The 141,685-nt window shown below is 37.1% G+C and overlaps 15 protein-coding genes, 1 long non-coding RNA gene and 2 pseudogenes across 53 annotated transcripts; 7 read left to right on the forward strand and 11 right to left on the reverse strand.

Moving 5' to 3' along the window:
- Positions 1–752: 752 nt before the first annotated feature.
- LOC113286670 (protein DMR6-LIKE OXYGENASE 2-like) lies at positions 753–2,350 on the forward strand. Its single transcript, XM_026535245.1, has 4 exons — positions 753–1,054; positions 1,171–1,415; positions 1,501–1,828; positions 1,924–2,350. The coding sequence occupies exons 1-4, from the start codon at positions 821–823 to the stop codon at positions 2,038–2,040; spliced, it is 924 nt and encodes a 307-aa protein (XP_026391030.1). The 5' UTR covers positions 753–820; the 3' UTR covers positions 2,041–2,350.
- A 1,379-nt stretch (positions 2,351–3,729) lies between these two features.
- Positions 3,730–4,362, forward strand: LOC113290317. Its single transcript, XM_026539929.1, has 2 exons — positions 3,730–3,796; positions 3,902–4,362. Exons 1-2 carry the CDS (start codon positions 3,730–3,732, stop codon positions 4,360–4,362), a joined length of 528 nt encoding a protein of 175 aa, XP_026395714.1.
- Positions 4,363–6,636: 2,274 nt separating this feature from the next.
- Positions 6,637–11,160, reverse strand: LOC113286671. Of its 30 annotated transcripts, XR_003329420.1 has the most exons (11): positions 10,906–11,160; positions 10,696–10,773; positions 10,412–10,467; positions 10,259–10,316; positions 10,111–10,167; positions 9,934–10,014; positions 9,511–9,578; positions 8,697–8,832; positions 7,929–7,980; positions 7,531–7,752; positions 6,637–7,091 (listed from the first exon to the last, which is right to left on the reverse strand). XR_003329420.1 is itself a non-coding variant. In XM_026535252.1 (10 exons), exons 4-9 carry the CDS (start codon positions 10,314–10,316, stop codon positions 7,744–7,746), a joined length of 435 nt encoding a protein of 144 aa, XP_026391037.1. In that variant the 5' UTR covers positions 10,512–10,599; positions 10,696–10,773; positions 10,906–11,160; the 3' UTR covers positions 6,637–7,091; positions 7,531–7,743. The 30 variants fall into 30 exon arrangements, 8 of the variants coding, with proteins under 8 accessions (XP_026391037.1, XP_026391035.1, XP_026391034.1 ...); XR_003329414.1 differs by lacking the exon at positions 10,412–10,467 and having other exon boundaries at positions 10,512–10,773; XR_003329407.1 differs by lacking the exon at positions 10,412–10,467 and having other exon boundaries at positions 10,259–10,374; positions 10,512–10,773.
- A 6,456-nt stretch (positions 11,161–17,616) lies between these two features.
- LOC113286672 (putative receptor-like protein kinase At4g00960) lies at positions 17,617–20,582 on the forward strand. Of its 3 annotated transcripts, XM_026535256.1 has the most exons (7): positions 17,617–18,723; positions 18,828–18,959; positions 19,177–19,301; positions 19,374–19,581; positions 19,689–19,926; positions 20,020–20,176; positions 20,269–20,582. In XM_026535256.1, exons 1-7 carry the CDS (start codon positions 17,835–17,837, stop codon positions 20,551–20,553), a joined length of 2,034 nt encoding a protein of 677 aa, XP_026391041.1. In that variant the 5' UTR covers positions 17,617–17,834; the 3' UTR covers positions 20,554–20,582. The 3 variants fall into 3 exon arrangements, with proteins under 3 accessions (XP_026391041.1, XP_026391042.1, XP_026391043.1); XM_026535257.1 differs by lacking the exon at positions 18,828–18,959; XM_026535258.1 differs by lacking the exon at positions 18,828–18,959 and having other exon boundaries at positions 19,240–19,301.
- Positions 20,109–23,660, reverse strand: LOC113286674 (cationic amino acid transporter 5-like). Of its 4 annotated transcripts, none has more exons than XM_026535262.1 (4): positions 23,467–23,660; positions 21,066–22,833; positions 20,815–20,951; positions 20,109–20,607 (listed from the first exon to the last, which is right to left on the reverse strand). In XM_026535262.1, the coding sequence occupies exons 1-3, from the start codon at positions 23,526–23,528 to the stop codon at positions 20,886–20,888; spliced, it is 1,896 nt and encodes a 631-aa protein (XP_026391047.1). In that variant the 5' UTR covers positions 23,529–23,660; the 3' UTR covers positions 20,109–20,607; positions 20,815–20,885. The 4 variants fall into 4 exon arrangements, with proteins under 4 accessions (XP_026391047.1, XP_026391045.1, XP_026391044.1 ...); XM_026535260.1 differs by having other exon boundaries at positions 21,066–23,323; positions 23,467–23,639; XM_026535259.1 differs by having other exon boundaries at positions 21,066–23,639.
- Positions 23,661–26,242: 2,582 nt separating this feature from the next.
- Positions 26,243–27,374, forward strand: LOC113285337 (esterase OVCA2-like). Its single transcript, XM_026534245.1, has 4 exons — positions 26,243–26,618; positions 26,716–26,814; positions 26,933–26,974; positions 27,088–27,374. Exons 1-4 carry the CDS (start codon positions 26,391–26,393, stop codon positions 27,349–27,351), a joined length of 633 nt encoding a protein of 210 aa, XP_026390030.1. The 5' UTR covers positions 26,243–26,390; the 3' UTR covers positions 27,352–27,374.
- A 73-nt stretch (positions 27,375–27,447) lies between these two features.
- Positions 27,448–29,276, reverse strand: LOC113285336 (annotated as a pseudogene).
- Positions 29,277–47,825: 18,549 nt separating this feature from the next.
- LOC113286675 (esterase AGAP003155-like) lies at positions 47,826–49,795 on the reverse strand. The gene is made up of 5 exons (XM_026535264.1): positions 49,453–49,795; positions 49,232–49,372; positions 49,010–49,145; positions 48,324–48,425; positions 47,826–48,229 (listed from the first exon to the last, which is right to left on the reverse strand). The coding sequence occupies exons 1-5, from the start codon at positions 49,762–49,764 to the stop codon at positions 48,114–48,116; spliced, it is 807 nt and encodes a 268-aa protein (XP_026391049.1). The 5' UTR covers positions 49,765–49,795; the 3' UTR covers positions 47,826–48,113.
- A 10,255-nt stretch (positions 49,796–60,050) lies between these two features.
- LOC113286677 (bet1-like protein At4g14600) lies at positions 60,051–64,611 on the forward strand. 2 transcript variants are annotated; one of them, XR_003329421.1, is made up of 5 exons: positions 60,051–60,203; positions 60,325–60,442; positions 60,655–60,711; positions 61,361–61,611; positions 64,475–64,611. XR_003329421.1 is itself a non-coding variant. In XM_026535266.1 (4 exons), the coding sequence occupies exons 1-4, from the start codon at positions 60,151–60,153 to the stop codon at positions 61,520–61,522; spliced, it is 390 nt and encodes a 129-aa protein (XP_026391051.1). In that variant the 5' UTR covers positions 60,051–60,150; the 3' UTR covers positions 61,523–61,800. The 2 variants fall into 2 exon arrangements, 1 of the variants encoding a protein (XP_026391051.1); XM_026535266.1 differs by lacking the exon at positions 64,475–64,611 and having other exon boundaries at positions 61,361–61,800.
- Positions 62,070–63,989, reverse strand: LOC113290318 (annotated as a pseudogene).
- On the reverse strand, positions 64,487–66,456 carry LOC113286676. Its single transcript, XM_026535265.1, has 2 exons — positions 65,410–66,456; positions 64,487–64,945 (listed from the first exon to the last, which is right to left on the reverse strand). The coding sequence occupies exons 1-2, from the start codon at positions 66,421–66,423 to the stop codon at positions 64,514–64,516; spliced, it is 1,446 nt and encodes a 481-aa protein (XP_026391050.1). The 5' UTR covers positions 66,424–66,456; the 3' UTR covers positions 64,487–64,513.
- A 5,463-nt stretch (positions 66,457–71,919) lies between these two features.
- LOC113290319 lies at positions 71,920–73,265 on the reverse strand. Its single transcript, XM_026539930.1, has 2 exons — positions 72,468–73,265; positions 71,920–72,351 (listed from the first exon to the last, which is right to left on the reverse strand). The coding sequence occupies exons 1-2, from the start codon at positions 73,263–73,265 to the stop codon at positions 71,920–71,922; spliced, it is 1,230 nt and encodes a 409-aa protein (XP_026395715.1).
- Positions 73,266–74,757: 1,492 nt separating this feature from the next.
- Positions 74,758–75,612, reverse strand: LOC113290320 (F-box protein At5g07610-like). The gene has a single exon (XM_026539931.1). The coding sequence runs from the start codon at positions 75,610–75,612 to the stop codon at positions 74,758–74,760; it is 855 nt and encodes a 284-aa protein (XP_026395716.1).
- Positions 75,613–87,980: 12,368 nt separating this feature from the next.
- Positions 87,981–88,464, forward strand: LOC113285338 (mitochondrial pyruvate carrier 1-like). The gene is made up of 3 exons (XM_026534246.1): positions 87,981–88,088; positions 88,194–88,248; positions 88,325–88,464. The coding sequence occupies exons 1-3, from the start codon at positions 87,990–87,992 to the stop codon at positions 88,462–88,464; spliced, it is 294 nt and encodes a 97-aa protein (XP_026390031.1). The 5' UTR covers positions 87,981–87,989.
- Positions 88,465–88,989: 525 nt separating this feature from the next.
- LOC113286678 (serine/threonine-protein kinase PEPKR2-like) lies at positions 88,990–92,817 on the reverse strand. Of its 2 annotated transcripts, none has more exons than XM_026535267.1 (4): positions 92,639–92,817; positions 91,550–92,487; positions 89,762–90,058; positions 88,990–89,657 (listed from the first exon to the last, which is right to left on the reverse strand). In XM_026535267.1, the coding sequence occupies exons 2-4, from the start codon at positions 92,334–92,336 to the stop codon at positions 89,275–89,277; spliced, it is 1,467 nt and encodes a 488-aa protein (XP_026391052.1). In that variant the 5' UTR covers positions 92,337–92,487; positions 92,639–92,817; the 3' UTR covers positions 88,990–89,274. The 2 variants fall into 2 exon arrangements, with proteins under 2 accessions (XP_026391052.1, XP_026391053.1); XM_026535268.1 differs by having other exon boundaries at positions 92,629–92,817.
- A 12,941-nt stretch (positions 92,818–105,758) lies between these two features.
- Positions 105,759–108,065, forward strand: LOC113290321 (protein NRT1/ PTR FAMILY 5.10-like). Its single transcript, XM_026539932.1, has 2 exons — positions 105,759–106,677; positions 106,764–108,065. The coding sequence occupies exons 1-2, from the start codon at positions 106,312–106,314 to the stop codon at positions 108,060–108,062; spliced, it is 1,665 nt and encodes a 554-aa protein (XP_026395717.1). The 5' UTR covers positions 105,759–106,311; the 3' UTR covers positions 108,063–108,065.
- On the reverse strand, positions 107,291–110,649 carry LOC113286679 (serine/threonine-protein kinase PBL27-like). 2 transcript variants are annotated; one of them, XM_026535270.1, is made up of 6 exons: positions 109,469–110,649; positions 109,117–109,339; positions 108,793–109,018; positions 108,642–108,711; positions 108,245–108,517; positions 107,291–108,153 (listed from the first exon to the last, which is right to left on the reverse strand). In XM_026535270.1, the coding sequence occupies exons 1-5, from the start codon at positions 109,652–109,654 to the stop codon at positions 108,392–108,394; spliced, it is 831 nt and encodes a 276-aa protein (XP_026391055.1). In that variant the 5' UTR covers positions 109,655–110,649; the 3' UTR covers positions 107,291–108,153; positions 108,245–108,391. The 2 variants fall into 2 exon arrangements, with proteins under 2 accessions (XP_026391055.1, XP_026391054.1); XM_026535269.1 differs by lacking the exon at positions 108,642–108,711.
- A 17,806-nt stretch (positions 110,650–128,455) lies between these two features.
- Positions 128,456–132,242, reverse strand: LOC113286681. Its single transcript, XR_003329422.1, has 2 exons — positions 131,851–132,242; positions 128,456–128,695 (listed from the first exon to the last, which is right to left on the reverse strand). It is a non-coding gene; the product is annotated as an uncharacterized LOC113286681 (long non-coding RNA).
- Between the last annotated feature and the right edge of the window lie 9,443 nt (positions 132,243–141,685).

A 141,685-nucleotide genomic window follows, 5' to 3' on the forward strand; every position in this document is an offset into this window, starting at 1 on the left:
TAAATATCCTTTTCACCCAGAAATTGTTGATTTTAATCAATTTTGTGTAAAAAAATACAATAAAAAAGATGAAGATAATTACCAATATTTAAATATAATTACTCCGTAAAGAAGATAATTGTTTATGATGAAAGATAAGGTTGGAGAGCAAAATAAAGAGAGAGCCTTTTAAAGTTCCAGAGTTTTGATATTTTGAAATGCATGTCGAGATCGGGGATTCTTCATGGTAACCAACTTTATAATACTTTTAGGTTCCATTAATTTTAATGCGTTACGTACTGAGTTTAAGGGTAGTATAGGAATTTCTGTTTCATGAATATATGAAACTTTAATTTACCTAGAAACTTGTAATCCCAATGAATAGTCCCCAAATCCAAGACGAATAATAACATGTTTACAAATCCAAGGCGAATAATAACATATTTGATACACCTTATCTTGTATACCGGATACAAGATAAGAGACTTGAGACCCCGATCCATGCATAATAGCAGCACATCTGGAAGATAGGAAGATCTTGGATTCCGTTGTCGCGGGGCCGGGTTGGTGAGATGTTCCTACACTGGACAAGCAAATGTGGTATTATTTTGTGTGCCCATCATCACTGTGTTTAGTGGAGAATTAACATATTTACGAAACCATTTAACATGTGTTAATTTGGTGGGGGCATGCATAAGCGCACTAATTTCCTTGTACACTGGACAGCCTCTCTCGTTCTCGTTCTCACTCTCCCAATATAAAGGCCTATCTCGACTTAAAAGTGTTTCTTCTACCTGCAAGTTTCTTTCATCTTGAGCTAAACATTAATACATATCTTACAATGGGTGTTATCATGGTTAATGATTTGATCAAATCAACTAATCTTATTTATGTACCTTCCGAATATGCATTCCCAGCAAAACCCGAGGATCTCCATATGTTGCCAGAAAAAGAAGTAGAGAAAGTTACTATTCCCGTCATTGATTTCTCATTCCTCACTTCCGGTTCTCTGGATCAACGCTCTAAAATCATCGAAGATCTTCGAAATGCATGTCAAGACTGGGGATTCTTCATGGTAACTAACTTTATAATAATTCTAGCTAGGTTCCACTAATTTTCATGCGTTACGTATACTAAGTTCGAAATGATAAAATATGATTATCTTAACTAATTTTTGTGCGACAATTGTAGGTGGTGAATCATGGAGTTCCCGAGAGTTTGAAAAAGGATTTGATCGATTTGTGCATGAATTTCTTCGATCTGAGTCCAGAAGAAAAGTTGCCTTATCGGGGAAAATATGAGCTAGACCCACGGATTGTTTTGGACCATGAAACAAGTTTTGACAATACCGTCGATAACGTCTCGTTTTGGAGAGATCAGTTTAGGGTGTTCGTACATCCCGTTTTTCATCCTCCTCATAAACCAGAAGGTTTGAGGTAAAATATAAATCATACTCTAGAGTATCATTTTTCAAAATCAGAAAAATAATGATATGTTAATTGGTTTTGTCTGCTCATGCAGTGAGGTTCTAAGTGAGTACAGCAAAAGATCAAGGGTTATAATGAAAGAATTGCTTAGAGGAATAATGGAGGGGCTAGAATTAGATGTAGATGACATTGAAAATTCACTTGAACTAAAATCGGGTGATCAAATCTTTTCTGCCAATTTTTACCCTCCTTGCCCACAGCCAGAACTTGCCATTGGTCTGCCCCCACATGCGGATCACGGGCTACTAACCCTGCTCATTCAGAACGATGTCGACGGATTACATATCAAGAACAAGGGGAAATGGGTTGCTGTGAATCCAATACCCAACTCCATCATGGTTAACACCGGTGATCATATGGAGGTATAGTATAAATAGCGTTCTCGCATAGATTTTTTCAATAATAAGTTATAGCTAAAAAAATATAAGTTTCTTAATTATTTTTTTTGGTTTTGTAGGTACTAAGCAAGGGAAAGTATAAAAGCGTGTTACATCGAGCTGTAGTGAACAATAAGGAAACAAGGATTTCCTTGGTTATGACAAACGGATCAACAAACGAAACTGCTGCTACTTAAGGAACAATAACAAGACACCAGATAAAGTCATGGAGAAAAAAATGACTTATGGTACTACTCGTGCTGCATCTCTGAAATATTTGTGTTTGAATATGTTTCACTTGCTTTTGTGTTCAATAAATAAAAATAATGTGTGTAATGGATTGGACTGTTAAGGGTTCAAATAAACTAAATGTGTAACCGGGCTTGGAGGGGAAACTGTTGTTGTAACATTAAAGGCGTTGGAGCCTCGTGTGTGCTATTGTTTTAAATTGTATTGCAATGTATTTCTATGTGTTCTAATACTGTGTCTGTGAGTCATTTTCGATTACTTCTTTTGTGCCGCTGGATACCCGGAGTCCCTTACACTTCATTGTCTCCATCAAAATCAGAAAAATACTGATATATATAAGAGCGTGTTGCATCGAGCTGTAGTGAACAATAAGGAAACAAGGATATCTTTAGTTATGACAAACGGATCAATAAACGAAACTGCTGCTACTTAAGGAATAATTACAAGGCAACAGATGAAGTCAAGGAGAAAAAATGACTTATGGTACTACTCGTGCTGCATCTATGAAATGTTTGTCTTTGAATGTGTTTCCCTTGCTTTTGTATTCAATAAATAAAATAATGTGTCTTGGAATTGAACTGTTAGTGGTTCAAATAAACTACACGTGTGATCGGTCTTGGAGTGGTAAGGGTTCGTCTTCAAAATGTTGTAATATTGGAGGCGTTGGAGCCTCGTCTGCTGTTGGTTTAAGTTTGTACTGCAATATATTTCTATGTGTTATAATTTTCTAGACTTATTTTAAATAAATTCTTTTCGGAGTTATTCACAAAGATATGGTATGTGGATGCACAAAGATACGGCTTAGTTGTTTGGCCGGATGACCAAATCCTCAATTGGCACGATGCAAACATTGAATATATATGAGTTACAAGGGCAGGGCGTTATAATATAGCCACATGCTTCTTTATTTTATTTTATTTTATTCTGTGATGGACTCGTGAGCAGTGGATCATGAGATCATGACTTAATAATGGTGAAGTCTAGTACTTGTATGATTGTTAATTACACAAGATCGTGATGCGCGCATAATGCTAGGGTTTGTCATTCTTGTTTTAAAAAGAGAACTCAGCTCCATGATAAATTTCGCATGTTCTTGTCGTGCAATAATGAAAGTCCGCCAGAACTGGCAGAAACGCGCCAACAACACAACCCCTTGTCGAAAAGAAAAAACAAGAACTTTATTAACACATGCAAATATATAATAATATATTTACATATTAATTACATGCAATAAAGAATATGGAAACAAGATTAGTACATGCAAAGAATAATATGTGATTGAATGCATGCAATGAAGAATATGGAAACAAGATTAGTGCATGCAAAGAATAATATGTGATTGAATGCATGCAATGAAGAATATGGAAACAAGATTAGTACATGGAAAGAATAATATTGATGTAATTAGTTTTAATTTATTTGATTTATTTATAGGAATAGATTTAATTCTTTTGATGTAATTATAGTATGAGGATTCTCACTCATTCAATGTATTTGTACAAGTAGTATATATACAAAATAATGAAATCAATCTCAATATAGTTGTATGAGATTCAAAACCAAAAACAATATTTCTACATGGTAATCTAGAGCTAGGTTAGATTTTTTTTTCTCAATTCTCTGCAACTGCATCAACAATGGTTGTTGAGGATGAAACTCTACCTCCTCCACCTCTCAACAATAATCCACCTAATAGGGAATCCGGTCTATCCCCATCAAGCCCATATTAAGTTCATCCGGCTGAGAATCCTACCACTGTCATCTTCACCCCTCTTCTCACGAGTGATAATTATTGCATCTGGGAAATAGGAATCAAAAAGGCCCCAAGTGCTAAAGCCAAACTCGGTTATATTGATGGATCCATTGTGAAACCCACTGATCCAATTGATCTTTCCCATTGGACTCGAGCAGATGACTTAGTTGGTAGCTGGGTTTCCAACTCAGTTGACCCAGAAATTCGTGGGAGTGTTCAATCATTCCCATCTGCAAGAGATCAATGGTTAGAGATCAAAAACCGATTCTCTAATACCAATGCTCCTAAGCTTTTTGCTCTCAAACAATCAATATCTTCATTGAAACAAAAAAATTTGAATGTTGCAATGTATTTCACTCGGCTCAAGTCTCTTTGGGATGAACTAGATTCATTCAGTCCTCTCGTCCCTTGCATCTGTGGAGAAGGCAAGGATTTTTTAGATCACCACAATCAAGATCGCTCAATGGAATTCCTACAGGGTCTTCATGACCGCTTTTCTGCTCTCCGCAGTCAATGAATGGAGCCAATGCCATCTGCAGCAAAGCTATACAATCTTGTAAGGCAGGAATAATCACAACAAGGTATAAACTCATCCTGCATTACTCATGTTGAATCTGCAACACTCGGTGTCTTATTCAGCTAGACCAAATCCAAGGTCTTATTCCAAACCCGGAACTACACCCATCGTTGGCAAAGGTACCAACAAGAGACAAATACCTTTTTGCGACCACTGCAACAAACATGGTCATACTCGTCTTACCTGCTGGAATCTCAATGGATACCCAAAAGATCCTCCGAGATCCAGAGATACTTCAACTCCGGCATATGTTGTTGCTGCTGCTGTTCCTAATACATAGGCAGCTCTTGGTATAACTGCAGCTCAATATGCCATACTTATGTCTTTATTGGAACCAAACAATGGAGACATTGTTGTCACTCCATTTGTCAATTTTGCAGGTATTGCTCTAACTTGTTCTTTTAATGTTTGGATTGTAGATAGTGGCGCAACTCATCACATTTGCTCCACTCTCTCTTATTTTTCTTCTTACACATTGGTTATGAACCAAATCACGGTTCAACTACCAGATGGACTGTGAACTTATCTCCCAATATTCAACTACTCATTTTTTTCACATTCCAAGTTTTAAATTTAACTTGATCTCTGTAAGTGAGCTTACAAGCACAACAAACTGTTGTATCAATTTCTCACATGAGTCTTGCATCTTTCAGGATCGTCTCACGAACAATGAGATTGAATGGAGTAGGCGTATCGTTGGTCTCTATCATTTCAGTTTCCAACCATCAGTTTTGTCTTTAGATGCTAATAAACCAGTGGATATATGGCACTGTCGTCTCGGACATCCACATATGGATTGTTTTAATTTTTTAGCTCGTAATTTTGCTTATGTTCGTTCTTCATTTAAACACTTATGTGATGTATGACCGCGGCCAAAATAATCTTGTCTCAAGTTTAATAAAAGTGTTTCTTTATCGAAGCATCCATTTCAATTAATTCATGCTCACATATGGAGTCCTTTTTCTACTGCCTCTTTAACTGGTGCAAAATATTTTCTTACAATAGTAGATGATTACTCTAGATGTACATGAGTATTTTTGATGAAAGTAAAGTCTGAAACTTTGAAGTTTCTCAAATATTTATTTTCCTTTGTTATAAAACAATTTGGGCATCACATTACCAACATCTCCTCTGGTATCAGAGTGTCGCTATTTGCGACGAGTCTTTGACCGAGGCTTTACTCCACGTCACCCTATTTAATTGTCCACGTCTTAGACCCAACGAGGCTACACGTGAGGGGGCATGTTGAGACTATTCTAAGATCCTGCGGTTTATAATTATTCGGGCCTCTCCACTCATTGCCAATTGGTTTTGAGTTGGATGCCCATATTCTACAAACTTCAAGAACCCATCTACACGGCTACTTGTCCATGTTGAGTGTCACACCTATTTGTAGATCATGATCTCCCTGCATCTAGGTGCTGCTGATGATACTCAAATTTCTCTTGTGAATGATCTTTGTATTTTCTAGTATGTACGTCAATATATAATATTTGTCAGTTGTAAATGTCTGGATTTGGGACTGAATTGTATTATTAGAGTGCGAAATCTTGTGATAAATCGTCGGTAGATTCTTTGAATCTTTGGGATTCCTTTGTCAACTGAATGGTCAGCAGAAACGGTTGTTATAGTTAACTGAATCGTCGGTAAATTCTTTTTTTCTTTATAATAATATACATAAAGATTTACGATTACATATCTGAAAGATTACATTAAACTCTTCTTTTTGTTTTAAAAAAGACTAGATCTAAGGATTCAAGATTAAGCAAAAATAGTGCTTACGACAAGCCTGAAATATATCCATGTTAATACATGAAAATAATCAATCCATGAATAAGTAGCCCCTTAACCAATCAAGGGTCCCTTCTCACTAGTGGAAAACAGAAGTTTCACCACCAGCACGACAAGTCATATATACGAGTTATACGACCATTATTAACCGTCTCTGTTGGGGTCTGATAAAGCGCAACTGTTTTATACTACCCTTAGCCGTATGTCTCAAAACAACAACTGATTTTAAGGGTCACGAGGTACAAACCTTTAGCGGTGGGTCTCGTATTTAAATTATAATATAAAAAAATATATATATTCAGATTTGCTGAAATGCATGAATGCTTAAATCTGAAATATTCTGACTGGACATCAAATGAAACTCAAATTTAATTCAGATTAAAGTCGAGTTCAATCCAAACTGAATTCAAATGAAACAATAACTTTAACTCAAACTCAAAATTCAACATTCATTCATTGTGTCCATTAGGTTTAAGATTACACAACAAAAGGATTGAATCCTAAGTTCAACACAACATTTAAGTTCTAGCTAACTAGTAATATCTAAGATTGAACAACAATATGATAAACTAATAGACATTTGATTAAACAACAAATTGGAGATCTCAAGCTTATGTACAAAAAATTAGCCAGGTCACTTGTATACGGAGAAACACTTGTAAGATAAGTCAATAACATCTAGATATTCTTCATTATCAACAAACCATCTAGTGTAATTCTTGAAACCATCTCACGTAGTTTCGCTTGCCTGTAGTTCTAATGTGTACAATTAGTATTATTATTCCCATGTAATTGAGTACGGTAATACGAAAAGATGACCACCTTACCTTCCAACACATTAGTTCTTAGCTCTCTAAATTTTCCAATGATTGGGCATCCTGAAAGGAAAAATAAAATCATCCAAAATATTAGTAATGTGTTTTGACAAATATACACAGATATAGCCGAAAAGAATTAGAAGGTTGTATCAGCCATGAGTGAGATCCAAGACTCCAATTGGTATCCAAGAAAAACTTACATGATGCAGAATAAGCTAAAATATGTTGTCATCACTGTAATTTGTATTTTGAACTATAAAATAAAGACAATTGTGCTGAAAGGTATGCTCCTTATTTTCTTTCCAAAATTAAAGGCTTAATGCAAAGTTCAAGTCTATGATCAAATCTGATGTTCTCCATCGCAAATTAAGTGAAATATATATATATTTTCTCCTGGACACCAAGCACCACCAAAGCAACTAAGCAGAAAAATATTCAGAAATTCATGTAGAAGAGCACTAATTTTAAAACTCATAAGGATATTAGGACTCTAAATTACCTGCTTCCCAAGATACAGAAGACCATGTCAGAGTGGTAACATCCATGTGAGAGGCTCCCCAAGCTCAGCTTCATTACGATCCATCAAGGAAAGTATGATGGACAATGCAACATCCACGTGGCACGAACCCACGAAGACCAATCCCATACAGATTGCAGTAAATGCAATCTGTTCGAGTGGAACATTTGAATCTCCTACAATTGGAGATAATTGCTAATAAATCTGCAACACCATCTAACAGTCAAATTCCATGTATAAAGATAAACTAGTTAGAAAGGGTTCACTATACTACGATAACTTGCTAGGTGATTGTGTTTCTTATGTTTCTTTTGTATTGAGAGTATTGAGAAGTTTATTGTATTGCTTTACATGTTCACAAGCATCTAAGATAAACTTACCCTGGTGTCACTCTCTAGAGCGGCTTTAGCTGAACTCATGCCCCCACCGTACCTGTATCGAGAATCAGTAGAGACAAAGAGTCACTATACATAAACATTGGAAGATCCGGTTTTCATTTATGTGTGTCAAACTATGAATACACTCGTATAGAAAGCGGTATGTTAAACAGAAATACACGGTCCAACATAGTATGACATGCTAAATTTCCTTCTACCGAATAATGTGAAAAGTTACTCAAAATTTGAAAGTTAGGTTGAAAATATCTTAGATTCCCCTGTATGTTCTAGCTAAATCATCTTAAATCATGGGACAAGAAGTGTTCTGTAAATTCTTCTTTACTTGAATAACATCAAATGTCAGAAAGCTAATGTTTAGTTGGTGAAGAAAAGAAGAGGCTCATCTTGAAACAAACTGATACATGATGGACTCATTATTAGTGAAGAGAAAATGAATACCGTGAACTAAATAAACAATCATGGTTGAGTATCAAAAGAGTAAAGAATCCATAATCACCCATGTTATATCCAAATTACTGTTAACATATTAGACTTACATTATTGACTAATAGAATTCATAAAAGAGTAACTAACACATACCTAAATCATATCTGGAATTACATATCAGTGACAAACAAGACAAGGTGCATGCACAACTCAGGCATTACATATCAGTGACAAACAACACAATATGCATGAACAAGATTCATCTTATTCAGATAAAATAAAGTCATAAACACTTCATTTATAACTAAGGGACTAGATTTAAACCTTAAATTATGGCTACTCTGTTGGAGCACCACTCCTATCTCCTCCAAACACCCCTGGCGCTCCCCCTCTTGGACCACCATGATACCCATCTCAGTGACCACTATATCTTGGTCAGTCACTACCTTCGTAATTGTGTCTGATTACACCACAAGAACAACAACAAAATCAACGTCACGATACTTTAAAAACAAAATTTCACCGTTAGTCAAAAAGGAATAACAGAAAGTTAAGAAAGTGATACTAATGCAATTTCATATCTAACTATCATTAACAAAGTGATACTAACACAATTTCATATCTAACTATCATCTGTCAAAATGAGATAAATATTTTCATTACCCGCCTTTATGGAAAGAGGGCAGTGTATGTGCAACTGCGGTTCTACCAGAACGGATATATTTCAGTTTGTCCGAAAACAGAGAATTCAACTAAACTAAAACATGTAAAATGAGAACTTTTAACCAAGGTTAAAAAATTGCATCGAAAAAGCTGGTGCTAGTTATGATCCTAAGTAGTAGTTGTAAAGCTTTTCATGAATTCTATTTACAACTGTAAGTTTTTGGTACAGATCCCACACTTTCTCTTTATCTGATCAAAATGGGTAAAAGTTAAACTGACATGGTCCATTATTTACTATTTCTGCACTAAGGAGACAAATAATATAACATGATAAAATGAATTAGGGCGCCAACCAACCATAACACTCAGTTCCTATCTGTAGGGACATGGGGAGGTATAGTACTCCATTTCTGTTACTTTTTTGCAGAGTTGCACATGTTTAACTGATGTGAAGTTCAGTTCAAGGTATAATTACCTACTACTTTGTATCTGCACCAAAATATCTTTGCCAATACGTGTTGCATCTCTCTCTCTCTCTCTATCCTGTAGCAGCACGCAAAATGGTATGTAGTATCTGACAAGCAACTTCCAGTAAGTTAAAGTACATGAAAATGCTTATCCTACATACAGTTGTATCTGTTTCAGTTACAGATGTGCAGGGTAAGTCTATATCCTTGCTTCACAATTTAGTGAGCAAGAAACAGGAAATAACTATGCGTAACTCAAGTACTTATCATTTCTCAATCAACTCAACATCCACAAAACAATGAACTCATATGAGAAAAAGTACAGTTCAAAGAAAATCACATAGTTCAACTTCCACCAAGAGGAGGCCAAAACATCATTAATGAAAAATAAATGATTTCCACCAAAAGAAAAAAAAAAACTCAAACGGTACCTGTATTTGACCATTTCAGGAAAAGCAAAGACATCTTCGTCAAAATACTCAGTTCCACCATAAGGTACTTCATAAATAGTCCTTCAAAATCAAAATAAAAACAAAAAATAGATCTAAGCATCACAAATAACAAAGTTCTGCATGCAACCAAACCCAGAGTTCTTGATAATCAGTTACCACTTTCAGTTTCTTTCCATGTTAAAGCTCATGTCATGGAACCTAAGAATGACCCAGCTGGAATCAACCAAAAGCGAAACTGAAACATCATCAACTCATGATGTCCCCTAAAACCCAAATTGAAGAATCAAAAAGCAAATTAACTCACCGCACAAAACAGACAAGCAATGTAATGAGCAATCTTTATTAGAAAACTGAGTCATCATCTACTTCATCACCATCACAAGGAATCACATTAGGAACCATTTTAAGTAAATCGCATCCCTAATCAATAAAAAGAACACTTAATTGAAACTATTACCAGTAAAATCAAGAGCTTTGGAAAACACCCTAACCTTAATGTCAGAAATTAAATTTCTGCAATTGAAGACGATGAAGAAAAGTGAGTCATAGATAATTACCCAACTAATCGCGAGAGGATTTTATAATTGAAATCACAGAGTACCATTGGAATCAATTATTTCAACATAAACTCAACTGCCACCCAAACTGAAACAACACAAACTCATGATATCATAAAATCCCCTATACCCTAAATTGAAGAAGAAAAAAAAACAGAACTGATAAGAAGTGTAATTGAACAACTTCTGCTTCATCGCCACCACCACACCATCCATCATCATCAGGAATCATTATAGGAACCGGGTGAAGTAAACCGCAACCCTACTCAAGCAAAATAACATTTCAATCGAAACTATTACCAGGAAAATCAAGAGATTGAAAATTCACCCTAACCCTAATATTAAAAATTAAATTTCTGAAATTGAAGATGATGAAGAATTCATAGATAATTACCCCAATGAATCGCAAAAAGTATTTCATCATCGACAACACAGACTATCGATGAAATCGATTATTAGCTTGAGGGTATTGACTTTTGTTTCACCTTCCGGATCTGGACCGAGAAGAAGAAATCGATTCTTTGAAGAAGGAGAAGGTGATGGAGGTCGATCGAGAGCAAATGTTTAAAGTTACAGAGGAACAAAAATAAAACAAGAGAAAGATGAATATAGAGATGAGTTCGCTGTGAGGCTGTGACCTAGAGAGAGAATAAAGATACTGGAAGATATAAGATAAAGACGTGTACAGATGTACATAGATAAAAACGAAGAGGGCAAAATGGTCCAGCCGTTCATTTTACTAAGAAAATCGTGACCACGTAGAGTGTGGGGCCCAAAATCGATTATCAAATACACATCGCAGGTTGGGGTCGTTGAACCAGTAGATTTATGGGTATATTATTTAAATGTCTTTATTTTTTGTCACCAATAAATATATTCTTATTCAATAATAAATATGTCCTTACATTTTTATAATCTTATCCATTTAATATTAGATTATTTTAATACCCTCACTCATATGATATTTTTCTTTATTTCAAAATGCAATAAATTTCTTCCTTTACCATTTCTCCACCACCATTAGCACCACCACCACCAACATTCAACTATCATTCCACCACCACCGTTCAACAACCACCACCTACCAACCGCCACCACCACTAATATTTCACCACCGCTCCTTAAGCACCACCAACAGTCCTCCACCATCACTAGTTCGTCGTCGTCGCCGCCATCACCAGCGTTGCCGCCGCCGCCACTGCCACCACTGGTTCAGATATATTTTATATCAACAAACAGTAATTGATCCAAATAAAAATAGAACAAACAGTATTTGATCCAAAAAAAAAGGATCAACAATGAAAGTGGATCCATGTAAAATGGAGTGAACTTGGCGTGAGTCGAACACGCATCATCTGAAATGGAGTCAGCCATGCTACCATTGCACCACAAGTTCAACATTGGAAGAAATTTACATGATTTAAACTACAAAGCATGATTATACTTATCCAAGGAAATATCGTCAACAATAGGAGTTCAAAGGATCAACAACAATAGCTGATCTCATAAAAAATTGGATCAGTAACAGGAGTTGATCCATATAGATGGATCAACAACCATTGTTGATCCCATAAAAACATATAAACAACAACAAATTGATCATTACTTGTAGCTTCATAAACACCAACAACTTCAAGATCAGCTTCAAAACCACTCTCGACAACTACAACAACCAGAACCACCATTCTACTACTATTTCAATGACTAATTTCTCATTCGTACGTCTCCACCATTACCACCACCAACAAAATCACACATCTCCAGCAGCACCACCACCACCAAAACAACCAGAACCAAAATCCAACAACAATTTCATCATTCCAACCAAAACCAACAGGAGTTGATCCATATAGATGGATCAACAACCATTGTTGTTCCAATAAAAAATTGGGTCAACAACAGGAGTTGATCCCTATAGATGGATCAACAACCATTGTTGTTCCCATAAAAACATATAAACAAACAACAAATTGATCATTACTTGTAGCTTCATAAACACCAACAACTTCAAGATCAGCTTCAAAATGAATCTCGACAACTACAACAACCAGAACCACCATTCTACTACTATTTCCCAGTCTGCGTGATATCTGGCAGCGGATATCTATCCTTCGGTCACGCCTTGTTTAGATTAATTAAATCTATACAAATACGAATTTTCTTGTTCTTTTTAGGAACTATCACCATGTTTGCGACCCATTCTGCGTATTTTGCTGGTCTAATAATTCCTGAGTCGATCATCTTTTGTTGTTCGATCTCAATTTGCTCGTGATGAACTGTTTTTATCTTTCGTATTCTTTGTATAACTGGATTCGCTTTTGGGTTGATGGCTAGCCTATGGCAGGCAAGAGAATGATTTATACCGGGCATTTCGCCCATGTTCCATGCGAAAACGTCTTGGTAGTTTCTCAACAGCTATACGAGGTTCTTTTCTTCCTCTTCTTCCATCGTGGTTCCTATTTTTATCATCTTCGGTTCATCCTTAGTCCCTAGGTTAACATCTTTCGTGGGATCTTCTACCGTGGAATATAAAATTTGGTGTAGATTCTCCTTGTGGAGTTGGCTCCCTTATCTTGTGTTTGGGATCTCCTTCTTTCTCTGAGACTTCGCTAGGGATTCCCTTGCCTTCAGCCGCTCTTACCATTTACTGGAATTCTTTTTCTTTCCTGATTTCTTTTGCCCTTTTCTTCTTATCTTTCTTTCTTTGTTTTCTCCCTTCTTGATGTCGCACATTTAGATCTTTGCACTTCTTCGCCTGCATGATGTCTCCCATAATTTCTCCTATTTCATCAGGAAAGTGGAAGCGAATGCATTGGTGGAAAGTGGATGTGATTCCTCCGACTCCATGTATCCAGGGCCTCCCAATAATCGCGTTGTAAGGGGTATCTATATCCACGACGCTGAATGTCACCATTTTTTCCAATGAGTTCACCGGTATCGTTACTGTGATTTCTCCCTTGGGTTTTTTTTTGCGATTCCATTGAAGCCATAGATGTCATATTCTGCTGGTGCGAGATTAGAGTCATTATATCCCATCGCCTTGAACGTATGATAGAATAATACATCTACAGAGCTTCCGCTATCTACCAGAGTTCTGTCTACTACCATGGGGGGTATCGCATTATCTTCATCTCTACAGTCTGGTTGTATTATCAGGGTCACGATCAAAATTTCTTCGTGTGGTGCTCCCTCCTCTGGGGCATTTTCTGCACATAACATTATCAGCTACCTCTGCCAATATTTCAAGGGTTTGCTTTCCACCTTCGGATATATTTCTTCCCCATTGAAGTGCGTTTAAAGACTCTCCTTAGTATTTTGTTGTGAAATGTCTTAATTACATTGCTGATGTCTGTCATCATTTCTCCTTATCCATACTCGATGTTGATTCGTTCTTTTCCAATTCTCACAATGGTTCATTCACGCTGTCCTTCTCATGTTCAGCCGCCTTTATGCATCACTTCGCATATGCTCTTCCAATTGTTCTTCTCTTTGTTATGTCTCGACAATCTCCTTGGCTCTACGGTACCTCTTGTGGCTTTCTCCGTATTCTATCTCGAACTCATGTTCTCGTACCTTCCTTTTCAGGTTATGGATTTCTATTAACAACCGCCCACACTTGACTGCAAGGTTCACCCGTTCTGCGGTTAAAGTTTTTTCTCTTTGTCTTCACTGCACGAGTTTTCTCTCACGTTCCCTCGCAGTGATGCTAGCTTATGTTTGTTCATTAGTAGCCTCAATTCTCCCACTCTCCTTCTTATTGTTTTTCTGACCCACTGCATATTTCTATGGGCAGGAGGCTCTGTGACCATTCTTTTATGTTATTCTATATTAGCTTTCTCTTGTTGTGTATCCATGAAATTTTTTCTTTTCAACACAAATCTTGCCGTCCTATAGTTCTGAGATATGTTTAGCACTGCTAATAGAAAGATTTTTCTCGGTGAGACGAGGAGTATGAGCTTTCTTGTGCACCGTCTACTGGATCTGTAGAGTGGATGTTGTGGACTTTCAAAGAATGATGGTTCTAATTAGGGCTGCACATGGGCGGGTATGGGCGGGTATAAGCTAAAACCAACCTCGCACCCACAGACTGCGGGTTTTTTTTTTCATAACCAACCCCGCACCCACAAACAGCGGGCGGGTTTTGTTACCCGCCCGCTACGGGTTGGGCGGGTATGGGTTTAAACGGGTTTAAACCCGCTTTATATTCAAGTATTTAGAGTAACTTCTATTCTCCTTGATTAAGTGAGAAAAAAAACAAAACCCCCAAAATATTCATACGTAGGAAGTTCACAGATGAAGATTAAGTGTTGAATTTGTTGATTTTTCGATTGTTGTCGATTTCTGATGAAGATTCGAAGTTGTTGTTGTCGATTTCTGGTGAAGATTTCTGGTAATTGTCGTTCGTAGGTGAAGAAGAAGAACTGAGGAGGAAGAAGAGGAGAGGTCGAACAGAAAGAAGAGTGTAGAAAGTGAACGAGGGTTATCAGTTATCCTATCTACTAGTATTAGGGTTTCATAATGGACGACTAGGATTAGTTTTATCTAATGGTATATAATCTGCGGGTTTTTTGGGTGGGTATGGGCGGGTATTAGCTTAAACCAACCTCGCACCCATAAACAGCGGGTTTTTTTTTTCATAACCAACCCCGCACCCACAACGGGCGGGTATGGATTAAAAACCCACGGATTTAGCGGGTACGGGTGGGTTTGGGTATCGTGGGCGGATCTTGTGCAGCCCTAGTTCTAATCAACCAATCGGTGAGTTTCTAACGGCGGACGAGAAAATGATGTTAGTGAAATGATAATCAGTTTGGACAGGTGATAATTTCGGATTGAATACTAGCAGGCGAGGATAAATCCTCCCTGTTTCTAGCGCCAAAATGTAGTTGCGGAAAATCCCACAACTACACCCAATGAAATGATAAGAACACAAAGTCTAAGTCATGGAGAGAAACCTAAATATTAGTGATATTATATACCTCTTAACACTTGATATGATCTTCACACAAGCTTTTTATTAAGGATATGGTGTTCTTACAAATATGATGAAGATTCAAGTTTATAACAATGGAGATGACAAGTAAAAGATTAAACTCTAATGGCTTCTTCTCTATCTTCTAAAAGTGGTTTTAGCTTTGGTACTTCACTGAATTCAACCCAACCTCCATTCTCTCTTCATTATTTGAATCCTTATATAGCCAGATATTTGGTTGAAGACAACTGAGTTCACGTGCAAATCTCTGCTAGCTGATCTCTGCTCATTTTGTCTTATTCGCCAGGATTTGGGGAGATGTCGTTGTCCTTCGCATTGCTGCTTCGTGCTATACCTGTCGCGTGGTTATTCCTCGTGCTTCTTTCTCCTTATCGCATAATTACTCTTCGCCTATTTTTTCTCTTCTTCGTGTTAATGTTGTCTTAATCTGGGCGAAGTCATGTTTTAGCTTTGTACGATATTTCGCCCCTACAAATAGAGTCTTTTGGAATCGGATGTTCTTATATAAGAAGAGGAAATATGCAATCTTACATTGATAGCGTTATGCATGTTCCACCTAAAACCTAAGATGCGGTTGTACCAGCACGTAGTTTATGATCAAGGGATTAGTTAATAGGCACATCTTCCGTGATATATCAGTGATGTTATCGATTCTTTCCTTGATCCGAATATATAAGTCTCTCTACTTCATCTATGTATTCATACAACATGATCTTGAACCCCCTCCAGAGTGGAACTGTATTATCCTTGGATTATTTCCGGATTACATTTAAATATACCTTCCGCTTGTTTAAAAACAAAACGAGAAGATATTTTTGTAAACATTTGACCCTGACGCACAATTTTGTACAACAACTCATCAATCTACTCGGTTAGATGGGTTTTCCGGCGTGTTCATATGTAAGTGAGCTGCACTTCATGAGAAATATAATAATAGACCAAATGAAGATGCTTGCATACTTCCTGAAAGGGATATTCTTTGTTCTGTCAGATAGTTGTAAAAAGAACCTATCATCCGTCCATCATTAAGTTCGCTAAGAACTTCACAGATTTGAGCACCACAACATGCCCACATTCATATACTTCAATCACGTTCTGGGTCCGTTCACAAGTGTACACACTGTTAAATATCGTCACGCATGACATCACCTATAAAATTTGTCCTGCTCATTTTTCCGAATTCCATTTCTGGGCTAAAATTTTATTAGAAAAAGAAAATGTCAAGCCCAAGAATATCGAGATTTATGTTGTTTGGAATTTGGAAAAATGAACAAAGATTATCCATATTCTTGGGCTAACATTTTCTTTTGCCATACTCTTCCAAAAAGCTAGAAAATTATCAAGTCAATTTCTACCATGCATCAATTGAAATTATCCTTACAATTCCAAAACATTCCCAAAACTGATTCTTCCATTTGGGGTAATAAATCCCATTATCCATGTTGTCAATAACGTTTGTTGAGTTTTAGCTATCATCTGGGATTTTTCTATAAAGATTCTTGTTGAAAAACCTAAACTTAGCTTTCATAGTGTGCCAATTCTGCAGCTTTGTATTTCGGTATGCGCATACTTAATAAGTTTCTTTGATTAGACAATTGGCGTTGAAAAAGAGTATCAAGTTGATTATTATTATCCTAAGGTCATGATGTTTGTTTGTAGTTGGTGATACCCAGTACAGGAGAGTGTCCCAATGAGCTGTAGAGAACATGGATATCTAAGTTATTTACGACAAATGGACCATACGAAAGTGTGTAATAGTGATGATACTTTAGGAATAATTGGAGCATCAAACAAAACAAACAATTATGAACTTAGGAAAATAACATCACGTGATAGTACCGATGATGTTTGGTATACTGAAGGACTGTTACCAAACGATGCCAGATATTGGGCGGAAAGTCAAACAAGATTTTCTTGGAAGGAGTTGCGACACTTGCGTCTTTCACTTTCTGATTTGAATGTAAGGCTGCCGAGTAAGATTCATAAAGAAAAGAAAAATTAGTGTCTTAGTATAGCCTGATATAATGTATAACCAAAAAGCAAAAACATCAGAGATGTTTTTATAGCGATATGCGGTGACAATCGTGCACCTGACCCCGTGATGTATAACTTGTCATGCTGCATGGCCGGTACATTTTTAGTCTGATGTGCCTGTGCATTTGGCTGCATGCACTGGCTTGTAATGTTGGCTCACTTCTAATAAGTCCAGTGCAGAAATATTCGATCATCACGAAAATGTGCTTCAAAATCAACATTTTAGTTCACACGGTACACTTTATAGATTCATTTATATACGAAAACAAATATACAAATTTTGAGTTGTTTATGATATGTCATCACAAAAACAAGCAAAGGGTTGTTTCTCTAGTACTACCCACCACATTATTTTATTCAATATCATTTTCATATCTTACTTTGATCAAATAATAACTGCACACGCTCTTCAGCAACGTACTCCAGTGTATTTATCTTCGACATTTTGTTTAGGTAGGAATTACACAGCCAATAGTACATATCAAACCAATCTCAATCTCATGCTCTCATCTCTCTCAACTACATTCACAAACAACACAATTTCTCAATATGGTTACCGTAACATTACAGTTGGAAGAAACCCAAATACTGTTTATGGATCGTTACACTGTCAGGAGGATATCGAACCAGCGATATCTTCAGTATACGTTCAGACTGCAACTGAAAGAGTAATGCGAGAGTGTCCAGATACAAAAACAGCTATTGTATTCTGTAACGGATGTATTTTAAGGTATTCAGATGAGAATTACTTCTCAATCTTGAATGATGAAGATCCATCGATTGTTGTAAAGTATTTAAACAATAGCATCATCGCAAACCAAGTTCAGTATATGGACACAGTAACTGGATTACTAGATGAATTAGTGATTGAAGCTGGTACTAATACTTCTCTCAATAGTCCTTTATATGCTTCTGGTTCAGAAAATTACACAAGATTTAATCAAGTTTATGCAACGGTTCAGTGTACACCAGATTTGACACCAAGGCTCTGTAGTAAATGTCTTAGATCAGCTCTTCAGAGACTACCTTATGATGCACAAGGGGCACGAGTTCTATTTCCAAGTTGTAATGTCAGATTTGAGTATAAGCCTTTCTATGGAAATTATATGCATATAACTCAAGTATCTATTCAACCTCTTCAAGCATCACCTCCAACTCTTCAAGCGTCATGGAGTAAAACTAATTGTAAGTACTTCAAGCCAAGTATTATACTATTATCTTGTTTTCCAAGCTGCACTAGGAAGAAAATATTTTAAAACTGATTATTGACTTCGCAATTGCATATGTAGCGTATAGGAAAGATTCAACAAAGCTTGTTACTAGCATCACCGTTCCATTAGTAGCTGCAGTACTACTATCCTACATTGCTGTTTGGTGGTTTTGTTTCCATAAGAGAAAGAAGATAAATAACAACTACTTTGGTAAGTAGTGTAAAATGATTATTGTCGCCCATTGCAAATATCACAATTATGAACTTAAACTAAAATACTCCTCCGTCTCTGGAAAAGAGTTATTAAAAAGTGGTAATAACTCTACTCATTGTCAATTGGTTTTACGTTAGAAGCCCAAGCATTTGATGTCATTCATAATGTCTATCACTCTCTATATCAAGTCCTTACCTTTTATGGTTTCTTACAGATAAGAATCCAGATATTCAAAGTGCAGAATTATTACTATTCAACTTCAATATTTTAAGTGCAGCAACAAATAACTTCTCTGAGGATAATAAGTTGGGAGAAGGTGGATTTGGCCCTGTTTATAAGGTGCATATATTTTAATACTTGCAAAGGTTCTGATTTAAGAGCTGAATTCTAACTTACTATTAGCGTCTTCAGGGTGTATTATCTGATGGACAAGAAATAGCTGTGAAAAGACTTTGTAAGAACTCAGGTCAAGGTGATCCGGAGTTTAAGAATGAAGTGTTGTTGTTAGCTAAGATTCAACACAGGAATCTTGTAAGATTAATAGGTTTTTGTTTACATGGACGAGAGAAACTACTTGTGTACGAGTTGATGCATGCCAGTCTCAACCAATTCATATTCGGTATGTATGTGTGCGTTTTTCTTTTTATTGGTGAAAATATATGTGCATTGCTTGAGAAGTATGGGTGCACTGTAAGTTTTTAGTAATGAGTATAAATATGTCTGCAGATACTGTGAAACGAAACCTTTTAGATTGGGAAAAACGATACAAGATCGTTGGAGGAATTGCTAGAGGTCTTCTTTATCTTCATGAGGATTCTCGACTCAGGATAATTCACCTGGATCTCAAAACTAGCAATATATTATTAGACGAAGATATGATTCCAAAGATTTCAGATTTTGGAATGGCAAAGCTTTTTGAGGTTGATCAAACTCAAGCTAATACAAGTAGAATTGCAGGAACATAGTAAGTACATATAAGGAAATTCTTCAGATTACGAAATGAATATGGACTATCAGACTATGAAATACTTACGCATTGCATAAATGGATATTGCAGTGGATATATGGCTCCAGAGTATGCACGAAATGGACATTTCTGTGGGAAATCAGACGTTTTCAGTTTCGGTGTCCTGGTTCTTGAGATTCTTAGCGGGAAGAAAATTACCTATATTTATATGACGGATTCAGGAGATGCACAAAATCTTCTGACTTATGTGAGTGAATTTTAACTGTTTGGGTTCTCTGCCTGGAATAAATTTTATCAAGTATAAGAAAAAAAAAATTAATTACAAATGTGTTCCTGCAGACATGGATGCATTGGCAGAGAGGATCAGCTTTAGAAGTGCTGGATTCCAGTTTCAAAGAGAGTTGTCCGAGAGACGAAGTAATGAGGTGTATCCACATTGCCCTATTATGTGTTCAAGACAGAATTGCTGATAGACCTACCATTGGCTCAGTCATCCTAATGCTTAATTGCAACTCAATGACTCTCCCATTACCTACACGACCTGCATATTTTGCGTCCAATCAAGCAGTGGAAGAGGCATGGAGTGTGAATCAGGCATCTGTTTCTGAATTGTATCCTCGTTGATAAATACTTATGTTTATTCGATCAAAGAAATTTATTTAGATAGGGAAAAGTTACCTACACAAAGAAATCCGATCATATGGAGGAGAATCAGTAAACGGAGAAACAAAATGCTTCAACAAAACAAAGAAATCTTGGACACAAAAAAATTGAATTTAAACTTTGAGTTTGGTAAACAAGACAAGGGATGCAGGAGAAAAAAAAATTAGACTTCACAAAATGTAGATAGAAAGATCCAATTCAGAATATCAATGCCAATCTTACTATGAAATAAGGAGAGACGCATGATTATGATGCATTGCACCTATCTCCTTCAAGATCCACCTTTTTTAGCTTTAACTCCTTTGTACTACTGTTCCACTCTCTGTTTCATCCGTTGTTTTCCCCTTAATGTTAGCATCCTTGATCACAGAAAATTATGAAGTTGCAGTTAATATGATGCTCGACAGTGTCAAGATTTAGAGAGATTAGTGTTAGAATCAGTAAGAATATCACATTGTTCCGTTTCTGCTTACCTGTACGTATCCTGGATCATCTTGCTTCTGGTGTGCAACGTCATATGTCGCATGAAGACCACAAAATAGATAGTACGCCAGCATCACCAGTGTACAGATTCCAAACCTCACAAAAGCTTCAGAACCAAGTGATCCAATTAGAAACAAGTTTAATCCAATTGACAAAGATGGCAGCCATGGAACTAATGGAACACCCCAGACCTTTGGAAAATGCTGCTGAGGAAGAAAAATCATAATTCCAAAATTCCCAAGAACCCAAATGGGTATGGTTATCATATGTCCAATCCATCCATTAGCATTACGGCTATAATAAACTGATGTTCCAATAGATGAACCAATTATCATGAATAGAAACAAACCCAATTTGCAGCGATCAACCGTAGAAGAGACATTCCTCGCGTTATATCGCCTAACAATCAATGCAACAGCCATTAGCATGAAGATGAATAGAGTACTGAGTGAGGAAACACTCGATAGGACATCCAAACTGGAGAACAAAGCCACACAGGCGGAACATATGGTTACTAATAAGGCCGCATAAATGGGTGTTCCTGTTTTCGGATGCACCAACGCAAACCAAGGTGGGATCATATGAGATCGAGCAATCTGTGTGGTGTAACGTGCTTGCCCTAACCCACCAACAATTAATCCAGTAGTCATTCCCTTAAGAGCACCAGCTGCAACTAAATACTTTGCCCATTTCATACCCACACTTTGAAATGCAACTGAATAAGCTGCATTCACATCTATCTCAGTATATTTCTGCATCATACTTAGTGACAAAGCCATCAAACAATAAACTATAGTGATCATTGACATGGAACCGATTAACCCTATTGGTATATCCTTTTCAGGTTTCTTAGTCTCTTCTGCCATTGTTGCAACCATATCAAATCCTGTGTATGCCCAAAACAGAACTGCTGCAGCTTGAAAAATACCTCCTGCTCCATATGGAGCAAAGGGAGTTAAATTATCAACACTTCCTTTCACGCAACCAGCTATTACTATAAAAACAATCAATGCAACAGTAACAAGAGATGCAATCCAGTTCAATTTGGAAGCTCCTCTTGTACCGAGCATCGCAATAGTGTTTGTTATTAATAACACTACAACAGCAATTGGGTCTAACATATTATAACCTTCAGCAAAGCTACTAATATGTATACGCAAAGAATCAGGATTACGATTGATAATTGTAGCAAAGTATGATGTCCAGGATCTAGCTAATCCAGCTGCACCAACTACAGCTTCCAAGAGAATATTACCTGCAGCAATAAAAGCTACAAAATCTCCCAATTCAATCCTCAAATAAGAAAAAGAACCACCAGCAACTGGAACTTCCACTGCGAATTCTGTATAGCAGAAAACAGATAATAAAGCTGAGAGACCTGAAATTGCATATGATATAACAATAGCAGAACCTGCATGGTTATGTGCTTCTTGTCCAGTAAGCACAAAAATCCCAGTACCAACGACAGAACCAAAGCTGAGCCACATAAGATCCCACCATGTAAGGCATCTGTGCAATGTGTTTTCACTTTGTTTCTGCAGCACATTGAGCTCGAAAGAATCGGTTGAACGGTTGAGGAAACGATCTTTGAATCTTGACCCAGATTCAGTGATTGCTGTTTTGTATGTAGCCCAGTTCTGAAAAGATGGTTCTGGAAAGAAATCAGTTTTGCTCCATCTCCAGTAACTCCTTGGTTGATCAGATTCTTTCTCCGTAGCAGTCTCTTGGATTTCCTCCATTGGTGCGCACAATGATGGGCTGAAGATGCAGAAGGCAGAGATGTAGATAGATCTTTGGAAAATTTGTCTAACCCGTGTTTTGTGGGATTTGAGACATATCTTTCCGTGTTTTGGGTTACCTAAAAGAACTAGGAGCATGTTTGGTTGAGGAATTTCATCTAACACCTACTGGGCACAAATTCTAAAGCCAAGAAAATGGAATTTTATTTTGAACGAAACTCTAAAAACGGAGAAGCCGGAATGACATAACACAATGGTCAATTTCTTTCTGTTCAAACTTCTGTGAATGCCATTTCAAGCCTGCCCAAAGAGAGATAATCTCTGATTTCTTCAATTCCATGTACAAGAAACCCACTAGAAATGTTTGACAAGTTAAAACGGGTAGATTTGGTGGCTGATGAACGAGGAAGGTGCGGTGTTTCAGACTAACCGGTGGCATGTTCGCCGTATAGCCCGTCATACGTGTTTTGAAGCAAGGCGGAGCTAGCTCGGCTAGATTTCCAGCTCCGCTGTTTGAAGTGATTTAAATCATGATTGATAAAGGGAGTTACTGAATGGATACTTGGGAGTCTATTATTCAGACAATTATAATACATGTGAATTTCAATCAAAACAAATAGAAAAATGGATGGAATTGAGGTTGATGACATACCTGTGATAGAGTTCGGTCTTGCCCATTTCTTTGTAAGGTTTGAGCAGTGGTTTTGCTTCCATTTGTTTATATTTTTCCTTGTTTGGTTTTTAAAGATTTGTGTTCTCTGCTTCTTCAGGAATCTCAATAATTGGATCGAAAGACAAAATGGTTGCCACACTCACACCACCAAAACGTGCACTGCGTGGCTTTAGCTGGGTTTGACTCCCGCAGGCAATAAAATATCCTACTTTACCAAAACGTGCACTGCGTGGCTTTAGCTGGGTTACACACATCTACCATTCAATCCTTGATTATTTAACATTTTACAAAACCAAAACCCTTCCAAAAGCTAAACCTTCTATGACCCCACAGTGAGTCAAGAAGTAGGTACCACAACTATTCGTCCTTTGTGGCGCAAAACACGGTGAAAAATTTAGTTTGCAAGAAAATCAGTGAGTATACTGGCTCAGCATCCAAATGATTTTCTTGAATTATTTCGGTGACTCCAGAAAAAATTGGTGCAGTCAAACTAAAATGAGATCCAATGTTGCGTGACAAAGCATCAGCTGCAAGATTTTTTTTTCTCTTTCGAAAAATAATTTCATAATCATATCCCAGAAGTATGGATAATCATTTCTGTTGCTCCATAGAAGAGAGTTTTTGTCCAAAAAAGTATTTCAGACTCTTATGATATGTAAGAATCTTGAAATGTCTACCAAGCAGACAAAGTCTCTATTTTTGAACTGCAGAGACAATTGCAAGCATTTCCTTATCATAAACTGAAAGATTTAAATTCTTTTATGTCAAGGGTTTGCTGTAATAAGCAACTGATCGACTAGACTGCATTAACACAGCTCCAAACCCATTTCCAGACGCATCACACTCCAAAGAGAATTCTTTAGAAAAATCTGGAAGGATGAAAACCGGTGTTTTGGTAAGAATCTTTTGAAGCACTTTGAATGCATTGGTAGCATTATCATTCCAGATAAATGCATCTTTCTTCAGTAGTTGATGTAAGGGTGCACTAAGCTTACCAAAATCCTTGACAAATTTACGATAATAACCTGCTAAATCCAAAAAATCTCGTAATTCCTTTAGTGAAGTTGCAAGGGGCCATGACAGAATACTTTGAATCTTATCCTGATCAACTGAAACACCTTCAGAAGAAATTATGTGACCTAAATACTTCACTTTATTTTATACAAAGGTGTATTTAGACTCTTTGACAAATAACCGGTGAAGTCTCAATAATTCAAATACAAAAGACAAATGGTGAATATCCTCAGACATGGTCTTACTGTAAACTAAAATGTCATAAGAAATACCATCCCAAACTTGCGAAGATGAGGACGAAAAATATGATTCATCAACGCTTGAAAGGTGGCTAGAGCATTTCAGAAACCAAACGACATGACTAAGAATTCATAATGTCCGTCATGAGTGCGAAAAGCCGTTTTTGGAATATCTGGCTTATGCATAAGTAGTTGATGATAAGCAGATCGAAAATCTAGTTTTATAAAAACTGTCGAACCATGTAGTTCATCCAATAACTCATCTACCATTAGCACGGGAAAACGGTCTTTGATAGTTATCTTGTGCAGAGCTCTATAATCACACACAATCGCCAAAAACCATCCTTCTTGCGTACCATCAATATGGGAGATGAAAAAGGGCTAGAACTTGGTCTAATAAGTCCAACTTGTTGAAGTTCATGCACTATCTTTCCAATTTCGTCTTTCTGAAAATGTGGATAAATGGATTCATTTCTCACTTGAAATTTGTAACCCTAATAGGTTTGAGAACTTATCGTTTTTTTGGGTATGAAGACTAAGGCGGGTAAATATATCTTCCGATTTCGATTTGGATATGACCTCTTGAGCAATGAGTATAAGATCATGTGTATCATGATATATAAGGATGAACCTGAGTATTACATCATTACGCTAGGGAATACTAAACCGTGGAGAAAGATTAACAACCCATGGCCAAAACAGCCTCCACCATATAATATTATATATGCCACTGAAAGAAGACGTTCCATCTATTGTAATGGAACTATCTTTTACACGATGGTAAAGGATAAAGCAGAAGAGGAATTATATAAACATTTAGCTTTGTTATCATTGGATTTCCACGATGAAAAGTTTCAAACAATTACACTTCCATGGGACGATGAATTTGTTTCAAAATATAACAGCAAAGACTTGTATCCATTGGAGTACAAAGGATGTTTCTGTTTTTCATGGATAGAGAAAACCGATATTGGTTATAAAGGTAAGGTTACATTGCGTGTACTAAATCATACAGTTAAACATTGAGTTAAGGAAACTATTGATTTCGATCTTCCAAGAGAGCTAGTCTGTGAAAGGACAATAGTCCCACATCAATAATTTCCGCATAATGAACTTACAACATAACATGCAAGAGTCGCTTCACTTATTGTCAATTGATTTTAAATTGGATGCTCGTTAACTTTGACATGGTATACGAATTAGGTTCGTATGCAGGGTTACACCCGAATTAGTGGCCGCCGTTACCGGTTATTTCATTTTTAAAGCCTTTTGTAATCTTTTCAAAAGCAAATATTGACAAGTAATGAATTTTACTTTTCATGTTAGGTTCCACTTGATTAATTAGAGACCTCTAATCGGCCACTTGTCCCCGTTCTCTTCACACGTGTTTCTACCCACAATTTCATCGTTATCTTAAACTTGGTCGCTTGTTAAATGGTGGATCAGCCCGTCAGTCTTACTGTTGTCTTAATTTGTCATGTTATATGCAGTGGGAAATTTGGTGGAATACCATCTTCCAAAGCAGGCTCCTGTAAACAAAATCTAGCAACAATTCGGTCTCTAATTTCTAGTTTTGTTATTTCGATTAAATTTGCTTGTTTTTCCTTTTTAATATTTGTGGAGTTCCTGTGGGTGAGTGCGTCCCAGAAAATGAAAACGAAACCAAGGTTTCTTTGTCTTCATGGAATGAGAACGAGTGCAAAAATTTTCAAGGAACAAATATTCAAAAGATGGCCAGATTCTATACTTGAAAACATTGATCTAGTCTTCATTGATGCTCCATTTCCGTCTCTTGATGACAAACCCACCATCAGAGGTTTTGTGGGCATTGATGATCTCTTCGATCCTCCATACTACGATTGGTTCCAATTCGATCAAGTGTGTGCCTTAATCCTCATAAAAAGAAAATAGTCTTCGAAGTTTTGAACGTAGAATGATGGGCCCTTCTAATCATGTTTTTGGTTTAATATTACAGGAATTCATGGAGTACAAGAACTTGGATGAGTGTATTGACTACATCCAAGATTGCATGCTTAAGCTAGGACATTTTGATGGTCTAATGGGATTTTCACAAGTAATTTGTGTTTAAATATTCTACTTGATCTTCTATATATTTTTGTAAACTAATCATCATTTCCTCATTGGGCGTTTTTCAAAGATTGTTTGTGGTGTTGACTAGTAAAAACTTGCAGGGGGGAATTTTCTCGGCCACTTTGCCAGCGTTACAGAAAAAGGTACATATGCATGACTACCATATATATATATATATATATACTGAGCAAATACTAGTGACAGTGTATTTTGAAAGCTCAATCTAATCTGTACCGGCATGCAAAACAATTTTCAGGGTTTAGCACTTAATAAAGTTCCTCAAATAAGAAATGTGATGATAATTGGAGGAGCGACCTTTTTATGCCCGGTCATGGCTGAGAAAGCTCACCCTCCAGGGAACAAGAATTCCTGCAAGTCTCTTCACTTTTTGGGTGAGACGGACATTTTAAAGGAGCGCGGGATGAAGCTTTTGGAATCCTTTGTTAACCCATACGTTATTCATCACCCCAGAGGCCACACTATCCCAAGACTTGGTAAACCAACTGAACTGCTGATGTAACCTTCATCTTAGTTATTTTTTTGTTTCGCTTACTCTAATAACGATATAAATTCAGATGACCAGGGTCTCCTGATAATGCAAAAGTTCCTCCAAGAGATTCAGAACGAAGAAGAAGAAAATGAAAAAGAACAAAGGGAATATATTATTTCTGCATAGGAATGAAATGCTCTAAATTCAAGTGGCATTCTTTTCCTCGAAAGGAGATCCTAAATTTAGAGCTCAAAAGGCTTTCAAATAGCTTTCTTCTACTTGTTTAGACATTGTTGAAGCCCTTAAAACTACTTATTTTAACACTGTGACAACTGAACTAATTACCTTGATGTAAAAATGGTAATCAGTGTAACCAACAACTGGGTCAGGTTTTCCTTCAAAAAAGAAAACAGTTGGGTCGGGTCTGTGAAAAGTATTACGATTGTACTTGTTTAGAGGCGCATCAACGGCAAACCGTTTAGGCAAATCTGGGTTAGCCAAAAACAAGCGACCATATGCAATGAGATCAGCATGATCCTCACTGATTACTTTGTTTCCGCTGTCTTTCCTAAAACCTCCAGCAGAAATGAAAGTTCCCTTAAAAGCTTTCCTGATTAGTAAACTACTGTGAGGGGTTACCTGGTGAGAATCTGCCATGGGGATGTCCATCCTTGGCTCTATCACATGGAGGTACGAAATTCCGAGTTTGTTTAATGATTCAGCCATGAAAACGCCAAGAGCTTCAGGGTTTGAATCGCCTGTTTCCATATAATCGTCGAAAGGAGAGAGCCTCACTCCGACTTTATCTGCTCCAATTTCTTCGACAATGGCTTTTACAACTTCAAGAGCAAAGCGACATCGTTTCTAATGTTCCACCGTACTCGTCTGTTCTATCGTTCACTGTATCCTTCATAAATTGATCGAGAAGGTAACCATTTGCACCATGGACCTCAACTCCATCAAAGCCTAAACACATATGAATAACATAGTTGTGTATGTGGTTAACAGTTTATTCTACAAGCTCTAATGGCACACAGCTGAAAGAAAAATAGTTGCAACAAAACTGGAAAATGGTCCTAAGTAAAGAGCGAGAATGATATATTTGTCTAATTAAGAGTCAAAAAAAATTATGTTTTTTACATAAGACTATGTGTCTATGTGAAATTTTCATCATGTGATAAGAAAATACCAGAAGTGGAAACTCTGCCTACATGCCAAATCTGGCAGAAGAACAGGCCACCCTTGTCATGAACAGCTTGTACAATTGGTTTCCAAGCTTCTACATGCTCTTTGGTCCAAAATCCTGGTGTTTCCGGATACCTGACAAAATAAAACTTTAATATTGCTAAACTTATGTTGAGTGAAATTATCTTGTCTCTACCTCAGAAATAAATAACAAAAAAATGACCATGTACTGCAAAATGTTTGGAAAAAATGAGAAATTGTACCCCTGAGCTGTTTCGGAAACTCCAGTAGCCTCAGTAATAAGAAGACCTCCATTAGTGGTTCGCTGCGAGTAATACAGGGCCGCATGTGGTTGGGGTACGTTTCCATATGACCTATTTCTTGTTAGAGGTGCCAAAACAACCCTAGCAAAATCACAAAATTTGTTATATTTTTACTTCTGAGGAGCCAACTACACATTTAGGCCAGTTTGTGCTGGTTTCGGACCTAAATGTGTTTACTTGGTGAATCATGAACACTTGGGATTCTATTATTGAGACATAACTGTAATTCTTGTATCGTGAACTTAGACGTTTGATCACAAACTAGTACTCTCTTTGTATACATGTGAATTACAATCTAAAAAAAAAAAGAAAAACCGAACAAATTGAGGTTGATCACATACCTGTGAGAGAGTTCGTGCTTGCCCATTTTGTAAGGTTTGAGTAGTGGTATTGTTTCCATTTCTTTTGATTTCCTCACAGAGTACTTTTCCTTCTTTGGTTTTAAAGTTTTTTGTTCTGTGCTTCTTCAAAATCTCAATAATTGGATTCAAAGATAGAATAATGGTTGTCACACGCAGACCAGGCGACCAACAACTGTGTGGCTTTTAGCTGCATTTGACCCACACACGCAGATGACCCACGCAACAGTTGGGGCGACTGAAAATTGAATGAAACTCGGTTTTAATCTGAAGGATTTATCGTAAATTTTGAGTAACAAAGGTAAGATTTTCCATCTAAGATCATCAAATTATGGATGTTAGTAAGTCACATCATCCGTGTTATTAACATGTGTACCAACAATTTCATTTTTGTCTTTGACTTGCTAACTATTTTTTAAGTCATACTCCCTCGGTTCCTAATTAGATGACCTAGTCGTAGTTTGCACAATTTTTAAGACAAGGAGGAAAGAGAGTATATTTAAATATCTTTTTACAATTATACCCTTACGAATAATAATTAGTAAAATTTGGAAATGATTTATCTCTTAAACTATACCACGGTTTTTCGTAAATTTTATACCGTTAAAAAGCATTTTAAAACACCTATGCAACGAATATAAACATGACTATCAAATTATATATATTTCTTATAGTACCAATAATCAATTAAAATGATAGTTTTAGAAATACCCCTTGATTAGTGAAATAGCTCATCTATTTATGGGACAAAGCTTAAAACTAAGTAGGTCATCTAATTAGGGATGGAGGGAGTATATAAAAAAAATTTGACTTACTTACAAGTGGAATGGATTGGTTCTACCCATAGAACGAATTGACTTGCTAAATGGTAGGTAGTCTGTATTTGTCATGTTATGCACCGGGAAGCTTGGAAAATAGCATCATGAAACTTGTCAATTTTCTTCTTATATTTGCCAACAATAAGCATGTCATCAATATATAGGAAAATAATAAAAAAATCATCATCAGCAAATTTTTGAATGAATACATAATTACCTGAAGTTGTTCTCTTGTAACCATATTCCTTCATTAACGATTCAAACTTCTTGTACCATCTTCTAGGAGTTTGCTTCAAACCATATAGACTCTTCTTTAGCTTGCACACCATGTGCTCTTTTCCTTTGACCACAAAACCCTCGGGTTGTGCCATATACACATCTTCCTCCAACATACCGTGAAGAAATGTTGTCTTGACATCTAGTTGTTCTATCCCGAGATCCAAACTGGCGGTTATTGCCAAGACAACCCGAATAGAAGGAAATCTCACCACCGGTGAGAAAATCTCGTGAAACTCAACACCCCTTCTCTGCTCATAACCCTTCACAACTAAAAGCATCTCCAACAGTGGGTGCTATTAATCTCATGTGGAGTTTTTATATAGGTCCTTATTTTTGGATTCATGTACATGTAGCAAAAAGAGTAAAGCTTTTCTCATGAATCATCTCCAGTAGTGTGGGGTGTTAGTTTTAGGATTTGTTTTTTTTTTTGGATAAAGATAAAAATGATTCCTTTTTTCCTATTGGTTCAGAAAAATTTATTAATAATAATAATTAAAAAAAATGTTAAAAAGATGACATGGAGGTCATTCCCAAGGTCTAAATAAGACTTTCTCTAAGACCTTCATATTTATTTTGACACCCTTCCTACTTTATAGGACCTAATGTTGGAGATGGATTTTATCTTAATGGGGGTCTAAAATCCTATGTATCAAGAAAAAATAAAACTCCCACCCTCTGTTGGAGATGCTCTAAGCGTGCTTTGTACCTTGGCTGTGAGTTACCATCTTCAGTATTGATTCTATACACCCACTTGTTCTTCAAAAAAATTTGGTTCTCTGGCTTGTCAACCAAATCAAAAGTTTCATTCTCATCTAAAGATCCTACCTCTTCTTTCTTGGATTTCAACCACTTCTGACTTTGAGGAACACTAAGAGATTCTTCATAAGACTTTGGTTCACCTGCATCTGTGAGCATCACATACTCATGTGGTGTATACTTCATTGAAGGTAATCTGGTCCTGCTGGATATTCTCACCTCATCTTCTGGTTATTGTTGCACTTCTTGCTCAACATCATCCACTGGAACATCATTATGAGCTTCATCTTCATGATTGTGCTCTTCTTCTTCATTACCATTACCATCAACATCATCATCATGTTGTTCAAGAGAAGGAACAACTGGATTTGGATCCAAGGTCATATCATCTTGAAGCTTTGGCTTCTCAATCTGCTCAAAGTCTTCAAAGAATACTGCATCCCTATTTCTGACAATCATCTTGTCAACTGGATCCCAAAATCTGTAACCAAACTTCTCTGTTCCATAGCCTAGGAACACACATTGCTTTGCTTTGTCATCAAGCTTTGATCTATGATATTTTGGGATATGAACAAACGCCATGTGATGTGATTTTTCAGTTGTTGTAAAAGTGGTAAAAAGAAGTTCGATTCTCAGACTTGCGAAGAATTTCTTAGACTTATAATAATAAAAATAGAAAATAAATATATAAAAAGTTATCACGATATTGAGATGTACTGAGACTCAGGATTCCACCAAATTCCATTCATGTAACTCAAATAATAATTCCAATCAATTATAGCTCAAATACTAAAAATATGGACCCTTATTCTTTACCAAAAATAGGTTTTTAAAAAGCAATGGCTGTAAATCATAAGCATGATGTATCAAAAATACATATACCAAGCATACACCATCAAACAAAATCACACCCATTCAATAAAAACCATAAATCAATTAAAAATTAATGCAAATAGTCATAAAAAGAATTATTAAAAATTAATGCAATAGCAGCTGCCTGAAAATGGGTGATGTGGATAAATTTGGGTGCTGAAGACAAATTTGGGCTATACATAGCCTGGGTGCTCCTTAGAAAATTCTGGGGTCCATTTAGCAACTGTCCTCCGGGGTGTCCTGAGCAACTTTTCGAGCCAATTTTTCCAAAAATGTTTAAAAACACCTACAGAGACACAAAAATCCATAATAAATACAAAATCGAGTGCCAACAATATATAGTATTGAGATCAAATTAGACACAAAAATGTGTCTATCAAATACCCCAAACTTATTATTTGATAGTCCTCGAGCAAAAATAAAATAAAATAAAAATCCTAACTCACTGTCGCAAGCATCGTCGGTTGCATTTAGCGTATACAACAAGCCTTTAAACCCCTAGGTGGCCCTAGTGGCCGAGTTATAGTCTCGAGAGGGCTTACAAGAGATATACCCACAAAACCTTTGTAATCCAGACCCTAGCTATCTACGCAGAACCTTGGAAGGCACTAAAGAATCTCCTTGGTTGGCATACTTATTGATTACAGGAGGAAGTACCCTGATGCGAAATTCCAAAATTCGAATATAAGTGACAGAGCTCTACTCAAATAGTTTCACTATGGACATCATAACCCGAGTTAAAACTAATCACATGGATAGATAATGAGATGGATATTGAGAAACATAGATGGTTTTGATGTTTAATAGGTGCACGGTGTTTCTCATATCTGTCTGAAGGCCACTGCCAAAACGAACCTATCCTAATGGATTGGGATACTAATCTGACTAATATCAACACAACTGGCGTATACAAGGGAACCAGTGGTCGATAACCTAAATCTAGATCGAGAAACTGGCATATACAAGGGTACCAGTGGTTGACTACATAGAACAACTTTTTTTCTTTTTTCGATTAACGGCATGAATAGATCTTTTGGATCAAAGCGCATACTTCTTGTCAGCAGATTACATGATAGTTCCTACGGGTCCTGCATTCCACGCTTGCTTAGGCGACGGAAACAGGGAGAACACACACATATTGCTATCCAAGTGTTAATATTTATTCCGATTGGTCTAATTGGTCTAGTTTTTTTTTTTGGTAACTCAACCACTCTATTTTATCCTACCAGTGGTAACAACTTGAATCGTGGGCCCCACCTAATCACTTAGAGAAACATAGTTTAAAAACAAAATAAAATAAGAATAGAAGTGAAAAGGACTCAACGAGATATGGTGAAACTATCATGATATTACTAACACCTGAGCTCTGTGCTTTTATGAATAGACTCTTTTAGATGTTGCCATTTAATCAGATTGGTTCCTCAACTCCTACAACCAAGATGCTTCCATCCACTTAGATTGGTTAGTGCCATCCTTAATAAGCATAAATTTCTACGCTCTGGAGTTTATTAATGCAACTACAAAGTTTCTCCCATACCCCCAAACTTAAATCTAACATTGTCCTCAATGTTCTAAAGATAAAATTAAAAGCATGAACAAGGAGAAACTGTTACCATTCGAAGTAAAATAGTTAAGGAAAGATATTACCGCGTTGCATGAGATTGGGTCACCTCCAAAGAAGTGTTAAGTTTAAAGTCTTCAGCCAGACTAAGAAAGGATTAGTCACCTCATAGAATCATAAAGTAATATCTTAAATATTTGTGGGTCATCAAAATCAAATAGAGCTATCACAAGTAAAAGGAATCTGCAACATGCCAAGAAAACGAACAAATAAAGCACACCCTTGTCTAGTTTCCTGTTTAAGACAACTACATCTAGCTGTGGAACGGGTCCAGGTTCTATAACTTGGTCTAGATAAAATATTTCCATGGGTTGCGTTTCCTCATAAGTTAGGTCCAAATGTTCAGGTTTTAGAGTCTGGAAAAACTCAAATAAAAACTTAGAAGCACATAATAATAACCTGAATAATTGAGGATCCTCTAAGTCAATCAGATTTGACTTACACAACTGACTATAATAAGATTGATGGTCTTCCTTAAAAAAATGTGTCGATTCTAATATCCTAAAGTACTCAGGTTTAGTATCGAAACTAAATAATTGACACATCTGAAGCTCATACGTTCCCACAATTGGTTGAAAAATATTTTATGGGAAAACAAAATCAATCTGGGTATCATAGCCTGGGTAAACCACATCAACCAGAGGATAGGTTTCTAACTACCGGACTTCCCTATGGAAATCACTAGGCTCAGGAAAACGTGTATGAAGATAATCTTTTAAAATGGTTGAGGAACATATGTCAAGTCCCAAGTGAGGGATATTTGTAAGAGATAAATGTAAGGCACAAGGAGGATGATAATCACCCCAAAACTTAGAGTTTTGGGTGTCTCTAGATAGACTAGCTACAATTTTCTTAATTTCTAGATCATCAGAATCATGAAAATAGTCAATTTCTTCGTGCAAATTATACTCAGGTGATGCATCCTCACTCATATTTAAAAGCTTTACGAGTTTATCTCTTTTGTCTAAAACTATTGTTTCTAAATCCTTGGTCTCTAAAACATAATTCTCAGAATAAAGTCGTTCCTCAAAACAATCATCGGCTTCATAATCATAAGGGAATACTACATCGTCTATAATGGTGATATTTCTAGTCAAATCCTCGTCCTTTTGAATAGGTGAATAATTATTAAAATTATTTGGATTCGAACTCGAAATACTATTATCATTGTAAAGCTCAATTGGGGTAATAAATTCCTGATTACTATGCCTACAAATTTCATATTCTTCGTTAACACTATCCTCGTCATAATCATCATTATAATAACATGAAAATTTTTGAACCTCATATAAAGTAGTGTTACCAATTCTAACCTCGTCATATTGATTATGCAAATAATTATCATCATTTTCAAAGGTATTATTCGAAACACTGTATTGGAAAATATCATTTTGAGCAGTTCTTTCCTGGGCCTCTAACAAAAGATTCTGAGCCGAGTCACATGACTTCCTGATTGAATCTAGGAAAGAAATTTCACTCGTTGCATTGCTTTCGTCCATAACTAAGTTATTCATTTCTGCTAACTTACGTGTCGACTCAGCTAACTTACATGTTGATTCTAGTAGAGAGGAATTTTGCTCGTATGACCGGTTGGCGTGTGGATAGTAATTGGGCTCACCATGGTATAGACCATAACCTTCAAAAGTCTGATGTTCCCAACCACTATTAACACTATGGTCAAAGTAATGTCCATTTTGAAAATCAGACGAATATTCGTTGTATTGGCTGTTATAATACCAGTTCGACATTCTATTACAGGGGTGTGAGTTGTCACACAAAATAAAACCCACTGACAGGGGATTCGTGGGTGGATAGAGTCTTACCTCCCGTACCAGACAGGCGATGAACCGTTGAAGTCGACTCAGGCCACCGACTCCTATGTCAGTGTACGAACCCGAGGGGCCGAGACAGTATCGTAATCGTCGTCCTTCCCTGTAAACAGTTTTATTTAATTTTTAACCCTTCCTTAAGGTTTAAAAAAAAATAATGTTCAAGTCCAAAAAAAAAGGTCCAGAAAGTGTCCAAAAAGAAAAATATTACAAAAAATAAAACCCTATTTACAATTTCTAAAAATAATTATATACAAAATCTTCCTCTTCACTCCTATCGGATTCCTCTTTTCTTTCCTTCTTTGGCGATGCCTTCCTTTTATAACACTTTTTCTTTCCTTGTAGCTTCGCTCCAAATCTGAAAAGAATCGAAAAATACCAAAGGCATAAAAGAGAACAAAAATTCAAAAGAAAAATAAATCTAAAACCTTAAAAGCAAGTCCGCGTCGGCGGCGCCAAAAATTGATGTGATTTTTCAGTTGTTGTAAAAGTGGTAAAAAGAAGTTTGATTCTCAGACTTCCGAAGAATTTCTTAGACTTATAATAATAAAAATAGAAAATAAATATACAAAAATTTATCACGATATTTAGATGTACTGAGACTCAGGATTCCACCAAATTCCATTCATGTGACTCAAATAATAATTCCAATCAATTATAGCTCAAATACTAAAAATATGGACTCTTATTCTTTGCCAAAAATACGTTTTTAAAAAGCAATGACTGTAAATCAGAAGCATGATGTATCAAAAATACATAGACCAAGCATACACCATCAAACAAAATCACACACATTCAATAAAAACCATAAATCAATTAAAAATTAATGCAAATAGTCATAAAAAGAATTATTAAAATTACCACATGCGTGAAGTAGGGCTTTCTCCGTAATCCCGGAGTAGGGTTTTAGATCCTCATATTATTCACTTGCTCAAAGTATGTGTTTATGGCTCAAATATGTGAAAAACTTGAGAAAACTAATAAATGAGACAGTTTGCAACGCTAAAATTGCGTTACAAACAGCTGTTAGAAACGATAGAAGGAATATGTTGTTTATAAACGACACAGGGTTACTTGATAGACACATTTTTGTGTCTAATTTGTCCTCAATGTCTCTATTTTTGGTACTCAAATTCGTACTTATTGTGTTATTTTATGTTTTTGTAGATGTTTTTGGAAAAAAATAAGCTCTTGCGGCGAAATTGGCTCGAAAAGTGTTGTTTTACACCCCAAGATAGAGTACTAAAGACACCCCAGAAATGCGCCAGAGGAACCCAGAAAAAAAATGTTGGAAACACCCCATAAAAATTACTTAAGACACCCCAAAGGACGTTTGTTATTCGGACTCTCAGTGTTGGTTAAGGGGCTCTCAATTACTAAGGGGCACCTTCTTTACTAATCAGCACCTATTGCTATTCACAATCCAGCACTCAAGATTAGGGTAGCAAGTTGTTTAAACTCGAAGAATCAGGAGGTTACGTTGAGTTGGAAGGAAAACAGGTTAATGCACGTGCCCGTGAGATATTTTTGGAGTATGGATGTATTTTTGGGAAGATATTATTGCATATTTTCGTGGGATTTGAACAAATATTATATGCTCACTATGTACACACGTCTTTTACGTGTTTTGAAGAAGCAAACTCGGTTATTTTCGGTAGTTATACAAAACAGGGCAAGGAAGATATTATCGGGTGTAATTGATTTGATTCTCTAAGTTATAATAGGAAATTAGGATTGAAGAGAGGATATTCTCTTAGGATTTTTCTGTCGGATGGAAGTTTTGGCGATAAATCAATCAACCCAGAATCGCGTGAGAATAAAAAAAATATTCCTGAGTTTAATGTCATTATTGAGGAGATTATGGGCATTCATTCGAAATATTTCTTGACTGTTGGGTATATAAATGATTCCTGGGAGTCAGAGAGTTTTAGAGTTTTGGGAGAGAAGTTTGAGGAGAGAGTTTTGGGAGAGAAGTTTGAGGAGAGAGTTTTGGGAGAGAAGTTTGAGGAGAGAGTTTTGGGAGAGAAGTTTGAGGAGAGTTTAGAATTATATTTCTCTCATTCTCATCATTTGTAAACCATTTTTGAGCCACAATAAATTATTTTGAGAGCATTTTTACTATGATGAGCTAATTCCCTCGTAACCAAGGCAATGGAGGAAGCTATTCACACAACATAAATGGGTAATTATTTCATTTAATTATATAATTCACCTAATCGCTACTTTTGCAGAGTTTTAAATTGTTTGAATGATTGTCTTAATTATTTTTTATTCAGCTTGATATGTTATGCTTGGTTTAATATCTTGATAATCTATGCTTAAGGTTTACAAATAATGTGTGAGAATCTGTATGATTGATAGTGAATTAAAGATAAAAGAGGAGTTAAGAATTGAATAGAGTTTTGAAATATTTATCATTCAATTTTGCGTAATAGTGGAATCTAGTGTCGTGGCTACCTCTCGCACCCATTGTTAATATTTTTGTACATATAATTTTATTAAATCTAAGATTCCATTTCCTTCACAAATCTGAAATGAATCCTATTTACAACAACGACAAAGAAAAATCTTAATCATTTTGGCGCCGCCGACGGGGATTTGTGCTTAGGTAGAATTTTTAGGTTTTTATTATTTTTTATTATTCCATTTGTTCTTTTTACATCTCTTTGGATGTGTCTTTGTATTATAGGTTTGAAGTTGGATACTAAAGACCTTGGAATCAAAGCTTAAAGCTAAAAGAGAAGGAAAAAAGACAAAGCAAAAAAAAGAATTTTTTTTAAGAGACTTTCCATTTTTTTGTAATTATTATTATTATTTTTTTTTCTTTTCTTTGGACTGGACTTTGGAAAATTTATTTTAATTTTAAACCCTACGGAAGAGTTATAAAAAAAATAAAAATTAATTATACTTGTTTGCAGGGAAGGACGACGATTACAAATATCGTCTCGGCCCCTCGGATTCGCACACTGACATTAGAGTCGATGGCTCGAGTCGACTTCCGCGATTCTTCTCCCGTCTGGTACGGGAGGTAAACTTCTAAACACCCGTGAATCCCCTGTCAGCGGGTTTACTGTATGCCTTAAGGTGAATATATGATGAGGACTTGAATACGGCTGCTTTAATTTTCTAGTAAAGGCAAGGCCTAGCCAAATTAAGATAAGGACTCGGATTTGATCACCGTTTCCTTCTTGCGCGCCTTAGGAAAACGTTACCAAACGCGAACCTAATCCTTAAAATTTGAAATAGAACGAGACCGATAGGGTAACGAGCTTAATAGGAAAGTCGTTCGAAGAATATTGGTTACTCTTTTGAGCATGCTTTGAAGTTCATGATGGTTAATGAAAGTTGAAACGTGCCGCCTTGTAATGCCGGTGAGGCCTTGGGTATCAAAGCTCCATTAAGCTTCCCTCGCCTCTGTTTCACTTACTTTAAGTCGGACTGATTCCAGAGAGGTTTGCTCAGATTGTAACGAATTCCTTTTCGAAAGAATATAAGATGGTCTAGAAACAATCTAAGTGGAGCCATCATGCTTTTTGTTTGCTAGAAATCAGTAGGTTTGATTTGGTCGAGTCAGCCTTGTTTGTGATTGTGTAGAATTCCCTTGCAATTAAGAATGTCGAACTGGTATGATAGAAGCCAATACAATGAGTATCGACCTGAATTTGAATATGGATATCATCAGTTTTATGACCATGGTGCGAATAGTAGTTGGGAACGCCAACCTTTTCAAAGTTATGGTTCATACCATAGTGAGACCAATTACTATCCACACGCGAATTAGTCTTACGATCAAGAAAATCAGGAACATTATGGTACTAGTTATGTGTTTTTGGAAAATTACTTAAAAACTAGTCCTGATTATGATATTTCTGAACATGTTCCTTCTCTAGAAGAGACCCAACAACGGATTGAAAGGACGTACAAACGTTTAGTTGCAATGAATAGTTCAAAAGAAGAGTGTACACGGTATTCTGAGATGAAAAACGAGAGTGGTGAACGTATAAGTGTTACGCTCAGTGAAATTCAGGCACGTCTAGAGGAAGAAAATGAACAGTTAGCTAATGCTGCTCGAAATAGTCTAAATTTCCAAAATAGTGTTTCTAATTTTACCCTTGATATCAATAGTGAATATTTGGCTAGTTTAGAGGACGAGGTTAGAATAAAAGACACTACTTATTTAGATAAGGTTCAATCATCTTCGTACTATTATGATGAGGATAGTAGTAATGAGAATCTGAAATGTGTAGGCATAGTGATCAGGAATCTATTAATCCAATTGAGCTTTATAATGATTATATTATTTCTAGTTCCAATCCAAATAATTTTATGATTATTCACCTATTCAAAAGGACGAGGATTTGATTAGGGATACCACCGTTTTAGACGATGTAGTTTTTCCTTTTGACTACGAAGCCGATAATGCTTTAGAGGAACGGGTTTATTCTGAAAATGTTGTTTTAGAGTCTAGCGAATTAGAAACAATAGTCTTAGACGAAGAAGATGGAACCGTAGAGATGAGTAAAGATGCACTACCTGATAATAACTTAGAAGAATCAATTAACCATTTTCAAGAACATGATGATCTAGAAATTAGGAAAATTGTGACTAGTCTATCTAGAGACACTGAAAACTCTAAGTTTGGGGGTGATTATCACCTTCCTAGTGCCTTACCTTTAAGTCTCAGAAAGTCCCCTCACTTAGGACTTGATATCTCTGCCTCGACCATTTTACAAGATTACCTTCATACTCGTTTTCCCGAACCTAATGATGTCAAGGAAGAAGTTCAGTCATTAGAAACCCATCCTATGGTTGATGTGGTTTTCCCAGGAAATAATACCAAGATTGAATTTGTTTTCCCACCAAATAGTTTTCTTCCAATTGTGGGAACGTATAAATTTCAAATGTGTCACTTTTTAAGTTCTGAGACTAAGCCTAAGTACTTTAGATTAATAGAATCGACACATTTTCTTAAGAATGACCACTACTCTCATTGTGGTCAGTTATGTAAGTCAAAATTGATTGACTTAGAGGATCCTCAATTATTTAGGTTATTATTTTGTGCTTCTAAGTTCTTATTTGAGTTTTTCCAGACTCCAGGACCTAATGATTCGGATCCCACCTATGAAGAAATCCAACCGATGAAAACTTTTTATTTAGACCCTTTTATAGATACTGAACCTGAACCACAACTAGATGTAGTTGTCTTAAACAAAAAATAGATAAGGGTGTGTTGGATATCTTCCTGGTCTATTATAGTCTCCTCTTCTTGTGAGTAACACTTTTTGATCCAGACGACCCACAGTTATTCCGATTACTGTTATATGATTCTACGAGGTGACTAGTTCATTCCAAGTCTGGCTGAAGACTTTAAACTTAGCACTTCTTGGGAGGTAACCCAATCTCATGCAACACGGTAATATCTTTCCTTAACACTTTTGCTTCAAATAGTAACAATTTCTCTCCTTGCTCATACTTTTAATTTTATCTTTAGAACATTGAGGACAATGTTAGATTTAAGTTTTGGGGTATGGGAGAATCTTTTCAGTTGCAGTATAAATAAATAAACTCCAGAGCCTAGAAATTTATGCTTATTAAGGTTGGCACTAACCAATCTAAGTGGATGGGAACATCTTGGTTATAGGAGTTGAGGAACCAATCTGATTAGATGGAAACATCGAAAGAGTCTATTCATAAAAGCACGGAGCTCAGGTGTTAGTAATAACATGATAGTTTCACCATATCTCGTTGAGTCCTTTTCACTTCTATTTTTATTTTGTTTTGTTTTTAAACTATGTTTCTCTAAGAGAGTAGGTGGGGCCCATGATTCAAGTTGTTACCACTGCTAGGGTGGAATAGAGTGATTGAGATACCAAAAAAAAACTGACCAATTAGACCAATCGGAATAAACAGTAACACTTGGATATCAATATGGGTGTGTTCTCCCTGTCTCCGTCGCCTAAGCAAGCGTGGAATGCAGGACCCGTGAGAACTATCATGTAATCTGCTGACAAGAAGCATGCGCTTGGATCCAAAAGATCTATTCATGTCGTTAATAAAAAAAAAAGTGTTCTTTGTAGTCAATCACCGGTACCCTTGTATATGCCAGTTGTGTTGACCTAGAGTTAAGATTATCGACCACTGGTTCCCTTGTATATGCCAGTGTGTTGATATTAGTCAGACCGGTATCTCAGTCCATTAGGATAGGTTCATCCTAGTAGTTGCCTTCAGACATATATGAGAAACACCGTTCACCTAGTAAACATCAAAACCATCTATGTTTTTCTATATACATCTCATTATCTATCCATTTGATTAGTTTTGACTCCGGTTATGATGTCCATAGTGAAACTATCTGAGCAGAGCTCTGTCACTTATGTATGAATTTTGGAATTTCGCATCAGGATACTTCCTCATATAGTCAATGTGTATATGCCAACCAAGGAGATTCTTTAGTGCCTTCCAAGGTTCTGCATAGATATCTAGGGTCTGGAGTATAGGTTTTGTGGGCACACCTCTGGTAAACCCTCCGGAGACAACACTCCGCTGCTAGGGCCACCTAGCGGTTTAACGGCCTGCTGCACGTGCTAAGTGTAGTCATTTTATTTTGCTCGAGGACTAGCAAATAATAAGTTTGGGGGTATTTGATAGACACATTTTTATGTCTAATTTTTCCTCAATGTCTCTATTGTTGGTACTCGAATTCGTACTTATTGTGTTATTTTATGTTTTTGTAGATGTTTTTGGAAAAAATAAGCTCTTGCGGCGAAATTGGCTCGAAAAGTGTTGTTTTACACCCCAAGATAGAGTACTAAAGACACCTCAGAAATGCGCCGGAGGAACCCAGAAAAAAAATGTTGGAAACACCCCATAAAAATTACTTAAGACACCCCAAAGGACGTTTGTTATTCGGACTCTCAGTGTTGGTTAAGGGGCTCTCAATTACTAAGGGGCACCTTCTTTACTAATCAGCACCTATTGCTATTCACAATCCAGCACTCAAGATTAGGGTAGCAAGTTGTTTAAACTCGAAGAATCAGGAGGTTACGTTGAGTTGGAAGAAAAACAGGTTAATGCACGTGCCCGTGAGATATTTTTGGAGTATGGATGTATTTTTGGGAAGATATTATTGCAGATTTTCGTGGGATTTGAACAAATATTATATGCTCACTATGTACACACGTCTTTTACGTGTTTTGAAAAAGCAAACTCGGTTATTTTCGGTAGTTATACAAAACAGGGCAAGGAAGATATTATCGGGTGTAATTGATTTGATTCTCTGAGTTATAATAGGAAATTAGGATTGAAGAGAGGATATTCTCATAGGATTTTTCTGTCGGATGGAAGTTTTGGGGATAAATCAATCAACTCAGAATCGCGTGAGAATAAAAAAAATATTCCTAAGTTTAATGTCATTATGGAGGAGATTATGGGCATTCATTCGAAATATTTCTTGACTGTTGGGTATATAAATGATTCCTGGGAGTCAGGGAGTTTTGGGAGAGTTTTGGGAGAGAAGTTTGAGGAGAGTTTAGAATTATATTTCTCTCATTCTCATCATTTGTAAACCATTTTTGAGCCATAATAAATTATTTTGAGAGCATTTTTACTATGATGAGCTAATTCCCTCGTAACCAAGGCAATGGAGGAAGCTATTCACACAACATAAATGGGTAATTATTTCATTTAATTATATAATTCACCTAATCGCTACTTTTGCAGAGTTTTAAATTGTTTGAATGATTGTCTTAATTATTTTTTATTCAGCTTGATATGTTATGCTTGGTTTAATATCTTGATAATCTATGCTTAAGGTTTACAAATAATGTTTGAGAATTTGTATGATTGATAGTGAATTAAAGATAAAAGAGGACTTAAGAATATAATAGAGTTTTGAAATATTTATCATTCAATTTTGCGTAATAGTGGAATCTACTGTCTTGGTTACCTCTCGCACCCATTGTTAATATTTTTGTATATATAATTTTATTAAATCTAAAATTCTATTTCCTTCACAAGTCTGAAACGAATCCTATTTACAACAACGACAAACAAAAATCTTAATCATTACTATTGTTGAACAACGACAGTAGAGCGGGGGTCGTTGTTCTTCAGGAAAATAAGTCTTCCCTCGGCAGCTTATTATTCTCGAGTTCTTCTTCTTTGCAGCAGCAAAACTTTTCTTTTGCAACCTTGCTTTCTCGCTTCTCTCACGTCCCAAACCTCTCCAAACTTTCCCCAAACTTTTTATGACTTATCCCAACTCTATTTCTACACTACAGGACTAAGAAATCCCGAGAAATTCTTCTCTTTTCTTCCACGTAAAGTCATGGGATATTTTTTTTTCTTTACGCAGTGCTTCTTGTTTAATCTCAAACTATCCTCCATTAGATAGGTTAAAATCCTAATAGGATATTCTTCTCCATATTTACGCGTGTAACTCCCCATATATATACAAAGGATGGAGAAATCCCGTAATATAGTTTCCTTGTTTTCACCTAAACTCGGTTTCTATCTTTCTTTTCTTTGTATCTACAAATCTTACCAACCCTGTTTCGGTAAGACAGGCCCAAACCTATAAAAATCCATGAAAGAACCCGTATAAATCTCGTCCAATCAGCTCCTGATAATATCACAGGTGAAACTATTTTGCACCTGAATTTTCCTGCCAAAACGATAGTTTTAAAATGAGAAAAAGGATGCCCCATTATCATCTAATGGGGTGCTAATAGTAGCTGCCTGAAAATGGGTGTTGTGGATAAATTTGGGTGCTGAGGACAAATTTGGGCTATACATAGCCTAGGTGCTCCTTAGAAAATTGCAACTGTCCTCCGGGGTGTCCCGAGCAACTTTTCGAGACGATTTTTCCAAAAATGTTTATTTCTCCAAAAACACCTAAAGAGACACAAAAATCCATAATAAATACAAAATCGAGTGCCAAAAATATATAGTATTGAGATCAAATTAGACATAAAAATGTGTTTATCACCCTGCAACCAAACACTCTCAAGTGATCATAAGTAGGCTCTTTGTCTCTCCATACCTTTTCTGCTACTTCTCCATCTAGCGGTCTTGAAGGAGATGGATTGATCAAGTGCACATCAGTATTAATTGTTTCACCCCAGAAATGCTTCTGCAACTTGGAATGAGATAGCATGTACCTGATTCTCTCAAGAATAATGCGGTTCATCCTCTATGAAAAACCATTATGTTGTGGTGTCTTCGGTACTGATTGTCCATGACATATACCCATGATCTTGCAATACACTTTAAGTGGTCCAATGTACTCTCACCCGTTGTCAGAACGAAGAAACTTCAAGGTTCTACATGTTTCTCTTTCCACCATGTTGTGAAACATCTTGAACACAGGAATAATCATTAACACTTGGATAGCAATATGTGTGTGTTCTCCATGTCTCCGTCGCCTAAGCAAGCGTGGAATGTAGGACCCGTCGGAATTATAATGTAATTTGCTGACAAGAAGCATGCGCTTGGATCCAAAAGATCTAATCATGCCGTTAATCAAAAAAAAAAATTGTTCTTTGTTGTCAATCACTGGTACCCTTGTATATGCCAGTAGTGTTGACCTAGAGTTAAGATTATCGACCACTGGTTCCCTTGTGTATGCCAGTATGATGATATTAGTCAGACTGGTATCTCAGTCCATTTAGATAGGTTCATCCTAGTAGTGGCCTTCAGACAGATATGGGAAACACCGTTCACCTAGTAAACATCAAAACCATCTATGTTTTTCTATATCCATATCATTATCTATCCATGTGATTAGTTTTGACTCCGGTTATGATGTCCGTAGTGAAACTCTCTGAGTAAAGCTCTGTCACTTATATATGAATTTTGGAATTTCGCATCAGGGTACTTTCTCTTATAGTCAATGTCTGTATACCAACCAAGGAGATTCTTTAGTGCCTTCCAAGGTTCTGCATAGATGGATAGGGTCTGGACTAAAGGTTTTGTGGGTACACCTCTGGTAAACTCTCTGGAGACAACACTTCGCCGCTAGGGCCACCTAGCGGTTTAACGACCTGCTGCACGTGCTAAGTGTAGTCATTTTATTTTGCTCGAGGACTAGCAAATAATAAGTTTGGGGGTATTTGATAGACACATTTTTATGTCTAATTTTTCCTCAATGTCTCTATTGTTGGTACTCGAATTCGTACTTATTGTGTTATTTTATGTTTTTGTAGATGTTTTTGAAAAAAATAAGCTCTTGCGGCGAAATTGGCTCGAAAAGTGGTGTTTTACACCCCAGGATAGAGTACTAAAGACACCCCAGAAATGCGCTAAAAGCACCCGGAGGAGTTCTTAAAAATACCCAGAAAAATTATTGTTTCAGCCCCCAAAATTACTATTTCCGCCCCAATTGCTAAAGGGACTCCAGGAATGGATTAGGGGGAGATCACTTTCTTCCCATAATTTGAAAATATTTTTGGCTGGAAAATTATTTCATACACTGGCAGATTTTACGGGCATGATTTGAAAGGGTTATGAGTAGACTAAAGAGCTGAAATTCAAGGGATAGACTCTTTATGGGTTTATGAATATATTTTGAGCGTTGGAATGACCTGAGTTAGGCCCAATCGCAGGATATTTATCACAACAGTGAAAAAAGGAAAATAGGGTTTCAAGTTGATTTATGGAAATTAAAGGAGACTAATGGTAAGAGAAATAATTCTAAGGATTCATATACATATTTAGAAGATATTGGAATGATCGAAACAGCTCAGAAACGCGTGGAGAAAGTAAATATAGAAATTATTGCCCGTGGAAAATATTTGTGTTCAATGAAGATTATTTGGAGTTATGACGAGATTCAATGCGTGTTATAGATATAAATAGTCTAATAGGGTGATGCAGAAAAGGGATCGAGAGTTTGGGGTCGATAGGAGAGCTCAGGAGCGAGAAATCAAGAGTTGATGAGACTCTGTTTCTGCTTCCGGTGCTGATGAAGAACACCAAAAACACGAAGAACAGACTCGCAGGGACAGTCGTTTATCAACAGTGTCTAAGATGCACAATCGTGGGTCGTAGGTGTGGGTCTTAGAACCACAGCAACAACAACACTTCTCTTTTATCGTTCTTTTGTGACGCTTTCTGTGAGTCGCACATTAGCTGTTTACATCATTTTCTCTTCTTCTCTTCATTGTAAACACCATTTGAGCAATAAATAAATATTTTGAGCGTGTTTTTATCATGATGAGATAAACCCAACACTGGGACGACGGAGGAGGGTGAATTTCATACACGGGTAAATTTATTTTATTCTTTTTTATGACTTTTGCATGAATTTAAAATTGAAATATGATTTGAATTAATTGGTTGCTATTTAATTTGATGATGTATGCTTAGCTAAGTTGTGTTGATACATCATGCTTAGTTATTACAATCAATGTTTTAAGAATCTATCTTGGCAAAATCAGAGTCTATGTTAATTTTATTGAGTTCTAATTGTCAAAGAATATATGAATGAACCTTGTGTAGTGAATTCAGCCAAATCCTTAGTCCCAGTACCTCTCACCCATTGTTAATATTTTTGTATATATAATTTTATTAAATCTAAAAATTCCATTTCCTTCACAAGTCTGAAACGAATCTTATTTACAACAACGACAAACAAAAATCTTAATCACCAATGTGCAGCCAACACTGGTATTAACTTTCACATAACCATTCCTACAATCTACGCAACACCACTGTCTCTCATTCTGACTGACCCAAAGTCACCATCCTTGTAGAAGGTAAATACATCTTCATGAGGATTAGCATGATAAAATGCACCTGAATCAACTATTCACTCTGAATCAGAACCTGCAGAGCTCACACAAACATCATTACAATCTGAGAATAAAATGATATCACCATCTGTTGCAATAGCTGCAACATCATTTTCCTGTTTTATCATTTCCTTTTCCCTTTTTTTGTTCTTGCTTCGGCTTCCTGCATTCATTTGAATAATGACCTCTCATATGATAGTTTCAACATTCGACGTCCTTTCTGGACTTTGATTTACCCCTTGACTTGCTACGGCTAACATGTCTTTTGTCTTTTCTTCTACCCTATTTTCTGTGACAAGAGCTTCTGGATGAGATGAGTCTAATAACCTTCTTCTAACTTATTCATTCAGCAAACTGTTCGTTTCATCAGTCATGTTTAACTTCCTGTCTGGAGCAGAATAACTGAGACAATTCCTCAATGGCTCCCAACTGTCTGGTAAAGTATTTAGGAACATATAAGCTCGAATCTCTTCAGGAATTTTCAGCTCCATAGATGTAAGCTGATTCATAATACCCTTCATTTCATTTAAATGTTGCATCATTGAACTTCCTTCCTTGTAGCACAGCTTTCCAAGCCTTTTGAATATAAGAGCTTTTGCACAAGGAGATTGTTGATCATATATCTCCTCTAACTTGGTCCACAAAGAATATGCTAGTGTCTCACTAGCCACATGATGAAAAATACCATCATCAATCCGAGCAATAAAATTGTTTGTGTTTCTTATCTGCTGCCTGAATTAGAAACTCGTCAACATTACAAATTGCACATGGCTGACATAAAAACTGATATTCTACATTGGATAAGGTATTCTCCCAAATTTTATCAGACTAATTTGATATCAAGTGGCCATCCATTTCTTCTTTGATGGTGGTATGCCACATGAATAATGTTATCTGGTGTAACGACATAAAACTAATCGTACAAATCTTTATATGAAGCAGTTGTTGCAATTGACCTGTTTACATGTAAACTGCTTCTTCTTCCTCTATTACTTGTTCATGGACCGAAGATGTATCGTTTGCCAATTGATGAATCTTGTCAATGAATTTGAACATCATCTCCAAACCCTTCTCATCTGATAATAACAAAAAAAAAAAAATCTAATTCAGTAACAATACAAAGGAATTAAGAAAAAACAAAATAGACTTAACAAAAATAAAAATCGTTACCAAATCTTGGTATTGTATGGCCTCTAGGGTGATGAATGACAACAGGATCCACACATAACTCCAACAAGTTCTCCCCATATGGCCTCAGAAAGTCCGTCTCTCCTGAAATTTAAGTAAAAACAATGAGATATTATGACCAAGTTGATTCAACTGTAAGTTCAAACAATGACTGAGCTTACAATGTCACTGTTCTTGGACCTTTCTCTGGAGGAGACCTCAGATGTCTCCCACAAAGCTTGCAAAAAGATAACCAAATTATAAGGGTCACAAACAAAACTCCATGGGAACTAGCAACTCAGCCACAGGTTTCTACTGCTGTCTTAATTTGTCAAGTTACGCAATTAGGATAACATCTTCCGATTAGCTTCCTATAAACAATTTAACAAGGGTGTATCCAGACTAATGATGAAGCACCTGCAATTTGAATGCCAATATTCTTAACATTTCCAATCTTAGCTTGTAATTTCTGGTCCGGGTAATAGTTTGTTTCTCATTCATTCGAAATGTATGGGTTTTAGCAAGTTGAGACTTGCATTAAGTCAGGTAAAATGTGGCAGTGTGATGTATGCCAAATTGCCAACCACATGGGCAAACTATCCAACCAGATGCAGTACAACATCAGAAAACCCATTCACATATTCTACCGAACCCGCAATCGAATGAATTCAACATAGAAAGAAAAATACCTAAGAAATGAAGAGATGGACATTGAACTGGTGAAGAAGAACTATAAGCATTCTCAGCTACAGCTGGTGACCTGAACATTGCCCCTCCTATTACAATTATGAACTTTATCTTCGGAACTTTGGTCAATGCTAATCCCTGTTCAATTAGCATAATCAGAACAATTAGTCAACCAAAAATCAATCTAACAAATTTCCGGATTACAAAATTGAAATGAAACACACCTTAGATTGCAAACCAGGCAAAGCAGCAGATAAAATAGCCCCTTGAGAGAAGCCAAGCAACCCATCAAAAGGACCTTGCTTTAACATTACATCTTGAATACATTCAAGACATTCTTCAAAATTCCTGTACTCTGTAAAATCCTAAAATCCCAAAAACAAAATCAGAATTAAAAACCCAGATTCAAAAGAATGACATTAAATAATCAATGAATTCAACTTACTTTGTCAAATTGGAACCATTCATAATAAGGAGGATCAAAAATCCCTTGGACTTCAGATTTCCCTTCGGCCGGAAACGGAGCATCAACGTAGACAAGATCCAATTTGTTAATCACTGATTCCGGCCATTTCGTAGTGACTTGTTTCTTGATGATTTCACCACTTGTTCTAAACCCGTGTAGACACAGAACCCTCGGTTTCTTTTCCACCTCTCCAATTCTCTTCTGGTTTCCCATGTTTTTCTTCTCTGACTCGTGAATTTCTTCTCCAATGAAATTGGAATAAATAGCAGGGGGTGAGAATATCGTTGTCATAATGGCGTAGAATCTTTTTTTTTTTTGTCTAGAAGGCTAAATGTGGCCGCATGTTTTTTTTTGGTTAGAGCTGACAGCATTGGTGACGACGAGACGCGTGTGTGTAGTTGGGGTGAGTGGTTATGAAAAGGTCGCTAGCCACCAGTAGGTCCAGGAGCACATGAGAAAAACAAGTATATTTTGGAATCTTCCTTCCATTCCGACAGTGCAATAATTTAGGGATCCGCAGAAATCACGCATTTTGTTTCTCTTATGAACGACAGGTGGTGAGCACGTTGCACGTGTTTCCAGATAATTCGGGGTAATTGGAAACCATATTTTTTTATTTAAAAATTATATGTTGTACTTCAAAACCAATTAATTGTTTAAAAATCCTATTAGTAAATATACGACGTGAAGGTGTAGATAACACTTTCTTGAACACCTTCATAATTAGTAATCGGTCCCTCCTTACTTGTAAGATCTTATTATTGGAGATGGATTTATACCAAACGGGGGTTTAAAATCCTATGTGTCACTAAAAATAAATAGATCCACCCTTTCTTGGAGATGCTTTAATGAGAAAACTTTTAAGGAGAAAACATATAAGATTTGGTGATATATAAAAAAAAATAAAATTGATATCATCATTTGTGCTCATTGCGTAGCTAATTTAAAGAGTTTTTCGAAATATATAAAATTTACAAAAATCCGACATGTAGTTTAAAAGATTTGGGATTTCTAAATATATAAAAAGTGCATTTACCTTTACTTCTGTATAAACATTCTTTATACCACTTCTTTAAATCTAACGGCTGATAAGAAAGAGGAAGTCTAATGATCTAACGGACAATAGCAATAGTTCTGACAGAATTTTATTTGTGAAATCTAACGATGGAATTTTAAAATTTGAAAATCCAACGGTTATATTTACTTAAGTTTTATAATCCCTTATTGCTATTAAAAAGGAGAGATTTTGTTCAATGGCCGGTATGATACCCCGGTCAAATTTAGAGTCACAATCAAAAAACGAAATTTTTTGGTTGGGAAATAATACATGGTTAGTCCCTTTTGAGTGTGAGGCTTGAGGAATGTTTTAGAGGACGAGTCTTATGTGTGAAGCATAGTATGGATGAATTTCGTGTCCGTAAGAGATTGGGAAGAGCGCGTGGAGCCCAAGGCTAGGGCTGCATATTAAACGGGACGGTTTTTGTTTAGCTGAGTACCTGTACCTCCCTATGATCGGTACTTGTACCTTGTGCAGTACGGGACGGGACTAGACCTGTATCTGTTTAATTCGGTGCGAAACGGGACGAAACTGATTCTTTACCTGTAGTATCTGTAAAAATAAAATGTCAAGGAGATAAAAAGAAAACACATAATTTACTGTTCATTTTCTATTTCACAGTTTCTTTTTAACTAAAATTTGAGAAGAAAACACATAATTTGAGATTTACAGCAAAAAAGAACTCAATTTTTGAAATTGGTTTCTCTCCAGTTTAGTCCATCGATCGGTAGAAGAGATTGGAAAAAGAGAAGAACCCGAAATTTAAGGATTTTGCACCCAACAGTTTCAAATTATGATGGAGAGTTAGTTGCTGCAAATGGTCTTTATTCTTCACTTGCTCTTTTCTGCAGTGGTTTCCTCCAAGCACCATGGTAATTTCTATTATGTTGTTTCTTTTCTTTTCTTTTTTTTTTTTTCCAATTTTTGTATGCGTACTGGAACTGGGCCATCCTCAAATCCCAGATCACTGAGTTGTTTTCGCACTTGGTTTCTGTTCAAGAGTATTTTTACCTTAATTCGATATCAGGAAATCTTGCCAACGAGCTTGTCAATATCATCAATCAGAATCGAACACTTCAAAAGAACCGGTAAATAGAAAACGAATATGGTGGTGCGGTGGCTTAGAAGATGGTGTTAGAACTTAGAACAGTTGATGATGATTAGAACTTAGAAGATGGTGGTGCATCGACGATGGCCTCTTCTCTTCTCTTCTATGAGAGGAAAATGAAAACCTGAAAGATGGAACGGGAAATGAGGAGAATACGATAGAGAAAGGGTATAACCCATACTATCAACGGCTAATTCAACGGATAGAGATCCTCGGTACTACGTGACTGGAATATTATAGAACCATTACTCGTACCTACTCTAGGAACGATACCAGTTTTTGGTACTTATACCTGTCTCATCTGACCGCGGTTCCGGGATGATACCTGTATGGTTTCTCTGGTTCCGATACGGTCTTATGGGACGGGACGGTTCCTGTGCAGCCCTACTCAAGGCTCTTGGATTCAGCTAGGACATGCTTATGAGGCTCAGGTCTCGTGGAGTCAGTTGGGACATGAGAAAGGTTTGTATACATGTGCCTGAGAGTACCTTTTGTGTATATGAGACTATGAAAAACTTGACTTCACCAGTGAATCTCACAAGATCATTAATTCATTGCAGCATACATGACCAACATACCTCGTGAGTTTGTGATGGGAGTTAGTCACGAGGTTTAGGAGCAGACATGACGAGTGTATTTGGCGGGATGTACTAGGAGTCACTGTCACTCATAGTCTCGTAAGACTTGAGTAGTGTTCATGAGAGAGATGTAGGAGTTGTGCTTACTGGTATTTAAATCTCTCTCATGATTATAGAATCAGTCATGGACGTTCATGAGGATAACGAGCAGACATGAGTAGTATATATCGTGTGGATGTACAAAAAAACATATTTATGACGTCCTTAGTTTGGAAGATGAGCTTTGAGAGGCCGAGAGCTGCAAAAAACTAAGTCTTGAAATTAAGGCCGAAAGCATAGTCTCTTTCATGAGTTGGAGACTTTGGGTGAGCCTATGAGTCTAGTTTTTGCGATAAATCTCGAATCGAATCTTAAATTACCATTATGCCTTGTCATGAAAGACCATCATCTACATCCCTTAAACGTGGATCTATTACTAGCTATAAATTATAATGGTTCTTTCAAAGATTCAACTCAAATCGGAGGCATTGTATTATTCATTCAATATTATCCAGGTACTCCACTAGGAGCCAAATGGGTCTTCTTAAATGAAACAGTGAATGAAGAACTACAAGCTATGGTGGTAGCAGTTGAATGGGATAGGCAAATGAGAATAGAGGATGTGAACTTTGAGCTAGATTTCAAGCTTTCTACTAGTGGCAGTCACGGAAAAAAAAAACACTACTTGGAAAAATCATCATTAGATTTTTGATATTAGCTAATTATTTACCTGGCTAGTTTGGGGCATATAGGGGTTATATGTGGCTACGTGACAAAACTAGATAAAAGTACTAAGATATCCTCTCTTTTAAAATTCAATCATTCTAAAATCTATTCAAATAATTTCTCTTACAAATTAAAATTCAAACTCAAACTCAAACTCATCCATTAATTCTAACAACATCGATCGATTTAAAAGATATTTCATCATACATTCAGAAAAAAATAATCAAACTAAACATCGTCGGTTGCAACTCATATCTCTTTATTATACTTGTGATTAATTTATCTATTCAGGATTGAAAACTACAAACGATCTTGGGTTATTGTGTTTAACATAATTGGTCGACGTTCATATATATATGTACCGATTCTTATGACAATCGGTCGATGTTCATCAACACATCAACTGATTGTACTGAATGTGCTTTCTAGTCGAAATTGTTTTTACCATAATTGTTAAAATTTAATGCCCACATAAAATGATTATGGTATGGAAGAGGTACATGGTTTTCTATATTTTTTTTTTTTGTTGTTAGAATCGGATTATGTGTATATTCACATAAACGTTAATATGTACCTAGAAAAACCTGATTGTTAGAATCATATTTTATCTGTGCATTCTTTAGCCGATTATAGATATCCTTCGTAAATAGCGAACACCAACCCAGAATAGGTTTATGAGTGCATGAACGTAAACCGATTATGGATAGTGTTTTCGAAAAAAATACATAAATTATCGTGTTTTGGTGATGAATCAACATTAGTTGATTTCTACATTAATAAGATTAAATATCTATTAAAAAACTAAATTTACACTAATTAATTAAGGGTAAATTAGTTATTAAAGAACATAATTGGTTAAGGGGTATCCCATTTTACTTCAAAATGCTTATTTTGTCATTTAATAACATGCACCAAATAATTGGCCTAAGCCCCAAATTAGCCGAGATTATTTAGCTAGTTCAATTCTTAGAGGTGTTATCACATGTTGAAATAAAGAAACAAGGTTGTTAATGTTTTTTCGAAATTTGCTAGAACAGAAAAGTCGAGCAAGGAATTACGTAATGTCACTGCTATTTTTCCCATAGTCTACGTAACGTGTACATCTCAGAGAATCTAATACAAAGTAGTAATGATATTTCAGTTGAACTGATATGGGTAAGTAATAAAAGGTACTCAAGATAATGACAATAATAACGAACAATACTGAGGTAATGTAAATGCTACTAAGTTATCAAGAGACGCAAGAGGTTACCTGGTTCGACTTACGTCTACGTCCACGGGGTAATGAGTGTTTATGTATTAAGTAATAGTGGTTACAAATATCTTAAATGCTTCCCAAAGTAATAGAGAGAACTCAATCTATAGTAAATACTTAAGTTCTAAACATTAAAGAGGTATAAGATTAAGACTAGATCTCATTTCCATCCGGTATTGAATGCTTTTATTTGTTGGTGGAGTTCGGTATTTATAGGCCATTCTACTCCAGAAACATATTCGTTGTCTTTGGGTCCACCGTATCCTGATGTATCCTGCGTACAAATGGTACCTTCGTTGTCCGCACGCTTTCTCCAGTCGATATTTGCCACCTCAGCTGAGCCACGTTCCCTCGTGAACTCCCCAACCTTAGTACAGGTTGTTCATTCGTTCACCGCATGCCTTCACCAGTCAGACAATGCGCTTTGACCAAACGTATAGATAAGGCTTGCGACATTAAACGCTGATTAGATATGTCTGCTACCTCTATCCTTTCGAAAGATTCCACCTCCCTATGCTAGGATCCACTTTACCATTTAAGCCATCGAGGTATCCTTCCTCGAGATAGGGTAAAGTAGATCAGGAAGGGATCTGCTACTTCTCAGATACTTGCGTATCGCTAGGGCTACTTTGTTAACTTGCACACGACCGCCAGATACGTGACACGTTCCCACGAGAATATTGGTATTCACATGTAACTTTCCATTATGTATTTGTAGTTAAGTTCTTGTAGTACAAAACAATATTATCTTCTTCTTTTTATTTTTATAAAAGAAAAATTCCTTATATATTGATATAGTAGACGATTGTTGTTACAGAATTATGATAGATCACCTTAGCTAATAAAATATTAAAAATCAAGGTACCAACGTGATCACAGGATTTTCTCCATAAATACTGATTATGCGAATCTATTTTTTTCTACCAGTTTTATCATTCTAGGAACCCAAGGACATTAAACATGTTAAATGGTCTTACTTATTTTATCTGAAACAAAAACAAACGACACATGACTACAAATCATAGAAGCATAAGGATCATTAAATGATCCAACCATTTTTCAAAGTTTTCAATCCAAAAGTAACTATCTAAATTGGCTAAACTAAAGTAACAAAGGTAACCTAGAACGATCGAAATCGGCGAGAAGAAGTATAAATCTGTCTGCATCTGTATATAAATCTCGTTATCAATATTTTAATGTATGCAACTACCGCTTCCACTTTTCCTGAGATTGAAGTTGTTGTCGGAGATTTTTATTTTGTAGATGAAGTTGATGATGTACCTATCAAAGATGTATTCCTTCTTGAGATAATCGAAATATAACTTTTGAGTTTCATCATCATCATCATCATCATTGAAACCTACAAAAAAATACCTAAAACCACTAATAGATGTTACAAGACTTGGACCTTATAAATCCATGTGTAGCAATTCCAGAAGTGAGCTAGCTCTATGATTAGACAAAATAAAAGGCAGTTTAAGACATTTTCTTAAGTGACATTCATTACAGAAAATATGACTTTTGACTACATGAGACAAATTTTAAAAAGAGTGATACTTTTTGAAGATACTGAAATGAAGGATGTGCAAGTCTTCTATGCCAAGTGGATGCTGACGTAGAAATTCTTGATAAGGCTTGAGGAGAACCAGACTTGAGAAACTTCATATGATATAATCCATATTTATGTGGCCCTTGTAAAATGATCCTCCCAGATGAGACATCCTTAACAGAAAAACCTAGAATATCAAATGTAATTGAGCAGTTATTGTCACTTGTGAACAAATAATTTTTTTGATGACTTAGGTACAAGAATAACATCATTCAGATGAAAGTCATAATAACTGGTAGGCTCAGTAGTAGAACCAACATGTGTAATAGTCATACCTTCACCATTATTTGCTTGAATATCCTCAACACCTTCAAAAGGAGTAGCGTGCTGTAATTTATTCTCATCATAAGTAATTTGATTGTTTATTCCTGAGTCAGCATACCAAGCATTCTCCCCCATGATGTTAGCAGTTGCAAGCATAACACTAAATTAGGAGGAGTATAAGAGTTTTTATATACAAAATTCAACATGTAACGACATTCATAAGCAAGATGAACACCTTTGTGGAAAATCTGATAAATCTTGTTAGATATTAAAGCAGTAAAGGTAGAGGTAGGATGCATAGTGGGATTTGGTCATGCTAAGATATTATGAGCAAAATTTGGAACGTGATGCATCTGAAAATGAATAGAGACTCTAGGTGGACAAGGAAATGATGATGTGAAAGGTAATGAGTAGGGAAATGAAGGATAACCCCTACCTCTGCCTATAGCATATAAGAAATTAAATTTGTAGTAACATCAAATGCTTTACTATTATCTTCAGGGAAAAGATCTTTTTGCTTTGTAGTTACAACTATTTCTTTGCTGAGATGATTGTTGTGTAATTCTTTAGGAGGTGACCGGAGGACTTCGAATTCTTATTAAAGTGAAAGACAAGATATAATCAGTTCCCAAGCCATTGAAATCGGTAATAACTAATACATCATCTAAGATCCTATATCCATCAACAAGTAGCTCATTTATTACCTTCTTGATTTCACTCATGGAATTATAAACCGTACCTGATCCCAAGTCTTAGGAATTAGAAAATAAGACGCAATTGAATCAGATGAGAGGTAGAATTTCGAGCAAACATGTGTTCAATTGCTTTGCAAAGATATTTTGAGAAATGAGATCTGACAACGTATGCTATAATAGAATCTGAAATTGAGGATTGAAACCATAGAATCAAGGTTGGATCATCATCATGACAGGCTACATAACCAGGATTCACATCATTGTGTAGCAGATACGGTGGACAAGGTAGAGATCCATTAATAAATCATAAAACTTTGTATTTCTTGAGGAGGGAAGAACTAAAGATTTCAAAGTAAGAAAATTGTCTTCCTTGAGTCTGTAAGACAATTCCATAAATTTGATTAAGAGGAACTTGAGAAATTCTTGATTCATATACCACCATTAGATTGAAGATTGAAAAATGATATACTGAGTACTGTGAAGAAAAAGAAGAATATGAGAGAAAACACTAGATGATTCTGAAGATTAAAGGAAAAATTTGATGAAAAATGGATGTGGATCTGGAAAAATTTACCATTAATGGTGATTATATGCGGAAACGATGTTGTCGGATACCTCAATGTAATGAATATCAGATTGAATTAGTGAAAATTGATCAGTTTCCGAAATATAGGGATGATTCTATATTTATTACACTAAAGGAAGAGAGAAAGAAAAGAAAAAGCTATCCACTTGAAAACATGTGTTCATGCCTAGAAATACACGTGGACCAATAGAAAAAAAGATAATATTATTACAATGACAAAATGTAAACATAGTGTAAGCCAAATATTTTGCGAATACTAGACACATTAGCCTAAGATATTAAAGGGATTCGTTCTCCGATCTCCCATAGGGAGGAATCTCACGAATCAAATTGAGTCAATTAGGACTAAAAATGGTCAGTGTGTTATGTATATGATATTGTAGCACATATGATTGTTTTTTAGGATTATCATGTAATCTAGTTAAGATTATATTGTCAGTATTGAAATTGTTTGTCGGTCATTTTAAGAATAAAATCTTATAAAATACTCGTATTGTAATCATTTAGATTAATCAATGAAGATATTGTATTTGGGAGTTATTCTCTTTTGGGTTGTTTTCTTATAAACATGGTTGGTTTACCTTACAAACCAAATCAACTGTGCTACTTGTTATGATTCTTGTTAAGAGTATAACATTTGGTATCAGGAGCAGGTTATAACAAGGTCTTTTTTTTTCTTATTTGCTCGGTTATCTTTTCAAATAGGAAAATATGAGAAAATTTTGAACTGGAAAATTTTGAGTATGTTGGATGGATTTAGTCTAGAATTTGGAATATTTTCTTTCTGGTTAACAAAGGAGAATATTCATAAGATTTATAATAATTATATTTTGTTCGTTCAGGAAATCAGGATTGTCAAATTTTTATTCGGAAATCAAGGAAAGATTTGGATTTCAAAGATTTGGCTTAAATTGAGATTTATCTTGTTCTTTTTTAAAGAGTTTATAAAAATAAAACCACCATTTTACTTTCTCTAGCCAGAAGAACAAGTGATGTATCAACAAACTTCTAAAGATGTTATGTTGCAAGTTTATGATATTTTGGTAAAACTCAAAGAAGAATTTCATGATATGGCCGAGCTGACAAGAGCCTGACGTGCTTATGATCGTTTAATGGTGAATTCAGAAGACAAGGGTGTTGTTATGTAACTGATTTCTTTGATATCTTCAAGGAAATAGTGAAGTAATACGTTTCGAAGTTTAAGAGTACCTCGTTGTTCGAAATTGGGGATTTCTTTCCAATATTTGATGAATGTGTTGAAACAAAAGGTGGATTAGATGTTTCGCAACAACAAAATTCTGAAGAAAATTACTATGTCCGAGCAATAACAACAAAGTGTTTAACATCTCCGCGTTGCATATATTCCTATGTTGTTGCAATACCTGGAACATGGTGTAATTTTCATTATTTTGAGAACATTTCATTTTTATTGAAGTTATCAAGTCAATGCGGATATGACAAAAGCTTTAGTAGACCGGGTTTTTTGCTTATAACATTGAGGACAAAGTTGATTTTAGGACGAGAGTAATGTTATGTATCTAATGTTGTAGCACGTACGATTGTTGTTTAGGATTATCAATGTAGTTAAGATTATTGTTAGTTATTGAAATTGTTTGTCAGTCATTGTAAGAATAAAACTTTATAAAAATGTCGTAATGTAATAATTTAGACTAATCAGTGAAGATATTATATTTGAGAGTTATTCTCTTTTGGATTATTTTCTTATAAATAGGATTGACATCCTTTATAAATTAAATCAACTGTGCTACTTATTATGATTCTTGTTAAGAACATAACATAGTTACAAATAAAATTCTTACCACAAGTGAAATTTAGAGTGACAATACAAACTACAGTATACCAAATGGTCATACTTTTGTGATTCGTTTACAAATTAGTCATACTTCCGTCCGATTTAACACTTTTGAATAAAACAGTATTAACTTTTCTCAAAATATCCTCCTCCAAAATACCCTCCTCATTTAACTAATTGGTTGTGGTGTGGAAGCTTAAGAATCTTTGCTAAACCCCATAAGGGAAGCGATGAACCCTTTAAGTGAATGCGTTCTAACGATCCTGAATGCGTTCGAACGAACCTGAATGTGTTCTAACGATCTTGAATGTGATGTAACGATATGTAAGCGGCGGCACCACCATATACAAATAGCATTACCGTCCAAAAAACTATAATGAATACAAAATTTGAAATTATGTATGAAAGGGTAAGTACAAAGGATAGATAGGTAATTTGATTAACATATTTAACTGTAACTCACCACTTAACTCTCTATATAACAGAAGAGTGACCATTTTGTTAATAATTTGTAACAGTATAATGCTTTTGTAAATCGGTTCCTAATACTATGACTATTTTGTAAATTTTCCTTATAATAATTTCAGTGAGTCGTAGGATAACTGCCACACAATTTCTCTCTGAAGAAATTTCAATGGATATTTCGGTGAGTCTAGCATCCCTCTTTTTTAGATCGCATGAAAAGAATTTGGGCAAGCAGTACGCGTCACCAGATAGATTCTTGGCCGCAGATGCTTCAATAGTGATTCGTACGAAGGTGCGGTGATCGCCAGCTCTGAGTAACAAGCAAAACTTCAACGTTCGGATATGTGTAACCGATAAAATACCATTGTTTTACTCTTCGGACTTCGGATGAACCCATAAATAATGGGTTGAATTAGTAGAACCACGCCGGTGTCAAAAAGTCATTAACTCTTACCAAATTCTGGTCTCGTTTTTTCTCTGTGATGGCGAATTCAGGCGGACTTCCATCCTACGGTGCTGTTTCTCACAGATCAAGGTATCATCACTTGATTTCATCCCTTTACACAAAGAAGAAAATCACGAACCCTAGAAATTTGAAGAGTATCACGATTTTTAATTATTTTTGTATAATTTGTTTGTTGTTGTTGTTGTTGCAGTGCAAGATCGGGGTATAATAACAATCCAGATGAAATTCAGCTTCGAATCGATCCGATGAATGCTGATTTAGACGAAGAAGTTAATGGTCTCAGAAGTAAAATCTCCCTGCTCAAAAACGTAAGTTTATCAATTCTAGGTCTAACCTTTTGATTTTTATTTGAGATTTCTGGAATTTTTCTGCAAATTTTGAAACGTTTGAATGTGGTTTATAGTGATGGATATTGATAATTTGAGTTATGAGACATTTTCTTCAATTTTGTCTGTGAATTTTTGGGCGAGGATGATGTTGTATTTTGGTTAACCTAATTTGGTGGTTGTGTATGTTGCAGGTAGCACAAGAGATTGGGGATGAAGCTAGATATCAGAATGATTTGATTTCTCAACTGGTAATAATCTTCTTGCCTTTCAGAATTTGTTTATCTGTTTTTTGATTTACCTTTCAGAATTTTCACTACTCAGCCCGGTTAAGAATAGCACTCTTAGTCTTTAGAAAATCTTCTTGGGTTGTTCCTTGGCTTATAAGTTGCTAAAAAATGCTTCGACATCTTATGCCAATTTATCACATATTGTTGGATCCTGACGATTGCTTGTAATTTTCAATAATTCGTGCTTCGCCAGTTGCCACCATTGTCCAATTCGTGTGGGACTGGACATCGTGGAAGCCAAACAAAGTTCATTTTTTGTGGATAAACTCTAAGATCATTTTGATGAGCCCTATATTAGCCAGAGTGTTTAGCTCAATTCTCAATTGTTGTATGCTTTAGGTAGGCAGATAGATACAGCTAACTACATAAATCTTTGCACAAACGATGCCTATAAAGGATACAGCTGCCGAATTTGCAGTAGATAATGAGACAACTGATTCCCCACTTGTTTCATTCCTTCGCAAACTTGCGTTGATTTTTCATAAAATATTAAAATTGAACACTCTGTGTTAGCAGATGCTTCACATGAATACTCATTACACATTGTGACTATGTGATAGATTGCCCTCTGATTGGTTTTGTCCCCTCATTTTTCTTTTTGAAAAAACAGCAAATGACGGTGATTAAAGCGCAAGCAGGAGTGAAGAACAATATGAGGTGGATAAATAAAAAGATTATTCAAAATGGTTCGAACCACGTATTCCATGTACTCTTATTTGTGTTATTATGTTTCTTCGTGGTCTACTTCTTGTCCAAATTTTCTAGAAGATGATGAGTATTCGGCTCAAAGAAACAGCTGATCAAAGAAGTTTTCAAGGTCATTCAAATTATCCAGACGCAAAACGAGCAACGTCAATACAGGTTCCACTGCGAAACCTTTTCTTTTTAACTGTAGCAACTTTAAATGTTTTATGTGATCTTTTTCTTTTTCCTAGACTTGAATCCAACAGTTCTTTTTTGGTGTCTTATAGACTAAACATATGATAAATTTGTACATATATGAATACATAGCTTTATCTCTGAAATGAAATGTAGTGCCTTCAAATTTTATTTAGAATATGCAGAAAAGTTTTACATAAGGGAGCTACACTTGTTAAAGCCTTATAATCAATCACGAGTTTTCGATGTGTATAAATCAAACTAAGATGCTAAAAATATTTAATGACTTTCAGTTGGCTTGTGAATCCCTCTCCTGTGACACTTAGAGGTAGCCATAGAACTTCATATCAGAGCATGTCTCTTACAATATCTAAGCTGTGTAGTCTTCCCTTGGAAAATTTACTTGTAGATTACTGAAACATAAGTGAGCTGGATGTATGTTACCCACATGAGCAGATATTTGAGTTTATGGGTGATTCTGTAGAGCCTTGGTCTAGCTTGTCTGTCTTCACCTGGTTAATAACTCTTCTAGACCATTCAGCAAAGTAAGTCTCATTGTGGCCAACCTGCGCACCCTTGAAGTATTTGAAACATCGATCACTTTCTGCAGGAGGGCATATGTTGTCACCTTGTTGGTCCCACCAAGCACCTTCGTGTCTCATCCCAGAGGCACTTGCTACCCAGTGATGAGCAAATTGGCCCACACCTGCGAGTTCTTTCCATCCTCTGGGAAAGAATTCCATCACACTACTACCCCTATCCATTAGCACCTGGTTCGTCAATTGAGCCCCATGTGGTGACGCCACAATATCAGTAGAACTCATTAAACTGACCTGATTATGTACAACACACATACAAAAGAAAGAATTAGGTTGAAAGGAAATTCAGAAATTCATAATCACTTCTATACAGATGATAACCAAATTATTGTGCAGAAACAATTTATATAATTTTAACTTCTCAACTAGCAGATATTTGATTGATTGTGACTTGTAGAATTTTCACTAGACACACAGAGAATAGTGGACTGGATTGTTGGAAGCATCGAGTGTTTTCTATGTTTTTCCCATGAACCCTTTAGGGCATATTTAACTGATTGATAGCTTTTGCTAAATGCAAACTTCTTTTCTGGGTGTGTCTGTGAGTTTGTTTCCGGACCTTTTAGTTTACAACTATAATAGATCATGTCATTCGTACGAAGGATCATTCAAGTTTTTTAGATATGTACTTTACTTATATGTTTCAAAAATCAAGAATTAGATCCACCAACCTGATCACAAAAGCTGAGATCCTCTGAGTGGACTGCTGTTAGCTTGCATCCTTCTACCTTCTCACATTCTCTTTGGAATATCTGGATCACAACTGATTCATTTTTGAAAGACCTCGGACCCTTCCTCATCAACAGTGTCAACCGAATAACTGGTATCATTTTTCCATTAATGTTCAATACCTTCTCTGGTTGGCTTACATTACAGAAAGCCCTAGCCTTGCACCTCATCAGATCATATGCTTCACGCTTCTTCTCCTGCCCCATCCTCCCCATGTTATGCCTCATCACCACAGCTTTCTCGAAACAGAGCAATCCATTCCCTCTTTCAAATGTTTCTAGTTTTAAATCGTCCTCATAAGTCGCTTCCATGAGTTTCTGAAGCCATGTTACCATCCCAGTCCTGAGTTCACCCCAGTGGAAAAGGACCCATCTTGAAGGCTTTTCACAGCCTTTCCTTTTATACCACCCCACAAAAGGTAGCATGGCCGTGAAACAGATTGTTATAATCATAGTATGTATCTGATACATAGGTCAGCCCTTCCATGAAAGTGGCATTGGCAGGGAGACTCTCCGGCCACGCTAACCCATAGAAGTTATTTCCTCCATCACGGCGATCACGTGCTGATAAACAGAGTATCCTTCCTTTAGATACCTCTGACGGGAAGTAAAGGTACTCTACTTCATCATCCTCTATTATATCTTCGATTGTGCTCATGAACCAGGTGTGTCCTTCCCTGGGTTTAAACCTCCAGTCCTTGAGAGGGAGAAAAGTAACCGAGTCGCGTAACTTAGATGTCATTTCATTGAGCTTGCTGGAGTAGTTGCCTGAATTGTAGTTAGACTTACACAATGTCTCCCATTTTTGGAATGACCATGACTTGAGGGAAGAAGAAGATATTGGTGTATGTAGAGCTTGAAAATCAAAAAGAATCAGAAGTGTAACTAGTGATAGAGCGAGAAAGATTATAATTGTTGTGTTGCTATAGATATCAAAACCCTTTGATTTGCAGTGCAGATCCTTGGTCTTGTCTTGTCTCTCCATTTCCACAACTGCTATCTCATCCATTGTTTGTTTCTGAGGAACACCCATAAGAAGATGATCATGAGATTGTTCCTCTGAATCTTTCAAGGTTTAGTGAATGGTCCTTGGGAGTCAGAAAAATGACCCTAAAATATTTGTATAAATCTCGAAAACTGTATGCATGTACTTCAATTACTGAACCCAACTTTTCTGACTGCTCGAAAATGACTGTGTTGACCTTTTGATTTTATTAATCAACTTAATTATATTTTCTTATCTGTTGGATTAGTTATACATTTTCATTCATGGATGGGAGGAAACAGTTTGTCAGTATCGAAGCATTTTCATTTGTTAAATGCTTTATGTTGCATTTATGAACTCTGTTGTGTGATTTAAGATAGAGAACCGCGGAACCGGGATCTACGCCAGTGTCCGCATCGGTTCTTAATTTTTGTGCCATAGTCAACTCAACGCAAACAAAAAGAAAGAATTGTGTGTGCACATGGAAATTTGCAGAACATAAACCATCTGAATGGGTTGATTTTTGATTGCAGGAGAAGTATGCAACTGTAGAACAATGAGCTGAATATGATTTAACCACAGGCACATCCACTTGCTTGAAGTTGTTGTAGCTTATTTTTGTTTCCAGTTAGGATTCTGTTTCGGGATTGATCTTGTTTGTTTATCTTCACTTCAGCAAGTACATTTCTAGCCCATTCAGTGAAATATGTCTCGTTGTGACCGATCATTCCATCCTTGTAAATAGTCATACAACGACGATCATCTTCTGGGAATTCGCATTTTCGCAGGTCAGGATCCGGATTAGGATCTCTCCATGCACCTTGATGTTTCATTCCGGACCAACTAGCTATCCATTTATAAACATATTGCCCTATACCTGCTAATTTGAGCCATCCTTTAGGGTAGAATTCCATTATGCTGCTGTTCTTGTCCATGAAGAACATATTTGTCAGCTGAGCCCCATGTGGAGATACTAAGATATCTGTAGAACTCATCAAACTTACCTGCACAAAAAAAAAGAAAAAATCAATGAAGCCTGCCCCCAGTATTGCTGATTGAATAGCTGTACCATTTTGTCTGATCGATGCCCATCGAGTCAGACACATATTTTCCTCTGATATCTGACTCATTTAAAACCCGACTCATTGGAGCTTGAGTCAGACTAATTTAAAATCTGACTTGTTGGAGCTTGAGTCAGACTACTGAAAATTACAAGTAACATTTATTTTATGTATATGAGCGGAAAAAAACTAGACCTGGGTTTTCATAACTTGGGGCTGACTGATTCAGTCAGACTTAAGTCAGATATAAGATGTCTGAGTCGGTAAAAAAATGGACAATCTTTGAGCCGAAAGAACAGCTGAGCTGAACTCTGACTCCACCTGAGTCGGCTAATGACAAATTCCTTTTATATTCAAGAGTAGCTTAAAATAAAGAAAGATTGAAAATATTAGGCTGTCTTATTTACCTGCTCACAAAACGTAAGATTACCGGAGTCGGCAACTTGCAACTTGCAACCTCCAGCTTTCACACATTCTCTTTGAAATATCCGAGTAACCGCAGACTGGTTCTTAAACGATCTTGTTCCGGTTCTCATGAACATCGTCAACCCAATCTGCGTACCATTTCGCTCCAAAGGCACCTTACAGTAAACTCTAGCTTTGCACCTCAACAAATCATAAGCTTCAATCCTTCTCTCCCTAGACATCCCACCTTCATTATGTCTCATCACAACAGCTTCTTCGAAACAAGCTGGTTCATCATTTCTCAACCCATCAAAAGTCTCAATATGAACGTTACCATTAAAACTAGCTTTCAGCAATGTTTCTAACCAAACACTCATTTCCCTCCTAAGTTCACCCCAGTGAAACAAAATCCACCGTGCGGGTAACGAGCACTTACCGACTCTTCTATGCCAAGCTACAAATGGAAAAAGGGCTGATAGCCCATGCCAAATATTACCATAGTTGTAGTGATTGTTGGAAATAAATGTTAATCCTGGATAAAATGTTGCATTTTCTGGCAGTGCATCAGGAAATGCCAACGCATAAGAGTTCCATGAGCCGTCGTGACCGTCACGTCCCATTATACAAAGTAATCTTCCTTTTGATGCGTTTGATGGGAACTGCTGGTACTGAACTTCACCTTCTTCATGTGTATCATACATCGAAGACATGAACCAAGTATGACCGTCTTGGTTTGTTTGGGAGTACCTCAAATCTTTTAACGGAAGAAACGTAACGGATTGACGTAGTTTAGTAGTCATTGAACTGATAAGCTCTGATGAATTGGATTGTTTGAGAATCAACACATAACTTTGAGTAAACCGGGAAGACAACGAAGACGAAGCAATTGCAACGAATATTACCACAGCAATAGCTATTCCAAGAAGGAAAAATAATAGTCTTTCGCGAAACATGTAACGAGTTGGTGTTGCAGATCTTTTTGAAGGTTTGGGTAAGAGATTATGTGTTTGTGCCATTTTTGGATTATCTTTTTCTTTTCAAAAATTGGATTAATATATAGTGAATCAAAATTAACTTTACGTTTCTCAACCGAAACATAGCTATACAATCCACTTTACGTAGAGTTTATCTGATGAATGATGTATAATTTCAGTTTTCCCTTCTCTTAACATGGACAGGCCATCCGGTAAGTGAGCACTCGCTACAAAAGCTCGCACATTGCGTGCACGGATACAATTTTCGGCTTATCTAAATCAGGAACCCATAGTGGAAATGAACCACATATGAAAAGGGAAAGCAAAATGCTTCAACTGCAAGTCAACATAACTTCATTTCCAAATCATGCTGGCAGAGCAGCATGTCATATTCGCGGATTTGTGATTCTTTGAGTGCTTCTGTCAATTTCTTGGTTGTGATTAGAACTTTGATGCATTTAGACATAAATCTTTAATCAAAAATGTCAACTGTTTTGCTGAAAATCTTGTGGTTAAAAACTTTTTGGTATGTAAAAACTACTGCAACACCCATTTTTTAGATTATGGCCACTGTGAAACCCACACTCAGAAAATTTCAGACGCGCACCCATTTCTTATAAGAAAATTATTCTCAAATCCATAATTTATGAAATTATGTTTTGTTATTTTTTAAAGGAAAAAACTACTTATTTGATTCGTTTTCTTCTTCTTCCAGGTGTAAATCTTCATGAACACTTGAATTATGATTTTTAATCTCCTTTTTCCATTGATCAGTGATGGTGTAATTAGGGTTTATAAAGGAGAGATGTTGAATCGGTAAGGTTTTTAATCTCGTTCTCTTGATAAAAAGTATATTTTAGATCTGATTGATGCAACTATATATTAGACTATTAGTCATGTGTTGTTCTGATCTTCTAAAACAAGTCTTTAATCTCCTTTTTCCATCGACAAATACCCATCAGTACCATCTTCGTCTTCCATCGGCATAGCTCTGTTCACTTCATGGAATTATTGTAGCCGTAAACAGCTTGAGCTTCAATAGCACCAAGCTCGTCTGTCATCATTAGCTTGTCATCAACAACAACGAGAATCACAAACTTCAACTATCATTAGAATAGTTTGTTTATGTCAACTGAATCAAATCTGACAGCCGTCAGAAATTGTATAGAGGGACTGCATTTTGATGCTTTTGATGATTGTATATTCGATAGTTCAGAGAGGGGCTTTTGGTGTATGCAGCTTCCCATACGAATTGTGGGCTCTTGTCAGTTTTAGTTTCTCAATTGTGTGTTCCTGCCATTATTTTTCTTCCAGAAAATTGTATTGGTATTGCAAGTGATGGCATACGGAGCGCAGCCTTTGTTTCACATTTCAAGATCAATATTTCAGCTTCATGAAACATCCCCTTAGTGTATAAATTAGTGTAGTATATATGCAATTCTCATTCCTGCTTGAAGACTGCAGAGTACTCAAGTGTATCTTCGCATTTACCACTGGCGTTTTACTATCTCACTTCTCTTGAAGAGTTTCAATTTGTTGCGAAAAATTCAGTGTGGCAAGATTTCGACGCATGGCAAAAGCAAGCCCGGTGTTTACCTTGTTACAAGATATAGAGATGAAACCTCTTCTTTATGTCATCTCTACCAAGTCGGAGAACCTGAATCTGGACCACCCACCTTCTCTGTCCATACCTAGGCAACAAAAAAGAGAGAAAAAAGAAGATACCAAGATGAAACCTCTTTTTTATTCTATACTATAGTTTGTTTGTTGTGTTCGCCATCTACTGCTTTGACTGAGATTAATTAAGTGTTTCATAATATAATAATATAAAATATGAGTACGCGTTATTCTAGTCTGTCGCTGTGTCTGGCTCCATCTTAGTAGTGGGTATCTAGATATCCAAGACTAGACTTCTAGGTTGATTTTATTTCTAGGCTTCTGATAATCATGTGGTTCAGTACTTTAATTAACTATTATTTAAATGGTATGCTCCTTTGCAATAAATATAAATGAAGCACCAGCATCCACATAAATATGTGAAGCGCACACATAAATAAATGTGAATGCATCAGCTCAACAACGATGAACTGAATTTGGGTGCTTATGTTTTATTGGTTTGTATGGGAGATATTGAAACATGAAAGATGATGATGATGTTGTTATGGATACATAACCTGTTATGCAGTCGAGAAAATGTCTGCGTAACATGTTATGCAGTAGTGAAAAACGGATGCATAACCTATTATGCATCTACAAAGTTTGTTGCATAACTTGTTATGCAGTTCAGAAAACGATTACAAAACACGTTACGCAACAACTTTTTTGTCACTATTAAAACCAACAATAACAAAGACTGCATAACTTGTCATGCACCTACAATAATAAATGCATAACATGTTATGCAGTCGCGAAATTGGATGCATAACCTTTTATGCATCCGAAAATATGGCTGCATAATGCATTATGCATCGAGAAAATTGTTGCACAATCTTTTATGCGTCGAAAAAATAGATGCATAATGCATTATGCATCAATTTTGTTATGTACGCACTGATACAATTAATTGTGGGTCTGGCAATGAGAATTATGGGTGTCACGGTACCTAAAATTAATTGTGGGCCTGACAATGAGAATATTATTTTTTTTGGGCCTGCGCCTAATTTAGGGGAAAATAGGAGGAGACCCAAAAAAATAATCTTCTCATTCTCAGGCCCACAATTAATTTTGTATACCGTGACACCCATAATTATATGAAATTATTATATGAATCAATACATAACTGGTTATGCATACTATCTTTTCAGGCATAACTCGTTACGCAGCCTAATTTTTCAGGGGTATAATTGGCAGCGCAACTTGGACATAACATATCTAAAAATCCGCGCCTTAGAATTTTACAAACTTTATATCGTTGGAAATCTTTTTAAAAGAGCTACGCAGCGAGTACAAACAAGAATATCAAATTTTTGTTTTTAACGAAAAAATCGGAGGTGATCCTCATTTTAGGGAAATTTTTTGAAAACTTGATACTTAACCATTATGCAGTCACCAAAAACGATGCATAACACATTCTGCAGACGCGTAACGAATTATGCAACCATTTTCTCCACTGCATAACAAATTATGCATTTGGATAACAAAATTATGCATCTATAACAAGTTATATTACCATTTTTTTGGTTGATTTTAGCCGTACATATAAAAAATTGATGCATAATGCAGTATGCATCCATATTTACGGATGCATATCAGATTATGCATCTATTTTCTCGATGCATAATGCATTATGTAGCCATATTTTCGGACGCATAACAGGTTATGTAGGTTTTCTGGACTGCATAACAAGTTATGCAACAAATTTTGTAGATGCATAACAGGTTATGCATCCATTTTCACGAATGTATAACATGTTATGCAGACAGTTTCTCGACTGAATGACATGTTATGCAGTCATAACCACATCATCATCTTCTTTTATGTTTCATTAACTCCCACACAAACCATTATCTTTCAGTTATTCGGGGGCTCTTGGTCAAAATCATGTATTTACACCATCATCTTCTTTCATGTATTCACAATACATTACACAGCCACCAAAAAAGATGCATAACACATTCTGCAGATGCATAACAAATTATGCAACCATTTTCTCCACTGCATAACAAATTATGCATTTGGATAACAAAGTTATGCATTTTTTTGGTTGATTTTAGTGCGTACATAAAAAATTGATGCATAATGCAGTATGCATCAATATTTACGGATGCATATAAGATTATGCATTTATTTTCTCGATGCATAAAAGATTGTGCAACAATTTTATCGACGCATAATGCATTATGCAGTCATATTTTCGGATGCATAACAGGTTATGCATCTATTTTCACGACTGCATAACATGTTATGTAGATATTATTTTAGGTGCATGACAAGTTATGCAACCTTATTTTTTGTTGGTTTCAATACTAAGAAAAAAGTAGCTGCATAACGTGTTATGCAACCGTTTTCTGGACTGCATAACAAGTTATGCAACAACTTTTGTAGATGCATAACATGTTATGCAACCATTGTCATAGCTGCATAACAAATTATTCAACCATTATGACCAAACATCAACACCAATATGACCAAATACATATGTGGCTTCCCAACCAACAACACCAACACCTCTCAAAAACGACTAAAACTATAAAGTACCATACTAATTCTGAAAAAAAGCAACAAAACAAAAGCATCCACAACAACTATTTTCCACTGCCCCTTGAAAAACAACTAATGAACCCATTGAAACCGGCAACAAACCTTTGTTACAGGGTCAAGAAAATATGGCAAACTGACCCACCTTTCTTCCTTGTTTTCTCGTCAAATACCAGAGCCAAATACTCGTGTATTCATAAGAAACTTGTTATTGAATCAAGCTCAACTGGTAATCTTCTAAACAGACTCAGACACCACTTTAAATCCTCTCCAAAACCTGTGCAAAGACTCACCACTCTATAGTTAAAAGGTGGCAACAAGAACTGGCCGGTCATTCAGGCATTTAGCCAAGCACCTTGTGTGCAGTTTTGAGTTGGTGACGGATTGTGTAATGGATGCATCTTGGAAACTACCAGAATCATTTTCTTACCAGAAAATGTGGAATAGAGACAAACCCACTGTCCTAAACATTCACATAAGCCTCATACATTCATCAAAATGCACTTTATTCACTGAAGTTAACAACAACAACAACTTACCTCTCTTCCCTGGCTGATATAACTTCTGAAACTGTTCACTATCAATCCTTGTTGTGAAGCCAAATTCGATAAAAACACATCTTCATTTTCTTCTCCGCTTCACATTCCTTGTCTTAACGTCCTCCATTACTCACCCAAATCGATGGAAGCAACTCGTTTTCTTCCTTATCTCCATCAGCCAAAACTTCCATCTCTTAAACCTTCTATTGATACCTTCACATACGATGACGGAACCACTGTCAAACTTCTGAATCGACCAACCAATTTCTGCATCTTCCTGTGTTGAACTCACATCACAATTTCGAGACCATCTGCTGCCATCTTGGAATCAAAGACAAACCCAAGTTCTTAAATCTTCTCAACATCACAGACCCGCCTTCGAATTCCTCTTCCATTCCAATCAACACACAAACTACAACCCATTTTTCGCAATTCAAAATCAGCAATTTCTTCTCATCTGCTTTGATTTCAAAATCTCACAGATCCCCTTTCCTCTTCTTGAACATCAACCTTCCATCTGATTGAAAAAACCCCAATCTCAGTTTCTTCTTTGATTCAACCAAAATCATAGTAGCAAACTCTCCCTCGAATATTCGTTGTCTAAATTCTTCGATCTCCTTATCTGAGTTAAAAAGAATTGAAGATGATGAAGAAGAAAAAAGAACGACAACCGAATTTTATAAATTATGGGTCTGAGAATAATTTTCTTCCAGAAAATGGGTGCGCGTCTTTAGTTTTGGGAGCGTGGGTTTCACAGTGGAAAGATCTGGGAGAATGGATTTTCCTGTAGTTTTCACTTATTTTAACCACAAGCACATCCGCTTGCATGAAGTTGTTGCAGCTTATTATCCATCCCCAAATGAGTTTTACTTGAGGAACGATCTTGTTTGCTCTTTTTCACTTCACTAAGTACATTTGTAGCCCATTCAGCGAAAAACGTCTCATTATAACCGATCTTTGCACCTTTGTAAATCTTCATACAGCGGGGGTCATCTTCTTGGAATTCACATTGTGGCTGATCAGGGTCTGGATATGGATCTCTCCATGCACCTTGATGTTTCATTCCGGACCAACTAGCTATCCAGTGATAAACGTATTGCCCTACACCAGCTAGTTTGAGCCAACCCTTCGGGAAGAATTCCATTACGCTGCTATTCTTGTCCATGAAGAACATGTTTGTTAGCTGTGCTCCGTGCGGAGATACCAAGATATCGGTGGAACTCATCAAACTTACCTGCATCAAAAATCTGTTAATCCTGCATTCCTCATAAAAGCAGAGCAACAACTCAACGTAATACGGAAGGATTTGAACGTATAAAGATGCGAATTAGCAGAAGAACAGAATTTTACCTGCTCACAAAAGGTAAGGTTATTGGAGTAAGCAACTTTTATTCTGCAACCTTCAACCTTAGCACATTCTCTTCCAAATATCTCAATAACCATAGACTGATTCTTAAACGATCTTGCTCCGGTTCTCATAAACATTGTCAACCCGATTTGTGAATCCGTTCGTTCCAAACTCACATTACAATGCGCTCTAGCTTTGCACCTCAACAAATCATAAACTTCGATTCTTCTTTCCCTAGACAGTCCACCTTCATTATGCCTCATAACAACAGCTTCTTCAAAGCAAGCCGGTTGGTCATTTTTCAACCCGTCAAATGTCTCAATATGAACTTGCCCATTAAAACTAGCTTTCAATAATGTTTTTAACCAAACGCTCATATCCCTCCTTAGTTCACCCCAATGATACAAAATCCATCGTGCGGGTAACGAGCACTCACCGACTCTTCTATGCCAAGCTACAAATGGAAAAAGGGCTGATAACCCATGCCAAATATTACCATAATTATAATGATTATACGAAACAAATGTTAGTCCTCTGAAAAGTGTAGCATTTTCTGGCAAGGCATCTGGAAAAGCCAAGGCGTAAGAATTCCATGACCCGTCGTGACCATCACGTCCCATTATACAAAGTAACCTTCCTTTTGATGCATTTGATGGAAATTTCTGGTACTGAACTTCACCTTCTTCATGTGTATCATACATGGAAGACATGAACCAAGTATGACCTTGATGAGCTGTTTGAGCATATCTCAAATCCTTCAACGGAAGAAACGCAACGGATTGTCGTAGTCTAGACGCCATTGATTTGAGTTCTAGTGAACAGTTTAAGTACAAATCACTATTAACTAGTTTACCCCATTTATGGGATAAAGAGAAAGAAGAAGTAAATGAAGATGGAGTCACCAGAAGTTGGATTTGGAAAATAATTAAAATGACTACAAAAATGCATAAGAAATATATCACAAGTTTCGCTTCTGATGGTGTTATTGAAATGTTTTTATGTGGATGTTTCTCTGCTTTCACAACTAAGTTGCTCATAGTGATGAAAATGCTAAAATGTTTTAATGATTTAAAAAGATGAAAAATTTCCTTGTGTTCATAAAAAGTTGAAGATGATAACGAGGCAATGGCCAAACCCTCAAGCTCCAATAAAGTTAGAGCGTGGATGTCATTCCCCTTATCCCCAAATTTCATGCATGCTTGGGCAAAGAAAACTTGAAACGGCTGCAATTCTTGTCCTATTGAGCTGAGCTTGTTCGTACACTCCGCTTACACCAGTCTCAGGATCCATGTGAAGAAGAACCAAGTGTTAAATTTTCTGGTGGTGAATAATACCATGATTATTGCAGTACTTCACATTATTATCATTGAACTAAACTGAATCCATCTCTCCATTTGCCGGATCCCAGTATATGTGGGCCTCCAAACCCTGACCTTTTAGGAAATTTTCATGTTTTTGTGGGATACCCGTTTGTTTGTATTTTTTTCTTTATGGAAGTTTTCTACGCGCTCTCATAAAATTTTATGGTGTTTTTATGAAAATTTTGGATCCATTTCACATCAATAACTCGACCTCTGCTACCTTTAAGTACCTTTAGACAAGTTTCATTTGCAGTGGATATTTGAATGCCAAGCATAGCCCGTCATAATCTATCCTCCGGGGCATATGATAATTCTTTCGTCATCTGAGGCGTTAACTTACGCTAATCAAGATTCAAGACTTACTCCATTGTTTATGATAAAATCTTTTTTTCTAGAAGAAAAAACTCGATCAAATGGTTGGATTATATTACTTCTCTTCACCAATTACTTTGTGTTAGTACCTTTTAATTGTATTTTTGGTTTTGATCTCGATATTCTTGAAGTTCATCTGACTATTTTATCATGACCGACCAAATTGTTGGGTATATAGTGGTAAAACCGGCCGGATAGAAAACACATATGCATTAAAACTCTAAACCGTATTGTGTTGTGCCATTCCAAATTGCATTCAATATTGCAGGATTTATAAAGCAGAGTACTAAATCTTCAAAACAAAATCCTGGTTAAATTGGGAACAACATATTTGATACATAGATTTATTAGCTAGATAACATCAAGCTCACAACAAACGGAGATTAAGAAATAGATGCCTCCATAAAACGAAAGTACGGCTTCTCATACTAACACGCGTTTTAATTGTATATGCCTCTCAAGCAACATGATGTTTCATAGGTGTCTGATAAAACATGGAGTGGTTAAGATAAACCTGAAAAAAAAATGCAGAAGAATATTTGAACGCGAAGTAATATCATCAAACATTAGCAAAGGATCCAATATAATCATGTTGTGAATAGTGAACATACCGATCCACTGGATAATCACAAATCTTGTTGAAGCTCTCTTTTTTGAGATTGTAAGAGATAATCTCGTAAGGTAAAAGTATCAACGCCTTCAATTCATCTTCATCACCTTCTCCTTCAACAAATACCTTTAATATCCGGTAATATAAATAACTAATGGAAACACCACTCCCATACTGATTTGCTAATTCTCCAAGGTCTACTCGAGATATAGGTTTCCACCCACTGTAATCTATCTCCATCTCAAAGACATTGAAGCAATTGGATGTTGACGCCTTGTCACGTAAAATAAGATACAAATGACCCATGCACTCTCCATAATACTCTACTGTAGAGCTATATTTATCCATTTCATCGCTAAAGGGTGAACTTTTTAGTACTTGCTGAGCAATATCAAAGTAAACTAAAGTATGGATGCCCGACTTGATCCAATTCAGACATCCATTCCAATAAAAACCACGGTAGCTAGGGATACGAAAGATATGATAAACAAGTCTCCATGAACATGTTTCCGAAGAATAGATTGCTATCTTATACATATGAGTTTTATGATCAGTACTCCAGACACATGCAATTTCATAGTTAGGTGATTTTTGTGGACTGAAAGCTAAATAGAACTGGAATTCAAACCAATCCTCCCAACTGAGTTCTTTTTGGTACTGAGGTGGTGGTGGAATGGTTCTGTAATGTCTTGTGGAAGGATTGTAAATATAGCGAGTTCCGGTATGAGAACTAGGGTAAGGCCCGCAGCACAAAAGAAGACCATTACAAGATTGTTCAATACGTAAAATCTGGTTGCTGTTCATTGACTTGGATTACGAAACTGATATTGTTTCTGACTTTGGGTTCATGAACAAGCAAAAGCACATCATAGTGTGTCCCATCATATTTGAGAAAAAACAATCCAGATAATGAGGGTTTGTTCTTCTGAAGCACATAATGTTTTTGCATGAAATTTGATTCGGAAATGAGAGAATACTAATGCTTTGATACAGACTTGAATACTACTAGTGATTTTACAGAACAAAAAAAGTTCATGAAATAGTAATTGGGAGTTATCCCTTATCCAACTTTTTTACAAATGGCTAAATTACCCCTGGATCATTAGTGTTAATTGAGTGTTGATTAGTTGTTAATTAATTTGAGTAGATTAAAATCAGATTATGGATAAAATTTTAATAAAAGAAAATTTGTGTTTTTGTGTTGTGGAGAAGAAGGAGGTGAGTTTTGGGGGAAAACTAATGGTTATTTGAAATGAGTGATTCTAGTGGAGGAAGTGATGTTGGTGAAGGTTTAAACAATATACATGATTGTGTTGATGGTGAGATTGTCTCAACTAATCCTATGGATTGGATGTTTGATGAAGAGATGTTAATAGAGGAAGCTTTGATAAATGATGCAAATGAAGATCCTATTGCTCAAAATGAAGGAACCAATCCTCAAAATGAAGAACCCGGAGCTCAAAACAATCAGGTAAACTTCCTATACTCTTCAAATCTCATAAGTGGCGTTCCAAGTGGTCGATTCATGGTCATTATTCAACAACTCATTGTGAGGGTCGTTAGGTCGTGAGTACAATTAACTAACGACCCTTTAGAGTCGTTAATAAATTGGCACCAAAATAAACGACTCCAATGTTCAGTTATGAAAAATCGTCAATGAAGTTCCTAAAAGATGACGACTACATCTTTTAGGTCATCTAGAGTCGTTAACTCTATATATTTAATACCGAACGACTAAAAAACCTTTTACTCTCTGTAGCTATCACTCTAAGGGTCGTCAGTTAAGCATTACTATATATGGACGACCCTTTCATATTAAATGAGAGTCATTTTTTTATACATCTCTAATATTGACGACTCAAACTTTTTTTTTTTTAATAATTTCTGATTTCATAGTACCATTTCATTGAATTGTAAAAGTCATACATCTTTCATAGGGTTAAATTCAATACATGATAACGGTGCACTTCTACACTCAATCATAAAGCATGTAACTATACATGGTTCCATTGAAGATAAAATAACAATCATGTAACTCAAACTTTTTCTCACGAAGCAGCTCGTAGTATGCATACGCCTTCTTTATCTGAAACGCAAACGCAAACATACTTAGTTAGTATAGATCAAAGTTTTGGATAAGTTTTACCTCTTGTTTAAATACTTACTCTTATAACACTCAGCATATCCGTAAAGGCTTCCCTTACGGTCGTAAATTCTCTTTTCAAAACATCACACTCGAATTTTATCTCCTTGAAGCGTTCCTTGACTTGTTTCAAAGACCTTGAGTTGTGATTTCCGTCCAAAGCAACAAAGACGATGAATACGAGGTTCCACCAAGCATCCTATGTTTCATCAATGTCTTTGTCTAGCATTTCAAAATGGTTTGTGACTGTCAACCAAGCTCTCGTAATGGCACAATTCTCTTCGGAAGTGTAGGGAGTAGTCATGGTGTTTGCTCTTTCCTTACCATTTTCATCATTACCATCATCCTCATCCCCCTCTTCATCATCTCTAGCACCACCATTTCCATCCTCATCCTCATCATTACCTTCATCCTCCTCCTCCTGAATCTCCTCCTCCTCGTTTCCACGATTACCACCATTCCCACCATCACCACCATTACCATCATCATCATCATCATAAGCAACATATTCACCTCCTAAAGCAATTTCGTCATGTTCTGCGACTTCTTCTTCTTCGCTTCCAGTTGCAGATATAACAGGAGAGGATGAAGAGAAAAATTCAGACGAATCATCACATGGCTTTCTGGGTTCGCGGACAAGTAAGGCTACCTTACTCGGTATTTTTCCTCGTAATAGACCGGCATTTAGACGCGTAACAATCATTTTGGGTCACGAGATTCATGTTCTCGGCACGAAGATCTTCTAACGAGGCGGACGCTTCAGAGACATTCATTTGGCGTTGCATGCATCGGGCTTGACGAATTACGAAATAAGAAAATAACAGAAATAAAAGTAAAAGCGAAAATGAATCTACGAAATCAGGGAACTTACTTAAAAGCTTCCCTATCCTTTGGCTTTGCTTGTCAGAGTGCTCCTTTTCCTGCTTGAGTTGTTCCTCCAAGGTGTTGATTTGGGCTTTATCCTTCTTGGCTTTCTCACGGACCATTTTAATCTCCATGAGGCTGGCCATATGTCGATTGACCTCCTGAAAATCAAGAACCCAATTAGAAATAAGCCTCAAAGCAAGAGGAAGTCGAGCTGAATAAGTACAAGAGAGTTACCTAGCACAGTAAGGCGAAATGTTGCTGGAGAGACAAGTTCATGGAGGCGTTTAGCATCACAGAAGGATCTTGGGAAAGAAAATCGTTGGAGCTAAAGGTCACTAAGGATTCTAGGGAACGGGACTTCAGAGCTATATCTTCGCGAGCTTTGACATAAACTTCCTATAGAAACTTCATGTCAGGGTCGTAAATATGGTCAGATATAGGCGGCGGAGTAATTTGTTTCTATTTCTCGCCGATCGAAGGATCCTCGTGGGGGTTAACTTCAGGGAAAACATGAGGGTCTATTGCTTTGACAGAGGAAGTGGTATGAGAACGAGAGGGTGGAAGCTTAGGAGGAACATAGGGATTGGTAAGAATGACATCCAAGGAATCCTAATCCAAGACCTTTTGTTGTTTTTTGGGCTCGCCATAAGAAGGGGTACCCGTCTGTGAAATAGTAATGTTACACGGAAAATAACTAGAAAGTGGGAGCAAGCAAGGAAACAGTGATGACAAATTAAAACACCTGAGAATAAGGAGGAGGAGGAGTAGGATGATCACACCTTTTTCTCTCCTTTGATGACCCCGAAGTAGATTGCTTAACGAGAAGAGCATTTTCCTAAAAGGAGTAAAGATTTAAAATCTAAGGAAGGATAATGGACGAAGTGAATACCTGGTAGAAAAGGTTATCACAAAGGAAGTAATACCTCGGCCTACATAGACCATCGAAGTCTCCAGGCATCACAATCAGCGAGATAACGGTGTTTAGGAAGAGGTCCTTGACGAGGAATATCTTTCTCGTCGTAACCCCAAATGAAAGGGCCACTCACCACCATAGGAAACGTCGCCCAACCATCATCGCAAGAAAGGCGGAGCGGGGAATCCACATATAATAAGAGAGACTTGATCAGATCCGCGACAGTATTTCGAACAAGATCGTTGCCCCACTTCTGATGCTATCTTGTGCTTGTGAACTTCGCTGAATAGTTGGACACGAAAGAATCCACGTTAAAGTCACGAGGGTCAAATTCTTCGGCTGTTAATGGAATATGCAAGATACCATTGGAAGAACGAATTTTAAACTCGTTGAAAATGTGGATTGCGTTACCAGAAAGCTGAAAGGCTCCGTATTGCAGCTTTCTCAGAATCTCAAGAAAGATAGGGTTAGAAGGATCATAAAGTGGGAACGATAATCCAGCCCTCAACTGACTAACAATAATGATCATCTTGTTGGCCGACCATGTACCCGATTGAATCCACTTATCGGTAAGTTCCATGTTATGAGTAGCAGTAACAGGTGGACTCATGGGAGAATCGACCGCAGTAGTTAAGGTCAATCCCTTCCTCTGAAAATCAGCTTGGAATTCCTTAAGGGACTTGAGTGAGGAGGTAGTTGTGAAAACCTTTTAGGAAGCCATGATGACAAAAGACGAATAGAGGGTCGAGAATGGGATGGCAGAAGAAAAAGAAAATTCAAAGACCAGAAGGAAGAAAAGGAGAAGAAAACCAGAACAAAGTCAGAGTCGGATCTAAATATCATGGGAAGGGTGACCGGTTTAGTAGGTTGACGACACGTTCGAGGTATACTAACCGGCAATAAGCAGTTGCTCAAGGAACGTGGTCACTTGGAGGCATGAAAGTGGAGAACGTGGTGGTAAGGGAATCTAAAGCGGTTCTTATTCCATTCTCGTATGATTCGAACAGAATAAGAAAAGGCAAAATGTAGGTACACGAATTAGACCCTCCACGCATCGGACGTAGAGAGAAGAAATAGAGATAAAGAATCTCATTAAAAGATCTCAGTTAGAGAACTTGTCAAATCAAAGGTCATAGTTATCTCGTAGTCGATCACTCAGGCGAAGTACGAAAAGAGCGAGTGCTAAAGGGAAGAAACCCGCACCAAGTTGAAGTATCCAACAAGATATCAAATAAGAAGTCGTAAGGGACGAAGTAGGATTACATGGCCGAAAAGATAATCTACGAGATAGATAAATTATGGAGCAAGAAAGAGACAGGTGTCCCGACAAGCCCATGTGAGATAAGCAAAAGAAGGGGAAAAACTTTATGGAAAACGGTCTGGACGAAGTGTAAATTGCTACTGCGAGATCTTAACGAAGTAAAGTGAGATATAATCCATTAGAGTTTATTAGCCTATAAATAAAGGACACTGGGCAAGATGAGGGGGGATTTTTTGGGAATGAGTGGGAGAAGTAAGTCTAGAGTGAAATTAGGGTTTCCTTGTATCCAAGAAATTGTATCCATATTACTTTGAATGATTTCATCAATAAGAAATTGTATCCATATTACTTTGAATGATTTCATCAATAAAGATCGTTGGTTTATATTATTTAGTATGATTCAGATTTTGCTACTATCACTTCGGGTGTACTACTGGATTTCCAGTAGTTACACTTTTGCTGGAGATGGGAGGGTTTTGTCTCCGTATTTACGCCACTCTTCCAGGAGTTCAATAAAAGTTTTTAATAAACACGGGAAGTCTGGTGGTTCTACTACTTCACTCGAATCGCCACTCCTTTTATATCATTTTCCATCCCTGAAGTTTGTCGCTTGCCTTATCTGTTAGTGCCTTCGTCCCAATGTTTTGAAAACCGGCCCGGATATCGAACCGACAAACTTACTGGGTCAAGGGTCGCTGGTTAACCCACTTGTTCACTGGGTCAGTTTATATAACAGGAAAAATTATTAACTTGGTGGTTAAGCTCGTGTGGGCTTAAAAAGAAGATTCATTTAGTGTGGGCTTAAAGAAATCAGGTGTGGGCATAAAAAGAATACAGCTAGTGATCGATTAACTCATCCACCCCACGTGTTTGCAAGGATCTTAAGGGTATTTCATCCTAAAAAGAAACCCTAGCATCTGTCCCTTTTTCTATTAATCGATTTATAATAGAAAAACCAAACATCCACTTTAGTCTGCCTCCATAGTTCTCTCTATATTTTCTGTTTACCTATTTGACCTTTTATTTCTCCGCATAATTCTACCAATATGTTTCCTTTTGATCTAATCCAACAACACTAATTTAACTGACCATGGAAACACCATTTTAGTCATCGAAGAAGAACCCCAAAGTATAAATTATGGAAACACCATCTTAGGCATCAAAGAAGAACCCCAAAGTTTATCCTCACGATAACATTCTTTTTCTCCTTAACTAAATTAAGATACTTCATTCATATCTCAAATTCCTCTTTGAGAAAAAAAAAATAATCTGAAACCTACTTTTTGTGGACGGAAAAGAAACCGTCGGAACCGGCTAAAAATCCAACTGGGTCAGTTGGTTCACTGTTTGAACCATCAAGGTCATCCGGTTAACTGGCTTTTTCTGCATATTAGTGGATCATAGATGAACCAGACCGGTTTTCCAACTGGTTCACCGGTTTACTGGTTGAACCGGCCGGTCCGGTCCGGTTTTTAAAACACTGCTTCGTCCTTGGCGTATGTTACCGAATGTCCCCATTGCTTATCTTCATATGCCTTGAATTCTATCGCGTCATTGGTTCGGGAACATGCGTCTTCGAAATCCTTGAGTGAAAGGAGACTGCATGGTAAAATTTGTCGTTGGTGGGGTTAAGCCACCTTCTGACATTGTGACTTGATCTGTTTCCTTGCTCGGTTGTCCTTCTGAATTCCGAGAGCCTTCTTTGGTCATATGGATGTTGCTTGGCGTTTCGCTACGTTGGAGATTTTGCCTGACAGGTGTGTTGGTTAAACTTCAACATAGAAGTCACTAACAAGCTGGTTAGGACAAAATTAGAAAAATTGATGTAATCATAAGGGAATTAGAAGTCATCTAGTTCTAAGAAAAGGAAAGACATGTAATAAGGTAATAGGACTAGGAAAAGGAATTCATAGTTCTATATATATATATGTTCACCAAAGTTGTGGTTGATCATACGAGCAAGATTAGAGCTTGTGTTTAGTTTTGAGAGATTTTCTAAACATCAATAAACAGAGTTGTCTTTATATAAGCTAAGTTTCATCTTGCAGTTGCCATTAATTGGTATCAGAGCTTGTTTCTGAGCCATGGAAAACGAAACCACCATTGTGGGTGTAAAACAGTTCACGCCACCATCAATACAAGTTCCAATCCTCAACGCCACAAACTACACAGTATGGGACATGAGAATGAAGGTACTGATGAAAATCTACAAAGTTTGGGAAACAATTGATCCTGGTACATTGGACCCAGACAAAAAAAATGTTGCCATTGGATTACTCTTTCAAGCAATACCAGAATGTCTTGTTCTACAAGTTGGTGAACATGAAACTTCAAAGAAAATTTGGGATGCAATAAAGGCACGTAATCTCGGAGCTGATCGAGTTAAAGAAGCCCGTCTGCAAACCTTAATTTATGAATTTGAAAGAGTGAAGATGAAAGACACTGATACTATTGATAGCTTTGCAGGAAAGCTATCAGAGATAGCCTCAAAAGCTGCATCACTTGGACAATCCATTGATGAAGATAAACTGCTAAAGAAGTTTCTCAATAGTTTACCAAGATCCAAGTATATTCATATCATTGCCTCTCTCGAACAAGTCTTAGATTTAAAGAAGACTATCTATGAAGATATAATTGGAAGATTGAAAGCATATGAAGAGAGAATCCTTCATGAAGAAAACAATGGAGAAACTCAAGGAAAACTCTTGTACAAACTCTTACCAACAAAACTCTGCGACAATAGGAAGAGGTCGTGGAAGAGGTGGTAGAGTAAACAGAGGCCGAGGAAGGGGAGGAAGGTTTAACTCACAAGATAGAACAACAAGTCAGAATGATCAAAACCAAGGGAAAGAAAAGAAGGATAGATCAAACATTATTTGTTACAGATGTGATAAACCAGGACACTTCTCCTATGTATGCCCTGAAAGAATACAAAAGATGGAAGAAGCAAACAAGAATGAAACAAGGGAAGCAGATACAGCTCTTTTCATGCACGAAGTTGTATTCTTAAACGAAGGGAAACTAATACCAAAGAACTACGAATCAAAGGATGGAGAAGAAGGAATCTGGTATTTAGATAATGGAGCCAGCAATCACATGACTGGTAAGAGACACTACTTTTCTGAACTCAATGAGAAAATCAAAGGACAAGTGAAGTTTGGGGATGGATCTTCTGTAGAAATTGAAGGGAAATGATCAATTCTATTTCAGAGCAAGACCGGATAACAGAAGCTTGTCACAAACATCTACTTCATCCCAAACTTACAAAGCAACATTCTAAGTTTAGGACAAGCTACAGAAGTTGGATGTGATGTTAGAATGCGACAAGATTATCTAACAGTTCATGACCCAAGTGGAAGACTTTTAGTTAGAGTCTCACGCTCACAGAATAGACTCTACAAGATAAGTCTCATGATTGGAAGGCAATTGTGTCTGAATATGAGACTGGAAGATCATACATGGAAGTGGCACGCAAGGTTAAGACACATAAGTTTCAGAACCTTAAAAACCATGTCTCAGAACAAGATGGTTCGAGGGCTACCACAAAAAAATGGAGTGGTGGAGAGGAGAAACAGGACTCTAATGGAGATGACAAGAAGTTCTTTAAAGGCTATGCAAGTACCTAATTATCTATGGGGAGAAGCTGTACGACACTCCACATACCTAATAAACAGGATACCTACGAAAGCTCTGAAAGACATGACTTCATATGAAAGTTTGCGAAAGAGAAAACCAAACATAGATCATTTAAGAGTGTTTGGTTGCAAAGCATACGCAAAAGTTGACTCTACAACTCTTAAGAAACTGGATGATCGATCTCAGACTCTTGTGCATCTAGGAATTGAGCCTGGATCCAAAGCTTACAGATTATTCAATCCAACAACGAAAAGAGTAATAGTGAGTCGAGATGTGGTATTCGATGAAAAAGAAAACTGGAACTGGAAAGAAACTAATGATGGACCAAGTTGGGATCCAGGAATGTTTCACATGAGATGGGGTCAAGTAATTGATGAAGGCGAAGGACCCATAACCATCAATACCAATGGAAACAATGATGTTAATCAAGAAGAAGAAGAGAATAATGAAAACACTGAGAATAACGAAGAAGTAGAAGAAGAAGAAGAAGAAGAAGAAGAAGAAGAGATCGATGAAATAACTCAACCCATTCCACTGCGAAAATCAACAAGACAGATATAAAAGCCACAGTACCTGGAGGATTATGTTCTTCAAGCTGCAGAAGAATGTGAGATTATGCTACTTTCTGTTAATGATGAACCAAGGAATTTTCAGGAAGCAAAGGTCTCGACTAAATGGACACAAGCATGTAGAGAAGAAATTATTTCAATCAACAGAAACAAGACTTTTTTTCTAGTTGATAAGCCAGGTGGGGTAAAAGTGATTGGTCTTAAGTGGATCTTCAAAATAAAACGGAATGTTGATGGTACTGTCAATAAATACAAAGCAAGGCTTGTAGCTAAAGGATATGTACAAGAATCAGGCATAGATTTTGATGAAGTTTTTGCACCAGTTGCTAGAATTAAAACAATACGCTTATTAATTGCAGAGGAAACATCAAACTCATGGGAAATTCACCATTTAGACGTTAAGACAACATTCTTACATGGTGAATTCTGAGAAGATGTGTATGTTGAACAACCAGAAGGTTTAGAAGTAAAAGGACAAGAGCATAAGGTTTATAAGTTATCAAAAGCTCTATATGGTCTAAGACAAGCTCCTCGATCCTGGAATACAAAGTTAGATCAAATCTTAAGAGAAATCAGATTTGTTAAGTGCTCTAAAGAACATCAGTATACAGAAGAGAAGAAAAGGGAACGCTTCTTGTGATTGCAGTCTATGTAGATGATCTATTTTTGACTGGCAACTCCCTTAAGGTGATCAATGAGTTCAAGAGATAAATGTCATCAAAGTTTGAGATGTCAGACCTCGGAAAACTCACTTATTACCTTGGCATAGAAGTCCATCAAGGAGTAGATGGGATTCAGATTAAAAAAGAAGCTTATGCAAGGAGAATTCTGAAAGAAGCAGGACTTGAAACTTGTAATCCAACTAAGATACCAATGGAGTTTGGACTTAAAGTTTCAAAGGCACAAGAAGAAGCTGAGATTGGTCCAACGAGTTATAGAAGAAATGTTGGATGCCTTAGATACTTGTTACACACAAGACCAGATTTGGATTTCTCTGTGGGAGTAGCAAGCCGTTATATGCAGATTCCACGCAAGTCTCATGGTGATGTAATAAAGCAGATATTGAGATATCTAAGAGGAACAATCAGCTGTGGATTGAAGTATGGTCGAGGAGGATCAAAAGGAATTGTTGGGTATAGTGACAACAGTCATAATATTGACCAAGATGATGGAAAATGTACAACTGGTCATATATTTTATCCAGGAGAAGCACCTATTACATGGTGTTCACAGAAGCAAGACATTGTAGCCCTCTCATCCTGTGAAGCTGAGTTTATGGCCGCAACAGAAGCAGCTAAACAATCAATATGGCTTCAAGAACTGTTGGGTGAAATCAAAGGAAGAGAACCTGAAAAAGTTCTCATCAAGATTGATAATAAATCTGCAATTGCACTCACTAAAAATCCAGTGTTTTATGGGAAGATGAAACACATTCACAAAAGGTATCATTTCATACGAGAATGTATCGAGAAGAAGATCATCAACGTTGAACACATACCAGGAACTGAGCAGAAAGCAGATATATTGACAAAGGCATTAGCTCGGATCAAGTTTGAAGAAATGAGACAATTGATTGGAGTACAAGATATGTCACGGGTAAGGTTGAAGCTTAACGGGGAGAATGTTGGTTAAACTTCAACATAGAAGTCACTTACAAGATGGTTAGGACACGATTAGGAAATTGATGTAATCCTAAGGGAATTAGAAGTCATCTAGTTCTAAGAAAAGGAAATACATGTAATAAGTTAATATGACTAGGAAAAGGAATTCATAGTTCTATATATATATATGTTCACCAAAGTTGTGGTTGATCATACGAGCAAGATTAGAGCTTGTGTTTAGTTTTGAGAGATTTTCTAAACATCAATAAAGAGAGTTGTCTTTATATAAGCTAAGTTTCATCTTGCAGTTGCCATTAAGGTGAAAGTCGTCTGCTGAAAGAGTTACCTTGAGTTATACTTTGTAATAGAAGGGGATGTTGTGGTGCTCCAAAAGGGTCGGAGTCTTCATCACCTCCTTCGGGTTGAGTTCGGCTAGCCTCTTCATGAGAACTAATCTCCTTTTATCCGAGTTAGCCAATTCTTATCGCATTTCCTGTATTTCGAGTTGTTGCGGGTCGAGCTGAGGTTGCTCGTGTGTTGGTACATTACTCCATCTGCCCGGGCCTGCACTTGCTGGACCACTTCAACATGTCTAGGTGCAGCTCCGGGTATGTTCGATTGATTCACTCTTATTTGTAGGCTTCGACACTGTCTTCCCGAGCCTTCTGTCAGTGGCATTCCAAACTCAAGATTTGCTTGTTGATCCTGTACTTCATTGGTTTCTGAGAATGGCACGGATTCTCCCATTTCCTTGGTGGGAAGATCCGATCTCACGACATTCAGGTTCCTTGTAGTTGAGAACTCCATGAATGTTGTATTGGTACTGAAGACCAGTCCCAGTGAAGTCGCCAAATGTAAACACCCTTGAATTATCAGAGGATAATGAAGAGACTAGTCCCAATATACACAATACAATTACCTAAGAAGCCATGTCTTTCTTCAGGAGAACCTTCTTCTTTTATAGGTAAAGTCTGATATGAAAATACCGTACACGTGTACCCTAATATATTTTTTTTTTGGCAAGTCTCCCGTTATTAGCCGTACACATATACTACTACAGCTGGAGTTATTTAGGCTGCCGCTAGTCATTTCTTTGGGGCAACCCACTCATGTCGTGTCATCGTCAATGGTGGCTTCCGTTTATCATCACCCAAAGCCCCCATTCTCGTGTCTTAGGCTGTGGCCAAATTCATGTGCTTACATGCATCAACCAAACATAGATTAGCAAATTAATTTCGTTGGCAGGTAATGGTTAGGTTCAATTAGGTAGCTTTATTTACCGAGGGTTTTATTCTCTTTGTAGGGTTCAGTTTTGCTGTTTCTGTAGCGTACATGGAGCAATTGTTGGTAGTATATGCAGTTGATATTAGGTTAGGTTTATTGTGAAACAAACTCAAACAGCTATGATCTTGCTGTAATTCTTGGAGTCTTCTTTTCTTTGGTATTCATGGTCAATGCATGTTCATCATTCGCTGTTGTTGAGTTGAAATATTTTCATTTTATCTCGATCTTTTCTTCTAAGAAGTACTAGCTAGATAATTATGTATGGAATGGTGATGGTTGATATGTTAATTTCATGTTTTTATAGAATGTGAATGAATATATCGTTGTTTCACCGAAAAAACCTTCTTCTTTTTTGTTCATGGCCAAAATTTCATGGCAATACAAATTCCTATCTGCTGCAATTTACGGAAAAATAACTATATCTTACTTAGATGAACATGATTTCTCTCCTAGGACTCAACCGGACTGTTAAGAATGAAGATTTTTTTTTTTGATCTAGCAGCAACACAATTATTAAAGTTGCGAGTGAAAATTCGCAGAGATCCGGTTAGGAATTCGGATTACATTTGATTTATTTATCTTGTTTGGTCAACTCCAGTCAAAGGATAGTGATTCTGACTGTAAGACACATATGACAACATGGGTTATGATAAAGGATGAATAGTCAGTCTCTATCATTTTATTTATCAAGTATTCTGGTAGTTGGTTGCGTCTCCTCTCTTTCTTTTCTCAATATAATCTCCTTTCCTCTGCAACTAGAATAGAGCATTTCTACTTGAGACATCTTAACTTTGCAAAGAGGTATGAATTTGTATACTCCCTTGAATTATTTTCAAGTTTCATGATTTTTAACTTTAATTTATTTATTTTTTTGTCAAGAAGTACAGTAGTGAATTTGAACGATTCAATGACAGCAGAAAGGTTTCGCGCGTTCGTGAATAGTCCCATGGGGCCTAAAACAACTCACTTTTGGGGTCCTGTTTCAAACATCGGTTTGCTTGCTTCTGTATGTACACATGAATCCCAATTTTCTTTTTCTGGTTTCTCAATTGATGTATTTTTTTCAAATGATGAATTTGTTTGCTGAATTTATTATAACGGGCTTCTACAGGCAGTGGCTGATATACAGAAAACCCCAGACTTGATATCCGGGAACATGACCGTAGGTAAGATTCGACCATCCATTTGAAGCGAGTTAGATTAATCCTCTTATACTGAATTTATTTTGTACTCGATGTGCAGCATTGTTTGGGTATTCATGTTCGTTCATGAGATTCGCGTGGATGGTACGACCTCGCAACTATATGCTCTTAGCATGTCATACCTGCAATGCATCGTTACAGTTTTATCAGCTCTCTCGTTGGGCTAAACATCACGGGTAAGCAAAGCCACCTTCACCCCAAGCATTTTAATCCGACTTGTTTTAGTTTTCGTATGTATGGCATCCTAATTCCTAAAGTACTTAATATTCAATATTGCAGGTACTTGGAGCTCAAAAAGGAAGAAAAAGAAGACGACCAAGTTGCATTGCAAAACTTGGAAGTTGTATAACATGTTTTTTTTTTCCTTTTCTTCGAGGTCAGGCCCAGCCCCCCTCTTTTCTGTTTTTTTTTTTCAAATTCTCCCGGTGAATTTTGCCGGAAATTTAATAAATTCTCCCGGTGTGTCTGCCGGAATAAGAAAGAAATAATATATGATGCACCAACTGCCTAATGTGTAAACATCATGTCTTGGGACCATGGATACTTTAAGTATTTCCACCTTGTATTTAAATGTCACTTGTTGACGACATTTATAGTAAGGAAGACTGTATTTATGAAATATATGAAGTTTCTCTAAAATATGTAAAATTTACTGCTCAAGAGCTTTACAGTTTTAACATCAAAAACAACTTACAAAAACAGGACTAGAAAATCAGCGGGATCCTTTATTCTCTATTTTTAATTGAACTGTTCTATTTACACATGTACATCCATCACTTGACACGAATGTCGAAATAAGCCAAGGCTAAAACCAAAAAAAAAACCGCATAAAACAGAACTAAGAGTCCCTAAGAAAAACAGAACCTGATCAAGCTAACCACTTTCTTCAAGTCATTTTGCTGTCAGTGTTATTGTCCAAGACTGTCAAGAGGTTATGAATAATATTAACAGGAGTTGGTTGGTGAAGATGAAATCAGCTGCTGTTACATATCAGAATGCTTTACAGAGATTGTTAGACTGCATGTTAGATGAGCACTCCTGCTTCATTATAGGATGATTAGGTCCACAGAGTCTGCTACGTTTTGGTTCAGATAAACTCACGCGTGAGATTGCCACTGCCAGTGCATCAACCAAACCACACTCATCTTGTTCTTCTGACTTCTGGTCTGAACTACTATCTACTGATGCTGATGAAACATGATTACGAGTATTTGAGTCGCTATTGAGACACAGTGCATTGATTGTGAGCCTCGCTCTCTCTAATGAATCTTGTGGTTCAAGGACTCCATTAGAGGGTTTACCAGCTCTCAATTTTGATTTGATTGATAGTGTCTTCAAAGTCCGCTCTGTATAGAATATAATCCATGGGTGTCCTAAAACAAAGAACAATGGACAGTTAAAACACAAGTAAAGCAGAAAAAGGATAGAAGTATGAAACAGAAAGAGACTGCAAAACAAAATAATATTGAGGGCTTACTTAAAACTTGGTCTGCAGTTAACCTAGCATCGACATCCCTGGTGAGCATTCGTCCAATTAAATCACGAGCTGGTCGAGATATAGACTCCCATACTCCGGTTTCAAAATCGAGTTCCACTTTCTTGATTGCCTCAAACACTTTTTCCAGCGACTCACCCTTGAACGGAAGAACGCCAATCAAAAGGGCGTGAAGAAGTACACCAGCACTCCAGATATCCACTTTTTCAGAATAATTCCCAACCAAAACTTCAGGAGCAACATAAGCTGGGCTACCTACCACACCAGACAATGTCTGGCCTGCATAAAGAATAACGAAAAAAATCATACTTATGATCCAAGTTCCAACAGAAATAACGAAAAAAATCATACTTATGATCCAAGTTCCAAACAGAAAATGTCAAGTAGGAGCAAATATTGGAGTAAACAAAACATAACCATGATCTGTAACCTACTGAAAGCATCTTTTCTTCAATACTGGACAGGGCATAAATAAAGGAATTAAAACAAGAAGTGCACTCAACTTCACCAATGTGTAACCTCTTTTTGGTATAAGGCCATCAGCATTAAATGCAGTTTCAGTAAAGACGCATAGAAATGCAACATAAACTACTTTGTGCATGATCTAGCGACCATAGAGACAGTTATGGTGCAATTTTGGTAGAAAAAACTATAATTCTAAGTTTACATGATCAGGGACTTCTTTACTTAATTGGAGTACATGAGATAGAATGTACAGAACTAGGGCTAAAGGTAATCAGATAAGTATCCTTGCTCTTGAAAGAAGTTAGTAAACGCGTCCTTGAGAAGAGAGAAATCAGCAGACTCGTACATGTTCCCAGAAACATCCACAATAACAGAACCTCTTCTACAGACGCTAACAATGTAAGAAAACTCATTTTTCTGCCGATGAAGCAAATGAGCTAATAACAATCAAACATGACTCTTACTGCGCGACTCCATCTCAGTACAAGAATGGTACCTTAATTGAACAAACCATCACAGCAAGAATCAACTTCTGACAGAAAAATACCAGTTAGATACACATACAGACATATACATACCGACATCTGACTCAACCAGCGTCTACATTGCGAGGAACTCATGCTGATAACTTCCTCTTACACAGTTAGACTGGTTAATATCGACTCCTCATGCGAATTAATGTGCCAAATGCTGATGATCCCAATACAAATGCGAGATGCATTTTATTCCTAAATGACAACAGGGAGAAAATATCTTAATGACGCAGAAACTCAAAAAGAAAATATCTCACAACCACAAACGGCTGACAAGACAATTAAAATGATCGTGCAGTGGTACATTGCTAATTGGAACTGTAGACATCCATAGCACATGCTAGTTACATGCAATTTCCCTGGATCCTTGAGACAAAAATAAACACAATTTTTCAGCATGCATAGTGGCATAATTAAGGACTTTCTCGACTAGCCAGCGGCAAAATTCATGGCCAAATATAGGAACCACAAAAGCAGCAAAATTTATATCATTTTTGAAATAATGACCACTGCTTCCTTTAGTTGGTCCGTCAGTCCTAGGGTATTGATTTGGTAATATGGTGTCAAAAATGCAGGGGGGGAAGCACTTATATTAACATTGGTCATAATATCGGCAGCGAGTTTTCTTTTATATTTTGTTACAGGGATCAAGTTTTCAACACACAAATGTTAACATATTCATAGCCGAAATGGAGCAATGTTCAATGTTCTAGTTATAGTCATGGTAGTAATATGATAAAGTGACCTGCATAACAGAAGTTTGAGTCATTACCATGTGAAACCCTCATGGCTAATCCAAAATCCGCAAGCTTCATCTTTCCTGCTGTCGTGAGGAGTATATTCTCAGGCTTTATATCTCGATGAACCACACCCATTTCATGACAATACTTAACCACCAACATCAACTCTTTGAGCACATTAGCAGCCCGTTGCTCCGAATACTGCCTTTCTCTCACCATCTGATCAAGCAATCGCCCACCAGAACACAATTCCATCAACAGATGAAACGACTCAGTATCCTCGTACACGGCGGTCAATGCCACAACCCCAGGATGCCCGGACAGATGCTGCATTATCTCAACCTCTCTATGTACAGTCTCCTCCCCTTTCTTCAAAGTCTTACAAGCAAAATCCCCTCCGTCAATCTTACTCTTACACAATCTCACACAGCCATATTTACCCAACCCAATCTCCTTCCCCAATACATACTCCTGCTCAATCTTCTTCTTCCTCCTCAACTTCATCCCACTCTCTATACACCCAATCTTCCTCTTATGCCCTCTCCCGTGCGAATCCGATATCGAACTCCCACTCGCAGGCGCAGTAGCAACCCCAGGTAATCTACTCTTCTTACCTTCCCCACCGACATCCGTCCTTGTCGTGTCCAATCCTTCCTTATACTTCTTCTTACTCCTAGAACAATCTTCCAACGAAAAATGCGATCCAGCAATCGACAACGAAGCCGGTGATTTACGCGTCCTACTCAAAATCTCGGGTATTTCAAATGACGATTCATCACGCGGTTCTATCCCTTTCCTCTTCTTCGTTAACATCTCCATCCAGAACTCAACCCAATCCAATCAAATCCAATACACAAACAAACAATAAATCCCTCAAACAGCCAAGATCCCTCTTTATTAACTCAATCCACAATCTAATCAAATCAACAATCCAAAACCATCCAAAAAACCTAATTTCCTCGATTAAACCCTGAAAAAAAAAAGGATTCAACAAATCAGAAAAAATCTAATGGAATACCTAACAGAAACTCTACAAATGATAAATCAAAAATCAATCTATACGTTAATATTCAAACAAATCGAAGAAAAAGAAGAGAAGTGATTTGATTACCGCAAATTACCTTTTTCGCCCTTGTTCTTCTTCTGAAATTGGAGATCTGAGAAAGGCTTGTTAGAAGTATTTATATGGCTTAGAAATCAGTGGTTAGATTTAGAGTCGGATTTGGGAAATCTGGAAGAAGAAAAAATGGAATTAGGGTTAGAGAATTAGGTTAGAAAGAGGGGATTTGATGATATCTTCTGGAAGTGTGTTTTGTTGTCCCCGTCGAGAGTAATTATATATGTTGGGAGGAGGACTCGTGTGGAGAGAGAAAAGGAGAGGTGCTTTGTTGTGACACGATGTACTATTTTATTTGATGTTGGATAGATGATGTATTAACATCTGGGTGGTGGGTTCTTATCTAACGTTGGATATTGCGGGAAGGATGAATGTTAGTTGTGTTGGGTCTCTGTGTAGTCAACCAAAGGGACTAGCCGACCAGCCGCGTCTAAAGTCTCATAGACTGCGCCGGCCTACCTCTTTTGTATTCCTTGGGTTGGAAGATTGGAATCGTCTGACTCGGATTGAGTCAGATTTTAAATCTTTTCTTTTTTGTTATATCTGACTCGTAAATGCTCGATTCGTACACAATTTCTGATTTGGATGCACCCGTTTTCTACTGACGAACTGCTATTTTAATAATTTTTGAGTCAGGAACTGCTATTTTAATAATTTTTGAGTCAGAATCAGACGTAACTCGGATATACTTGTTGAGTCAGAAGAAAAAAATGTTTTGTTGAGTTTATTTTTCAGAAAAACATTTATTATTTATTTGTTTTTGTCTTTTATTTCGAGGAATCATCGAATGGTGTTTGATTTCAAATCTTTCCTTCATTTTTTTTTTATTACTTTTTTCTCTTTTATACCTGACTCGATTCATATATCTCAGTCGTACATCGTTTTATGGTTAGTTCGTTGTCTAGTAATGAACTGTTATTTACTAATTTTTGAGTCAGCATCAGATGTAACTATTCAGATAAATTTGTTTAGTTAGGAAAAAAAACAAAAGCGGCTCCAAAGATAGGAACACGGATCATGGTTATTAACAAAGATAAATTGAGGGGTTGTACTATGTTTTTTATCTGAATTACCTAGAGCTGTACATGGGCGGGTATGGACGGGTATAAGCTAAAACCAACCTCGCACCCACAGACTGCGGGTTTTTTTTTTATCATAACCAACCCCGCACCCATAAACAGCGGACGGGTTGGGCGGGTATGAGTTTAGACCCGCTTTATAATTCAAAGAGTCTCACAAGATCTTCTTTTACCTTTTTCATAATACTTTCAACCCTATATTCATTGTTCTCATACAAACACTGAAGCACAAAGTCTAACCCATCTTCTTTCTCTTTTGGATCAAGAATTCGGGTGAAGATTCGAAGTTGTTGTTGTCGATTTCTGGTGAAGATTTTTGGTAATTGTCGTTCGTATGTGAAGAAGAAGAGCTGAGGAGGAAGAATAGGAGAGATCGAACAAAGAGAAGAGTGTAGAAAGTGAATGAGGGTTATCAGTTATCCTATCTACTAGTATTAGGGTTTCATAATGGACGGTTAGGATTAGTTTTATCTAATGGTATATAATACGCGGGTTTTTTGGGCGGGTATGGGCGGGTATTAGCTTAAACCAACCTCGCACCCACAAACAGCGGGTTTTTATTTTCATAACCAACCCCCGCACCCACAACGGGTGGGTATGGACTAAAAACCCACGGGTTTAACGAATACGGGCGGGTTTGTGTTTGGTGGGTGGGTCTTATGCATCCCTAGAATTAACTGACTTGTTTGATTTGACTCATCTGAAAAATCATAAAATAGTAAAGTTTCATAATCTTTTTGATTCCAGTCAGATTCGTGCCCGACGAATCAGGTACAAAATGATAAATGACTGTAATAGTTCCGAGTTAGATGTATGAATCAAGTCGGACCCCAATCCGACTCGCCCCAAGTCAGATGGCGAGTCAGACTCATATGTCAAGTTAAACCCAAAGGTCCCAAACAAACATGGTGTTTGTTTGTACCCTTATCATTGTATACCAAAATTGGACTAACCTAGGCCTAAAAAGTTCCTCATAATAGGCTAAGTATGGTTCATTGGGCAAAAATACTCCTCTTATAAACCCAAATATGGCTAACTAGGCCTCACCAATGCACCACACATAGAAGCCTACTCACATGGGTCCTTGACAAGCAAAGTTGAGAACTCCATTTTCACGTCAGCACCGCCACGTCAGCTAGGGCGACACATCATCATTACCACATGAGCAAGTTCGACGAATCACAACGTGCCACGTCAGCTAAGGTGACATGTCAGTACTGCCACGTCAGCAAGTTGGACACGTCAGTACTGCCACGTCAGCAAGTTAGACATGTCAACACTGCCACGTCAGTAGTTGGCGTACTATGATGTGCCACGTCAGCAAGGTGGTAAAATCGTGGTGTGCCACGTCATCTAGGAGGTCACGTCAGCAGGGTGGACGAATCGTGGATGCCACATCATCATAGCCACGTCAACAAGGAGGGCGGGTAATGATGTGCCACTTCAGACAGGGTGCCACGTCATCACAGGCACGTCAGCATCGTTTGACCAACCAGAGACTGACACGTTATCAGCAAAGCACGGTCAGCAGCTGGCTAAGTGATGACGTCATCAGCAATGATTCTGTAGTATATTCCGTTACTGTTAGAGACGGCACCAGCATATTCACAGAATATTCCGTTACCGTTTTAACACCGTTAAAATCTTCAGTCATGACGTCGACAACAGCAGTCGCCGGAATCTTCATCTTCTCCGGCGACGTCGACAACAACAGTCGTCGGAATCTTCATCTTCTCCGGCAACGTCAACAGTAGCATCCACAACCGATGATTCCTTGTAGCAGCAGTAACATAATCACGTAGTCCAGATTTGGTGTAGCACAATTCTACTGGTGGGTTTTATAAACAACCTACAAATTGACCTGCAAGTATACAGGGTCAATTGTAGCTAGAATGGGAAGAAAGGGAAAGTCCACAGGGACAAGGGGGAGCAAATGTTGCTTACTAGCTTCTCTAGCTGCTTCCTAAGCTAACATGGAGCTGAATGGACTGATGTATGAGAGCTGAATGGGGGCAGTAAATAGTGAGTGAAACAAGTAAAGATTGTGGTGCTAAGACACCACTGTGAGCATGAGGGGAAAACAAACAGTGAGCAATGAAGGTAAAAAAAATGAAAGAAAACAGAAAACAAGCAAAACAGTTGAAGATGGAAGTGTATGAAGATGGATGAGAATTCTCCTTCACCTAGCTAGTTCACCTTGGTTACATCCCTGTCATGTGGCTAGTTAACTACCTAAAGTCCTTGGATAACCCCTAGCATTGCCTATCTGATTAAAGCATAGGCAATCACTGGTCATTTAGAGTCTAGGTCTCTAACTAATATGGCTTTGTGAATCCCTTAGATTATCACTAACTCCTAGCATTAATGGTCTGTTTAAAGCACCACCAATCACAAGCCAGTGAACCTTTGGAATGTTACTAACCTAAATGTTTTGAGCTCAACAGGGTCTAACCCAAATGGCTAACCAACAAAGTTCAGTTGTCTTCTCACCCTAGTGGTGAATTAGAACATAACAAACATGGTGATTTACATGAACATTAACATACACAAGAACATGAACATAACATCAGAACAGAGTTTAACAGTGAAGAACAAGTACTGACAGTATAATTGAAATTGAAATTAAACATGAAATTGAAATTAAAATTAACCCAATTAGGGGGTATCTCGGCTAACCCAAGAACACCTATTACAACACCCCAAAGCATCTATTTATTGTTTATACACAATCTCTCCAAAATCCCCAAAAAAACAGAAAAATTAGGGTTTGATAAAAATTGAAATTAATGCATACCTAATATCTGAAAACACTTGAGAGCTTCGACCCATGCTTCTTATTCGTCTTCTCCTGCTCTTCCCATGCTCCTGTGATGTGAGATGTAGTGTCAAATCATCCATACTCAATTCCTACTCCACTGTCTTCGACCTAATCGTTCACAGCGCTAGAGAACAACGGATTAGGTTGATAAAAGTGGAGATAGGGATGATTGTGATGATGGGTTCTCGGATTTGTTAGAGAAAGTGGTTGGGAAAGGTGGTGGTGATGATGACGGACATGGGTTCTGCAGACGGAGAGGGGAAGAAGGTGGAGTCGATGGTTTTGGGAGAAGGGTGTGTTTGGGTGTGGGTATTAGGTATTTGGGTATTAAGGTGTGAGGCAGGGATAAAGATTTTGATGTTTCGCGAAGCTGGGCCGTGGGATGATAACTTCTGAAACAAATCTAACGGCGAGATGGAGACAGATTATGAGCGACAGTTGGATGCAAAAATACAACAAAACTAACGGCTCAAGATGGAGTTAGATGTTGTAGTGTTGGTCAGGTGCATCGAAATCTGATGAATGATGACGCAGCGACCGTTGGATGATGGAATGGATCCAATCTTACGGTTAAGAAGGAAAACGGGTTTGGGTATTGAATTTTGGGTTTAGGATATGGGTTTGGGTTTAGGAATTGGATTTGGGCTTAGGTAATCTTGAGCCCACTTCTTCTTTAAGAACAATTTCTTCCTTTTTAAGCCCATTTTCATCCTTGAGTCTTCCATACCGCGTTCTGCACTTCTTTTCCGCTAGAGTTTCCTCCGGCTTTTTTTTCGTGTCTTTGCTCTTTTCGCTCCGCAACTCATCTAGTCTTTATTTATTACCTAAAAAGGCAAAATTAATTAATAAAAATATTTATTCTTAAAAACAATGAAAATACAGAATATGGGATAAAATGTAGAATTAATGCACAAAGGATGAGTTAAATGCCAAGAAAAATATATAGAAATATGCACTTTTTAGCACTCATCAGCTACTTTTTACCGTAGCCCTGATTCGGTGAAGTTAGCGCAACTTAACTCGGTAGTCTCGATCTAGTGTTACACAACACAATTTAATCTCATAGCCCTGGATTATTCAGTCCGATGTTGTTTGCCTTGTGGATATTTTCGCCCCACTGTGGGCTTATGCACTTTTGTCTCCTTTAGGCTATGCTAGGCACTCTTTTTCAAGAAAAGATTATCGTGTTTTACCAGATCGAGTTATGGCAGTAATCAGACAAACTGCAGGAAGGGACGATTCAACTAACGATTCCCAACACCACTGGAGAAGCGAAGCTGAAGAGCACGAAATTGAGGTTTAGTCAGCCCCAGCAGTACCCACTGGAAACAGGAAGGGTCAAAATCGTTCTCATGACAGAGCCTTAGATCGTGACCGAGATCGAAATCGTTCTCATAACAGATCCCTGGATCGTGGTCGAGATCGAGATAACGAAGGAATGGATGTTGATGGGGAAAACCCACAAGTTCGAGGAAACCCGTCTAGGAGGACAAACGATCAAAGAGGACCTGCAAGATGGCCGCACCACGACTCCTAGTACAAAGGAAGAACTGTTACTCGATCGACTGAACGAGTTGGAGAAGGAGAACGCTCTTCTGAGGTTAGAACGTGAAAACCATCCTCGACCCAGGTCTGGTATTCTGAACAGCCATAGGGGAGAGTTTGTATGGCAACGTCTTGGAAGTTGAATTGACCCTAAAGATGCAGACTCAAACAGAGAAGTGATCGATCTTGATTGACCAGAAAGAAATCTGTTACCCATTGGAAAATTTCCCAAGCGAAGGCCTATACTACCCAGTCGAGCAGGGACCCGGCCAGCTGCAACTCAGCATAGTGCGGCTAGGACTAACATCAGTTCAAAACGTCTCAGGTACGACGAGGATGAGGTTCGAGATCTACACGATGAGAGGGAAGTTTCTCCCGATTACTATGTTCGTTCGGAGCAAGGTAGAGATACAAAAAAGCCCGCTGGACGCCAAAGGAAAAGATTGAGATCTAAAACTCATGTTCCAGAAGACCGAGATTATGAGCAGGAAGACAGTTCCACATATGGCGACGTGGGCGCAATAACAGAAGCTCGCCTTTACAAGATGATCGGGAAAGTAATGTCGAAAAAGAAGTCAAGAGAAGAAAAGATAAACCAGTTGCATCGCTCTGCAGGAGCCCCTTTCAAGCTAAATATCAGAGAATTCCGGCCGCCAATGAATTTTATGGTTCTAAAGATGCCAGAATTCGATGAGAAAATAGACGATCCAGATCAGCATGTTTTACACTATGAAACTTCCATGATTTTGTGTCAGTACAGTGATGAGTTGATGTGAAAAATGTTTCCACAGTCACTCGCTAGAGGAGCAATAAAATGGTTCAATAAACTCTCGGCACAGTCAATCGGTACTTACCATGAATTGGTTGGAGAATTCTGCTCACACTACAAGTACAACAAACGTGATCGGAAGGGATGCCACGATTTATTCCTTCTAGCAATTCGGAAGGAGGAAAGCATCAGACAGTTTACTCGACGCTTCAAGCAATAGTTAGCAGAAGTTGATAGTGCCAACGATCAAATCGTCATCGCAGCCTACAAGCAGGCATACCAGTACGATCAAAGAGGTGTGTACGGTTTCTTGGTCAAGAGACCACCAAAGACTCTGGAAGGACTGTATGATCGAGTGGAATAATATGCTCGAGTGGAGGATGATTCCAAAGATCGAGAGACGAGATATGTTAAGAGATCATCCAATCATCCAAATGATGGGAGAAAAGACAAGTTGAAGAACCGTTCGAGCGGCCAACACAATGATAGAGGTCAAGTCCGAGAGAATAACCAACGCGAACGAATGGAAACTGGGTATCAGAAATTTCATGACATAAAGCTGACGCCATTGAATATACAGCTCGCAGAGTTGTACGAGAAAATCAGTAAGGATTTGAGCCCCCCCTCATCCTTTGCCAGCATAGACACGTGATAAACGTGATAGAACCAAATACTGCAAGTTCCATAAATACCATGGTCACAAGACCGAAAATTGTCGCGCTCTACAGATCGGGGTCCAGCGAATGATCGACGCTGGAAAGCTGCAAGAGTACCTGAAAAGGAATTTGGTAAATGTCCTGGAAAGTTTGGAACAACACACGTGATTAACGCACATGTGATAAATGTCAGTCACGCCAGGATCCATTTGATGATCAGGCGGGCATCATAAAATGAAACCAGGAGTAAACTCAAGCAGTTAAAAGAATGGTACTTGACAAATCATATTGAATTTGTCAGTGGAAATGGAGCATAAATTCTGGAGCTTGGGTGCACGAAAATCGAGTTCTATGAAGCAGACATGATAGGTGTATATGCTCCACAGAATTATGATATCGTTATAACTGCTTGGCTTGGCCTGTTTCGTGTACACTGGATTCTAGTGGACACAGGAAGCTCAGTAAGAGTGTTGTTTTCAGGAGCTTATTCCTCTATGAATCTGCCACACGACTTGATTGAGGAGGAAAAAAATCAAATTATTGGTTTCAGCGGCGAAGTTACAAAGGCGGTTGGAAAAGTAAAGATTCCTATAACAGTGGATGACAAGTCTGTTCTAGGCAATTTCTTATTGCTTGATTGTAGAGCTCCCTACAACGCGATTTTAGGACGAGACTGGCTGAATGAGATCGGTGCAGTCACATCCTCATATCATCAATATTCGAAGTTTGTTTCCCCTGAAGGAACCGTAAAAGTTAGGAGTGACCAGATGGCCTCCCACAAGTGCCGTGAGAGTGCTATGGACGATTACAAGAAGTCAGAAGTTAGAGGGAACCAAATCATGCGAGTCAAGCAGAAATAGCAGTTACAGAACCCTCTCCCTCCATAATCATATATGGGAGAGGACGCAGCTGAACCCCCAACAGTTGAGAAATTGATTGAGGTCCAGATTGGATATGAGAAGCACAAAACAACGTTCGTAGGGGAAGACCGGGATAGATCCGAACGTAGACTTCCACAAGCTAAATATCGACGAGAAGTTCCGTCCGGTTCGTCAGAAAATCAGAAACATGGCGCAAAGCAAAAGACATAGAGTTACTGCAGAAATCGAAAAACTGTTGGAAGCAGGCTTTATTCGACCAGTGCAGTATCCAAGCTGGTTGTCAAATGTTGTACCCGTTCCAAAGAAGAATGGTAAAATTCGTGTTTGTATCGATTTTACTGATTTGAATAAAGCATGTCCGAGTGATCCTTACCCGCTGCCACAGATAAGAGATTTGGTGGATACAATCTCAGGGTGTGGGAGACTTTCATTCATGGAAGGTTTTTCAGAGTATAACCAAATACCTTTGTTCGAGGAAGATCAAGAGCATATTGCATTTGTTACTGACAGAGGGGTTTATTGCTATACTGTAATGTCGTTCGGGCTAAATAATGCAGGGGCGACCTACCAGCATTTGGTAGACCATATGTTCGAGGATCTGATTGGGAAGTCGATGGAAGTATATATCGACGACATGGTAGTGAATTTGAGCAAAAGGAGTCAAATTTTCTCGATCTGCATAAGAGGTTCGATATCTTAAGGCAGTATCATATGAAGCTCAACCCAGCCAAAAGCTCATTCGGGCTATCATCGAAAAAATTCCTTGGGTACTTGATGACGCACAGAGGAATCGAGGCGAATCCATAGAAAATTAGAGTCATCAGAGAGATGCCATCCCCAAGAACGAAGAAGGAGGTACAAAGACTAGCGAAACGTTTAGCAGCTTTAAATCGTTTCATCTCACGCTCTTCAGATCAATTCAAACCATTCTTTGACGTGTTGAAGAAATCAGTCAATTTTGGTTGGACAGATGAGTGCGAAAAAGCTTTCGATGAGATAAAACAGTATTTGTCAACTCCTCCAGTTTTGGTGAGTCCAAAAACTGGACAATCCATTGGGGTCTATCTGGCTGCAACAGAGAATGTTGTAAGTGCAGTGTTGTTTGTTACGGATCTACATGAAAAACCTGTTTACTTCGTCAGTAAGTCATTGACATGAGCGGAAACCCGGTATAAAAGGATCGAAAAGATAGCACTTTCACTACTCCATGCATCTCGTCGCCTCAAACCTTATTTTCAAGGGAGGCAGATCGTTGTCTACTCGGAATACCCACTGAAGAGAATACTGGAACGTGCGGATGATTCCAGCAGACTAGCCATATGGTCAAATTTCTTGGGGGCGTATGAGATCAAGTACGAGACCAGGACTGCAGAAAAGAGGCACGCCCTGGATGCACTGCTAGCAGATTTCCCTATGGACGACATACAAACAGTTATCAAAGAAGAAGAAGAGTTGTTCAAACCCATAGTGCCAACCACCGACCAGACTGGGGGCGAGTCCGCAATGGAGGTCGATACACCTGAACCGTTATGGACCGTATTTACTGATGGGTCATCAAATGTTAGTAGAGATGGAGTTGGATGTGTCATCCTTACCCCAGAAGGTTCGAGGATCGAGAAAGCGACCAGGATGGGTTTTCAGGCATCAAATAATGAAGTTTCAATTATCGGCTTAGAGGCTGTCAAACAGTTAGATTCGAAGAACGTGAAGATGGTAACTGATTCCATGCTGGTAGTTAACCAGTTTCTGGGGACCTACAAAGCCAAGGAAGAGATGATGGCCCTATATTTGGATCATATGAGGGAGCTTACAAATAAATTCGACCAATTCTCTATTGAGCAGCGACCACGGCTGGAAAACAGGCACGTAGATGCTTTAACATACCTTTCCTCTGCAGTCGAAACTGATTCTTCCCGTTTCGTTATGGTGGATTTCCAAGATCTACCTAGCATCTCCGACAGCCACTTTTTTTTGGCTCTCGAACACGCTAGTGGAGGCGAGAGGGAAACTACATCAACACAAGGAAATAACGAGAACTTCGAGAATATGGATGTTGACAGTCCAGTGATAGATAATTCCAGCAGTCTTCTGAAAATACTTCAGACTGGCGTCAACCTTATGTTCGGTATTTGACAACCAATGAACTCCCAGAAGATGAGCATCTCGCTTCAAAGGTGAAGAAGAACGCTTAGAGATATTCAATGATCGAGGGACAGCTGTGTCGCAAACTTGTAACTTTGGAGCCATTTTTGCGGTGCATATCAGCAGAAGAAGGGCAACAGATATTGGCGGAGGTTCATGAAGGAATATGTGGCAACCATTCTGGGGGCGCAGTCTTGCGCACAGGATACTTGCCCAGGTATACTTCTGGCCATACATGCAGAAAGATGCTAAAGAATACGCATAAAAATACGTGCCCTGCCAGGAATACGCTCCAATTCCTAAAAGGCCCGCCAAAAAATTGCATCCGGTTTTTAGTCCCTGGCCATTCTTCATGTGGGGGATAGACATCGTCGGACCACTTCCCAAAGCTCCTGGAGGCGTTAAATTCGTACTAGCTGCTACTGATTATTTCACCAAATGGGTCGAAGCAGTGGCGCTAATACACGTTACCAAACATGACGTGAAAAGGTTCATATGGGAGAATATCATCTGCAGATTTGGAATCCCAGACGCAATTATATCATACAATGGGAAGCAGTTCGATTCTGGGGTGATCAAAGATTTTTGCAAGAACCTGAATATTCGCCACAATTTCTCGTCTCATTACTATGCTCAGAGCAACGGGTAGGCGGAAGCGACCAGTCGCGTTATCATGGACAATCTCAAGAAAAGGCTGGAGAAAGCGAAGGGGAAGTGAACAGAAGAATTCCCCGGAGTCTTATGGTCCTATCGGACGACCCAAAAAGATCCACTGAATTTTCACCATTTGCACTGACTTATGAGACATAGGCAGTCATACCCACCGATGTACATCTCAAGACGACCAAAACTCGTGCTGACAAATCTGGGAAGAACGACAACATACTGGCTTTGGATAAAGAGTTGTTGGAAGAACAAAGAGAAACGGCTTTACAACGTTTGGTCCGATACCAGCAGGCAATCAAGTTGAGATATGATCATAAAGTCCAAGAACGGTCATTTAATCCATGGGAGTATGTCTTGAAGAAAACCTGAGCAGCCACAATGGAACCAAACTATGGGAAGCTCGGAGCAAACTGGGAAGGTCCATACATAGTGGATAGGCCAACATCTCAGGGCGCTTACTACCTAAGGAACCTCGACGGTTTTTCCTTAGGATTAGTTTCAAATCCTGTTGTGCTGCATTCTTTTTCCTTTATGATGATTTTATCCCACTGGGTTTTCCACACAAAGGTTTTAACGAGGCAGCCGTTGTCAGGCAGTAAGTACTTATCTTGTTATTTATATTTAGAAATTTAATTCAACATTATTTTGATATTCCACACTTTATCAAAAAATTTGTGTTAAATTATAAGTTATTGCGGGAGGTTCGAATACACAGTCGATCCTAAGACGACGAAACAAATTACATCTCGATTTTACTGTCAGCAACGTCTCTGACACCTCGCAGATAGGGCGAATGCACAGTTCGAGCATTTCTTTCCCTATCCCAATTGTATCCCCATCATATGGGACATCACCAAATGTGGCGAACATTTTCACCTGCCCATGCATGTGAAAATGTACACATCTCAATTCTGCGCGCATCTTGAATAGCAAGATTGGCCCCCTGCGTGAATTCAAGATAGCAGAAAAACTCAACTTCATAGTCCATGCGCGAGCGAAATGCAGCAAGGAAGTGCACCCTTGCGCGAGCATGAACAACATGACACAAAACATACTGGGGCGGGTTATATGTCACCTCAACCATTTGGGGGCGAGATACATAACACTCCAGCGTAATCGTTACACCCCTGGGGGCGAGTTGCACAACACTCCAAACAACACGCTTGGGGGCGAGTTATGTAACACTCCAGCAAAATACGAATTCAGAGGGGAGCCCAAACTTCTTAATCCATAACAAGTCATGTATTAAGAGGGGGCAATGTTTGTACCTTTATCATTGTACACCAAAATTGGGCTAACCTAGGCCTAAAAAGTTCCTCATAATAGGCTAAGTATGGTTCATTGAGCCAAAAATACTCCTCTTATAAACTCAAATATGGATAACTAGGCCTCACCAATGCACCACACATAGAAGCCCACTCACATGGGTCCTTGCGAAGCAAAGTGGAGAACCCAATTTACCATTTCCAAGTCAGCACCGCCACGCCAGCTAGGGCGACACATCAGCACCGCCACGTCAGCAAGTTGGACGAATCACAACGCGCCACACCAGCTAGGGAGACACGTCAGCACTGCCAAGTCAGCAAGTTGGACACGTCAGTACTGTCAGGTTAGCAAGTTGGACACGTCAGCAAGTTCGGCACGTCAGAACTGCCACATCAACAAGTTGGACACATCAGCAGTTGGGCGCACAATGGCGTGCCACGTCAGCAAGGTGGACGGGCAATGATGTGCCACGCCAGCATCGTTTGACCAACCAGAGACTGACACGCCATCAGTAAAGCACGGTCAGCAGCTGGCTAAGCGATGACGTCATCAGCAATGATTCTTTAGTATATTCTGTTACCATTAGAGACCGCACCAACATATTCACACAATATTCCGTTACCGTTTTAACATCGTTAAAATCTTCCGTCATGACGTCGACAATAGCAGTCGCCGGAATCTTCGTCTTCTCCGGCGATGTCCACAACAACAGTCGTCGGAATCTTCATCTTCTCTGGCGTCGTCGATAGCAACATTCGCCGGAATCTTCATCTTCTCCGGCGACGTCGACAGCAGCAGTCGCTGGAATCTTCATCTTCTCCGGCGACGACGACAGCAGCAGCCAGAGCCGGCGGTCGCAGCCGATGATTCCGTGTAGCAGCATTAACATAATCCCGTAGTACCGATTTGGTGTAGCACGACGCTACTTATTACCGTAGCCCTGATTCGGTGAAGCTAGCGCAACTTAACTCGGTAGTCCCAATCCAGTGTTGCGCAACACAATTTAATCTCGTAGCCCTGGATAATTCAGCCCCATGTTGTTTGCTTTGTGGATATTGTCGCCCCACTATGTGCTTATGCACACTTCTCTCCTTTAGGCTAGGCATGTACATTTAACTTGGGCCAGGCAATATCATTTGCTACAGGGGGCAGTTACTGCAGGAGGCATGCAAGGGTCAATTACTGCAGGAGGCATGCATGGCTAGTAATTGCAATTCATGCCTGCATTTAAAACGGAAATTTGTAAACATATAAAAGGAGGTTTTACAACCCAACGATGGTATGCAATTTTTCCCACAAAAACTCCTGTGAAAAATTCCTAAACTGATTTTAGCATCGAAGGATTTTTTACAGGTACCCTCATTATTCAATCCAATTGGAGTTTGAAGCAGAGGTTCAATTCTTAGCAAAATCATCATCAGATTTGTGTTTGGGGTAGAAGTAATTTTACCATACAAACAGTGTTAGTCCCTAGTAGTAATACAGAAATACAACCAAGCAACACACACGAATCACAACTTAATTTCATTTGGGGAGGAATCAATGTGTGCTGCGTTGAATTTGATCACAAGGAGCTGTTTTTGTAAGCTTCACATTTCCCATTGATAAGAGATTATCTCTAAATTATGTTGATCCCTTAATAAACAAACTTTTATTTTTTAGTGTACTCTTCTTGGTATTCAATAATGCCCACGCCACCAACTGTGCATTATTTAGAGAATATGTCTTAATCATGGTCCTGCACTATGTGCCAGAACTTAAACACCTTATAATGCATCATAATTTCAATATCAAATCACCAAAAATTTGTGCTGCTACTTCTCATTCTATACTCTAGAGAAAGAAATAGACATTAATGGAGGTTACAGGAGCTGGTGGTGTCAATAGCCATGAAGAAACTTTGTTGCAAAATATTGAATTACAAAGTATGGTGAATTACAAAGGAGAGAAATTTGTAATGAATAGTGAGTTTGGTGGATGGAAATCAGCTTCTCGAGTACTAGTTATCGATTGTGTCGACGCCTTTGTATTTTTCGGGATTTTATCCAACTTGATTAGTTATCTCACTAATCAGTTTGGTCAATCTACAGCTACAGCTGCTTTAAATGTAAATATTTGGGTTGGTGTTGTGTTTATGCTTCCGTTACTCATTGGTTTCGTAGCTGATTCTTATCTTGGACGATTTCGTATCGTTTTAGTCTCTTCTTGCTTCTGCATATCGGTAATTCGTTTCCCTCAACTCTCTGTAAGCTTTTGTTCATGTTTTCGCTCTACTTTTCTGATTGTTTATTTTAACTGTGTGTTTAGGGGCTTGGATTGTTGACTTTATCGACTCTGAATGGTTCTGCAAAGACGACGGATTGTGTTAATAACACCAAGGACGATATCTCCTGCGCTTCACCTTCTTGTTTGCAAGTAAACTTCTTCTTCTTTTCACTGTATTTAGTTGCAATTGGTTCTGCTGGATTTGCAACATGTGCACCAGCTTTTGGTGCAGATCAATTTGATGGGCGAAACCCGAATGAGATCAAATCCAAGAGTTCATTTTTCAACTGGTGGCAAATTGGAATATCTGTTGGAGGCACTGGTGCTAACACAATATTAAACTACATTCAAGATAATTTGGGTTGGAGTCTTGGATTTGGCATTCTGTGCATTTCATCTGTAGTGGCACTAATTGTTTTCTTGTCTGGAATCAAAACGTATCGTTATAGCGTCATAGATGAGGCAAGGGGGAACCCATTATTAGGAATAACCGAGGTGTTAGTTGCAGCTGCAAAAAATTGGAGAATCACTTCATCATCAAACACTAGCAAAGATGAGGCATTGGAAGCTTTTGTCGGCAACTCAAATGCCAATGTTGAAGAAGCAAAATCTTTACTACGGTTGATTCCATTGTGGATCATATGTTTGATATATCCGGTGGCGATTGCTCAAAACATGACATTGTTTACAAAACAAAGCAGCACGATGGACAGAACAATTGGTCCAAAGTTTCAGATACCTGCTGCATCACTTCAGCTTTTCATTGGTTTATCTATCATTCTCTTTGCTGCATTATACGACCGTCTATTTGTTCCTCTTGCGCGAGCTATTACTGGCAGACCAAATGGCATAACTATGCTCCAGAGAATTGGGACTGGCATATTTTTTACAGCAATATCCATGGTGATTGCAGCTGTAGTGGAGAATAAAAGACTTCAAACTGCAATAGATTTCGGATTAGTCGATACACCAAATGCAGCGGTGCCAATGAGTGTCTGGTGGTTGATTCCGCAATACGTGGTGTCTGGTCTTGCTATTGCATTCACCAGTATTGGTTTACAAGAATTTTTCTACGATCAGGTACCAAATGGATTAAAAAGCATGGGTCTCGCCTTGAACACTAGTGTGTTCGGTGTAGGGAATTTCACCAGTGGCTTTCTTATATCCACTGTTCAGAAGGTAACTAGCGCGGATGGGCAATATGGTTGGTTCGCGAATAATCTCAACCGCGCGCATCTGGACTACTTCTATTGGCTTCTTGCAGGACTTAGCACATTAGAGCTATTTGCTTTCTTGTGTTATTCAAAAACATATTTGTATAGAAGAGAAGCTTCAATATAAGATAAGCAGAACTCTGGTTTTTTGCCAATAAAATAGAGTTTGCTGTCAAACTGCGTCATTGATCCCATTCTAAATTGTGTTTTTACTACACCTGAAAAGAAATAACAACAAAATTTCAAGAATTCTGATAATGTAGGCTGTCAGTTTCTAAAATCTGACACTATAAATATCATACAACTGACCAGACGTGTCGCCATTGCTCTTTCTCAATGTTGCCAACTGCCAATGAGCCTGCTCAATTAATTTGGACAGCATTTGGGTCGTAAATTTCAGAAGCCAAATTTGAGAGAACTTTAGCAACATATCCCATACGAGGCCAACTGACAATTTTACGCTGTAAACACTGAGATGCAAGAGAAAGAACTTGGTACAAGCCTTGCTCTGGATAATGCCCTTTCAGTAGTGGATCTGCAACCGCAGTGAATTCCTTTACCGCCTGCCAGTATAGGCTTTGCCTGCACACTCACCAAACAAGAAATTCAATCAGCTGATGGTATTTTCTCAATCTGCATCTGTTGAGTTTTCCTGTTTGTCTTAAAAGTTAAAAATGTACGTAATATAAACAACTAAACAGTTTACCCATCCAATGAGACTAGGCTCAATCTCTGCCAGGCGCCCTGAAACTAGTTCAAGCAAGACTAAGCCGAAACTGTAGATGTCAGATTGTTAAGTGAGCTTACAATGTCCAACAAATTCAGGTGCATGGCGATGACACTGACAGCTGAATTACCTTGTATGGCTAGACTCGTCATGATCTGGAATGCGCTCCTTGAACCCGAGGAAATCTGACAGTTTTGGGTGATATTCAGCGGATAGGAGAATGTCGGAGGGTTTAATATTTCTAAGGATAACGGGAGGAGTTGATTTATCGTGCAAGTATTTTATTCCTTTAGCTGCACCAGCTGCAATTTTCATTCTCGTATTCCAATCCAGAGGCTTCTTATTGCGCAGAAGAACTAAAGCAGAAACAATGATATAATTTTCGAATCATCTTGGTCCTCCACAGAGTGAGGTCAAATGCAAGAAAGAGACAGAGTTAGTAGGTGCATCTTACCATGCAAATAATCCTTCAAGGATCCCAATGGCATGAAGTCATAAATAAGAAACATCTGGTCTTTGTCATTGATGCTGTAACCTATCAGATCGACTATGTTAGGATGGTGCAAAAGGACACGCATCTGAATTGCCGAAATCAATGACGGGTCATGGTATCCGTGAATCGTAAAGATGCTTTCATCGTCAATTTGTCTAATTGCAACATCCTGTGAAGATGATTTCTGCACATTACTCACCACAAGTAATTCAAGAGCAAATTTCTGAGTCAGTGCAAAGACTATGACTGCTAATGTAATGATAATTGAAACAGCATTTCAAAAATTCACAAATTTCTTAATTGATAGACTAACCTGTCCACTGCTCTTTAAGCAGCCTTTGAATGTACGCCTGTATTCTCCTTGGCCGAAAAGGGATTGTGATGCAAAATCCTTTGTGGCCGCAGCAAGTTCCTGAAACTTAAACTTAGTGATGCAAGTATGATCTTCAACATTGTTACTGGAGCTTCCAACAAATTTAAAACTCGATTTCTTTGCCATTTTAGTCTTCTAGAGATTGATATGAGTGAGGAAGAAAGAGAGATTGGAAACAAAATATTGAAGGAAGAACATATACACTTGTTGACAGACAATGGGTCACATTGAATATGGGAGTGAGAGCAGGCTGTGGAATAGATAAAGGTTCTGAGACAGGAAGAAGATGACAGATAGTCAGCACCGCCTCCACCGCCATCACTTTCGTCTTCTGGATCTATTAGATCAATCCAGTTTCCCTAATTCTTCTTCGTTACTCTCCATAGTCACATCTCAATACATCCATCACCCATTGTTATTGTTGTTGATATCTTTACTGTCATATCATTCTTTCCCCATTTTCAAACAAAAACAACAAATCCATCACTTTTGAGTTCAATTTACAGAATGTTTTCAAGAAAATATCCGTCAATTTCTCATCCAAAATTTTAAATGTCAGCTTCATTCAAGCTTTTTACACCCAAAAATTAATTTCTGAATCTCCTTATGCCCATGATGTTAGTTTCCACACAATGAAATTAATTCAAAAAATCTAATCGAAGAAACTCAACATTCAAGATATATATGTATAGATCGAAAGAGAAAATTAATAATCAGAGGGTTATAAAAGTGGAAGAAGAAAGACCCAACCCAATTGATTTCATAACCTCTATGTCAGATCCATTACCCATTTTCTCTGAATCAAATTAGCTTTCGATGCTTTTGGTTTTGGTGTCAGATCGGATTTTCTTCAATAGTAACTTCTGTTGCTATGAGTTTGAGAAGAAGACAACAGGGAAGAAAAGGGATTGTATGGTTCTGAAGGTGGAGAGGGGGTAACTATTGTTTGTCTACGGCAGTGGAAGATTGGTTTGCTGGTTTTGGGTTTTCATGGTGGATGAACTGGTGGTACTGTATTAATGGGGAAGAACTGTTTTGTTCTCTTTGAAAGTGGTTGCGGCGACGGTTTGAGGAGGAGAAGGACCAGAAGGTGAAAGAATTAGGGAAAATGAATGGTTAATGTGTAAATATTAATAGAGTAAACGGTATTATTGTAATCCATCACTTTTATTTATATTTACTAATAATTACTAAACGGAAGTAGGACTCAACGTAGTCAATACGGGTCAACGTCCAGTCCAGGTACCAAGCCCTAACGTTGGACAAAAGTTAGACCAAAGTCTGGTGTTGGTCAAAACTCGAGTACCAAACAACAATTATCCCTTAAAATTTTGTTTCACTGTTAGTTGACCTATTTAACTGTACAAGAAGATATTTCTTATACTATCCTTTTGATTGATTATCAGTAGTATTAGAAATATGTGTAATTTGATATCCATGATTATATTCGTTACATAGGTGTTTTAAAATGATTTTCGATGATATAAAGTTTACGAAAATCTATGATACAGTTTGAGAGATACATCAATTCTAAATTTTACAAATTATTATCATAAGGATATAATTGTAAAAAATACTTCCTTTTATTTTAATGCCTCAAGAATTGTGCAAACTTGACCATGATCACCTAATAGTGGGACGGAGGGAGTATTTTTTTGAGTGTGCGCGAGTAGAAGTAATCTGTGGACGGATAGCTTCAGTCTTTTTGAAAGCTGGTAGGGGAGGCCGAGCCCTACTTCCTTCAGTCGCAAACCATTCCCCAGTCTCCCGCTCAAGTCACAGTGTGCTACTCTGTATGAAGACCTCCTTCTTTTGCCACTCTCCGTTCACACGGTTCTCAAAGCGGAGGAGAAAGGGCGGGCAGCAGGTACCACGAGCCCTCTATCCCACACATATATTCAGAAGCAAGTGTAGTTCACCGGTTCCACCGAGTGCTCATCTCTCTTGGAAAAGATCGTGTGAGTGTGCAGTTATGCTTCGGATGCTTCGCCATTTCAAATCGACCCAGTTCCCCTTCTTTTCCGGTTCACTCCCTTTTCCTGCACAAAAGGTACTGGGATCTAATGTAAGTTATGGAGAAGGATAATTTGTACTAGGAGTGGCATTGCTTCTGCGGGTCGTTCTATCTTAGATTGAATTGTAAGGATCCTCAAGCTCGTCAACGCTATTGGACCAGTCAAGAGACGAATTAGCCGATAATAACTCAATTAGTCTAGCACGAATTAACCTAATTGATAGAAATTAATCTAACAACGATTTATATACGAAACTAGTATTATTGGATAAATTTCAAAAAGTTATGTGAAATGGAATACTTAAACGCGTCATTCGGACTGCGGACGAGGAAGATACGAGACTCGGAAGATAGAACAAAGATTTAGTCAAACTGTCGTTGACCGTCACCGTTGATCCACGGACCTTTGCTGTTGACCGGAACTTTTATTTAGCTGGACCTCTTCTAAGATATGAGGTTATCCCTTAGTAATCAAATGAAAGTTGTAATAGTAAGGAGTGTAGTGAGAGTGTAAGAGAAATGTCATATGGAAAATTAGTTTAAATGTTGGAAGTTGTCTTCTCCACGTGAAAGAGTTGGAGGTGGCGTTGTATGGGTGAGTTTCGAAGAAAATAGGTAAGTAGGTGCTGTTAGATAGTTGAGAGGAGAGAAAGGGATTTCTTTTAGATAAATAAGAAGAAGAGAAATAGAGTAGAAGAAAAGGAAAGAACTAGTTAGGCAATGATGAGTGAATAAAAAGAATAACTGTAATCAAAAGAAGAAGAAGGATTCAGGTGTTGTAACTGTTAGTATTTAAGTATCCCAGTGAGATAAATAAGTGGTGTTAATCGTAGAGTTGATCATGGAACATAATGGGTTTTGATGAAGATGTCTTTTGATTTGGATCATCATGATAATTATGATGGAAGTAATGGAACAACCAATATATTTAGCTAAGGTAACGTTTCTAACTAATTATGGTATGTTTATAATGTTTTGGGTTGTGTATAGATAAAAAAATAGTGTAAAATCAATCTTGTAGATATTCTTGATAATCGTGATTGTATGTAATGGTATTTTGTTAACTGGCCTTTATGTATGTACTTAATTAAATACTTTAGAGACTTAATTAGACATAGCTCTATGCATGGAAGTTGTATTACGCCCGGTGGGCTTTCCGTTGATATAAAGTTTGTTTAATTCAGTTAACTCTTTAGGTCTTGTCTTGGATTGCGAAAAGAGCATGTAATAGTTTTTATTTTAATGGAAGTTATTCTGGTGGTGTTGGCCGTGGATATAGCCTGTAAAGATGAACCACGTATATCTTGTGGTTGTGTGTTTGCTTATCTTTTGTCTCTCTCTTATTATTTTTCCCATATTTGGTTCAAATCGCCAAATACCCTTTGTGATCATGTGATTCTGTTGCGCTCGGGGTGCCAATTTGATCCTGTGATTCTGCTACTCTCGAGATGCCAATTTTCCCAACAAGTAATGTACACAAATCATCTTCACAGGATATTGCAATTAGACAAATTAACGAGGGGCGTACACGTAGAAGTTTAGCTTACTGTCAGTTTAAAAGAAGACCGTAGGATCTTTTATTCTTTAAGTTATGTCAAAAAAAAATGTGAGAACAATTTGGAGATAATATCTAGTTTCTACTTACCGTGAAGTTTTTTTGTTCGACATATTCAGCTTTGTTCTAGAGATTGATCAGTTAGTGAGATCTCTATCAAGAATGAAAGCAGCTAGCCTCACACCAGAGTGATAACAATCCAAAAAAGGAAGAGAAATTTTTGCTCTATAACTCAACTAACGAATGAAGTATATACAGATCCCCAAAAACCAAAGGCTGGTTGTTGCCAATTCACTACAAGATCCCAGATGCAATGCAAATTTTGACATAAAATCTAATCCCTCTGACTGAGTTCCAGTATAACAGTAGAGATCTGATATTTCTCACTACACCAAATCAAGGTTTTCCTAACAATACATATGCTAACTCTTTTTATTTTCGTAACCCAAATGATCCATTGTAATTCTAGTAACTTATATGAAGGGTTAGTAAATTAAGCAATAGTTACCATATTTAGGAATTATCAAATATAAACTAAATAACTGTTCAAAGTGTGAGATAATTAGTGATACATGCCTAACACAATTTACACAAAATCACTATTACTAATATTTCTACCCAAAATCCATGAATACCAAAATCCACCCTACCTTTATAACTGTTTGTCATTTTCATTAGTAACACAGTTTGACATAGCTAACACAATAATTCATTTTAAAATTTTGAAAATGCAAAAATATAAATTTTAACATTTCATAAATCTTTTGTTTGGAACCAATTTAAGTTTTAGAACCTTAGAATAACTTATATCCCGGAACCAGTAGATAATGGAACCACAAACTAACTTAGCTATTTTCCAAAATCTTAAGGACCGAAACCACACCGACACAACTCTTCCACCCATTACGCACCCGAAGAACTCTTTCTTCCTTTCTATCAGTTGAACTCAGATGCGTTTAATTTTGGTCTCCCAAACTCCGATCGATCGAGCCGTGAGCAAGTTGAAGAGAGCTCTAACCACGATAGTTGAAGGAATTAGAGGATTAAATCTCAGCAATCTTCTATATTAAGAACCCTAATTTTGCTAGAAAGTTATCAATTACAGGTTGGTTTTATTCCTCTTTTATTTTTGTTACTTTAAGATGGGTATTGAAATTTAGGTTTCTTAGTCAAATTTTCTGTTGTGAAAAGAACCGATGATCAAAAATTTCTTCTATAACATTGTTCAAGTTGCAATTTCTGCTAAAAGAAAGAAATAAAAGCGTTTGTTTTGTGCTCAAAATGTTTGGTAAATTGTTTGAATGGAGCTGAAATACTTAAAGTTCCCATGACTAATTCATGTTTCAATTTTATTTTAGGGATTGAAATTTTGGTTTTTATGAGATTGAGTTTTTTATTTTTTACATTGTGTTGCACCAAATTGAACGTTTGGGATCAACTAGTTAGTGAATTAGCTCTGTGCTTATTTATCAACTTGTATGAATTATATTTACTAGCCCCTGACTGGTATTCTGATTTGACTGTTGCACTTCATCTTTAGGAATTCAGAAGTTTGCTGCCATTGGTATTCGTGTATCACAGTGGATAACTTACTATCATCTAGCGATAATTCATGAATTTTCATATAGTTACTTACTGCTCTTAATGTTCTGTGTCATGTTCTGTGCAGCACATTACATTTCTTACTGTTTTGCGTCACTAAATTCATATATGTCACTAGTAAACTTGCACGCGCAATGCGCCTACCGCTGGAACCGGCTATTGGGCATCTGAAACTGATGCAAAAACACATTGACCATGTGGTTGTTATTCGGGTCCAAAAGCTGCAACAACATGTAATGCTTGCGATCGTAACTTGGTTTAATCTATTGATGTCGGTCCAGATGGTGTAGTCATTACATCATGATTTTATAAATCCTTTGGTTCTGCTTTATTTTTTCTTGCCATATGTGAAAGAGGAAATTGGATGCCTAATACGGTCACCAACTACTGTGCATTTGCGCTATTGGTCTGCCATGGGAGTTCAGTGTTAGACTCCGACCCCATGCATCTAAGCATCCTTGCCCATCCATTTTCTGATAAGTATTATTGATGTCTTGTTGTAGCCTTCTTGGTGAGGAACTGAGATACAGATATACTTTGAGAAAACTGAAAACTTTAGTGGTGTTAAAAATGACCCTCGCAGAAACCTTGGTGGTACAGTAATAGTAGTGCAGTTCACGTCTTATGGTATTTCTGTTTAGACAAGGTATAGCACATGCATAGTGAATGTCATTACTACACTAGTAATAACGGTAATAATCCATCTAAATTTGAATGCATAGTTATGTTAAGTTATGCTTAGTGTACTTATTCCTTGTTTAACATTCTCATTATTTTACGTTCCAAAATGAAATTCAACCAACCCCTATCTCATTGTTTATACCATTTCTAGCTACTCTGTCAGCTTGGGGCATTAAACTTTGAATGGCCAAATCAAGATACGATACCATGACAGACATAAAACATAAAATTAGAATTTGATAATATGTGGTCTTCTCAGTCTCCGTACTCCTCTTCTCATCTATCTGTTTCTGTAAAATTCTTCTTTGTTTCTTATTCGTTCCTTTTTCGTTATTAGATGAATTTGGTGCAGTAAAATAAGATTTGGGGACCTGGATAACGTGGTTAATCTTGATTTTCAGAATGCGGAGAGAATTGGATAAGTCTTGGATGTTTGAGAATGATAGGTTTGGTCAAGTATACAGAGATGGGGTAAATTTTTTCATTAAATATGCATCTACATATGGTCCTTGGAAAACCCTTTGTCCTTTCCCATGTTCTAGATGTCTAAATGGGGGTCGTCTCGATATTAAGGAAGTGCAACAGCATTTGTACGAGTATGGTATCGACAAGTCGTATATCACTTGGGTCTTTCATGGTGAGAAGCATCCGGTTAATAATGTAATGAGTCGTCCAGTAGAGAGTGTGTCTAATGAGCAAGTTAGAGAAGATGTATTTCCAGATTTGACTCCTTTTATTGATGTTGCATTTGAAGTTCATGGAAGTAATGGCGGTGGTGTTTTTATCGATGATGCGAATGGGACACAGGATGATACTGAGGAACCATTCGAGTTTGAACCAGATGCGCAAAAGAGACACGAAAAGTACAAAGAATTGGCTGAACAAAAATTGTATCCTACTTGTGAATGCAATGTTAGTACACTATCGGCGATCGTGGAGCTGCAGAATTAAAAGAAACAGTTTGGAATATCAGGTAATTGTGTGACCAAATTGTTGGAAATGATAAAAGGGTGGTTACCAAAAGAAAACACGCTGCCCAGTAGATATACGGAAATGAAGTCGATTATGTTGGGTCTGGGTATGAAATGTAAGGCTATTCATGCGTGCCCAAATCATTGTATTTTGTACTATAAGGAGCATTAAGATGCAACAAGCTGTCCGCAATGTAAAGAACCAAGATTTAAGGTCAAACAAGGGAAATTTGGGGCAAAGCAGACAAAGGAACCTTCGCTGGTGCTGAGACACTTTCCAGTTGGAGAAAGACTTAAGAGATATTATAGTACACCTTGGATATCTGAAGCAATGACATGGCATGATCGAGCTGAAGTTTCTAGTGAGTACATGCGTCATCCGATAGATTCACATCAGTGGGATTTAGTGAAAAAGAAATTTCCAGAGTTTGCAAAGGAGGCAGAAATGTGTGGTTTGGAATTGCAACTGATGGGTTCAATCCGCATGGTACGCAAAATTTAAGCTGGAGTTGTTGGCCTGTGATCTTGGTGATGTATAATCTATCACCTTCATTGTGCATGAAATCTGAGTTTCAAATAATGTCGTTGTTGATCCTAGGGAGAAAGTCGTCGGGACAAGACATAGATGTGTTTATCCAGATTCTAATCTGGTTTTGGTAAAGTTGAACAGTATGAGAAGTTCCAGTAAAATATATGACGAACCATCAATTCTAGTGGAAGACGCAAGCCAGGTTTTTTACTCCAAAGATTTGAAAAGCTCTGATCAGTGGGTTGTTATTCCTTCACCAATGGGGTTAACGATAAAGGTAGACGACCTTGAGAAGCCTAGTCCCGACAGCTTTAAAAATGTTCTTGTAGATGAACCCCATTTGGCTTGTTTGCTTAATGTTTATGGTGCCAAGAGGCCAAGAATGGTGCCAAGAAGACGAGAATAGCCACTGTGTAATTGCATCGAACAGGTAACCTTTGGATTGAACCAACTGTAACCAAAAAGAGTTCTGTAAAATCATTTTGAGGACAGATTTTTTGTTTAACGAGCTTCAAACAGAGTTCGGTAAAAAAAATTTGTGGAAAGGTAACCCAATATTTGATTAATGGAATTAACTTATTATATTTTGATGAAATTTTGAAAAGTTAGGACTTTATGATTTAATCATGATTTAATCAATTTTAAGTGTCAGCTTATAATTTCGAGTAGTGTGATCTGTAACTGTAAGCATAATCCGGAACTGGGCATTTACAGGTGAAATCCCTGCCCGGAATCACCTGAAAGGGCCTCTTTTTTTTAATAAAATATAACAATTTCCTAATGGAGTAAACGTGTTACTGAATTTTGGAAAACTAAACACTTGTCATCTCTTTAGTGGTCATTTTAATAGTAATAGAAAGAGTTAGCAATGGTAATAACACAAAATTTACATTACAAAGTAAATATGAAGTGTAAAATGGAAATAGTTAGGGTAAATATTGTAATGGAAACAATGTGTTAGCCAATTTAATTTTCCTAATGGATTAAAAGAGTTAGATAGAACACTAACACATTATATAACTGCTTATCCATAACCATTTTTCTTAGTTAGGGAAATAAGCTTTTATTTTTCCCTAACACTTTATTTTTATTACAAAAATTTGAATTTGGTGTAGTGGATCTGGTGAGAGTACGTAAATATCTTGTGAAGAGTGCCAGGCTGCCAGCCCTGTAAAATGTGGAGGAATGATTTCCTTTGTTTACAAATACCCCAAACCATGAAAAGTTGAAAGTTGTTCACTTTTTTTATTGCCAATTTTAGAACGTTGAAAGACCACGTGGGCTTGCAGGTTGGTCTCACGCGGTAATTCTAGTTTTGGGTGGTTCGACAATAGACAAGCTAAGCAAAAATTTAGACTACAAAGAATTGATCTCATTTTAAGCCGTTTTCCGTTTTCATAAAAAAAAGTTAAAGATGGTTTTGAGTGACCCACTCCTTTGAATTAAGGTTGAAACATCACCATCTAATTTATTATAGGGAATCTTGCTCTTGAGTAGAGCAAACCTTTGATATTGTAAAACTTGTTGGGTGAAATAATCAAAATAAAGAAAAAAATCAAATAAGCAAAAGTTATTGATATTTAGCTCTTTTATAATGGAAGTGATCGATTGACGAAACGAACGAGCTTCTCATATCTCCACAACAGCAATAAGGTAAAACTTTGGAAAACAGAATGAGTCACGTGTTCAACACGTTACTCTTAAAACATTAGCGCCCGGCTACACTCAAGAGTGATGCTATAGCCCTCACAGGACGGATATCTCCAGGATAAAACACCCTACTACACCTACTACTAGCATATGTAGTAGATGCTTAACTTGAGCTTGGCAACTCCGAAAAAACCGTTAAGGAAAATCGCGAACTCTTAAGAAACGCTATAAAATATTTTCCCTTAGGGGTCCCTCTAAAATATAGAGAAACCCCTTTCCCATAGATTTTACAAAAGTAGTGAATTTCTTTATATAATGGAATAAAACAATTTAAGAAATGGAAACTCCATAATGTGGGACTAATAAGTTTTTCATTCACAAAAGAAAACAATAAATTATTATTTTTATTAAAACCATTAAAAATCAATTTTTATTAATCGTTTTCCAACAATCCCCCACATGAATGAAAACTCAATAAAACACAAAAACACAGATAGATCTTGGTAAATCAACAACCCAATCTCATGAACCGAACTGAGTGAACAGACAGACAGATCGTGCATGTTAAAGTCATACTAGCCATTCCAACGCCATCTCCCAAACACAACAGTGTGTTGACCCCAGGGTCATACTATGGATCGCAAAAATCATATAGTACAGAGAGCTTTCATCTTTAGCTCCTCACAAGTGAGACTAAAGGTTCCTTTCACCAAAGTGAAAAAGCATGAACTGGTGAACCCTTAATGACCCTTAGGTCCTAAGTTCCAGTAATACCAAAACCATCAAAACGAAAATCACATAAAAAGCGCAGGAAATACCATTTTAGGCAGAGGTGTCCATGAGGTCTTGAACCTTTGCTTAGTGAGATATTACCAGAATTACTTGCTAGAGACAGTGAATTATGTCTTGAACTGCTAGCATTTGAGGTAAATCGAGATAACAACCACGGATGATATCTCCAAGGGTGCTGCCAAGCTCGTGCCGTTTTGTCCAATTTGGCCCTGGACATATCCTGTTTCTCAGAATGCTCTAGAGAATCAAAGCTCATATTCTCATATGAAGCGGCCCACTTCCTCATTCAGATAGGTGAGTTTCCATAAAGAGCGTTATTTCTACACCCCACTTCAATCTTAAATTGAAACTATAGAACTCGTTAAGACTTCTTAAAAGTCATCCTTCACATGAAGTCACACTATCACGTCTACACCATAGGGAAGGGGCAAAGAATGAAATTCTCTGATAGTGTTTACCTTTAGCCACCACAAATTAGTTGTCTCATTCGAAACCTTGATCTTGGGATCTTCAGTCGGCAAGGTTGAGTATCCTTCATAGCAAGTTTAATTTATGAGCTTAAGCCCCATCCCCTTCGATGTGTTTCTAACAATCTCTTTGGATGAACCTTTCGTCAAAGGTTGCGCGATATTCTCCTTGGACTTTATCCAATCAATGAAAATGACGCCAATTGAGATTAGTTATTTTTAGCTTTAGCTATTATAGCTTGGCTAACACAGTATATAGATATAGCTGGCACAGGCCTATGCCAGAGAGGAATGTCTTCTAAAAAGCATCTTAGGCACTCAGCCCCTCTCGTGCTTTATCTATCGCAATACTCTCAGATTCCATAATGAATTAAGCAATATATGTATGTTTAGAAATCTTCCAAAAACAAACCTTCCTGCTAGAGTGAAAACATATCCACTCGTAGACTTAAGACTCCTCTGAGTCAACTATCCAGTTTGCATCACAAAGTCCCTCAAGGACAGCAAGACACCTTTCATAAACCAAACAAAAGGTAATAAAGTATTTTAGGTACCGTAATACTCTACTAAGTGCATCCCAATGCTCTTGCTCTGGACAACAAGTATATCTACTTAACTTACTCACACTATAGGCAATGTCTGAACACTTACAATTCATTAAATTCATCAGACATCCTATAACTCTTGAGTATTCAAGTTAAGATACTCCACTATCCTTAATTTTCTTGACTCTACAAGAATAATCGGGTTACACTCTCTTAATACCCCCGATTATCGGTGCTGGTGAAGAATTAACGGGATCAATTTACTAAAAACTTAGATTGATCCCTAGTTTTATGTGCTCAATATAGGCTTTTAGTAAAATGTACGAGAGTGTACAACTAATTATTGGAATCCATGATAATTTTCTTTTTGTCTTTCCCATTGTGACTATTTGTGGACTGGAAAATGGCATACATGATCCATCTAGCATTTACTAAGGGAGTTCTTTTATATACTCCTAGAAATACTAATGGTACCTCTACAACTTATCTACCTACCCCATCATAAATTATTATACCCCTAGAAAAATAAAACCACAAACTTGTATCATCTCCTTCACAAGTTTAACCTGATGATGAACACGGACGACAAAAAAAGGGGATAATACGATCTCTGATAATGTGGATGCACATGGTTGTACATAAGAATATTGGGATTGACGGTTCATGAACAGTTGGTATGCAAAAGTAAAGACTGTTTTAGGGTTTAATATATTTTACTTTCCAGTTTCCAGTTGAGTTAAAACCTTAGGAGTGAGATCATATTCAAAAGTTTAGTGAAACCAAGGGAGATAAATGAAAAACTATTGGGCAACTACATGTTCTACAGTGAAGTAGGATGATCAAAATTAAATTTTTATAAGAACTTAATGATTTTTAAACTAAAACCCTAATGACATCCGTACACATAGGGATATAAGAATTTGAAGATTCGAGGAACAGTTATGAATGGCTGCGAGTTAATTCTATCGAAGAAATTAGGATCATGTTAGATAAGAAAGAATTTCAAAGTAGGAGTTGGAGAAACCTAACCTATATGTCTGAAGAATCGAGTACTCATGAAGAATCTGATTGAGGTGAGATTTATGTAAAGATATTGGGTTAGATGTGACTTTACCCAATTATTCGGTTATTATGTTCTCTTTCCGGATGATACGGTTTATATTTTACTACGGAGGTCCCGGTTATAGTGATAAATGTCAATGATAAAGTAGATTTTAAAAGAAATTCGTGTACGTATTTTAAAAATTTGGTACATGCAGAATGTATGATGATTCAATAAATTATACTGTAGTGACCTATAGCCGCTATTATCCCTAGGCTTTTCTGTTTCAATTTCTATCTTTTTTTCTTCCTTTTAATTAAGTTTGGATTTATACCATATTATTTTGTTGAATTTCTTTTGTTATCCTATTAAGTAAAAATTTATTATTTTTTTCTTTGTTTTGTTTAAGAACCCCGAAAAAAAATTATTTTATCATTGTTCGAGAAAGCTAAAACTAATCAAATGTTAAATGAAATAGGCCTTAGGTTGGACCATCTTGGACCTTAAAGGTATAAGTCCCACAATTTTCATGCATCATATAAATCTTGAAGAAAATATTTAACCATCCAGGGAAATGCAAAGGATACTTAACCCTAACATGAGAGATGTTGTTAAAGGTGAAATTCTGAAATTGCTTGATGCGGGTATCATATACCCAATTCCAGATACCAAGTGGGTCAGTCTCATTCAAGTTGTACCTAAGAAATATGACATTATTGTAGTTCAGAATGAAATGAACGATCTAGTCCTCACTCGTATAACCACAGGGTGGGGAGTGTGCATTGATGATAGACGCATTTATGTGTCTATTTTGTTCTCAATGTTTTATATTGTTAGACTCGATTAAATACTTATGGTGTTATTTTATATTTTTGTAGATGTTTTTGGAAAAATAAGCTCTTGCGGCGAAATTGGCTCGAAAAGTGGTGTTTTACACCCCAAGATAGAGTACTAAAGACACCCCAAAAATGCGCTGGAGGAACCCAGAAAAAATGTTGGAAACACCCCAGAAAAATTAATTAAGACACCCCAAAGGACATGTGTTACTCGGACTCCAACAACGGATAAGGGGCTACCACTGGATAAGGGGTGGCTTTCTTCTCAAATTCAAATTTATTTTTTTGGCGGGAAAATGAAGAACAACAACTGTGTAATTTTCGATCGAAGTTTGAAGGAGATTCTGTTGGAGTTATTGTGGAAGATATTGTTGGAGATATACACAAACATTCTGTGATGATTTTTGGTAAGATTTTATGTGATTTATTCGTGCAAATGGATTTGGATGAAGTTATAGCGGCATGACAGGATTGGTAAGGTGCATAATTCCGAAGAATGAAAGATATATTCACGATTTTTATAAAAGAGGGAAGAAATATCTCCGAGTTTATGGTTGGGTTTCTGATGAGTTTTATATGGAACTTAAGTGCAGTTAAGAGAGGATATTCTCCTATGATGCATATATTTATCATATCAACAGAGTTTGGAAAGTTTACAAGACAGTTAACGCATGAAGAGAAAGAATAAGGAAATAAATCCCATGTAATGGCAGTGGAGAATAATGAATTGAAGAAAAGGATATTTTGCTTTAAACCGAGAAGATTTGTACGTTGTGGAGTATAAATAGTCTTCTGGGGTGGAGAGTTTTGGCAGAGAAGTGGGAGGAGAGTTTATAATTATATTTCTCTCATTCTCATCATTTGTAAACCATTTTTGAGCCATAATAAATTATTTTTGAGAGCATTTTTACTATGATGAGCTAATTTCCTCGTAACCAAGGCAATAGAGGAAGCTATTCACGCAACATAAATGGGTAACTATTTCATTTAATTATATAATTCACCTAATCACTGCTTTTGCAGAGTTTTAAATTATTTGAATGATTGTCTTAATTATTTGTTATTCAGTTTGATAGGTTATGCTTGGTTTAATCTCTTGATAATCTATGCTTAAGGTTTACAAATAATGTTTGAGAATCTGTATGATTGATAGTGAATTAAAGATAAAAGAGGACTTAAGAATTGAATATAGTTTTGAAATATTTATCATTCAATTTTTCATAATAGTGGAATCTAGTGTCTTGGTTACCTCTCGCACCCATTGTTAATATATTTGTATATATAATTTTATTAAATCTAAAATTCCATTTCCTTCACAAGTCTGAAACGATCCTATTTACTACAATCACAATCAAAAATCTTAATCATTTATGTTTATGTATTTTCAAAGTTGTTGTAGTGATAGTGGTAAAAGGTTCTTTTCAGACTTGTGAAGGTTGTGCTTTTATATTTTAAATTTTAAGAATAAAGAAGATAAAGCAAATAAATGTTGATATGTTGTGAAAATTATGGAGAGAATTGGGTCTAGGATTCCACCAATGGACAATATTTATGGGATTTGATATTAATATTTTATCATGCAATTCAAGACATTAAAGGTCCAACAAAATTAATTTTGATTCTAATTTGTTGCCTATATTTGATTTTCAAAACGTCAATTGTTAATCCAAGCATGATGCATCAAAAGTTCTAGACTAAGCATACACCATCAAGACAAAATACAACTAATAAATAAAAATCATTTAATCAATTTTACTTAGTGCAAATAATCATACATGAATTGCAGAAAAATAATTGAATTGATATTACCACATAATTATCGAAAAACTGGCTTCCTCCGTCGCCCCAATGTTGGAGGTTAGCTCCTCATATTAATCATGATCTCAAAATACACTGATTTTCTCGCTCTGTTAATGCTCTATCTATTGACTATATGAAATTGAACACAACAACGAAGAAAGACCATTTTCATCTTCCTTTCATTGACCAATAGCTAGAAAAACTATCGAGGCATAGTCATTATTGTTTATTAGATGGCTATTTGGGTTTTAACCAGATTCACATAGCACCCGAAGACCAACCAAAAACCACATTTACCTGTCCTTATGGTACATTCGATTATCGTTGTATGCCTTTGGGTTGTGTAATGCACCTGCTACTTTTCAACATTGCATGATGATCATATTTTTTGACATGGTAAAGAGGTTTCTCGAAATCTTCATGGATGATTTTTATGTCTTTGGGTCTTCTTTTGATGAATGTTTGCATCATATTACTCTTGTGCTGATACGATGTCAATAAAATAATTTGGTTTTGAACTGCGAAAAATGTCAACTCATGGTCAACTCAGGCATAGTTTTAGGGCATATCATTTCTGAAAAAGGCATTGAAGTAGATAAAGCCAAAGTTGATCTCATTCAACATTTGCCTCAACCTTTCTTTGTGAGGGAGATAAGGTTATTATTAGGCCATGATGGTTTTTACCGACGATTCACCAAAGATTTTAGTTAAATTTCAAGTCCATTGTGTAGTCTACTTGCAAAGGATGTCGGATTTGTCTTTGATGATGCGTGTAAGGAAGCATGGGAGCAATTAAAAGATCTTCTCACATCTTCCTCTATAGTCAGACAACCCGACTAGACCTTGCCATTTGAAATTATGTGTGATGCTTCTGACTATGCTGTAGGAGTTGTTTTAGGTCAACGATTAGACAAACTCCCTGATGTGATCTAATATGCTAGTAAAACACTTAATGATGCTCAACTAAATTATTCACCTACTGAGAAAAAATTGCAAGCTGTTGTGCTTGCATTGGATAAGGTTAGGTCTTATTTGATAGGATCCAAAGTCATCATATACTTTGAACACGCTGCATTGAAATATGTTTCATCTAAGAAAGATGCTAAAGCTCGTCTAATTCGATGGATACTCTTGTTACAAGAGTTTAATCTCATTATTCGAGATAAAAAAAGGGTCTGAAAATATTGTTGGTGATCACTTATCTAGGTTGAATGTTGAATCTGTTGACGAATCATTGCATATTAGAGAATCATTCCCCCATGAATAATTAATGCTTGTATTGAAATTCCTTGGTTTGCTAATATTGTTAACTAACTTGCTACAAGTAGAATGCCTTTGCACTGGTCTAAACAAGACCGATCGAAGTTCTTGTTTGAAGTAAAACACTTCTTTTGGAATGACCCGCACTTGTTTAAATACTTCCCTTACCAACTCAATAGGCGATGTGTCCCCGAATATGAACAAAGATATGTCATCTCTTTCTGTCATGACCATGCATGTAGAGGCTACTTTAATGCCAATAAAACTTCTGCAAATATCTTGCAGAGTGATATTTATTGGCCATCATTGTTTAAAGATAGTCATTCCTTTCGTGTTGCTTGTGACCGATGCCAGAATTTAGGAAATATCTCAAGAAGAAACATGGTGCCTTTACAACCCATTTGGATATATTATTGAATTGTTTGATGTGTGGGGGTATTGACTTCGTGGGTCTAATTCCTAATACTAAAGGTAAGTTATACATTCTTGTTGTTGTTGATTATGTCTCTAAGTGGGTAGACGTCATTTCCACCAAAGCAAATAACCATAAAGTAGTTCTTTCTTTTCTAAAAGAAAATATTTTCTATCATTTTGGAACACCTAGAGCAATAATCAGTGATGGTGGTACTCATTTTTGCAATAGACCTTTTGAATCACTTATGTGCAAGTAGGGAATCACTCATAAGGTAGCAACACCTTACCATACTCAGACCAGTGGGAAAGTAGAAGTTTCTAATAGGGAAATAAAGCTTATTCTTGAAAAGACGGTTAATCCATCTAGGAAATATTGGTTTTTTACATTTAAATGATGTTTTATGGGCCTATAGAACTGCTTATAAAACCCCAATTGGCATGTCCCCTTATAGACTAGTGTATAGTAAAGCTTGTTACCTACCTGTAGAGTTAGAACATCATGCATATTGGGATGTTAATAGGTTGAACTTTGATCTTGATAAGGCTGCTACCCAAAGGAAACTTCAACTCAACGAGTTGGAAGAACTAACAAATGATGCTTATGATAGTTCCAAAATTTATGAACATAGGATGAAAGTGTTTCATTACAAGAACATTATGTGCAAGTCTTTCACACCTTTCATACAACACTCTATGCATCTTTTTCCTGGAAAATTACGTTCTCCATGGTATGAACCTTTCATTGTACGTACTGTTTTCCCTCATGGTGCTGTAGAACTTGAAAATACAACAACTAATAGCATCTTCAAGGTCAATTGTCAGAGATTGAAACTATTTTTGGAGCCACTTCCACTAGAAGTTGCGACCATGGACTTGGGAGACCATGTTTATGTCGATTGAACTGGTTCATCTATGTACATACATATGGATTAAAAGTCCATTCTCTTTCCCTTTTCTTTTTACTTTTGCATAATTTTTATTTGTGCTAACCAAACTTTTTGTATTCTCGTGTACTTTCAAAACACTCATCCACTTCTGGTTTAACACCACCCTTTTTTGCATCTGGTAATCTATTTCGTTTAAATTTACTCTGCACTGTTCTCCTGGTATGTTGTTATAATCTTGATCATATTTTAAAACATCGAAGAAAATTATATATTAAATCTTAGGGGAGTATTTTGCATATAGAGTTTTTAGTCTTTTCTTTTTAGATAAAAATTACAAAATTTTTTTGTAAATACTTGCAAAAAAACTCCAACTTTTAGAGATCTTAGGTTCACTAGAATGCCTCTAGCTATGTTTACATAGTTAGTCTGACCGAATTAATTGAACTTGGAAATATTGGAGCACATAATCAGGTTTCTTGCTTGTTTGAGCGTTAAAGTTGGATTTAACCATGTCGGTGGGCGAACTAGGTGCATCAAAGATATTTGGTATTAGAGTTGTAATCACCCTTAGTGGATACTACCTATTTTTGCATCAAGAGAGGCACCAACATTCAATTTTTTGTGACTATCTAAAAAGTGCTTTTAGAGTATGTGTCACCGTACGTAAATTCTGGATAGTAATGGTGAGCTACCCAACTTCGTACTATTCTCTTGAGTGCTAATTTTGCAATCATGAGGATGACGTCTAATGATGAAAACTCCTTTTTGTAGTTTGATTTGCAGTTAGCACTATTCTCTCTCTCGATCGACAACATCAAACAGATACATAGAAACACGTCATCATCAACAAGCTACGTGACATCAGAATATTTGAAGAAAGTTGAAATAGTTCCAGGTTAACAAGAAACAATACAAGAAAAAAAAAGTATTATTCAAAAGTGAAGATACAGTTCAAAAGCAGAAATTTATACACAAGTGAAGACTTATCTTACAAAGAGCAAAGAAAAAAAAGAGAGATAGTGAAGTTCATAAAATCAAAACAATACAGGTTGTGAAAAAATTCAGTAATACAATCCTTCCCCCATTTCTTTAGTAGTTTCATATTTATTTTGTTATACTTTATTTTTAATCATCAAAAATTAAAATAAATAAATAATAATAATAATAAAAAATTTATTACTACAGTTTGCTTTTAATTTTGTTTAATAAACACCTTGGTAAAAAAGAAAAAAAAAGAGGAAAATTCAAGCAACAAGGAAATTTAAGAAAAGAATCAGAAATTGTCAAGGTTCTACGAAGTTCATAAGTTCATCATCAATAGTTGAAGTCTGAAGACGAAGACATTTCTATGGATGATGTGAGAGTGGTGCTGATTGCCGATCGGATGTGAAGGTAAGTGAGTACTCCCATCCTTGCTATGGTTGATTTCCTTTCTTAGAGATCATCAGAAAATTTTTATTCCCACAATTATGTAGTGTCTCCAGAAATTATTTCGGAAGGTTTTCCTGCCAACCATTCAACGTATGAAGGATTTCACTCTTTACTCCTAGCTGCACACATGAGAGACTAAAAAAGCGATCTTTTTGAGTGAAAATATCATAAAACCCTATTGCTAGGTAGTAGTCGAGACTTTTGATCACTCTCGAACCCGAATTCTTTCATATGGTATGGTTACTTCTCGCTCAACTCTTAAGGATGAGAATACGTTCATTGATATTTCTAACTTCTTATTACTAGCATGCATAAACTCTATGTCCTCATAGATTCTTGGATGCTTGGGACTCTATTACGCTCTGAAGTTGGAGAAGGTTTTGTGGGTACATGTAGCGCTCCCTTAGCTAACAACTGACTAATTCAGGAGAGACACTAAGAATCTAAAACGGGCCCTAAGAATCCAAAACGTCTATTTAAACAATAAGAAAGAAGTTCTAAACAAAGATTAATCCAAATCTAAATCCGCTCTGAAATAAATACAAGAACTCATATCAGATGATACATATATGATAATGAGGTTGTTTACAATTTTGATATAAACACAAAAATAAACATAGCGGAAGCTAACCAACTAACGCAACCAACTCCTCGAAGCTTTTATCGCCACATGCACATCTCGAATCTGTCTCTGAACAGAAAGTGAGAATGGGTGAGCACATCATCCCGAAGGGTGCCCAATAGAAATAACAACTAACTTTCGAGTAATCACTTGAATGATTTAAAAACAATGCAGTTTTGCTAAAAAAAAACGATAAAAGACGGAAAACATATAAAGCATATTAAAATAATAGTAATACTGAAATTACAAAGTTCTACCAACCAATAAACTGACACACATTCACAACATAAATAGTGGTTGAGCGACGTCCTCCTTCGGAGTAGCAAGGCATGACTACGGAGTCTTCAATGATCACTAAAGTACCGTGAGGTTTTCCGACCTCGAAGTCACAAACGATATGTACCTTACCAGTACCTCATTTCTACGCGCACTCTACATATCAAGATTCTAAAGAAAACTGATGGTAACAATCTTATATCTGATAGAAGGGATTACACAGTGGAGAGCCTTCAATCCTCCCACGGGTAAACCCAACCATCATATATAAGATTCCAAACGTCAATCTTTCTAAGCACCAAAACATAATATAATATCCTATGAAAGTAATGCGCCCCCATACAGAAATAGGGAAAATATAATGGCCAAATTAAAACTAGACCTATATAATATTCAACCCAACGAGGCCTATCTAAGTTTGCAATAAATAGATATAACGTTTAGGGGCACACATCTCACACCAATCAAAAGGAAACCTTCTCCCTTTCATGCTAACAACAAATAAAGATTGTAACCACTATTCGAAAAATCACATTTTGAAAAATAAGTAAATACTCCTAAAACGCAGATATTAGTTGTTTCTAAAGATCCAAGCCCATCCTAAAATGTAAAAGAAAACTAGTTTGTAATACACACATATAAGACATGCATACACTATCATATAATAACAAAGATATGTATGAATTTCACAAAAGATAAATTTGTAAAACAATAATGAATATGAGAGAGTTCGTTATCAACTCCCACCTCTTTTGACGAAAAGCCTCGCCTACCTCAAGATGTCCAATCCATTGGATCATCCTTTGAATCGATCTTTGTTAATAACAAAGTAATTGTTAATCACACAATCACGCTAAAAGATTAGCCAAAAAGCTCACACAAGGCTCATAACATAATCTCATAAAATTCTCTAGTTGTAAGCTAAGTGAACTATCTAATGGTTCTAAACCCATTTATGATTCTACATCTTTTAAGTATCTAACTTAGCACAACTAAGGTTTACTAATTCAATTAATTCAATTATGTAGAATCTATAGTCCATTTGATAACTCTAAAGAGTATCTACAACCTTGTATAAGGAACTAAAGGTTAATTCAGACTATAAATGGTCCAAAGTATCAAACTAGGAAAGCTAGGCCTAAGCCCAAGTATACTAACCTAGCCCATCAATCTAAGGCCTGGTCCAACTGGGTCAAACTAACGGTCAACGACATTCAAAGGGTCAATTAACAGTCAACATCCATTCAAGGTCAAGGTCCTGGTCAAGTCAAGTCAAGTCAAGTCAAACTATTCAAAGTCAGGTCAACTTGTCAAGTCAGGTAAAGTCTGATAAACTGAGTCAGCTAATCTAAATCACTCATACGTAGACATCTGAATGAACAAGGGAACACATGCCTGAGCCATAGCACAGCCGAAGGCGCTACTACACCTACAACTCACACACCAGTTCAACACCAAATTGGCGTAGATCTATACATTCCAACAATACTCAATTTCTTCATTCAAGACAACTCTATAATTCATTCCCAAATACAATTCAGTTTACTTTTAAATCAGTTATTGCAAGCTGCCACTAAGGACACTGCCACTACAACGTTACAACTATCCTTTTGCTATCTTAATTCACTTATAACAGCAGCACAAGTCTCTTTACCTAACTCTAACTTTTCGTACTTATCTTAACCATTTCTGCATTACATCACAAGATTATCAATACCCATCAATCTTCATCTGTATCACTTTGTTCACTTTTATCTTCATGTCTGCAACACCATTCTTCCCAGCTTGTCTTAAACACAACTCAGGCTTCCTCCCTGTATTCTACAACACCACCAGGTTCAGTTTCAATACCATCAACACCTGCAATTGCTATTCATTTCTTTTGAACTTCAATCCAACCATAACTCTTGTCACCTCATTACAACTTAATCTCTTCCCTGCAACATACAAACATCATTACCATTATCAGTCTTGATATCATCATTACCATGTAATTATAGCTTCACAGCCACACAACATCTTCATCTTCTTAGGTTCACCAACATCTAGCTGATCAACAACTACATCAACATCCACATCTATCTGTAACTTTCTAGACTGCAATGGTAACACCAATCCACTAGTATCTACACCTCTTAGACATCCATCTCCACAATTTTGTAACTTCCTAAACTATCACCACCTGCCATTGCCAACCACCAGCAATCTCATTCTTAGACCCACATCATTACCTGCAGTTTCATCCCCAAGCAACCACCACCACTAAGTTCAGCTCCAACACCCAACTAACACACATCAACAACTGCAATAATAATCCAGTTCTCTCAAGATTAATTGATCTGCACAACTATTTCTTAGCTACAGATCCTCTACCAAAATTTCAGAAATAATAACTTCGAACTACAATCTTCATATCTTCATGTCAGTTACAACAACAGCATCACAATGAATTCTATGGATTGCATCCACACAAACCAATCTTACAATCCAGTCAATCCCATACCACCATAACTTCAACCTAGAAATTCATACCACCTACACACAATTTCTCATCCCTGTGGTTAAATTTCACAATTAACCAAAACTCCAATCACCAATCCATATTTCTTCTAATACCAAACAGTTGATTCCTAAATAAAAACTCAAACCCTGACTTCTTTTTCTTCTCAGCAAAAGCCCTAAATTAATCTCCCAACCTCAATCACTTCAATCCAAATCATCTTGTTCATCTTCAAATTACGACACAAACAACCAAATTTACAAGAACCCTAATTTGATTTGGGGAAGAACAGGGGAAAACCCTAATTCTATATGAAACCAAAATTAAACTCCACACAATCATGTCTACCATAATTAACAGCAAACCCATGGAATATAATACCAAACCAAACTCAATTTCATAAAGAAATCAATCAACAGAGGAACCCTAAATTTAAACATTGATTTACCTTCTTTTTTCGATTCCACAGTAGAACAGCTTTATCACATCAATTCAACAGCAACCCCTCTTCTCTTCATCCATTAATAACACTATATCATCATGAATTCTACACGAACCCTAACTTCAATTTAACACCGTCACCTTCTTCTTCTCCTGGAACTCCAAAAATCTCAGTTATAACATCATCTTCATTGACTCATCAGGCTATCTAACTCTCTATGGAAAACTGACACATAAAAGAACTCAGTTCTTGTGAGCTAAGATCGAGAGAGAGAAAGAGAGGAAAAACAGAGAAGAAGAATGAAGAAGAAGGATAGAGATAAAGAGAAGAAAAGGTTAAGGGTGTCCCAGTCGGTTTAGATGTAAAATGGTTATTTCTCCACTCGTACAATTATGATGTTATTTTCTTCGTCCGGTATCTAAATGACACGTTCCAGTAATCTATTTCGCATGCATTTTCGAGACCTATATAGGGATATCAGTTTTGTACTACATCCTTGCTAGATTAATTTCTATTAATTAATGTTCATCTCTAATTAAACGATTCGATTGCAGCTTAGTCGTCTCTTGACTGGTCTAATAGCGTTGACGAGCTTGAGGCTCCTTATAGTACACCTCTGATAAACACTCAAGAGACTACAACTCGTCCACTAGGGACACCTAGGGGTATAAAGACTTAGTGCATCCGTTAAATGCATTCGAGAGACCAGCGACAGTAGTACAGTTAGGATTTATTAATTTCGGTTTCACTTGAGGACAAATAAATTGAGGTTTGGGGGTATTTCTATACCTTATTATTGGCAATTAACTCATCTTTTGCGCTTTGAAATCATATATTATTTCATATTCTGTATTTTCAAGAATATACTTGTACTAATTAATTTTTTGTTTTTAGGAACTAAATAAAGCTTGGATGAATGGAGAAGCGAAAAGAGCAGGTAATTAGGGACAATGAAAGAGAGACAACAATCTCCTGCAAGAAAGCAGTGAAGAATATTGTTTGCACCTCATCCGCAAGTGAAGAATGTTGTTTGCAAGACTCAAAGACTAGAAATGGGCTTAAGATATTATCTTTGAAGAAGGTTTGGGACTAGAAGAAGATCTTCCAAGAGATAAAACCCAAGATCATATACCCAAACCTGTTTCCAATCTGAGCCACCAGATTCGAGTTAGCTTCTGAGCATCCAATGGCACATCCACCCGAGAAATCAAAAATTACTACTCCTGCTCAACACCCTATCCTCCTATTTTCTCCCTCAATCGAGCAGAACTAAACGATCCTTCTCTTCGTACTTTCTTCTTCCCTACAACCTCTGCAAAACTATCAGCTCACTATCCCTCCTCCAATCACTTCCATTCCGGACAATATCTGAAGCAGATCCACCCTATCAGCCACTCTGCAATCAATAAACTTCCTAGCCTCTATCTATCTCTATCATAACTTCTTCTCTACACAGTAACCATAGAAGCTAGGGATAACAGAGATAAGGCTAGGGTTATCTTCAATGGCAAAAGCAAACATCAAATCAAGGACTTGCAGAGATGAATCAGGGTAAGGGTCTATCAGAAATCGTAATTTGAGTGAGTGGGTATTCTCTAATTTTTAAATTCAAGAGATTGAGAGGAAATTTAAGTATAAATTGGGTTTTCTGTAATTTATTTAATGATCCAATTTAAGTTAGACCAACTAGTTTCAATAATACAATTTGTTTTTTAATCATCTTCAGCATGTTCTAAATTCACTTTGCTAGGGTTTAGATGAAGCCCTAGTTTGTTACTTGTTATTCATGTTAATGGCAGTAACCTTGTTGTGGTTCAATGTTCATATTGAACTTTAGTCTTAGGGCTTCAATACTTTACTTTCACACTGTATGTCAAGCATCCACTGTAGTTAGAATAATCATGTGTTGTTGAACTGGAAATCATTCTTAATCCCATATGTTTTTATTAGTTGTGCCCTGAAAAGACAGTTAAGCTTAGGAGAAATGTCTTATTTGTGATTGGATATCACCTTAGATATACAGAAGACTTGTATCTTTCCTGTTATCAAAATAAGAACAAAGTTAGTTTCATTAGGAGAATAACTAGTGTAAGTTAGTGGTGGATTCAACTTCCCTAGTACCTCCCTTATCATTTTTTCATTACATCTTGCTTTTCCTATTGCTTTATTATTTCAGTTAATATCAATCATCTTTATCGTATCGACACCCAACAAAACAAGTATTTTTGTTACTCTCTTCTCATTTGAATCAGTAAAGAAAGACCTTAGAATCAACTCTACATTTCCTTAATCTTTGTGGGATCGACCTGTATTTGATCTGTCTGTAATAGATGTTATGCACTTGAAGTTTGACATAGTCATAGGCTTGTTTAATACCTACTAGGAAGAAACAAAGAAAAAGAGTTTCTTTTTCACTAATTGTTCGAAAGTCTGCAAAGATAAGAACATGGGAAAAATGTGTCCTTCCTATCTCAATTGTTCCACTCGAAGAAGCTAGTACTTATGGAAACGATTCTGACTGGATTGATAATCACACAAACCAGTGGAGAGTAAATATTGTGAATATAATCTTCCATCCAGCAGATGCAGGTAAAATCCATCAAACTCGAATACCAAATACAACTGAATATACACTGGTCTAGACTTTAACAAGGAATGGTCATCTTACGGTCAAGTCATCTTATTGCAAATTTTTAAATGTTAAACCAAACAACATCCAACCATTTGATGCAGATATGTATAAGAAGTGGAAGAAACTTTAGGGAATTAACACCCTTCCAAGAGTACAACATTTCCTTTGGAAATGCATTACTGACATTGTATCTTCAGATGAGGTAATGGCTAGGGTTATGGGATATAAAGGATAAACCTGTAAAATCTGCAACAACGTTATAGAGAAAAAAAACATATTTTTATTGATTGTACTTTCTTAAAAGAACTGTGGTTCTCAGTTTGCAGGAGAAAGTTCCAGCATGCATGATCCTGACATCACAGTTGCAGAATGGATAAATGGCTGGTTTACCAGCATAACATCAAATATTCATGAGGACTGGATTGTGAAGATGGTTGTTTCTTCATGGGAGATATGAAATGCAAGATTTGATTTTACTTTTCAGAGTATTACACCAAATCCAATAGAAGTGATCAAGCATATACAATATCTTAACTTTACAACAGGAAAAGCAATGATGCAGAATCAGAGAAATCCTCCTAGAACTCATATACACCACAATGATGTACCTTGTTGGTGTTGGTTAAACTTCAACATTAAGCCTAAGATAATCTCTAACAAGTTGGTTAGGATAAGAAAAGGCAATTGATGTAATCCTAAGGGAATTAGAAGTCATCTAGTTCTAAGAAAATGAAAGACATGTAATAAGGTAATAGGACTAGGAAAAGGAATTCATAGTTATATATATATATGATCACCAAAGTTGTGGTTGATCATAAGAGCAAGATTAGAGCTTGTTTTTAGTTTTGAGAGATTTTCTAAACATCAATAAAGAGAGTTGTCTTTATATAAGCTAAGTTTCATCCTTGTTTGCTTCTTCCATCTTTTGTGTTCTTTCAGGGCATACAGAAGAGAAGTGTCCTGGTTTATCACATCCGTAACAAATAATGTTTGATCTATCCTTCTTTTCTTTCCCTTGGTTTTGATCATTCTGACTTGTTGTTCTATCTTGTGAGTTAAACCTTCCTCCCCTTCCTCGGCCTCTGTTTACTCTACCACCTCTTCCACGACCTCTTCCTCTTGTCTAAGAGTTTTGTTGGTAAGAGTTTGTGTACAAGAGTTTTCCTTGAGTTTCTCCATTGTTTTCTTCATCAAGAATTCTCTCTTCATATGCTTTCAATCTTCCAATTATATCTTCATAGCTAGTCTTCTTTAAATCTAATTCTTGTTCGAGAGAAGCTATGATATGAATATACTTGGATCTTGATAAACTATTGAGAAACATATTTACCAGTTTATCTTCATCAATGGATTGTCCAAGTCACGCAGCTTTTGAGGCTATCTCTGATAGCTTTCCTGCAAAGCTATCAATAGTATCAGTGTCTTTCATCTTCACTCTTTCAAATTCAGACATTAAGGTTTGCAGACGGGCTTCTTTAACTCGATCAGCTCCGAGATTACGTGCCTTTATTGCATCCCAAATTTTCTTTGAAGTTTCCTGTTCACCAACTTGTAGAACAAGACATTCTGGTATTGCTTGAAAGAGTAATCCAATGGCAACATTGTTTTTGTCTGGGTCCAACTCCAATGTACCAGGATCAATTGTTTCCCAAACTTTGTATATTTTCATCAGTACCTTCATTCTCATGGCCATACGGTGTAGTTTTTGGCGTTGAGGATTGGAACTTGTATTGATGGTGGCGTGAACTGTTTTACACCTACAATGGTGATTTCATTTTCCATGGCTCAGAAACAAGCTCTGATACCAATTAATGGCAACTGCAAAATGAAACTTAGCTTATATAAAGACAACTCTCTTTATTGATGTTTATAAAATCTCTCAAAACTAAACACAAGCTCTAATCTTGCTCCTATGATCAACCACAACTTTGGTGATCATATATATATAGAACTATGAATTCCTTTTCCTAGTCCTATTACCTTATTACATGTTTTTCCTTTTCTTAGAACTAGATGACTTCTAGTTCCCTTAGGATTACATCAATGCTTATAACTGATAGAGGAGGAGAGTTCACTTCCTTAGAGTTCAACAAGTTCTGTGAGTCAAATGGAATCAAAAGGCAACTCACAGCACCATATACACCACAAAAAAACGGAGTGGTGGAGAGGAGAAACATGACTCTAATGGAGATGACAAGAAGTTCTTTAAAGGCTATGCAGGTACCTAATTATCTATGGGAAGAAGCTGTACGACACTCCACATACCTAATAAACAGGATACCTACGAAAGCTCTGAAAGACATGACTCCATATGAAAGTTTGCGAAAGAGAAAACCAAACATAGATCATCTAAGAGTGTTTGGTTGCAAATCATACGCAAAAGTTGATTCTGCAACTCTTAAGAAACTGGATGACCGATCTCAGACTCTTGTGCATCTAGGAATTGAGACTGGATCCAAAGCTTACAGATTATTCAATCCTACAACGAAAAGAGTAATAGTGAGTCGAGATGTGGTATTCGATGAAAAAACAAACTGGAAAGAAACTAATGATGGACCAAGTAGGGATCCAGGAATGTTTCACATGAGATGGGGTCAAGTAATTGATGAAGGCGAAGGACCCATAATCATCAATACCAATGGAAACAATGATGTTAATCAAGAAGAAGAAGAGAATAATGAAAACACTGAGAATAACGAAGAAGTAGAAGAAGAAGAAGAAGAAGAAGAAGAAGAAGAGGAGATCGATGAAATAACTCAACCCATTCCACTGCGAAAATCAACAAGACAGATACAAAAGCCACAGTATCTGGAGGATTATGTTCTTCAAGCTGCAGAAGAATGTGAGATTATGCTACTTTCTGTTAATGATGAACCAAGGAATTTTCAGGAAGCAAAGGTCTCGACTAAATGGACACAAGCATGTAGAGAATAAATTATTTCAATCAATAGAAACAAGACTTGGTTTCTAGTTGATAAGCCGGGTAGGGTAAAAGTGATTGGTCTTAAGTGGATCTTCAAAATAAAACGGAATGCTGATGGTACTGTCAATAAATACAAAGCAAGGCTTGTAGCTAAAGGATATGTACAAGAATCAGGCATAGATTTTGATGAAGTTTTTGCACCAGTTGCTAGAATTGAAACAATAAGCTTATTAATTGCAGAGGCAGCATCAAACTCATGGGAAATTCACCACTTAGACGTTAAGACAACATTCTTACATGGTGAATTGCTAGAAGATGTGTATGTTGAACAACCAGAAGGTTTTGAAGTAAAAGGACAAGAGCATAAGGTTTATAAGTTATCAAAAGCTCTATATGGTCTAAGACAAGCTCCCCGAGCCTGGAATACAAAGTTAGATCAAATCTTAAGAGAAATCAGATTTGTTAAGTGCTCTAAAGAAACATCAGTATACAAAAGAGAAGAAAAGGGAACGCTTCTTGTGATTGCAGTCTATGTAGATGATCTATTTTTGACTTGCAACTCCCTTAAGGTGATCAATGAGTTCAAGAGAGAAATGTCATCAAAGTTTGAGATGTCAGACCTCAGAAAACTCACTTATTACCCTGGCATAGAAGTCCATCAAGGAGTAGATGGGATTCAGATTAAACAAGAAGCTTATGCAAGGAGAATTCTGAAAGAAGCAGGACTTGAAACTTGTAATCCAACTAAGATACCAATGGAGTTTGGACTTAAAGTTTCAAAGGCACAAGAAGAAGCATAGATTGATTCAACGAGTTATAGAAGAAATGTTGGATGCCTAAGATACTTATTACACACAAGACCAGATTTTGCTTTCTCTGTGGGAGTAGCAAGCCGTTATATGCAGAGTCCACGCAAGTTTTATGGTGATGTAATAAAGCAGATATTGAGATATCTAAGAGGAACAATCAGCTAAGGATTGAAGTATGGTCGAGGAGGATCAAAAGAAATTGTTGGGTATAGTGACAGCAGTCATAATATTGACCAAGATGATGGAAAAGGTACAACTGGTCATATATTTTATCTAGGTGAAGCACCTATTACATGGTGTTCACAGAAGCAAGACACTGTAGCCCTCTCATCCTGTGAAGCTGAGTTTATGGCCGCAACAGAAGCAGCTAAACAATCAATATGACTTCAAGAACTGTTGGGTGAAATCAAAGGAAGAGAACCTGAAAAGTTCTCATCAAGATTGATAATAAGTCTGCAATTGCACTTACTAAAAATCCAGTGTTTCATGGGAAGACGAAACACATTCACAAAAGGTATCATTTCATACGAGAATGTATCGAGAAGGAGATCATCAACGTTGAACACATACCATGAACTGAGCAGAAAGCAGATATATTAACAAAGGAATTAGCTCGGATCAAATTTGAAGAAATGAGACAACTGATTGGAGTACAAGATATGTCACGGGTAAGGTTGAAGCTTAACGGGCAGAATGTTGGTTAAACTTCAACATTAAGCCTAAGATAATCTCTAACAAGTTGGTTAGGATAAGAAAAGGCAATTGATGTAATCCTAAGGGAATTAGAAGTCATCTAGTTCTAAGAAAAGGAAAGACATGTAATAAGGTAATAGGACTAGGAAAAGGAATTCATAGTTTTATATATATGATCACCAAAGTTTTGGTTGATCATAGGAGCAAGATTAGAGCTTGTGTTTAGTTTTGAGAGATTTTCTAAACATCAATAAAGAGAGTTGTCTTTATATAAGCTAAGTTTCATCTTGCAGTTGCCATTAGTTGGATACCACCAACAAATTCTTATTTGTCTATATGTCGTGATGCTTCCTACAAAATCTAACTACTATACATGTTATACGAATTGAACTGATTTGTCATAATTTTATAAGTACTTATGTTGATGGAAAATGCATCTATATAGAAGATTATGTAGGAGCAGAACAAGCATAGTATGGAGGGATTTTGCTTGCTATAGAATGAGCTGGCATATTGGGACTACAACATGTCTGTTTTGAACTCGTTGCAAAACTGGTAGGTAAAGCAGTTTATGAATATTTTTCTAAAGTAGCATAGGAAACCATACATCAATTCTTCTCATTCGGAAAAAGTTGAGTAACAACTTTTCATGGTCCAGTAAATTTATTAATATACTATGTAATAAGCCAGCTGATAAAATAACTATAGATGGTAGTAAATTTGGTATTTCAAAAGTATGACGACATATCCTTTTGTCGTTATTGCCAATGCAATATCGGAGGTTCAAAACTCTGTTTTATCTTCGCATTGATAATCAAATTACTTCTTTGCATCAAAATACAAGAATGAACTTTCTACACTACCCTTCCCTAAATTAATGATCTTAGTGGAAATTGTGGTAGTTATGTATTTGATTCACGGTAATTTTAGAAATAAATTAACAAAATCACTGTTTCACATGCTTACTTTAAAATTGCGCATATAGTAAAAGGATCTCTTTTCTTATGGACAAAGGGAGTACAATTTATCTTTCGTACAGGCATAATCTAGTAATGGTTTCAACAATTTATATAGATCGATACCAAATTATTATTGAAAGGATATAATGATACATCATAATTTATTCTTATAAAATTACTCACGGTATAGTTTTTTTTTTTTTTGCACTATACCTAAATGGTTTCATGGTTAATACTTTTTTGTTGAATATTTATTACAAGAAAATATTATCGACGATACAAGTTGCTTTTAACGTGCTGAAGAGTTACTATTTTCATACATCTCATATATAAAAACTAATTTGGTCAAAAAATTTAACTTGAGATATTAAAAATTTTAGAGATCATTCCTCTAATATTCTAGAATCTTTGAAAACTAAAAATATTTTACAAAATTGCAAAATGTTACTGAGTCTAAATTCGTTTATCAAATATTTAGACTTCGTGTATAACATGAAACTTGTAGATCATGAAAACCTTTTTGAAATTCTCAAATTTTTTTTTTTTATGAGAAGCAAGATACTTGGAAATCGTGGTGCGTATCCGTACAAAGAGATGATATGCTTTTAACTGCATCACTTAATTCATTTTCTTGTTTTATTTATGAAGTATCTCATTTAAACTAGTGCACGTGTCTAAGATAGTGGATTTGAATTTTGGACACCCATGAGTGAAGAAAATTATATGCCCAAAATAAATGACTTAGGTCCAAAATTAACCAGGTTCACTTCAAGTTGGAAATCATGCATTTTTTGCCAATTTTAGTACGTTGAAAGACCATCCAGGACTGAACTTCCCTTCACACGGTAATTCTCGTTTTGGGTATTTCTTTTTTTTTTCTTTGTTTTTGAGAAAAGGGGTTTAAAATTGATAACCAAGTGCCGAGGAGGCACGAAAATGCTAAGAAAAGGGGTATTTCTTTCAACATACTGTAAATGGATTGAGGGCCCGAAAATGCCACCAATACTCTGAACTTCCCTTCACTCCAAATCTTGGAAGCCAGTGAGGACGCATTATGAAAACTAGACATGCAAACAATATACACCGTTTATGCAAACTAGATATGCAAGCAATATACACCATTAATCCCGTTATAAATCGAGTTTTTACTTCAACTAAAAAAATAAATAAATAACATTTCTAGAATTCCATAAAAGAAGATCGTAGGCGGAGCCAATGGATGACTAACCTGGCTCTAGCCACCTAAAATCCTAATATTCATATAAGAAACCCTTAAAATTTGGACCAAATTTTACATTTAGCCCACCTTACACTTAGTATTTAGCCCACCAATTGTTCAATATATTTAGGCCTGTCAATATAGTCCGATATCCGCTTTCGAATATTCGAGATCCTATAGGATTTTATCCGTTTTATCAGATATTGTATCGGATATTTTATCCTTAACATATCGGAAACGGATTAGACCCCATCCGCGGCAAGGTGGTTGGCATGTCATTGGCACATGTGGCATGACATGCCTTGGCGTGGTAAAAACTAGGATTTTGGGTCAAAGGTTACCATGCGTTGTTTGGCGACCTTGGAAGGCTAGGATTTGCATTTAGGATGGAAGGGTGGCCGTTAATCGTCGCACGCCTTCGTTTTGGTAGCCGCATAGGAAAGGCCGGCATGGTGGGGCCAAGGCCATTGGCGCGGATGGCTTGGCAGAGTGGGGCCAAGGGTTTGGTACGGACGACTTGGCATAGTGGGGGACAAGGAAAGGTGCGGTTGACTCGGCATGGTGGGGCCAAGGGTTTGGCATGTCTTTGGCGCATGGTGCGGCTAG

The sequence above is a fragment of the Papaver somniferum genome, chromosome 6, assembly GCF_003573695.1.
Source record: "Papaver somniferum cultivar HN1 chromosome 6, ASM357369v1, whole genome shotgun sequence".
Lineage (NCBI taxonomy): Eukaryota > Viridiplantae > Streptophyta > Magnoliopsida > Ranunculales > Papaveraceae > Papaver > Papaver somniferum.

Coding starts and splice junctions, on each gene's coding strand:
- LOC113286671 (XM_026535252.1), bottom strand. CDS start 10,316: ATGATGACTCAGTTTTCTAATAAAGATTGCTCATTACATTGCTTGTCT. Junction 10,015..10,258: donor TTGCTTGTCTGTTTTGTGCG/GTGAGTTAATTT, acceptor TTGATTTTGAAG/GACTATTTATGAAGTACCTT. Junction 7,981..8,696: donor CAGAGTAGCCATAATTTAAG/GTTTAAATCTAG, acceptor TTCTCGATACAG/GTACGGTGGGGGCATGAGTT.
- LOC113286674 (XM_026535260.1), bottom strand. CDS start 22,952: ATGCTCCTAGTTCTTTTAGGTAACCCAAAACACGGAAAGATATGTCTC. Junction 20,952..21,065: donor ATGATCCAGGATACGTACAG/GTAAGCAGAAAC, acceptor TCTGTGATCAAG/GATGCTAACATTAAGGGGAA.
- LOC113286678 (XM_026535267.1), bottom strand. CDS start 92,336: ATGGAGATGTTAACGAAGAAGAGGAAAGGGATAGAACCGCGTGATGAA. Junction 90,059..91,549: donor AGCCATGAGGGTTTCACATG/GTAATGACTCAA, acceptor TTCTTTATGCAG/GCCAGACATTGTCTGGTGTG. Junction 89,658..89,761: donor AACTGCAGACCAAGTTTTAA/GTAAGCCCTCAA, acceptor TCTTTGTTTTAG/GACACCCATGGATTATATTC.
- LOC113286677 (XM_026535266.1), top strand. CDS start 60,151: ATGGCGAATTCAGGCGGACTTCCATCCTACGGTGCTGTTTCTCACAGA. Junction 60,443..60,654: donor AAATCTCCCTGCTCAAAAAC/GTAAGTTTATCA, acceptor TGTATGTTGCAG/GTAGCACAAGAGATTGGGGA. Junction 60,712..61,360: donor ATGATTTGATTTCTCAACTG/GTAATAATCTTC, acceptor TTGAAAAAACAG/CAAATGACGGTGATTAAAGC.
- LOC113290317 (XM_026539929.1), top strand. CDS start 3,730: ATGGTTGTTGAGGATGAAACTCTACCTCCTCCACCTCTCAACAATAAT. Junction 3,797..3,901: donor TCCACCTAATAGGGAATCCG/GTCTATCCCCAT, acceptor TCTGGGAAATAG/GAATCAAAAAGGCCCCAAGT.
- LOC113286672 (XM_026535256.1), top strand. CDS start 17,835: ATGTCATCACAAAAACAAGCAAAGGGTTGTTTCTCTAGTACTACCCAC. Junction 18,960..19,176: donor GATAAATAACAACTACTTTG/GTAAGTAGTGTA, acceptor GGTTTCTTACAG/ATAAGAATCCAGATATTCAA. Junction 20,177..20,268: donor CACAAAATCTTCTGACTTAT/GTGAGTGAATTT, acceptor GTGTTCCTGCAG/ACATGGATGCATTGGCAGAG.
- LOC113290320 (XM_026539931.1), bottom strand. CDS start 75,612: ATGAACAGCAACCAGATTTTACGTATTGAACAATCTTGTAATGGTCTT.
- LOC113286670 (XM_026535245.1), top strand. CDS start 821: ATGGGTGTTATCATGGTTAATGATTTGATCAAATCAACTAATCTTATT. Junction 1,416..1,500: donor CATAAACCAGAAGGTTTGAG/GTAAAATATAAA, acceptor CTGCTCATGCAG/TGAGGTTCTAAGTGAGTACA. Junction 1,829..1,923: donor ACACCGGTGATCATATGGAG/GTATAGTATAAA, acceptor TTGGTTTTGTAG/GTACTAAGCAAGGGAAAGTA.
- LOC113285337 (XM_026534245.1), top strand. CDS start 26,391: ATGAAAACGAAACCAAGGTTTCTTTGTCTTCATGGAATGAGAACGAGT. Junction 26,619..26,715: donor ATTGGTTCCAATTCGATCAA/GTGTGTGCCTTA, acceptor TTAATATTACAG/GAATTCATGGAGTACAAGAA. Junction 26,815..26,932: donor GTCTAATGGGATTTTCACAA/GTAATTTGTGTT, acceptor AAAAACTTGCAG/GGGGGAATTTTCTCGGCCAC.
- LOC113290319 (XM_026539930.1), bottom strand. CDS start 73,265: ATGGCGTCTAGACTACGACAATCCGTTGCGTTTCTTCCGTTGAAGGAT. Junction 72,352..72,467: donor ACCTTACCTTTTGTGAGCAG/GTAAAATTCTGT, acceptor TTTTTGATGCAG/GTAAGTTTGATGAGTTCCAC.
- LOC113285338 (XM_026534246.1), top strand. CDS start 87,990: ATGACAGCAGAAAGGTTTCGCGCGTTCGTGAATAGTCCCATGGGGCCT. Junction 88,089..88,193: donor ACATCGGTTTGCTTGCTTCT/GTATGTACACAT, acceptor GGGCTTCTACAG/GCAGTGGCTGATATACAGAA. Junction 88,249..88,324: donor ATCCGGGAACATGACCGTAG/GTAAGATTCGAC, acceptor CTCGATGTGCAG/CATTGTTTGGGTATTCATGT.
- LOC113286675 (XM_026535264.1), bottom strand. CDS start 49,764: ATGACAACGATATTCTCACCCCCTGCTATTTATTCCAATTTCATTGGA. Junction 49,146..49,231: donor TGCCTGGTTTGCAATCTAAG/GTGTGTTTCATT, acceptor CTAATTGAACAG/GGATTAGCATTGACCAAAGT. Junction 48,426..49,009: donor TCCATCTCTTCATTTCTTAG/GTATTTTTCTTT, acceptor CTTAAATTTCAG/GAGAGACGGACTTTCTGAGG.
- LOC113286676 (XM_026535265.1), bottom strand. CDS start 66,423: ATGGCACAAACACATAATCTCTTACCCAAACCTTCAAAAAGATCTGCA. Junction 64,946..65,409: donor ATCTTACGTTTTGTGAGCAG/GTAAATAAGACA, acceptor TTTTTTGTGCAG/GTAAGTTTGATGAGTTCTAC.
- LOC113290321 (XM_026539932.1), top strand. CDS start 106,312: ATGGAGGTTACAGGAGCTGGTGGTGTCAATAGCCATGAAGAAACTTTG. Junction 106,678..106,763: donor CTTCTTGCTTCTGCATATCG/GTAATTCGTTTC, acceptor CTGTGTGTTTAG/GGGCTTGGATTGTTGACTTT.
- LOC113286679 (XM_026535269.1), bottom strand. CDS start 109,654: ATGGCAAAGAAATCGAGTTTTAAATTTGTTGGAAGCTCCAGTAACAAT. Junction 109,340..109,468: donor GCTTAAAGAGCAGTGGACAG/GTTAGTCTATCA, acceptor AGTAATGTGCAG/AAATCATCTTCACAGGATGT. Junction 109,019..109,116: donor CTTGAAGGATTATTTGCATG/GTAAGATGCACC, acceptor TTTCTGCTTTAG/TTCTTCTGCGCAATAAGAAG.